The following is a 125,764-nucleotide window of genomic DNA, read 5'->3' as shown; positions in this document are numbered from 1 at the left end:
CAAAAACACCACAAGAAATATCCCACATCCTCTTGTTCCGCTGATTTTATTTCAAGAGGCTGGAAAAGAAATGTTCATTCTCTTTTCATCTCAGTCTTACAGCTAAGCCCTTTGTCCAATATTGCAGCCTTACAGCACCAGAATCCTATTTTCTTTTGCCTCTGGAATCTCACCTCCATTTTCTTTGAGAAGCACAAGGAATTATTTTTCCTACATAAAATCCCCGGCGTCCCATGTCTTCTGTAGGCACTTTTGAGGACGTTGTTCTTGATGTGACCCAATCCCACTATCTGAAAGCAATCCTGAAGAAGGATTTTGGAAGGCTTTGTCAGAAAACTGTGCACTTGAAGGGGATGCAATGGTTCTGAGAAATGAAGAGTGTTTCCCTGAAAACCAAAGCACTCTCAGAGTGGGCACTCCAGGGAACAGCGCTGGCGTTAATGCCAGAACATCACATCTGTTTGCTTGCATGCTAAGATCTGCACTTTTTTCCCTTATAGGCCAGAGGAGAAAATAATTCTATGAAAAGAACACTCCAAAGACAACTGAACGTCACTGAACAAATCACTGAAGAAGAAGGGAATATGAGGCTTTTGTTGCTCTGCACTTGAAGGAATGGAGAAACTTGAACTTTATACTGTTGCAATTTCAAGAGTTCTGAGTAGTGATTATGACAGTGATTTTCCCATCTTCTGAGAAAACAGTCACTTCTACTGACTTTGTTCCATGCAAAATGAAAATAATTGAAATACAACATGGTAAACAGAAAAGGATACAACAGAAACTATATGCTAAAACCTGCCACTTTTTTTCCATCGTTGCGACAATTTTAATTCATATATATATTGATTCCATCCTACTCTGCAGAACTTAGTAATACAAGACAATAGAAGAGTGAGTGGGCCAACATTCTGAGAGCTCCATCCCAGAGAAGCCATGTGAGGTGCTGAGCTTAAGGAAAAACTCCCCGCCGTCGTTATAACAAAGTCTCACCACCAGAGAGAGCCACGGGGGAGGGGAGAGCTGAGAAAAAAAGTTTTTCACGCTATTTTCAATCATCGCTCTTGTGAGACAGAAAAGTCCACCTACAATACAAACCATATCATTTACCAAAATCACAAGTGAATGCATTTCTGGTTCCTTCTGTGGCAAGTTTTAACGTCGAGTGGCATTCCCAGCATGGAGATAAATTTATTTATTCATTAATTTAATATATTCAATAAACCAACCAGCACATAGACTTATTCTTTACAGGTAATTAGAATGTATTACAAGCATACAAATGTGCCTAAGATTGAGAACTCAGGTTATAATCTAATGAAAATATTGTCGCTGAATTAATTTCCTATGTGGTGCCAGAGCTGTGGAATAAAAAGTACATTGAAAGTCTTCGGAGACCTACTGTCAACAGCGTAGCACTACCTCGACTTCAAGCTGGAGAAGATTAGATTTCAAAAGCCTGTTCTATTTCACGCCTTTTCTTAGTTGTCTTGCAGGAATCTTCCATGCTTTAAAGGTCTCTCCAAAGTTTTAGAGATTAAGAAAGTGAAGAAACAGGCAATTTCTGCTACAAGCATCACTAAAATGCATTAGTTTCACTGAAACATAGATCAAACACAGATTTACCAGGAAGTTAAGGCCATTGGTCATCTCAGCAAAGCTGCAGTCCATTGTGTTCTGCAGATTGCATCACCACAGCAATTGAAAATTATACTGTCCGGCTGCTCTTGTCTCTAGATGCAGTCTCTTTTTATCAGAACTGCAGCAACAGTGTGCCATCAGTATGTGGAAGGTCACTGCTGCTTCAGTCGTACAAGCAATCGGATTTCATACCCATCTAGCATTTTCCACACTAAGCATTTTACAAGCTAACTGATATTGTATCAAGAACAGGAATATCTTTTAAGAGTGAGATATACGATTGCAACAGTTTTTTTTTGTTTTGTTTTGTTTTGTTTTTTTTTCCCATGAACTGGAATGTGGACGAAGGCTGCATTTGATAGTATTCTCAGAAGATAACTGCAAATTAAAGGGAGAAGCAATCACGAAGTGCCCTTAGGAGATTCGTTCTTTGTCCTGCCATTGGAAGTCAGGCAGACAACCTATTAGTGGCACATTGGTTCCAGCTTTCCTTTTCAAACCACCAACATGAAGGGTCAAGGAAACTGTGCAAAAATGGCCCTCTTTGGATGCACAGATTTCAGATATGGGCCATGTCACCATATGAAGCAGTTTTTTTCTGATACATCCCTGGAGCTGCCTGTTAGTAATGTATCTTCAAAGCCACCTTTGTTTCTCTCAACATACTGTAGAGATCCCAGGGCTTCTTGCTCATTATACTAATGAAAAGAGGCAATTAGGTTATCCAGGTCTTTGTGGTTAATTCTGCTCGGTCACACGTATTTTGCCAGCTTCAGTAAGCAGCAAACAGGCAGTGCTCTGTCCTGCATGAGCACTGTTGCCCTCAAGAGTATAATTACTCAGTCCTAAAACAGAAAGTTTTTGCATAGCACTAAGGTGTAGAGAAAGATAAAAAACTGTATGGGCTTCATAGGGAGCACTTCTGTGTGGGGCTTATCAGTGGATCCTTACTGATGTTAATTTGACAGCTCAGGTGTGAGGGAACCCACAGCTGATACAGGCCATCTGATGGGCAGTAACTCACTGTGCTTCGCTGGACACCAGTTAACTTGTTACAAGTTGAACAAAGAAACAAATTAAGAAAGCATTATTAAGTAGTGTTGGTAATGAGGGAGGGATGGTGGGGAGCCTAGGAGAGAGCTGCCTGTCTTTGCTGTCTGTTGGTGTGGGTAATAACCATTACACAACACCCACAAACATGCTTCCTCCTGCAGAGAGGTCGTGGTAATTAAGGAATGAGTGTGGGGGTAAAAAAAAAAAAAAAAAAAAAAAAAGAGCATTTCTTATCCCATGTTCCTCATTTTAATAACATAGGCTTCTGTGTTGTGAAACATCCTCCTCAGAAAAGCATTAAACACGGTGGCACATGTCCTCAGCTGCAGCAGTCTGCACTGTGTGTCTGCAGGATGGTCCCCCGCCCATGAGCAGCTTAGGGAAATTCATGCCTAGAAGTGTCACATCTCTCTACAGCTTCCAAAACAACGTTTTTGAATGAAGCAGCAAAAAAGCTAGAAGTATTTTTAGAAAAAGTTGTCTCAAGGCTGCCATAGTCCTGATACTCCCAGAAGGAAGTTGACTTCTTACACAGGAAATAATATTTCAAGTAGAAAACTGTAAGAAAGACTTCAGCCCTTTTTATACTACCCCATATTAAAAAACGGGTCAACTCTACCAAAACTATGAGAATACTGAATAAGTCATTTAAGAAGTAGAATATAACAGGATACAGAACAATTTTTTTTTGAAAGAGGGAAGGACAGAAAAGCAAGAGATAATGAGGAAAATCTGTGTGTCCCTGACTGAAGACATTCAATTGAGTGCTGGAGTCAGGCCTTCTGGGCTCTGTTCACAGCTCCATCATGTCAGTCTTTGTGTTGCAATTATCTGCCAGTCATCTGAAGACTTTTTCCTTTGGACATCACTTGACTATGTCAGGGTCTGAGCAAACTCTTACTGTCTCTGCTGCAAAGAATGGACGTGGTATTCACCACCAGTGACTCAGCGACCAGCTGGCACAGCTGGTGGGCAGGCCTGCTTCTCGGTGAGCAGATCTCTCCTGAGCCCTCCACATGCTTCCTTGCAGACACACCATCCCAACAGCTTAAAAAAAAATATCATTACTCTATTTCCTTTTTGACTAACAAAGAGGGAATATGATGCCCTGCTGTTAGCTAAAGGTTAAAAGAATACTTGTGAATGAAAGTCCAGAGGGTAGAGAAGAGCAAAAGGGAAATAAATACTCTATCAAGAGCTAGTGAAAAATGCATGCTCTGGTTTATGTTGTGTTTTATGTCACTCTCCACTCAGTATTACTCTCTTTCCTTTCCAGCTTGGGTGAAGCTCTGGTCATCAATAGTAAGCAACACGTCTCACTCGTAATGTGATCTGCATAAGCCGTGATGCGGAAATGTTTGGGTGCAGCACAATGCAGTGATGTGTTGGCCGGGATGAGTCCAATCTCAGCTACCACCAGAGGTGACACCAGATCCCAGCAAGGAGACGGTTACGAAGGGTCTTTCCTGAACATAACTTCTTCTTCAGCTACAACCAAAGGCAAGCTTTTTCTTCATTCAAGAAATCCATATTTAATTCTCAAAATACAAGAAAAAAATATTTTGAGAATGCAAATGGCAGATACTGCTTTGATAAACATTACATGTCAAATTCATTAGTGGTCTTCCAAAGAGAATTGCTCTGTTTTCCTGTCATAAGCGAACAAAGATATCCCATTCTCTGTCACCTCTCTCATTTTAGAATATGCATTAAGGTTCTATGGCTAATTAGCAAGTTCCTTTGACAGAAAACAGACCCACAATATCTTAACTGCAAAATATGGTTTTCAGGAAGGAATGGTTTCTTGAGAATATGAAAATATATTTTATTCTTAACGAGTAATTGGTTCATATTTGTATACAAATAAAGGAGAAGCAAGTTTACTATGTATTTAATAGCATTTAATGCATGATCATTTCATACAGTGGGGTCATATTCACAATGTTTCTTTTATGTTATTAAAATATTGATAAAACACAAAACATTCATTAGTTACACCAATTCCAAGTGCACAGAAGGATGAACAAATGTGTTTTCATTATGAGAGGTAATAATAATTAAGAGTGACAGCACCTTATCCTCAGGATCTGCCTCCCAGCAGCAGTTTGGCTGATAAAAAAACAGAAGTTAAGATAAGGCAGCAATTATTAAGACAAATCTTTTGAAGGGCTGTTTGAACTCCTGTGTCCAGCAGATAATCTGATTTTACAAGGTGCTCCAAGGCGGGGTAGGCTGCGGGAAGCAGTACCCAGGTGCAGGCCTTCAGCCCTTTGCACCGGCATTTTTACCTCTAGCCATTTCCACGGTCTCTTCTTTTGTTTGCTACAGCTGTGGCATATAAATCAGTCTTCATTCCGTCTCACTGACACCAAAGAGAAACACAACACAAACAATGCAGAACAGCAAGTCCCAAATGTATTAATCTTTTACCCTTTTTTTCTTTTTCTTTTCTTTTCTTTTCTTTTTTTTCTTTTCTTTTCTTTTTTTTTTTTTTTTTTTTTTTGCTGATTCCTTTTACCTATATTTTTGGGGAGATTCAGAATGGCTGTCAGCAACTCAGTAATTCTTTCTTCATAAATATTACATGCATGCAGAGCATGAATATCTGAGCAGCTAACTCTGACTTAGGTGAAACCAATTGCTAATGGCAAATCATTTTTCCTTAGTGCCATTCCACCAATAACAAGCACGAGGGGGACAAGATGATGCAATTTGGAGGTGGACAGCAAAAGGGAAAGAAGGTTTAGACTGGGAACAAAGACAATTATTGATCAATCCTTTCAGTTGCGTTCTGAGGTGTGAGTTTTGGCAGAAAGATACCTGTGTTCATCAGCTATGTGGGCATTCTCAGCAATTAAATTAGCAAACACTGAAAAAAAAATTGATTACTTATGGCCAATTTTTATTATGTCACTGAGCTACTACATCTTGGTGTGCTATGCCCTGTGCAATGATGTACACTTCATGTGCAAACTGCAGTGGGAAAGACCAGGCAGCTCTCTGCCATCCTTGGGGTGCACCATATCCCCAGTGGTAAAACTGTGGCTCACTGAGGGAAAGGACAGCATGGTTTCCCTCTGCCCAGTCCTATTTCCCCAATGCATTTCTTTTCTCTCATTGGCTTTTGCAGCCACGTGTTCACAACTCAAGGTGGATTACGCCGCTGTTGCAGTGGAAACCACTTTCATTTTGGTCCTTTGTGGGATCTTTTCAACACAAATGAACTCACATTGCTGCACATGGGCTGCAGAGGATGTGCTGAAAGACTGTGCCTGGCAGTGAGGGTGGGACCAGGGCTGCCCCTTTTGGTGATTTCAGGACAAGTGTAAAAATTTGTCTGCTGACTTTTAATAATGAATAAAAGTTGTGACTTTATGCTTGAGGCATAGAAAAGAGATGTAGTGTCTCCAGACAACAGGAATAGCAACTGGCAATCAAACTTCAGCTGAATTTTACTGCTCACACTGTCCCAAAGACATCAGCATACATTGGTCTCAGATTTTCCTTTATCAGGTGAATACTTTATAATTCATTGGTAATAGTTATGTACACTTGTCTATTTTAGAATATCTCTCCTCTCACATCTGTTTTGCCTCAATAAATGATCTTGTTGGATCGCTTTGAAACCACTGCAGTGCACACACAGCATTGCCCAGGCTTCTGCCCTGCCAGCCCAATCCTGGGCACTGCTGCAGCTGCCTGGCTCAGGATCCGCTCTGAGATGGGCTGTGCTCTTCAGATGGTGCCCTCTGAGCTCTTGGGCAGGCCCAGCCATACACAGCGTGTGTGTGGCACTCATAGTCCTTGCTCAGCTAAACAAGCAGACAAACTTTCACCTTTGGTATAGGGCCAGCTTCTCATTTCAGATAAATCTGCAGTTGTTCACTCACTGAAAATACCAAGTCCCACATTAGCAGGAGACTGTGAAGCAGGTGAAGAGAGAATAGCTTCTGAGAGGTTCAAATGCAAATTGTACATCCTTGGACAGTTATGTTGGGCCTCTCCAGGGCCACTGGCTGTGCTTCTGCCATTCTTCCCAGTGGCTCTCACAGATCACACAGATCTGCTGACTGCAAAGGGCAACCTGGAGCTACCTGGGAGGCTCAGGGACCCACAGGTAGGTGGTATTGGGCAGGGCTATAATAGTGCTTTGGTCCCTGTGTGCTGCCTGCACATACCAGAGACAACTGGCAGCTGAGAGGGCTTTCTGAGTCCAAACATCAAGGATACTAACACTCTGTTTTCCAATATGAGCACTCTGTGGCAGGGACCAACAGAGCAGCACATTTCCTCTGCCAAGGAAGGACAGGAAAATGTTGTTTGAGTTGGCTTTATTTCCCCATGCTCAGCAAGCTTGAGGAGCAGAACCTGCTCAGGAGACAGTCCAAGAATACTGGGCAACAGTGAGCTGTCAGTTGGGTTTTCCTCATTCCCCTGAAGCTCTGTGCATTACTGCCTGTCCAAGTCAGCAATACTGCTTACTTTTCACTTAAGGATAAATGGCATTGCTTAAGATAGTAAAAAATAACCACATGGCCATTTCTGTGACACATAAGCAGAGCAAAAGGTTAAAAAACTTTGGCCCAGGCTCTCCAGCTGGGAGTTCTGGATCTGATTCACTTTCCATACCTGTGTTTGCTTCACTTTGCTTCATTTCAAAGAATACATCTTTCAGAAAATGTTCTTTTTTCATAGTTTCTGATGAAAATCTAGAAGGTTTGGCCATACATTTTCAACTTGAGTCGTTTTATTTTTATCTCTGGAAAACTGAGCATATTCTTTCTGTAGGTGAGAAACAGCATTTAGTTGGAAACCGTAATTCTCAGCTTAAAAATAGTTTCAACATAAATCTTTGAAGGAAGTCTATTAACAGTGTCTAAGTTGCCTTACAACACAACTAGGCAGACAAGATCGTATCACAGCTCTTTGGGTGATAATTCCATTTCTGACTGTTGTCAGCAGGGAATATGCTGTGTCAGGGCACAGGCACAGTGGGGTTCTCTGAGTAATCCTTCCCTCGATGGACCTCCAGCACCAGGAAGCAGCAGGACAGCTAGAGGCTGCACCCAGGGCACTGTTAGCAGCAGCAAATAGCTCTTACCTCCACAAGCTTATCTGAGTCCTGGACATCCACTCAAACTGCTGGTCTCCCCAGCTGGCAGCAGCAAGAACTAATGCAGTGTTTCCCTGGAGCGGTTCACGCGACATCAGAAACTGACAATCCTCTACACCTCTGCTGCTCAGTGGATCAAGCAGATGGCTCCACATCACCAAGAAAAAACCAATGCAGTGCCTGGTTGCAATGATCCCCTGGTTTTCTGGCCTGAGAGAACAGCGGTGCCATCCCCCAGTATACATAGAACACTTTCAGTCTGCAAAAGCAAAGAAAGAACTGCACTCTGAAAGAAAATCCTGTTTTGTTTACAGGTTGCTTTTATTTACAAATATACTGAGGTGTAATCTCTCTCTTTTTTTCTTTTTCTGTTTTTGCTTCAGTGTCTTTGTGTGGGTGGGTGTGTGCACATGGAGGAAGCATAATGTTTGAGAAACTCATGCATCGTGGCTGCCAGGCCATGGTGGCAGAAAATAAAATCAGCAAAATGAAATTTAAAAACACTAATAAATAATTTAACAATGACAAGTAATTAAATAATAAAGAAAACAACAATGATCTACATACATTATGGTGGTTTTTTACCGACACAGAAGGAAAGAAGGGGGAAGCTACTGCGAAAGGCAGATGGTTACGTGTGAAAGAGCATATTCATATTTTTACAAGTTAAACAAATTGTAACAGACAACTACAAAATACTACATTTTGATAACATAAATACAGAATATATAAATATACAAGTAATACAGCCATACACAGCTAAAAAATAGGGTGTTCACTTAAAAAGAGAGTTCCCAATGCAAAATATCTGGCAGTCCCTTCACAGTCACTGCTGAACAGAACAACAGTGGCAGAACCAAGAGGACGTGGGCTGTGTCCTTTAGGGAGGCAAATGACCACCACTTTACAGGGGAAGGCCTCAAGTGAGTGAGGCTGTGCCTAAGTCCCCCCAAAGGCAACACCTTCCACACCTGCCCAAAGGCAAGCACGTGCCTAAGGAGCCCCCTAGTGAGACAGATTGAAACCTGAAGCCCCGGCACACTGCAGCGGGTGCAGCTGCTGTCTGCCAGTGCCACCAGATGAGGAGAAGGGCTGGCACCTAGAGATGGACCAGCACATGCAGGAGCCCCTGCTCTCCGTGGATGTGGGAAGCGCTTTGAGCATTGGATTGTGTGCAGCGCAGCCCTGAGCACTTCATACTTGGAGTACTGTGGCTCCAGCTTCTGCAGCTTTGTTGTGCTTCAGTATACTCTCTTTCCTTTCACTTTTGCGACAAAATCTGGGACTTGTAAGAGCTCTTTCCATCTTTTTTGCTTCTGCTGTTAAATTTTAGCAATTTTTTGGGGTGGCCAGGATTACTGATTTCAAGAAGGTGCTCTCACAAACCCCAGCTTGCAGCACCCTGGGAGCATGGCGGAGAGCTGGGTTCCTGGGGTACCTTTGGATGTACCTCTGATTGCTAAGGAAGCTGGAGGGAGTCCTGAGCAGAGTGAGAAGAGGTAAGTGGGTTCACACCATCCCTGGAAGGTATGCCAGCATGAAGACCCTTCCCCATGCAATGATGGCACAGTGAAATGGCTGCCAACAGAAGAGCACTGACCTCCTTCAAGGACATGGGAGTATTCATCAGACACAGGCATGGTGGGTCTGAAGAATCCACTCAGCAGCCATCGTGAGACTGGAGCGAATCATGTGTGAGCATGGTTAGCAGTGACTGAGCCAAGTGGTCCAGGTGTTTTTAACGACAGATTTTAAAGAAGAAAATGAGATCAAAATTCTTGGGATGCTGTTTCAATCTCATTCAGTTTAACTACTGTATTTTAATTACAACTATAGTTCATGTTGTGACTGTGAAACATATCTACCACCAGCCCCTAAGCACTTAGAACACAGGCTTCATTCCATAGTACTTTGGAAAATAGTGGGCTGAGAAGAGCACTACATGGTAGGAATTGTTCCCTTGACATTCAGCCATGCAATGAAACACACTGCCACCCAGCTGAGAGCCACTTGGGTTTGGTGGCTGCACGGCTCAGAAACCATTTATGAATGTAGGAAAATCTGTGCGCTATCACTGCTTTTATGAACAGATGTGAAGACCTCTGAGGAAGATGTAATGTAGTGTATTCACTCTGATCTCACAGAGATCCTTTTTAAACATTATTGAGCAAACACCAAAACCTAATTAATCATCTTTTACTTAATTGCATCTTGTCACCACTTTACCTTAACATGTATTCCTTGCTTAGCCAAAACAACATGATTGAAGCACTGTGAAGACCTCACTTGATGCATTTATATTAGAGAAAGGTTAATTTCCTAGGGAAAATGATCACTGTAAGGTGCATGTAATAAACTGCTGTCGTGACCTCTAGCCTCCAAGCTCCCATATGTGCAATCATTGTTTGTGGTTTCTGTGGAAGTGCCAGATGCTAAGAATTTTTGGCAAGGGTTTATCAACTTGACTCAGTATAAGGTATTACTGTGATATGGCCCATTAAACATTTTACTTTTACCTGATTGGTGACATTTCCCTTGCCAATAGAAGAGTAAAAGAAAAATCAAAAAGGTCAGAGGTTGCTATATAATCTTTTACTGCAGGTCCCAGGTTAAAACCACAATGATCACGCTCCAGTAGGATAATTCATTCCACAAAAAAAAAAGTGACATTTATTTTGTTTTAATGAACTTTGGCCTTTGCCAGATATAATGGGTCTGCTGGAAACCTTCGGCTATACATTCCTTCTCTTGACCAGCAGCACACAGTGGCAAGAGAAGCATTATGTATGCCAGGCAGCTCAACTTTGTAGTGCCTGTGGCACCAGAGGTGGAGGAATATAGCTGTGACACCATCACACAACACACTTACGGAAAAGAGATGGTAGATACAGGCACACTGCAATGAAAGAGAAAGAAAGGGTGGCAAAACGCCATCTAAAGAACAACAAAGGATTATGGCTATTTTAGCTATCAAATGGGATATCTGATCCTTTTCTTGGAAATGGATTGTATTTTCAACATCAGGACAGAAGCAGAGGTAGAGTTGGGACAAAGCAGTTCTGCAGGTCACATTATAGCTCTCATACAAGTCTCTGTTTACATTAAAAATATCATTTCAATTCTGCCAATAATGAGGGACAAAGCAAGATTTGTGTCTAGTTTATAAATCCAGTATGTTTGAAATGGTCAAGATGCTTTTCTATGACTCTAAAGGAGCACAGGAGGAGGATGGGGGAAGAAAACAACATGAATCCATTGAGATTGGTGGTTGTGAATGTTTATAATGTGCCATACAAAAAGTGCTTGCCTTCTGCCCTGCAAGCAGTAAAGCTCACCTGAGTTCCTTATAAATATTTATTACCATGCAGAGAGAAAGGAAATTCTTTATTTTAATACACAAGGAAAGGGAAAGAAAGAAAATTCTTCCAATTTCAAAACATCGGGGCATTCACAGCCTTCAACTAAAAAGCCCTATCAGAAAGTGAGAGAATGGTCACCAGCAAAAGCACACGAGTGTAAAGGCCCCAACTCCTCAGAGAGACGAGATGGGCAGCTGCAGGGAGGGGAGTATCCTCCAGCACCTGCGTGGGGCCATGGGATCCTCTGGGCACCGGGAATCGTGGTATGGGTTTGGCTGCCGTGCAGCAGCAGAAGGGGTCTATCTCCAGATCTGTGCTTCACTGCTGTACTGTATGCACAAAGTCTTCACCCCCAGTGCTTGCCTCACCTCCATAGAGTGAAGCTGCATTAACTTATCTCAGAGATAAAAGTTTGCTTGCTTAATAAACCCCTAACTCACGGTCCACATTTCCATTCCAGAGAGAACCGTGAAGGTATTTGTTTCCTCAAACCTGGCCTCTGATCCTTGCCACCCACCCCTCCTGGGCACACGGAGAACTGTTCTGCACCAGGAAGAGGTGAGCGGCCGTGGCAGAGTCGCCTGGCAGGACGGTGCTGGGCGCAGTGAGCGCTCCCTGCAGGGATGCTGCCCCTCAGCCAGGACCCCAGGAGCGACCATGCTCTCGTGACCATGCTGTGACCTTTGCAGACTGCAGCTCTGCCGCACTGCCAGTCCTTGGCCCAATGTCATCCAGTACGCTGGACTTGGTTTTGTCTGTTACGGTCAATACAGTAAAGGTATTTGTTTCAGAAAGTTCTATCCTGCCAATCTTTCCCCATGAGCTCTATTTTGAACACACCCTGTAATTACTGATATTACCCTGGCAAATTTTCCCCATGAAGTTTTCTCCACTAAGAACCATGACTGTACTTGTCTGCCTCTCCACATTATAATTATCACCAGGCAATATTCATAACTATGCTATTATTATTTATGATATTTTATGCCCTACGAAAACCTATATGACATATGCTCAGACTTCAGAGTCTGAGATGATCAGACTTCAGCTGGGACATTCCCTTCAGTTCAAGCATTTCTTGCTCCTCCATTTGCACTACTACAAGGTTAGCTGGAGTATTTATTATGAATACAGGAGTCCCATCGGTGTGAAACCTGCAGGCATTTGATTTGACTCCAGTTCAATACATCCAAACCTCCCATTGTGATCTCTTTCCTACTATTTTTTCTCAGTTGGTGCACATTTCAGGACTTCTGATGGCTCAGTCTAGAATAGCATACCATGGATTCTTGCTGAGGCAAGACAATTAACTAAAGGAGTGCTTAATTATTCCAGATGGACAATGGAGTATAGCACACTTATGCCTCATGCAAAACATAAATAAACAGAACAGAATGAACAACACATCTGCCAATCGTAGTCTAGACTTAAAATTTGGCACTGAAATACTTAGAAACAAAGTAAATGTTTTATTCTCACACTTCAGAAAAATTAAATAAAACTCTGTCTTGTAAGCACCTTTAGTTTTAATTATTTAAGATCAATACTAATCTAAACGCCTCTCTCCCTAACATGCATCTCATCTCCAGGGTCATAGACCTTTTTTATTACAAAATCACTGGCTTTCTCCACAAATATTACTGTTAACCAGTTTCCTCAATATCATATGTATAAGGGCTATAAACTAATGAGCAGATCTAGGTTATGTAGAAAAAGTGTAGAAAGGAAACAAATGTTGAACGTCACATTTACATTAACTTCTCACAGTTCAAATGGCAATTTATCCACAACATAGTATGAATCATGCAGCAAGAAAAGGGAGGAACCTCCAGTTTCTTTGATTTATTTGTCATATGGTTGACTGATGTCAGTATCAGTGGCTTAAAAAAATTTAAACATCCAAAAGAAAGGAAGAGAGAAAGGAGGAAAAGGTCTAGCTTTCCGCAAAATCCATTTCCTTTACAACGAAGAGCTCAAACCAAACCAAAACAAAGGCTGCTGAAGAGCAGAGTCTTCTGTTCCTCTCATGCTTCTCTCTTGGTCTGGTGCAAGCTGAGAATCAAGGGTATGTGACTGGTAGATGTTTTTGTTTATATATGTATGTATGTAGGTAGGTAGGTACAGATATATGCACGTACATACATACATATATGCACACCAATACAGTCTTCCTAAAAATGCTCTTTGCGGTCCAGAGGCAGCAGGAGTCACTGTGAAGGAAGAGCTGGGCAACATATGGCTGTAGAGTCTGCACTGGAAAAAGTCACTGGCTAAATACACGCCGGCTGTTTGTTTTCGTTTATTTTCATGAGGCGAAATACGAGCTCTGCATAGAGTACAGCCTGTCAATGGGGTTTCCTACCCTAGCCTGCATGGAGTTAACTTCAGAAGAGGCAAGAAAACAGTCGCTCAAGCTAGTTAAAGAGGTATCACTGTCGATATCATGAAAAATGGAGTCGTTTCCTGCAAATGAAATGTATACATTAAGCTGTATTCTGTGCAGCCAGAGGACACAGTACACACGGATGCGATGCTTGTATATAGCACACTGCAGCAAAAGGGAATGCTTCTGGTCTTGTTTTTGCATGTTAATGCAATTTGGCTCTAAGGGTCTGACCTATAAAAAGAAAGGCTAGCAACCAATTTGCAGAGTTCAGCTGGCAGCAATATCATTTAGAAATGCGGAAGACTGCCAGTTTCTAATATATATGTCAGTCAGCAGCAAGCCCTGGCTGATGACGTGAGCAAACAGTCAGGGGAGAAGAGGGCTCCTGGTGCCCCACGAGCTGCCACTGAGCACATGTGGGGGCTCAGGGCAGGAACGCAGGACCACTGAGCCCACAGAGGGAAAAAGTGGCCTGAGCACCATAACCAGTAATGGCCTTGGTTTACACACGAGGCAAAACGCCGGCCGACAAAGCCGACCGGGCCCAGGAGGAGGCCCAGCTTTCCTGGCCTCAAATAAGCTATAGCTGTAAATATGCTTTCTTTTCAGAAAATTCCACTCTTTGTGGACTGGTTTGGAACACAGCGCCATTTATTTCCCTTAGCAACTATAATTTCAGCTTATTTCATATTTTAAGGTACCAGAAAGAGCTCTAGCTCAAGTAATGTGAGCTTTAGGAAAGTGTTACTCTGGTTCTTTTTCCTTACACGTTCATTTAAAATGGCTTTGTCTTAATTCCTGCATTGATTTTGGAACACAGGAGTTGCCTCCAGAGGAGTTTTGCTTAGAAGTTGCCAAGCACATTGTTAGCAACAAAATCACAAGTCATCTAATGCTCATTTGCACTTCAAATATCCTACAGTATTTACCAAATTGCCTGGCGAGCACTGTGGTCTTGCCCCAGTGGAAAAAGCAGTCATACAGACCCAAGCCAGATTTCTTGTTAGTCTGTGCAATCCATGCTCATGACAGTCACGTGCACGTTTAACTGCAAGGAAGTGCTCCCGGTCAACACAAAAGAGTCTGATGTAAACAGGTCCTCTTTGTCTACGGCAAGGCCAATAGTCACAGTCTGAGAAATCTTCTGAAATTTTATTTAAGTGCCACACTGCAATTGTTCGCAATCAATTGTTAGGCAGCTAATATGCTTGAGAAGCATTTAGTGTACCTATTCACTTGATGTTGCATGTAAGGAAATTGTAAAAGCAAACCATCATCTTGATTTTGGACAGAGAATATAATTGTGCAGGAGCAATGTCCTGTGGTGACATATCTCCCGATAGCTCAAAAACAAATCCATGCATGTGATCTGAGGGATCTTTGAGGGTTGGTTATTTATTTTTGAATAAATGGATCACTTCTCTTTATTAGACCACTTTTCAAGGCACTATCTTCCCAAAGCTTCTAGGAAAAAGGAAAAACTTGTGAGGAAGGTAAGGAAAATTTGTCACTGTTTATTTTTAGTCTTGGACAGTGATTTAAAAAAGTAAAGCTGGAGAGATAATGTTGCTTTTCTTTATCATTTATCAAAACTATACTCTGTAGTAGTGTCCAGAAGGTGGGAAGAGCCCTCTTCTACCCTTTTATGTGTACATGAAAATATACACACAAAACTGACCAGTAGAAATTCCTTTGTACAAATCCCAGAAAAAGACTATAACAGCAAGTAACTCCGTTGAACCTTTGGAGTGTGAACCAGCATACGAACCCTGCTATTTCTGATGCGGCAGAATGATGCATGCCTTACCATAAGGGTTCATGTGGTCGCCTGGCATTTGTGGAGGGGTCAGACCCTGCTGAAAAGGGTCTGTGCCATAACTGCTTTGATCCATTGCTACAATCTGCTGCTGTGGTGGTGCAAGTGGTGTGTAAGATGTCATCATCCCTTCCATTCGGTTAGACATTACTTCTGCAAAAGACACAGGAGGGCACAGTCACTGCTTAGCAACAGAAAGGCTGCAGATATCACTGCTGATGACATTCCTGAGCATAAGAGCACTGTGGATGCATGTAGGAGTCTGTGCCATTCAGAGATGCCTTCCCAATCTTGTTTGAGAGTACAACTATTAAGTGCAAAGATCTCTGGACCATATTACCCACTTGTGGGTGCTGGCTCATATCTTCCCAAAGTCTCCTTGTAACTGCTATAGCCCTTACATTCTCTAGTGCCTGTTCGTGCCAGCCTAATACTGCTAATGCAGAAACAGTACAGCAACTCTCTACGCTGGAGTGGATGTCATGTGGAGCAAACAATATATGTTTCCTTAACAGTAGCCTGCACAGTAGCCCCTCATGCAGCTCATGATCCTCAAGGTCATGACCGTTTTTCTGCTCCGCGTCAGAAGAATTTGAGGCTGCAAGGCCTTGAGATGCTGCTCTTCAGCAGCAACCCTGAAGCTGCAGGACATGTCCTGGCAACTCTGCCCCGGACCTGGGGCACAGGAGGGGCTCCCTGTAACACCGCTGAGCACGGTACCCTCTCTTCATAAGAAAATAAAGCTAACTGGAAGATCTCCATTAAGTGAGCTTCCTGGAGATTTCCTCCAATGTAAGCTCCTCTGCACTGCAGATTTCTTACAGGAAGGTACTGGCTTCTGTAAGCACCTCGTGGGTCTGAGAAGAATTTGGGATAACATACCACAGTCACTCAGACACAGCAGCTCTGTGTGCTACCACAGGTAATGGTACACTCTTGTCAATACCCTGCATGGCTGTACTGAGACAGTATGTATCCATGTGGAAATGGCACTTTGAGAAAGCTTGTAGGTTCTTTCCCCCTTGCTTTGCCTCCATCACAGATCCCCTACCTTGCCCTAGTCGCTGAGAGTTTTGTTGCTCCTGCTGCTGCTGGTGCCTTCGTGCTAGTTTTTTCATCTGAGCAAAAGAGGAAGAACAGAACAATCTCATGGGTCTGAATGGAACAATTTTTTCTTCTTCCAAAATTCTCTGTAAACGTCAAATCAATCAATATAGACCACTTATATTCATGCATATAACACTTTGGGTTCAGTTTCCAGTTCACATTTGCAAATAAAATTTACTCCTGGTGTTGTGCTTGTAGGACATGAACTTAATGTTCGTGTTCCTGCATGGATGTAGACAGCAAAGCATGCAAAATGTGCATAGTTCAGTCCCTTGGATCGTTGTGATATGTTCAACATCTCGGGGGTGGGGAGAAGGGAGTCCCTGTTGCAGAACAATTCATGTATTACTTTTGAGAACTTGAGAAACAACCTACCTTTGCTCTTTGGTTTTGAAACCAAACCTGGACAACCCGCACACTGAGTCCTGTTTCAGCTGCTAAAGTTTCTCTGACCTAGAGGAGGAAATGTTTAAAGCTGTATTTGTTTTTCCCCACATCTAGTAAGTCACATTCTGAGGAATATAATTGCATTTACAATAAGTACTGCATGCACAGAATTATTTTTTTTAATTCCTCATATTTTTGCACAGTCTGTGCAAGCTCTGCCCTTCACATCACTACTTTCATAAATAATAAACAAGTATTCTGAGCAGTGTGAAATGTTACTAAATCATTTAATGATTTTTAGCTTACTAATAAACCAGTTCTGCATGAAAAATTACAGATTTAGCTATGAATTATGTTTATGCTTTTGGCAACAGGGCACACTGCACTGTCCCAGGAGACGCATTTTGTACACCTACAGGACAGTGTCACTTTTTGCAACAAATTTTGTGATACAACTCCACTTTTTTTTTTTTTTTTTTCCTCACCAGACAAACTCAGGATTAAATAATTTTCTAGATTAGTTTTCAAAAGATTTCATTTTCATCAGCTTCATCATGCCTTTCCTTAGCTGCTACAAATGAGATAACACCATGGTTAACTTTCTTAAAAAAACAGGACTGGAAGGACAAGTGGTAGGTCCAGGGCTGTGCACCCACCTCCCCAGAAAGTGAATCCCTCTGCGGTGGGAAGGAGGGCTTGAAGTCACTTTACCCAGGTTCTGAAAGCCCATTACTTTGTTTTACAGCACACAAATATGTTGCTCTACGGGAATCAGTCACAGAGCTGCTCTACATAATGAATAACAAAAAATGACATAGACATAGAACTGGTCCCAGGACGCTTTCTGGTTTCTGCATTCACCTCCAAGCGCCTGCTGCTGGCCCAGGAAGGAGCAGGGGCCTTTGTGACCTGATGCTCTCACCCTGTGCACTGCTGGGTGTCAGAACAGAATGTAGGTCTCTATGGAAGCACCTACCTTCCTACAGGGCTTGGAAGACACTTCAAAGGATGCTTTGAATGCTCGTCTCTGCTGTGTAGTGAGTATTGTCCTCGGTCGTTTAGGTCTCCTTGGGTCCTTCCCATCATCACTTCCTTTTCCTTGTGTTACTTGTCCTTTGGTGGGCTTAACATCTCCATCTTCATCATCACTTTTAACTGGTGAAAAATCAACAAGATATAAAACTATTTGTGTTCCACCAAGACAACGGGGTATTTGAGAACTGCTCTTCAGCTACAAACTCATCAACAGGTCAGTGACTGTGTTTATCTGCAGATCTACATTTACTACAGGCAGGAGGAGGCTATCTTAAATCTGTGTGTATGGCCTAAATCAAATCCCACAAAAGGAGAAGAATATTTTTCTCTACTTAATATATAATAGAGGGCATGGGACAGATCAGGGGCTGTAAATTCATTATACAATGAGGTATCTCCATAAACTGGTACAGGGACTCTTGGTACCCTTCTACCATCATCTGATTCCCTCTTTGCTCACCTGCTGACTCTGCTGCAACCACACTGGCTAACACACACCTTTACCTTCAAAGAATAGCTTCATCTTCTCCCTCTGCACTACTTTCAGAGAGGCGCCGCTGTCCCCAAGGCTGAGGCAGCGAAACAGTCTAAGTGCAAATATTTCCAAAGTATCTTAAAGTCTGTTTACGTAAATATAGTGTAGATTCCAGAAATTGTTCTGAAAATGTTGATGCTCCGGAGATAATATTAAATAAAGTCTTTTCCCTGTCATTTCAGTATTCTTTCTGTGTTCATTACAAACTATCAATACGTGTATGCACAAATTTATTTTTCTTGGCAAAAACACAAATATGTATGTGCTTATGTAAATAGATTATTTGTATTTTCTGCTGTTAGGCTATGAATATTCTTACTGTCTAGTGATATTATGTATGCTGGTATATTGTACTATGAAATTTCATTCTCAGTGGCAAGCATTAAAGAATAAGTCTGAATTCTGATGCAAAAAACAACTTTTCAACTCAGTATATTTCATTTCAACAGACTACCAGGGTTTTTTTTCTACCAGAAGACATTAATGTACAATTCCAGGAACCTCAGCCTTAAGAAACTCACCATCATTTTGATATATTCAGAAATTACATTTGGGGAATTAACAAATTAGACTTTTATTCATTATTGGGTCTGATTATTATGCACCTAGCAATCTAATCACCTTTTACTTTAATAAGCATCTTTTGCCTAATGATTAAAGAGAAGTTCAGTCATTTTAATAACCATGACATTATTAACTTTCCAGCAAGCCATTTCTAAGGAAAGGTTAGTGAAGATTAGTACTGCTCATTGGAGAGTTACTTTTGTGTCCAGTGGATAAATATTTGATTAGAGAAGGACACACACTCAGCCAGGGGTACAGGAGATCATTTGCTCTCACTCAGGCACTTAGGAGATTTGTGTTTTCAATGCATTTGAGAACGGGAGACAAAACATCTCATTTAATTTGTCAACTTGTTTTTCAGGTTCATGTCTGGCTAACAGAGTATAATGGAAAAAAAACAAAAAGCACCTCCAGGAGTAAGAAACTATCCCTTGTGCCAGTGGAAAATGAAATTGAAAGCAAGCCTGTTTTGTACTTCTTCGGCAGCCGACTGCCCAGTTGATCACAAAGTACAAAACCCATGAAGGAACGTGCATCCATGCCAAACACGGCCCTCTGAGGCAGGCAGCTGGCAACAGCCAACTTCCAGTCCTGGCGTGGCAAGCTCACACTCGCTGGTGGAAGGAGCAGGATCACCATGCTCAGCCTGCAGGGCTGGGCACAGCTCCGCACTGTTCTTTTCAAAGGGTTTGTCTGGATACAGACTGCAGCAGGTTGCTGAAGCTGGGATGGCAGAACAACATGCTGAAGGGCAAGTAGGAAACTCAGACACCTCATGCAAATTCACAAAGAGCCCAAACCCTGTGATATTGGGATGACAGAGCAAAGCACTCATGCTCCTGCAAATACAGTAGGGCAATAAATAACAAGAAAATATCTGGTCCTGCACACCCTGCTGACACAGCAGTGACCTTTCTCTTGTTGCGTTCCCAAACAAAAATATAAATTCGAGCAATGTGATGAATATGACTCTCGGATTAGGGACAATTACAATAAGGACAATTACTGTGCCTATTTTCCCATAAACTACAGGCAAAGATCCAAGTTGTTTGTCTGCTTAATGGAATGGTGATTGTTGATTTTCTTGGACATTTTCTTGGGAAATAAATGAGCAATTGTGATGACTGGCACCATTCTGCACACACAGTCTCTAGTCTTGGACTCAACCAGGGCACACACGCAACGAGAAGTTTCCAGTCTCAGTGAGAGCACATGGCACAGATAGGAGGAATGCTGTTCCTCCTGTTTATGCTTGAGCCTGACAGGCAGCCCTCACTGTAACTGCTGCCAGATGCTCTGGGTTTTGGACTGCAGAATCTAGACCCAGTGTGTGATCTTTTTATCATGTACAATACTGTGCTCAGTCCCAGCCAGACAGCAAGCAGCTTTGCTCACTCTTTCAAAACTTTCCCTTGGAGGTGGCTGGAGGACACCCATCAGCTATCAGCTGGGAGAGCTCCAGGGCTTTCTTTAGGAGAAGCTCTGCTTGCACAGCATGGTGACCTGCCACCCATTTTTCTGGCTCATTACTGAAAGTATATGAGCAGAAGATTCCCTGATATCAGGGCAAAAATATTTTTGGAGGAAGGAATGCCTGTGGAAAAGAGTAGGCTTTGAATGAGGTCTCAGGTAACTGAAGTCAGTCTGATTCACGTGCTGCGATCTCACAGAAACGCACAGTATTGACCCCTTAAGAAACCTCAAAGTTTTTTCAACTTTACTAAGACAGCAGCAAATTAAGGAAAGGAACAAATTCAGGAAGAACAACTGGTAGCGGGGATTTTTAGCTGCGCCTGCTAGGAGTTGTAACTTGTATGGGTGACAAAAGCACGTAGAGAAAGTGGATGCGTAAACGGATATGTTTTTCTGTAAAACGCTCTGCAAGCTCTTCCAGCTTTTCCAGCTGGCACAGGAGTGGGAATGCTCACCTGAGTCGGAATCATCTGGGCTGACGGAGCTCAACAGGTCCTTTTCTTTCTCATAGTCACTTTTACAGAGCAACTGCCCTTCCTTAAGAACAAACTCATCCCCTTTTCTCAGCTGTCGCTCACAAACGCAGCAACAGAAGCAGCTTAAGTGGTAAACGCACTCCAGGGCTCTCATCACGAATTCTGTTGGGGCAATTTTTTCCATGCAGCCACTGCACTTAGCAGCAAAAAGCCTGAAAGAAAGAGAGGCAAAGAAGTCAAAGGGAACATCAGATCCACACACTGCATGAATCTAAACACATAAAGTTCTTTAATTTAGCTACAGATCAGACTGCCTCATACTTTTGTAGATGGGGGACTTGCATTCTTAGTCTTGGAAACATCACAACATATTCAAATCTCAGACACTTTGGACTGCAGATTCCCAAACTGCCTGTGCTGGATAAAAATATAAAGATTTGTTCTCATCCCACTGCTTTGTTCCTCTTTAGGATAAGAAACATTAAGGCGCTCTCAGAGTTTGGATAAGTTCCTTCAAAACCAAACTTATTTTAATTCACTTTTTAGAGGAAAGGCTGAGCCAGACTTTTCTTTATGCAGGCGTTTTGATTTCAGAATATATTTCATGACTTCACCTTTCTGGTACTGCCTGTGTCTGAGGAGGCTATAACAAATGAACACAGAAACAAGCATGGAAACGCAGTGCTGTTGCTGAGCAGATGACACACACATGCAATCACATACATGTAATTGATAAAGAGAGGAGTGAAATAATGTGGCTTTTCTTTGGACGTTGAGTTATTCCAGAATAACCTGTTTCCAAAGACAGTCCTGTGCATTTTAAATGGTGTGAAACATCCTTTGGCAGAGACAGGCAGTGATACAATCTGCTAAATTACCACTATAATCACAGGCTCTACAATATACACTATATTCCAGACTAATTCTTATTAAACCTTTATAAACCCCCTCTTTCATGCGTCATTAATTTTCTAAGATAAAGTTAGAATGATATTGATTAATTTTATTTTGCTTTTCTAATGGCAACTGGGAATCTCCTTAAGTGAGCTTTTAGGAAGGCGGCTGCTTCAAATAAAGATGAATAGCTGAGTTACGTCCCTGTACCACACAGTGGATTTGGTAATTTGAAATTCAGTGGCTTTTATGGCAATACATCAAAGCGCAAGGTGCATTAATATTTACATTTTTTCAATGAAATTAACACAACTGCAGTGATGCATTCACAAGAAAAAGGAGATTCTACATTGCATGGTGGCGTATGATGATTTTTTGTTGGTTTTTTTTTTCATCCTCAGAATTATCACCTTTTTTATTAAGGGCAAATATGATTAATTTTAGAAGGCGCGGGCTGTGGCACCTATTGAGCCTTCCAAAGCCTCCATTTTGTCTGAGCTGAGAAAATCCAGCAAAATGGCAGTCACTAGTTCTTCAGCAAAGCAATGAAGTCACAAAATAGGCACGAGGGAAAGGAAAATGTAAATACATTTGCATACTGCATCCAAAGAAAGGCAGACTGCCCAAGAACTTGTGTGGCTCTTACACCTGTATCTTTTGATCTGAAAAGAAATCTACTGTAGTAACTTTGCTGGTTTGTGCATGTCTTTGCACAACCAGAGATGCAGCACAACAGCCCTGCGTTGTACAAATCACAGAAGGAACACTGAGCAACTCCTTCTTGAGTACACAATGGAATAAATTTATTAAAGGAAAACTGAGGGTGTGCAGGACCACCAGCCGCTGCTGATGAAAGGGCCTCTTAATGTCATACTCTCTGCTGGGTCTGTTCACAACTTTTCTCTACTGTTAGAGGCAAACTTCAGCAGCAAGAGGGAAATGTGATTTTACGTTCTGGCTACTAAGCATCACAAGAATATCACAGTGCTTTCGCTAGCAACTTCCTATGCAGGAAATATTTCTATCTATGCACAATAGCATATCTGAAAGGATTAAAACACAATGGGGGAAAAAAAGAGCAAACAGATTTTAAGCACTTAAAAAAGTTGTTTCTGTTTAACTGCTTAAACCTATTTGACTCAGTTTAATTAAGCTTGTATCTTTTGTCTGAGGACTGTTGCGACGATGGAGCACACTTAAAGAATCTGAAGATTAGCAAATCTGGTGTGAAGGCATCCGGCTCCCCTGACTGCCATCAGTTCATTTATACTGGTGTGACAGTTAACCTGTGCACGCTTCAGTAAAACTCAATGGCTGGCTATCAGGAGGGATGGGACAGACCCTACATGTGGTAGCTGCTCTGCTGGGCTGCAGATGTAACAGCCTGACCAGGAAACATTGCTGCATTTCTGTTTCTACAGTCTCCAGGTTCCTGACTTCATCTGAATTTCAAATCAGTGCTACTAGCCTGAGAAATCTTAGAAAGAAACTCAGGAAAGCGACTGCGATCCTGCAGGTACAGGCACTGATCTGTCTAAAACCCCTCGCAATACTGCTGCGATGATGATAAAACCCAGCATTGCAGTCGGGCTGTTAATAAAAGTAGTGCTGAAAGATCGGTGTACTTTGGAGGCTTTCACAGAAAGAGTTAATGCAGGATGTCTGCTCCACCACCCCCCTTTGTAGGCAGACCAGGGAGGCCAGGCTCTGAGAGACACTCAAAGAATAAGGGCTTTTTCTCTTTGAAAGAAGAACCTAGCAGAGATGGCTCCAAGAGAAATGTACATTAAGTCTTCCTAGACCAAACCATTCCTACTGCAAACCCACTGGATCAGCACCAGCACTATGTGGGCAGCACTGCAGAACTGCACGCCAGGGCCAGGAGAGCCCAGGCAGAAAGGGGCAGGCAGGAACCTCCCTGCTTCCCCTCTGAGTGGAGCAGTAAGGGCAGCAGCTTCCCTCAGAGGGCTGCGGGAGGCCAGACAAGAAAGGCCAATGCAGCACTTCTGCAGAGAGCGCATCAGCAGCTTGGGGCCGCTGAAGCTGAGGCTGGACTGACACTGCAAAAAATGGTGCACGACATTAGATAAGACAGCAGCTGTCTCCAGTTTTCTCCCAAGCAAGCTGCAAAATCTGCCACCGTTCAGTGGAAGTGCAAACACAAATGTAGCATTGTTTAGAAATAATTTTAAGGAGGAAAGCATACACTCCCCCTCACATTTCCTAGCTGGAACATAATAATATTCTGTTGTCTTCTTATCCTTGTGCTACAGCGTGTATTGTTTACATGACCGGTGTTTTCTATGTCATACTGCTTTACCAAGTGGCTTTTCTTCCCCCTTGTTTGCAAAATAAAAGATATACAGAGAAATGTATTATTGTCAGTGTAGTATTAAATCATTCAAATTAATGTGCATTTGTCTGACAATACTGTGTTATTTTCATATGCTTAATTGTCCCTTGTCAATCTAACAACATCCCATAAACCTTACTTGGGTACTCTCTGCATTATAGCATGCACTCACCCATCTTACACTGAGTTGGATGTAATTCTGTGATTATAAAATTTTCATTACATTTATCATTTAAAATGTCTATGGATGTTTTTTAGCTTCCAGAAAGTAAGCCAGGGTTATGCACTTCTCTTTTTTTTTTTTTTTTTTTTTGCACAAGGCAGTCTCACAACAGGAAACTAATCTTGACAAATGACCAGACTTTGATATCTGTGACCTAAAACACTGCTCATTAGACTGTTCATTTTATAAATGAATGGTAATAAACCTGTTGAGAAGTGTAGGATAGCAAGAATACTTTACAGATCACCCATTTGTAGGTTTTAATCAAGGTAACACATTTGATGAGGAGCATGCAGGTATCTATGCAGAGACAAACACTGTCCTACTCAACTACATTTAAAGAAATATTTCTTTTGTTTTCTATACATTTTGCAAATAATTTGCATAGCTCTGACTTTTTACCCCCACGGCTGATTATCTCCAGCTCTCTTAAGTTAATGTCCAACCTCAAAATCCTTGGACTTGTTAAAGTATGCAGAGAGTGGAAATCAAATGCCTTTATTAGAAGCCCCAGGAAATCTCTGACTCCTAAGCACAACGAAAACATTCCAAAGAAAATTGTTCAAAGCAGACAAAGGAGAAAAGCAGAACAAGAAACCTTGTTTTGAATCAACGACTGCAAGAGTTTTATAAATAAATTATGTTGCATGGACTATTTTGAAAGACAACTCAATAACTTCAGAAGTTTTTAAGTGTGCTTGTCTCCATGACTGAACCACTTAGGAGATTCAGCTGAGCTCAGGTTTGGAACAATGGCCTGTTTGTCCATTCAAGTATTTGTAACAATCACCAAGAAGTAAATTTACAGTACAAGATAACAAAAAATATTCACAATTTTAAACTGGGTGAATTTACTAAAATAATTTTGCATTTATTGCAGGGCAATGAAATACTAAGACATGTGGCCCTGTCTTTAAACAGTAGAGGAAAATGTTCACCAGCGGAAGAGGCCATAAAGATTTTATTTGTTAGGATATCCCTGTGAAGTCAGGCTGAATCAGTAATCCTTAGGAACAACCACAGTTACATGATCTGTTGTGCCTTCCTGCATGGGCACAACCATCTGGTGTTTAATATGTATCACTGATTTATTATCTCTTGCACAGCTATCTTGCTGTAAGCTTGACCCTGATATGCTCCTGAGAATCACTGTTCTGCTGTTTACTCTTATAATGTCCTGACAACCCACACTTTACCTTTCTATTACTCATCCAGGTTCTTCATTTCCTCCTGTTTGTGGGCAAACATATTTTAATTGTTTTATTATAACTAATTTAATCTGTGCTGAGAGATCTCAATGTGCAGTGTGAAATTTGCTATACACATTAAGTGCGGTTCAAGAGGTTTGTTGTATAGGACTGAGGTATAAAAATAGACTCATTCAGTCAGGTTGTTTATTTACTGGACCTCTGCTGCAAAGCAGTAAATAGGGAGTTATTATCTATTATTTGATATATGCGAGAGGACAGATGTTGCTGTCTAACTGTCAGAGATGTTGAAACATTTTCCTTTCTCCGTTATTCTGACATTATGTGTTGCAGGAAACTACAGCAGATAGCTGCATTTTCTTTATTTAATAACTCTGCAAAGATGGTGGACACAAGCTTTTGTTAATAGCGTAGGTATAGTCTGAAACTCTGATACTTTTTTTTCTGATAATAGCTGGTATACGACATCCCTATTGTGCCTATATATCCAGCTGGGAGATCACTTGGCACTCAGAGAACAAAATATGTTAGAGACAAAGTAAAATACATTATGCTTTTCACACAACTGAGTTTTATTAAGGGAAGAAATTAAATTACTAACAAATAACATCTGTTACTTCTTCGTCAGGAGAAATTTTGATGCTTCCGTGATCTTTAGATGATGCAGAATGGGGAAAACACTACGCATTTTTTCAACTGTAGGACTTGAATGGTTTTGTAGCACCTTCCAGCTCATGAGTGCACATAAAAGATGAAAACTTTCTTGGTTGCACTAAATCCTGAACATTCAAAAAATCTCACGTGCACTAAAGAACTAAAGCAGAAATTTAATTTTATGATTTGGAAAAGAAGAAACTAAAAAAAAAAAAAAAAAAAAAAGAAACCAATCCATTTAAAATATTTTCCCTGCAGAAAAAGTGATTACATAGTTTATTAAAGCCAATTTCATAGATGAAACTTCAGCAAAATAAAGCTAATTCCCTTTCACTGAGCAGTAATAAAGCATGCACAAAAATTAAAAGTTTCTAGGAAAAAAAAGTAATATACATAGAGAAACTAAAACAAAAAAGCCCACCTTTCTCTAGTGGGAAGTCTGAGGAAAGCATTTATGAGCCCTCTATGTGTTAAGAATACTGACTACTAACGAACGCTGCATTTGAAGCTGTGCTGCACAGTGGGGAAGTGGATTTCTACTTTCAAATGTGGCATATCATGGCACCAAGGTTCTTCCCCATAAACACTCTACTCACGTGTCCATGAGGAGGACTGTGGAGCTACCCACTGTACCTACAGAGACAACACAGTCCCACTGTGCGCTCACACCCTGAAGCCCATGGGAGCTCGCGCTCCTGCTCCCCCAGCTCCCCTGCCTGATCCTGACAGTGAACTGTGGCATCCACACTGCTAAATTAGCACCCTTTGCTTGGGATTTCTTTCCTAGAGGAATATTACAGAATCACACAATCACAGGGGTTGGAAGGGACCTCAAGAGATCAAGTCCAAGCAGGTATCAGTACAATAGGTCACACAGGCAGGTGTCCAGATGGGTCTTGAATTTCTCCACAGAACATACATGAGGAAGGGGTCCCATCTGCCTGAATGGGAACGGGATGCCAGCCTTCACATGGCGCTGCTGGGACCCTGCGGCTCCTCCTGGGCCCCCTGCACGTGGTACCCCAGGCCCAGGCCCTGCTCCACAACAGTGCTGCACAGCCCCACCATCTTCCCACTGACTGCTCCGGGACTGAGCCCACCATTCTGAGACTAATGAAAAAGAAGCAACTGATTGTGAAGGCAAATTGTCAAAGTGGAGACAGAACGATGGGAGAAGTTACATCTTCCTTGACTATAAAGTAAAACATAAAATGTAAAGTACAGAGGAGTTTCTTCCTTCAAGTAGAATGCGACAAAATGGATTCTTCTCTTTGCTTAATTTTCACCCTTTAATTGACCATTTTGTTTGACTGCCTTCCATCACTGCCACACAGCTCTCTTTTATAGCATGTTTCCTTACAGTGCTTTGATGGAAAAATTTATGAAGAATCGAATTATTGCTGTTAGAAGGGAATTAAAACAATTTTTCATTTACAAAGTCACTGATATTGCTCTACTGTGCTCCACCTTTGGGAATCCAATTGCTCTTCCCAGCTACTCCCATTCCTCTTTATAGCATGGCAATTGCACTGTACAGATTATGGCTGCAATTTTCTCCTAATCTGTTCTGGAGAATAGAAACTGTTATAAAAGTTAAGGGCTCCAATTGAATTGATAAAGTCAGGATTGCAATTAAGAAGCCTAATGGATTAACAAAATACAACAATTTTGTTAGAATAATATTTTTAGGCAGCACAAACATTTGGGGAATAATGTGATTTTGTCCTCGAGTTTAAAAAAAAAAAGGTGAATGGGCTTCTTTTATGCTTTTTGTATAACTTTAAATTATATCAAAGTGCTATGAAAGCATAATAGGTCTGGGGAGTTTGTATTTCTGCTGGAACTCTGCTAAGCAAGTTCATTACTGGCAAACAACATTTTCCCCATTTTTCTTTATTTGGATCCATACTCAGTTATTTACACATATTACACCAAATCCATCTTTACTCACTACCTGTACAACCTCACTGATTTCCAAGCACACAAGATGGCTGATGCTGTGTACAGTGAGGGCCTTATTTTGTGAACCAGATCTGTGAGAACTGCTTTCTTCAATGTACTGAATATTCACTAGTCTGATAAGAAGTCTTATCTTTCTTGTTCTCTAAGTGGCATACTGAATTTACAGTTGCCTTTGAATTTACATTGCCAGCAACACAGTGAAATTCTTCTAATGTAATTTTTGTATGAAAATTTACCCTAAAGGCTCCATAAGCAAGGAAATTGTACTGCTGGTGATTCACTGCTTTGGCCTTCACTTTTAAAGAAAAAATAATCGTGTCAAAACAATTCAAATGTAATTTCTAAGTTATTTCTTGGCTGGCAAGAATGACTTAGGGAAAGAATTTATACAGGGCCTTTCCTCTCAACTGAGAGTATTAAGAGGAAGAAACGTTATTTGCCAGTATAAAACAAAATAACTTCCTGTGCCTGCTGCACTGATGCTGTACAAGAGCTTGTGCCCAAACCCATCAGCACAGCCAATTTAGAAACTGATTTGCAAGGGAAAGATACCTTAGTCCTGTGGTGTTAATGTCTTTACAGTGGGGGGTCTATTGCCAGCTTCTCCAAACTCATCAACACAATCTATTATTAATACCCAGAAAGGCTTTATAGTATCTTTATTGCACAAGGCAATGAAAGCTCTGTGGTGTAATCTGTTATCTATATTGCAAAAACATGTGAAATAAAACAAAACATAGACACTTCATAAACAAAATGTTTCATCTGTTACATCTCTCTGCCTCTCCTATATATAAAGCAGTAGGGTGCAGGAAAAGCGTTCAGAGAGATTTGCTGTTAGATGTGGGAATGCCTTCGTTTTAAATTTTATTTGTAATGTGACAAACTTTCATCTGAATGAAAATTTCTGCTTCTTTCACTGAGATGAAAAAGTTTAGCTCTCTGCAGAATCAGGCTGTGTTTTATTTGGAGAGCAAAGGAGTTTAGGAGCAAAATGCAGCATCTAAAAAGCTAAAGGCAAGCTCTTCGAGGTGCAGCCACAAGCTGGTAAATGCAACTTCAGCATACAACGGTGGTGAGATGAAGACAGAAGACGAGGCCCCCACAGAGGCAGGACCAGGTATTTGTGTCAGGGGCATTGCCATGGCAGGAACTGAAGAATTCGTCTCCAGTAAACAGGAGCAAAAATAAGTGCCCACAGGCATTTCCCTGGAGGCAGTTTTTCCTTTGGGAATCACTCAAGATCAGAATTTGAGTGGAGAGCTGGGTGTTTTCTTCTGCTATTGATCTAAATATCTGCATTTGATATGAAAAGAGCAGAATTGTCCTACACTTAGACTGTAGGAACAGACAGTATTAGAAATATCATTTAACAGCAAGTAAGTAAACATACAGTTGAAAATCAGAGATGATTTTAATAGATTGCAGCAAAGGTGGAAGAGGGAAGGGGAAAGAAGGGGAACAGTTTTAATATTTGATCTGTATGTGTTTGCAACACAGTAAGAATAAAAAAACCTTTAACACAAGTGCCCACGTCTTCTTTCCCAAATGTCCCTTCATTATTTGCCCGTAGAAAATAAACTGTTCTTTTGTAGTGTTTCTCTTTTCAGTCAGACTGTCAGCTATTATTTTTCTATTTCCTCTTTCTGTCACTTTGCATTATTTTTGGTGCTGTAATTCCCATTTGTTCCCACTCCTATCTTCCTGTCTCCCATTGTTCCATTTTTTAATCCTCAGTTTTACTCTTCTTCAGCTCTTTTTTGGCCCGCTCTCAGTAGGGTTTGAGAAAATACCCAGGCGTGACTCCCTGCTATAGCAACCACACCTCCCCAGGAAAGCCACAACAATCTCTTCGGGACGAGGAAAGTCTTTCACAAGCTGGCAGCAAAAGTAAATCCTTCTTCAAGGAACAAGAAGGATTAGCAGAGAGCAGTGGGCTGCAGACTTAACCCTACCCCTCATTTCTTTAGAGCACCAGTCACTCAGAACCCCACTGTGATGTACAATTAAACAGAACTAAAAAAAATCCTGAATGACACAAGAGCCGGATTGTGTAAAGGTTTAATTCCACTTTAATACCTTTCCAAGTTCAGAACTCAAAGATAGCAATTTAACCCAAGAATCCCCATCTGAGCATGAAAAGTTGCTGTTTGTCTTACAAAAGTCCCTAATTTATTCTGCTGTAAATCATGGTCTATTAGCTTGACCTTTAAGGGATGGAAACTTATTTTTCACCCAATCATCTCTACATAGTTTCTCTTTACTGCCATTCTCCAACAAAATTCACTCACTGATAAGGCAGATCAGCAAAAACATTTTCCTGGAGGCAATAATTTCTTTGATAATAATAATAATAATTAATAATAATAATAGTGGACCAATGGAAAAGGACCACTGGGAAGAAAAAAAGGGAAACTCAGACAGCTGAGGTGTGCCCAGAAATGCCCTAGAAACGATAATTTATTCTAGTGGTACGGACTCCCTCTTATTAACATCATGCCAATTACACATTATTAACATTATGATGCAAAACATGTAGCTCTTTTAATACGGGCATTTTTGAAGGCTCCGAATATCTGATTCATGCCTTTTAATGTAAATATACAGACTTGCCTGCTTATTCTAGTATAAACAATTACTATACTTGCTCTATGAGCTGAATTCTTAGATTAACAGAGAATTATGAAAATCTGCTAACTTCTGTAAGGTCAAAATATAGTCAGTTGAGTCCTAAAGAGTTGGCTATCAACATCCGCATTTCTGCCTGGGATTTGGTTACTAGGCTCTAAACACACACAGAAAGAAACAAGCGAGACCCTGTAGCATGGCCAGACTCTTCTTTTGCCTGGAACATTAGCACAAGTTTTAAGTTATTCCAGCACTGACATATATCATGCAGGACACTAGCACATGTGTGAAAATGAAATCCCATTAGATACCAACAACATTATTAGGCAAGCAAAGAGGATTATTTCCTTAAGCTCATAGGACTGAAAGGCTCGTCTAAACATTTTATTAACTTTTTCAGATTTTTTTTAATTAAATGAAAACTTTTAAGTACATTAAGGCTGGACAATATTGCTTAACTTTTGGTTATGTATACGAATGTGTATTACACACACACATTCATCCAGAGTGGAAAAAATTGACATGCCTTTTTTGAGAGAAATAGTCCAAAATCACCACCACCTTGTGCAGCAATACAGCGTTCCTTCCTTTGGTAAGAAAAGTTGAACTGCTTAGCATTTCTCTATAAAAAACACTGAAATATCTCATGATATTCCTGAGTGTTGCATAAATGTTCTCCAGAATTAGGTGCTTTGTTCAATATCTGACTGAGAAAATCCAGATCCGGTTGTACTGAACTTTTATCTAAAGTTATGAAGCACTTTTAAACAGAATATTTGCTGAACTAGAATGAAGTTTGCCCACCAGTGGTTCTCAGGTTCTTAAGATCATCTGCAAAAGACAAATACATAAGGGCTGCTCCAAAAGTAACGCCTCCTGTTTTATTATGTCGGCCCATGACATCAGAGGTGGATGTCGGTGGGCTGGCAGTAGGGGCTGAACCATCCAGCCAAACAATCCAGTTAAAATTAGTTGTTGTGTGACATTTGGCAGCAGAGGAGCAGTCTGATAGAATGGAGTCTGAAATGGAAGTGTGGATGGAGCAAAGGTGTGTCACTGAATTCCTCCATGTGGAAAAAATTGCACCTATTGACATCCATTGGTGCTTGCTGAACATTTATAGAGACCAAACAGTGGATGTGAGCACAGTGAGAGGTGGGTGGTGGTATCAGCAGCAGTGCCAGCAACGGTGGATCACCTCTGATGGTGCAGATTGTTAAGAATGTGGCATGCAAGCTCTTGTTCATTGCTGGAGAAAATACTCAGCTGGTGATTATGACTGCTGAAAAAGAATGTAGATGAGAATTTGCTTTATCAAACAGGGCTATTGTACTCTTTGTATCCCTTGTAATTTCCACTGAAATAAAGGGGAGGCATTACTTTCAGAGTAATCTACACACAATGAGAAGCTGTGTATCAGTTTTTGCTTCAAGCAGCGAAATGAAGAATTTCTTTGATACCAACAGGAATAGGACTGGGACTTCATTCACAGATAAGAAGGCTTGAAAGATGTCTAGCTCCATCAAGGGGTCTATCCTAAATCTATTTTCTACTGCTTCCTCAAAGAATCAACATTAAAAGTGTTTTCAGCCATTTGTCAGCAGTTTGTTGTTGGAAGGAAAATGTTTAATTTTTTGGATCTCATATCAACACATCACAAGTCACAAAAGAGCTTGCACTGGAAATTTTGCAAATTCTATAGATAGCACTCCAGCTCATGGCTTACATATGTTACCTGCTAATCGTTGCGGGCAAGTCAGATAGACACATGGAAGGGGCATGACTGACTTACACATTTCTTTTGTTCTCATTTACTGACAATAGCTATTAAAATATTTAAGATTGCTTCTTGCACTGCACCAACTAGTCAGGAAACCTAGGAGCCTGGGTGTACAAGTTAATGAAATATGGTTGGGTGAACATAAGCTCTTCATTTAGACAGTAACTGCTACTGCTGCAATTTCTTTATGAAAGTCATAAACTCTCCAAAGAAAAGCAGGAGCTACTTTACCCTGATGGTCTTTGACTCTCTCTCACTACCTGCTGGCACAGTTAGAAAGTATGAACTGCCTTTGAACAGATTAGGACCAAGTTAAAGTGTGACAACATCTTAAGCTTTCTCCACATGTTGCCAATGATTTCCAGCTAAAGATGTTACCCTCATCACTTCTGCCACAATGATAAGAATCTATAGCTCACTCACTTGAGAAGATAAAAGAGATTTAGCTGGAAGTATAAAGTACTCTGACCTGCTAAGCTGTGTGGCTAGCTGTCCCAACCCAGCTGATTTTTTCGTCTACAAAGCACAAAATCCTTATCATTAGGGACTTAAGCTGCTTTTTATTTTGAGACAAAAAGAATACTGTTTATTGGCATCCAACTCAAACCAGCTGTAAACAGTTGCTTTGATGAAGCGGCAGCTACAACTTCAATATGCCCGAAGGCACATACCCACTGAGTGTCAATCATTAAAGGAAGAATGTAAGGTGTATACAGGGTCAAAAGAAGGCCAAGGGACATTTAAGACCTGGGGGATCCTAGATAGCTGGTTCGTTGTTTAGAACCTAAAGAAATTTTTGAAGTATTCTGCCATAGGACCTTTATCTCAAGAGGAAATTCTGTGGCTAGGCCCAGCTACAAGCTGACCCACAGAAACAACAGACTTGCAGACTTGGAGCGTTAGGCTTTTCACCCTAATATGACTGTGGAAGCAAAAGGAGGATTTGACAGAGGCTAAATGGTGAGAGAATGTTATACCCACTACATACTAGGATTCTACAGTCTACACAGAAGCCTTTGACAGCAGAAGTCCTGCTGGTTTCTATAAGTAACTGAGCCACAGACATGCAGGGCACTTTAAATAATTTTAACTTTTATGTTAACTCTTCCTGTAACTTTGTCTTTCCTGAAGAATAATTTTAATGACTAATAACTATTTAAGTCAGAGATGCCCAATTAACAATTTTGCTGTGAGAAGCATAAGGCTGTTAATTAAAAAAAAAAAAAGTAAAAATAACTTTTAGAACCAACAGCAATAGCTCTGTCATACACATCTGTACAATTGGTACGTGCCAGGAAAAAGCCCGGACCTGAGGACAAGAGTCTTAGAGTCCCTACACAGTTCACAAATTCCATTTGGAAAACAGGAGGTCCTACATGTACTTTGAAGAGTTTGTCAGTAGAAAGGAAATCGTCCCATTTTTGTCATGGAGCTCACAGTGACAGTTCTTTTGGGTTTCCTCCAGAGGGCTAGTCTAGTTACTACTTTAATCAGACTTGGATAAGGTCTCATGCAAATAAATGTACAAATGGTTTCTTTAATATACCTGCTTGTTTACATTACATTTTAAGGTCTTTATTTGTACAACAGTATCTATCAAACACTTTCAAAACACAGGCAATATACAAATCCTGGCTCCAGAAACATAAACTGAAGGAAGTGGTTAGTGGATGACAGGTGAAGCGGCTCAGCTGTTGAAAAAAGGCCACTTCTGACAGATTCCCCATAGTGAAGTTCACACCAAATCCTAATGCAGATTGCAACATTTACTCCTGCCAACATAAAATTCTCAGTGTCCCTTGCAGTCAGGGAAGAGATTTGCCTGAGAACGGGTTAATGGAAGAGGGCACGCTCCATTAGAGGGTTCCCTGGTGGTGTCCTTCTTGAAGAACCTTCACAATAGCACCAGCTGAGAGGTTGCTTCCTATTTTTAACCAACAGCCTGAAAGAAGATGAAGCTGACTATAGAAAAGTTATGTGCTGTTGGGGCTACAATCACTGATGAAACATAAAGGACATGCTACGAACCAGGACATGCCAGTTCAGCAGGACACAGAGCAGGTACTAACTTGTAAGCTCTCTGCCACGATCCAACGCAGCTATGATTCTTACTGGAAAGAAAAAAATTGCCTGTAACTGGAAAGCCAAGCCATTGGTGACAACAGCAGCACCTGCAGCACCCAGTAGCAGCTATTCAAGAAAAGCTAATGACCCCTTTGTTTACTGGGAAAAAAGCTTTTCAGACACAGATCAAAAGAGAGTGTACAGCTCCAAAGCTCCTCGGGTTTCCTTGAAGAATCTGAAGTTTGTGTGCTGAGGGCCAGGTGATGTGAACAGCTCCAGGGCTGTTTAGTTGTCAAGTGCTCGTTCTCTGCGCAGACGGGAGATTTCCAGTGCATTCCTAATTCTAATCGGTTGTAGTGTTTTCGAGCCATCTGAATAACTTCCACCCAAGAAGAGCAATAGAGAAGATTGAGCATCCACTCTTTTATGCCAGAATACAGCAAAATATATTTCTGTGCCAAATGCCCATGTTCATAACAAGGATGAAATAATCCCATCTCCTTTAACAGCCGATTTTTGAAACACAGAATACAAACTTGATACAAGTTCTTAAAATCAGATAAAGAACTAACATTTATCTCAGTAGTTTATATTAGCTTCTAATGCCTGGAAGTCTGAAATGGTTTAGCATCACTGAGTGATGCTGAGGCTGTGCTCTGTCACCCTGTGACACAGAAAAGCTGTGCAGAAGGGACTCCTGATGGATATAGATCTTAGCAGTGGCGTTCCTGTCTTTGGAGCCATCCCACCTTCAACTTCCCACAGGCTGCTATCACCATGAAGGAACACCAATGCACAAACTCCACTTCCTGGCTCCTGTGTTAATTATAAAAATGAGCAGCATTACAGTTGCTGTTCTGAAACACTCAGCAGCACAGGGAAGGAAATGCACCGACTGCTCTGGGGGTGGCAGGGCCAGCGCAGCAGACACCTGCCATGGAGATCCTGTGGGTACCAGGGAAGATCCCCAGACCTTCACCGCTGCCAGGGCAGACCTCCCTAAAGTAAGCTGGAAAATCCCCTCCTGCATTCCCAAAGGATCTCTTCATAACATTAAAGTAAAAAGAGGCAGTTCTCTGTCATGCCATGCAAAGCCCAGTGCAGAAGCCCTCCATCACCCAGCGTGATGTTTCAGGTTCAACCTCCTCAGCAAGGCAATGTGCACAGAAGGAATACATCCCAGTGCAGCAGGCAATGATGGTCTACATCTGAGCAAGGCTGAGGAAGGGACTAAGATGGCATCCCCAGCAGTGGTGACACCCTGGGAGGGATCTGCAAAGGAACAGAGCCCCGGGCTCTCCCACAGGACTCTGCCTGGCTGCACTCAGGACAAATCCAGCCCAGGCAGCACTGGGCCTCTGCTCTGCACTGTGCTCTGGCGCCGCAGCAGCAAACCGCTGGCATGGGCGGTTGGTGCCCCAGTGCTTTGCTCCTGCAACATTGCCCGGGTCCCCTGATGTGGCTCCATTTGTAACCCTGTTTGTCGTGTGTGGCTGCCTGCAGCCTCCTGCTGGTGGTGTAGCTCTCCCTTCTGGAACTGCATGACATTTCCGGCCAGCATAGCCGCAAATGATCCTGCCCATGGCCCACACCACTAACAGCCAAGGTTCAGCTCCCACAGCTGAGAAAGAGGCCCCAGGCGAGCCCAAGGCTCAGCTGCCAGCCCAGAGGCTCTCCTCTGCTGTTCCTCACCCTTCAGTCCTCATCCGCAGAAACTTTTTGTATTTACTGTGCTGGTGCTCACCCGGCTCTCAGCTTTTGAACGTTCCTTCAACACATCCGCTCCTCCTGGGTACGCTTTGTACCACAGTAATTGCGTATAATATTTTGGGTTTGCATGACAGCAAAAGACGGTAGAAAGTTTGCGGCGCTGCTAGATTATACAGTGAAAAACACTTAAGTACATAGCATAAAAAATACATCTTTGCAATTTATTGTTAAGAAATTTTCATGCATAAAGCCTCAACATTTTTTCCTTTTTAAAGAGACAGTACTTCATCGTTATTGTCACGTCGATATTTTTATAAACCTACTCCAGTGATCTATAGGAAAAGCAAACCAGACAGCTCTATATTTATGGGTATATTTTAAAAGTCTCTTATATTTAACAACTGCATTTAGCTGTGTTAACTGCAAGTTGCAGTAATAAAGGCTCTGCACACATTGATGCTAAATTAAAAAAAGTTCTGCTGTTCAATAATACATAGATGCTGTTTTTTCATTACTATTTAATATCATTTCCATTTAGTTTATAAATAATTGTAACTAGCTAATGAAACGAAATAAAACCTGCCTGCAACCCATTCCCTAGAGCAAACTAAACTCCTCTTTTTAAAGCTTCTTAATCACCGCCCAGTTCTTACAAAATTAGCATAGTAATGGGCTTTAAATTGAGCCTCTTTGTTTTTTAATTAAGCTCCCAGCAGGTAAAAATAAAACAGATTATTGAAGAATATGCCAACACTAATAGCCTGAAACTCTTCTGACAATTAAAAAGATCCGACGTTAACCCTTTTGAGGAATTCTACATGCTAATTAGTCATTCTGAAACCCAAATCCATCAATATTCCATCTCGAAACACTGCAGAGTCGAAATGGCAGAGCTGATCTGCACCAGCATCAGCGACCATTTCCAACAGAAAAGCGAGGCGAAGCCCTTCGTGGCACCAGGGCTGCTCCATGGGACAGCAATTACGTAACCACGAGCGATCGCCTCACGGAGACTTAATACTGCGTTTTCTGCACTGGAAGCGTGTGGGGGAGCACCCACACAGCCTGAGCTGGGGAAAGCCATCGGATGATGACGCTTTGATGTCATCAGCCGAACCCCCACCGTGGGCTGGGTTTGTGCTGGCAGAAGAGCGTGGGGCAGACGGTGGCTGCAGGTGAGGAGCGCGTGGCACACAGCCTGCCGGCACTGCTCTGCCCGGCGCTGCTGGGACCCCGCGGCCCCATCCCGCACCTGCGGCGCCTGCACCTCGCGGCTCTCCTCCGCCCCTGTTCCGAGCTCCTGGCTCCGCTACAGCTCGCTCTCGCACTCAGACAAAGAGCCCCTCTCTCTTTTAACTCCAGAGCTCAGTGTTTGATAATGCCTCCTTGGAGCCTCTGCTGCATTTTGTACAACGAAATTAACTGAATGCCAGAGTTAGCAGCCCTGGTCAGCATTTCAGCCTCTGACGCTTATTTGAAGTGTCTGCCTAGCAGCCTGAATGCAGCGAGTATCCCAAACATGCCTGAAAGACTACTATTCTTTTCTGCTTAGCAACATCAAACTGCCCCAGAGGCAAAGGTAAATCTTAAGCAGAACCATGCCACGGACAGCAGCGATTCTCTGGGAAAATTTACCAGATATTGTTGGCAGCCTAGAAATGGGAATGGCGCAGTTTCATTGATTAGTTTTCTGTCAAATATTTGGAAATCACTTTCTGAGTCCCGCAGTTTATTTTCAGAGTCTGATTCAAGCACCAGAGTGTCAAGTGCTGGCTGCAATCTGCTTGCATCTAGCCAGGACTATTAATCCCTCACTTTCAGGAGCGCTGTGTCCATCCAGAAAAATGAAATCAACAACATGAAAAGACCATTCACTTCCAAGTGCGTTGATCACTCTGCGTCCTTCAGAGACTAGCAATAAATGGTACCAAACGCTCTTGTGTGCTCTGTAAAAGCCTGCCAGGTCTTAGGCAGCTGCAGTAACTACTGTCAGTTGCTGCTTTATATTTCACCCTACACTGTGAGGATCACAGTGATGGAATTAGGGGACAGCAGACAATGTGATTGGATTTAAGGGCAGACTCCAGCCATGAGTACATGCTGCCTTCTTTCGCTGAAGCGCTTAGGAGCCTGTGATATGTGTCTTAACATTTCATTTTCAAAGATAAATGACACTTAACTTATGGCAGATAATTTGGAGAAAGAAGGACATGGTTTGCTTATAATGGAATATAAATTCATTAGGCGAACACCATCGTTTGTCCTCTGTGCAGGGAAAAGTATTACAAACTTCACTGGGAGTCTCTGGACTGTGCCCTGACACAGATAAATATCACCAGCAGAATCACTCAGAACAACGTAAATCCATCACAACCGAATTAACTTCCCCTGCACTACCTGAGAGTAGATCACATATAATTTATATAAGAACTAGAGGGGCCGGTCTGCAAGATGGACAGGAGGACTGTTAAGATTTTCTTAGATGGGATCTTCCTTCCTACAAACTTTTCTCATCACCTCTGCTAGACCTGATGGAGACAGCATATGTGTACAGAAATGGTAATTCCTCTTGAAATTGTTTCAATTACAGGGACCTCTCTGGGAATGCATTTCTCCAAAGCATGGAGAATGCCACAATGTTGAGAATAAGCTTGTAACATTTTCAACACATCTGGCTGAGAACAGCTGGAAAGGCAGCATTCATGCAGACTTTTTTTTATCTCTGTGCTTAAGGTTCATCAGTTATTGGTGGGGCTCCAGGGAGCCTGAACTGGACTCCAGCAACTCAATGAGGCGTTCTGCAAATTGCTGTAGAACTGACTTTTGAAAATGCAGAATCCACTGCAAGCAGCTCACCTCCAACCATTTCATATTGAAAACTTCCCAGGTCACTGAGGATAATGATTCCCTTTGCCTATGAGGTTTACTGTACAGACATCAGGCTGGAAAGCATGCACAGGTACATTCTGCATCACATGTTGCTTGAAACAAGCTACTCTATGAAACTGCTACCATAACCATCTTAAAGATATGCATTCGTTCCGATGCACTGCAATGGCAGAGGAGCTCAGCACAATGGTGCATTTAAAAAGATTTCTCCCATTTTTGACATTTTTTTGCTAGGCCCAGAAACGTGCTACATGAACAGTCCCTCTCCTACCACAGAATCACGCAAAATAGAAAAAAAAATTTCCCACATCTAATCTTGATTGGTTTTCAGCTGTGCCTGCAGATGGAACTACAATGAGCCTAGCAGCTTTTGCTCTGTGTGTACAGGCTGTTATCTCCACCAGCATCTGACCTTTTCCAAATGTGATCCAAGGTGACCTTTTACTATTATTGCAGCAGTAAATGCATTTTTTTCCCAAGGTATTCTCTCTGGAGCATGTTTTACATTAGTAGTTGGTATGCATCTGAAAATCCAACTTCTCTGCTGTGTAAGATTTATTAACACAGCTATCTCTATAGAGATGTACAATTTCATATGAACCTTATATGAAACAAGCATTGCTATCAATGCACCACTATCAAGCAGCACCTTTCAATGGGCAACGCAGCTGTCCAAACAATGCCTGTTTTACCTGGGTGGCATATAAGTACTTGTTTACTCTCTTCCAGCAGAATACACAGAGGTAATTCTTCTGGATTTCATCACTGTCCCTTGTTTTATGCTTTATATTCAACCTCTCAGGAAATCAGAGAAAGGTATTATTTCCTAACAAAAATATCTGTCATCTGATCGCTGCTGGCAGCTTCTACTATTTTTTTTTCCCCTCAAGTGAGTGCTTTTGTTTAATGTCTTTTTGGTGGGAGTGTATTTTATACTGGCAAAGTGCAACATGGAAGAATATCCAACTATTACTTGTTGAAAGCTCACAACACCCTTTGTCTCACAATGAAGCTGGACTCAGTGGTTGCTCAACAGAAACACATAAAAGGCCGCAAGTGGATTTTCTGTTTGAAAAGTAGAGTCTCGACAGATGAAAATGTCAGTCCAGAATAAATGGTGCTGACCAAGGCAAGGGATTCTCCAATAACTTGAAAGCTAATTCATCAGAAGTTACCAAACCCAAATAACAACAATAACATGAAAAGAGCAATGCTTGGGTCCTAACATCTGAACTCTAAAAAGATTACTAGGAAAAGCATATCTGAAAGCAAGTAAGATCAGAAATCAGAAAGCGGTGCCACAGACTTCACTTTTTTCCACCAAATCTTCCTTCCTGAACCTATAGGTGCAGCAGTAAATAAATAAGTACAGCCCAGACCATGCTAGTCCACAAATTCAAAAATGGGCGCAGAATTAATTTCTTCTGTGCACATTTTTAATCCCGTCCAGACGCTCGCCATGAAGCCTTTGTACACAACCATCACCTCTCCCTTCACCTGGATAGCACTGGTGGGAATCCATTGCATCTCCTGTTCTGGACTGCTCCCACTCTTTGAGACACATACCTCAATGATATGATTGATAGATCAGCCAAACCACCAGTGTTGCAGTGCATTCTCATTTGGAAAACAGGCATAATATTTAATTCCAAATCCTGTCAATGCGCAACTGGGAGAAAGACTGCATGGGTTCAGTAGTTAATAGCAGAGCAGAAACGATCATTTCCCAAAGGCTCCGGAAAGATGCTGGAATTCTGACTACGCAGCAATCTCCTGTACAGAAGCTCCTGGATTGGTCAAGAAAAGTCCATATCCTTTTGTAAATAATTTCAGGGTTAATAGATTAACAGTGCACCTTTCCAAATGAGCCCTTATTGACAAACAGTACTGAATTTAAGAGAAGAGTATCATGAAACTACCAACAATCCCAACAGCAATAAAACAGAATTGTTCAGTTCTTACAGAGATGTCCTGGGCTGACAATGACAGAAAACAAAAAGAACGACATTTTAAAAGTGGAGCACCTGATCTGATATTATGAAGACGTAAATAGTTCAATGCAAGTCTGCAGATTTGCACTCTAATGCTAGCACACACCAGCTAACAACTTGCCTATCATTTGTAGGTTCATGATAAATTATGCAAAAGCTCATCAACAAAATTTTTCGTGATAAGGCTGCGCTCCTGTTTAGTTTAGTTTAGTTTAGTTTTGTTTTGTTTTGTTTTATAACATTCTATAACATCACATTGTAGACTAGGGTTATAAAGACTAGAAATGCAAAAAAGTCACAAAGTGGTTACAGTGACTTCTACAGTAGCAAAGAGATGCAGAAGTGAATCTCACGTAGCTGCTGGTATTCTCGTTCCTGGTGTTAAATGCAGCAGGAAGATGCATTTCAATGCCCAATGGCACAGCCTCCACTTGAACGCTGGAACACTTCTGCCATACTATAATTACATTGCACCAAGAAAGGTGAGATCACAAAGTAGAAGAAAAATTACTTTTTCTGCCTCTTTAGGAGACAGCAGCACTTTGCCTGCTCTGTCACTGTTCTGTTTGTGTGCGAAGGAACGATGCCCATACTGTCTGTATTCGGAGGAAAGAGAGAAGAGAAAGAAAAGTATCAGTTCTACTTTTCTGTCAGAGAACACCAAAACTAAAGCAGCATCTTTCTCCAGTTCGCTGCACACTGTGTTCCGCAGCGTCTGCGTGGTCAGGCCAGGCCAAGGATTTTTTTGTGACAGCAATTTTCTGCTGTCCTGTGTCACGCAGTGCCTTGCACAGCAAACCAGGCTCACTCTAATAAACGTGATCAACAGTACTGATTTAACCAAGCAGTAGGTATGGGAAAACAAAGGCTTAGGAAACAGAGTTGCTATACTTGCATTTTAAAGAACTTAGAGCTGTCTGATGGAATGGACCAGCAACTGTGTGAGACCCTGCTCCGTTGGTTTCCAGGAGCAGAAATGCCAGCTTCATTTCTGGTGCTCATCGGTAGCTCTGCCCCGCTGGCAGTTACACAGAGAGCAGTCCTATGGGTCCTCCTTTTTTCTCGTGTATTATATAATGCATCTTTCGTCTTCAGTTGCCAAATGACAGAAATTGTATAGGATAAGTACAGATGGAATGGAACACTCAGTTCAGAACTGTCATTTAGCCCCAGGGTTTCTTTTGCTCCCACAGACATTTCAGTATTTGACATTTCACAGAGTGTATCAGTCAAAACTATCACCTAATTGCAGTAATGATCTCTTGGTTAAGAGCAAACTCTTGGCAAAGCTTCAAGCCCTAATCATGTCAACTGACTCCAACCACAGGAAAACAAGTACCTTTAAAGCTGCCATTTCTTATAGCATGAGCATTCCTGGCACCCCATGAAGCACACATGCCACATCTCTAAGTCCATCCTCCAGCTGACCTATACCAGCTCTTGGAATTCTGGTTAAGATGACCATACTCAGGACAGTTTCAATGGCTTTCACTTGGCAGCAACTCAACACAGTTTTAAGTCTGCAAGAAGTTTTGTAAATCTGAAACGGATAAATTAGAAGTAGTAAAACACCTTCTATCTCAAGACATTTTCTTCAGTGTTTCCCTATTTTTGAAGCGGTATTTTCCAATTTGTCTGTCTTAAATTATCTGAAAGGAAAATAAGCTACGTATATTTTAATGAACTTGGCATTATGCAAATTGGAGAAGTTTGGACCGAACTATAAATTAGCTCTCAACTCCTGGAGGACTGCTCACGTGATTTCCCACCTACTAAACACTGACCTGTGGCATTCTTCTGCTCTGGAGGAGCCGAATGCAATTCTTGACTTGACCCTGTACAGACAGAGCTAGCAAGGTAGGTTAGGGCTTTAGAAGTCAGACTGGAAAGCAGACTTCCTTTGATTGTTGATGCAACTGTTATATTTCTTTTTTTAAAATCCTTCATTATAGGTGACAATGAAAAAAGGAATGAACGCTATATAATTTCCACACTCCAAAGAGTAACTCTGATTGGGCTAACTGTACTGCAGTGATTTACTTTAGCAATTCTGCCTATTCATCTCACAAAATAATAGGAAAAAATAAATGATTAAAATCATATTCAAACCCCAAACTGCAAGACTTGCCTGCTCCTGCCATGCAATTCAGGAATATGAGTTAGAGCATCCAAGTGTAAGTGCAGCCCTGCAGTAATCATCTAAACACATCTCTTGACCCAAAAGTGAAGCAAACTAAAAAAGAATTTTAAGGAACTCTTAAAAATTATTATTATTTACAGCACTTAGCTTATTTGCAACTAACAAATACTCCAGGCTGGATGAATCTCCCAGCTCTTCTTTCTGGTACCTACTAGAATTAGAAGTACGATACACTTAATTTAAACCATATTTCTTGATGCTGTAAGTGGTTTAAGAGAGCTGAAAGGCTTGTCATCTTGCAGAAAGCAATTTTATATCATTATTCTATCAAAATTCACAAGCTCTAAGAAGCAAACTGAAAAACAAATTACAAATATGTTCTTCCTAACATGTACATTCCTCCTTTAACACATGCTTTCTGGAGCCTGTGGCAGACTTTCTACACAGCATGTTACAGAACAGCAAGATGTGTTTGCTACAGGTATGTAACTTAAAACTGTTTGTAAGAAACATCCTAAACTTGTCCCTTTCGGTAAATGTGACATCTTTACAGCATATGCTTAGTAAATGAAAGCCCTGGGAAAGGGAGGAAAGTCAGGATACCTCCCATATAACTGATTGTAAATTCTTGGGCACCAGGTTTATATTCTTAATAACCTACTAGTTAGACTTAGTGTGTCTGTTCCATCTAAGTCAATTTAAATGAGGTGTACCAGATACAGTACATAAAGTGTTTCATACTTGTGGAGATATGTTTAACTATTGTTTCTTTAGGAAAAATCTAATAGCTAGCTCCGTTTAATCACTGTCAGATGTTCTACATGCTGCAAGTGGTAACTTCCTTGACACAAACTGCTTTTAATCAGGAACCCCCAACATATCTTGCATACATTTCAGACTGACTTTTGTGGCACATTAAAAAGTTTTTATAATATTTTTTGTCCCGTTACCATGGTTTACTTTTTGCATTACTGAGTACTGTAGGAAAAGCTCTGCAGCGTAACTTTTTCTTTGCAAAAGGCCATGAATTCCATGGGGTTTCACAAAAATTAAAAAACAAATGCAACCCCCACCTCCAGTAAAAGCTCTCTGCACACTTACTTGGAGTCTGGGTTAATAAAACCGATTTTGTCCAACTGGTGCAAAACCTAAGCATGAGCCCAACGGAGAGTTACCATTCTCCTTGATCTAAAAGCTTGTTTGTAAACACATCTCAGCAGAGAACACACAGATGCAGCGCTGACAATACCAGCCTTCAAACTATGTTCTTTAACTTCTCTGACTCTAAAAAGGCAATCAGAGCTACCCCCCAATGCGTGATTAAAAATACGCAGGGGATAATCTAGCCTCCGAAAAGCTGGAGAAAAGGTGGTGTCGAGTCTGGTTTGAAGTGGTCTCCTTAATAGAAAAGGACGGTCCCTTTCTGTGTACATCATGATTTGCTTTGGGATTTCTGTTGTGCCCCGTAAGCCTACAGGATATTACAGCAGCTTTTGTGTCGCTGGTGACCCAGCTGTTCATTATTGAAAAATTCCACTGCTTGATGCTGAGGGCAGGAAGGCTGACCCCTCATCTTACGGACGTTACTATCTTTCAAAAGATACAGGATTAAAGGGCTGGGCAAAATCTGGAGGAAAGCTATGTCTGGTTTTCTGTGTTTTCGTTGTCTTTCACTATATTGGCCCAGAGAGGGATGTTTGTACAGGATTTAATTAGTTGGAATCAGGCTGAGATTATTGTTGAGACTATTTACTCAGCAAATCTCCAGTCTGAGCCGGAGCTCGAAATGAGTCTGAATAAGAAAATCGAGGAGTGCTCCGTCTTCCTGCTCATATTCTGTAATGAGCAGCGAGATGGGGTGTGAAGGGTCTGATCATGTGAGACACCGAACGCCCTTCGTTCCCACTCGGATCAATACAGCATGGGGGGAACTATCATTATATCACAATTGAGCCCTAATCAGTTATAAATAGCAAGTGAGAAGATCACAAAAGCCCCTGAGGTTTAAGAACCCTCACTGTATTCTCTTGGGGAGCACGGCTGTAAAGCAAGTGCATGATACAGCACAAGAAGCAACAAAAGGCATTTCTTATCACTGCTGCAGTTGTGGGGATCCAGTGATTCTGTACAGATCAAGTCTTTATAATTAAAAAAGATTATAAGTAGATTATTTTCTTTTTACATATTTTTTTTAATAAACTAAAGCATCAGACTTCAGCTTTGTTGGAAAAAGATACATTACACCTTCTAGATATGTGTAAGGTAGCTGGAAGCAGAAGCTGGAGGTGCCATCAACATGGGAGAAAACAGGGAACACAGCTTTGTGGTAGGCCACGAGCATCTCAGAGCACACAGCACCTTTACAGCTGGGCTTTCCTTGGCTCAGGGAAGGAGGAGATGTGGGCATGACTTTCCCTGGGCCTTCATGTCCAACACTCCTCAACAAAGCATAGCACTGAGCTCTGCACTTCAAGACAAGATAGTAGCTCCTGGGAAGACCTGTGAAGGTCAATAAGCTGCTGTTCACACTTGTGCAGGGTAATACAGGTGCCTCAGTCACGATGTGCAAACACAGAGATACCAATGTATTTTCTAGGGCTCTGAAGTGGTCCCTCCATCAGCCCTTCTCACAGTGCTCCTGCAAGCATTCAGGTACAAAGCCACCTCAGTACACTCAGTTATCAGATGTACTTCCTTGTAGAAGAATCTCTACCAACATCATGACTGGCCACTTGTAAAAACAGGCAGTCATTGCTGTATTAGAGAAGGCATTGAGATCGCTAGAGAAGAGAAAACAGCACAGACCTCACCAAAGAACTACTTCTCATGTATTTATTAGGCTTGAAATCCTGATGATGACCCAGGCCCAGCTGCCAGGATCTCATAACTCAATCTGGGTTTATCTAACCCAGCAATATTACTGCAGCTGAAAGTGCACAGAAACCCAAAGATTTCTGCCATGTAGGAAAATTTTTAATGTGAAATGGCTGTTGCGTCGGTTGCACTCGGCACTATGGCATTAACCTGGTCCTGCCTGAGGGGAGAGAGGAACGTCCCAGTCCTGCAGATGTTACCAATCCTGAGGCTGCTCACTGCAGCACGGGAACAGCCCTTCCTGGAGGCACGAGGCCCCATGCTGCCTGGCTGCACTCTTCAGTCCAAATAATACTGTTTTAAAGTCACACTCACCAGACTGAAGAGTAACAGCCACAGAGCAAGCAAATATTCGAGTTCCAGCAGATCCTCCCTGGCTGGACCCAGTGACTGCCTGCTCCAGAAGACAAAAGTGCTCTGACACAAGCTCACAGTAAAATGCACGTGACATACTGAGCATCCCCTCAGCTACTGAAAAATTGAAAGCAAGAAGGGAGAGGAAAATTAAGTGCAGATCTTAAATTCTAGCTTTGATTTATCTGTTTATTTATGCCAGTTTTGAGTGAACTGGCATTGACTGAAAGACTTCTTGTCAACAAGCATGCTATCAGCATTTTTCCTTTTAGGACACACAAAAGTAAATGAATAGACAGATCAAGATTTATGTTGCTGTTTTCATTTGCATGTTTTGGGGTGGCTGGTTTGGCTTTTTTTTTTTTTTCAATTTACTGGTGATGGTGCATTAATGAGCTCTGCAAGCTGTAAGAGCACGACTCTAGGCAGATTTGCCTGAAGAGGTGGCAGAGGGACCTCTGCAGTGCCAGAGAGCAGAGGCAGAGAGTGCAGCAGAGCAAGGCAGAAAGGTCTCCTACCCATTTGGTAGCTGCTGCACAGTGCTGGGAACTTCCCCAGACCTTTGCCAACTGTTCTCAACATGTCTGGCGGCTCACACAGCCTAAGGAAATTAATGCAACGTTTATATTACATGGTTACATTATCTGCTTGATGAAACCACGGCCTCCTTGTGCACTCAGACTCTTCTTCCTAAATAACGGAAGAGAATTTGAATGGAACAGTCTGAGTAACAGTGAGATGCAGAAGACAATGAACAGAAAAACCTCTTTCAAATATTTTTATAGCGATCCTATGTGAAATGGCAAGTATGAATTCCACCTGAAATACACTGTAAGCTTTCGTAATTTTTTTTTTAAGTTAGGGAGTTTTTGTTGTTTTTTTTTTTCTTTTTTCAGAAATGCAGAATATGGAGGCAGAGCTGCAGGGCTCAGCTCACAGTCTGACCCACAGAATGCACGGCCCTTGCGAGGCCCTGCTCTGCTGCCAGCTCTGCTCTGCTGCTGGAGTCAGGCGGCATGCAGCTCCTGCAGCCAGCATTTGGGGAGAAACTGTTTCACCCAATGATTTCCTGCACTATTCAAAAAGTACAGAGCATGTAAAATGCTTTGTGTATGTGAGGAAACTTAATCTCTTCACAGAGAAAAATGGTACATATTCTCTGAAGTATAAGTTAAGAAATTAACTGTGAAGGTTTCCTTTTTTGTTCAAGTAGCAGGGAAAAAAAATGATGATTTTAAACAAGGTAAAGCTCTGTATGGAATAGCTCATTTAAAATAACCATGCCACAGAGGCTCACCTATGTCCGAGCTGCAGTGAAATTCAAACCTTTCTGTTTCAGGACTCCAAGACACAAAGGAACACAGCAGGAACAAAGCACAGATTGTGAGCCGCTGCTGGGCCACGCTCACAGGTACTGGTGGGATGCAGGACCACAGGAGAGAGTATTAAAGGCAGTTTGGGGCTGGAGTGTGTGTGGGACACGGGGTTAGCATGCTTTGGTAGACAAAGGTCGAGCACGGGCACGGCACTTCCCAAGGGAAAATAGTTTGAATCCTTTCCTCTTGATGCAAACAAGACACTACCAAGCATCCTCGCTGCACGATGGCTATGACCACTGTGATGATGGTACAGGCCAGCAGGTGAGTCCCCTGTGCTGGACCTTAGCCCTGGGAGCTGCCGACACCATGTCCCTGCCAGCACCAGACCTTGTCCGAGCGCAGGGGGCCCCGTGCCAGGAACAGGCAAAGGAAGAGCTGTGCTGGCAGAACTGGTCTCGCAGTGCGGCTCTGGGCTGAGGGGAATCTTCCCCCACACTGGCAGCTGCACCCAGCACAGTGCGCACATCCCCACGGTGCTGTGCGTGCCGTGCCCTGCGGAGGAGCGTGCAGTCCGCCCGCCCAGTGCTGGGGCTGCCTGCTTATTCATCAGGTGAGCAGAAAAGCACCGCAGCAAACACTCATTTGTTCTGCTTTGCAGCCACACTTGCTCCTTTGTCAAGGTGACATGCACAGGAACAGGGCGTAAAACGGCAGATAAAGCGCAAACCCTGCGAGTTCCGCGCTGTGCTCCGGCTGCTCGGCAGGGCTGCGCTCGGCAGCACGCAGCGCTCATGGCGGCAGGCAGCTCACGAAAGCCCTCCCTGCTCTTTTTTCCCCCCTCCTCTGCCTTCTTTCTTTTCACAAATACCAAACGGGCGGTTAAAAAGCCCTGATCTGATAGCATCGTCCAAGCTGTGTTGCACCTTGAGAAAATCAACATCCAAGCTGTTGACAGTGTGATTTCCCTATCGGCTCATCCTGCCATGGAGAGCAAGCAGGGCCAACATTTTCAGTGATTTATAAAGAAAACTGTTTTCACAGACAGAACATGAAAGACGCAAGCTCTAGATTACTACTAAGATTAGCATGCAAAAATGTATTTGAATTTCTGATCAGCAGGAGGCTTCAAAGGAACCAAGTGCAGATTAGCAGGTGTTATGTGAAAAAAGAGAGCTTTTGTGCTACAAAGTTGCACTAGCAAAACAAATATGTCTTTCACTTTGAAGAGCTGGGGAGGAATTTGTGGCCATTGCCATGGAAACTCAACAGGCCTTACTCTGCAAAGCCAGATTTTGGAGACAGAATTGCTGTTATGTCTGCATGCAGCTGAACACAACCTGTCTATACCAGAAGACTAGCGGGGAAAGTTAAGTGACAATGTGATGTGATTACAACACCTTTGTTTATTTCTGCTGAATGTCCACTCTCTGAAAAAGTGAAGAGCATAGCAGGCATTTGCCTACAATAATGGACCCCCCAAATTTACAGAAATTCAAATAATGAATTCAGTTTTAGGGAAGCAGAATTCAGTTTTAGAGGACTTTGGTTGCAACTAACGTTTAGCTAAATTTTCTAGACTAACAGCCTCAGCCCAAAATTGTGCACAAGTGATCTTCAGTTATGTATCTTTTTCTGCTTCTTTTTTCAATCACCCCATCTCTGCACCATAACTGAACGGTGCTCACACAAATCACCAGGTCCTGATAAGTTAGAAATGTTCACAATAAACTCAAGAGACTGCTCTCAAGCAATTACAAACCTACTTCCTTGCACCGTCCAAACCCAGCACTCCGCTCTGATGTTCACAGTAAACACGGGTGAATGCCAGAGCCCCTCAGGTGTTCTCTTCATCTTCAGCTACCACATGCTGCCTAAGTGTTCTCAGAGTGGACAGGAGACACAGCTTCCTTCGAGGACAAGGAGGAATGGAATGGCAGCTCAGCGGACCAACAGCAAGAGGTGGTGAGAAAGACCCCTCTTGAGGGACTACAACAATAGGATGAGAGGCTCACAGACTGCAGAGGAGCTTCTCTTGTGAAAGCCTATCTGCCTTCAGCTGCCCAGCGTACCTGGTGCAGGCTACAGATATTGTTTTATAAACAGAACATGTCCATGATAATACAGTTAGTCCACCAGCAACTCATCCCCACTGGCCCACGTAAAACACACAATTAATTAACTGATGCCAAGATATGACGCTAAAGGTCATAGTATCTCACATATTTCCTCACAAAGTTCAGCTTTTGCTTACCAAGCAGTCTGATGGAACCTATTATGACATTTATGACTGGGAGCCTGCTTGCAAACTGCTGGTGTGTGGAGCAAGACCAACTGTGAAGGCCACAGAACCCCCAGTGCTGGAGCTGTGTTGCCCCCTTTCCCAGGAGGGCACACAGCTCTGAGCCCACGCAACCACCGGGCAGCTCACTTTCTATGCTCACACCTTTCACTATGCAGGAAAGCACAGGCTGAAGCTGCTGATGTTCCTTTCCTGCTTGGGGAGAGCACAAGATACCTGACGTCTGATTATTGCCTTATACATACAGTTGGTGAGAGTAGCAAGTGCCTGGTGCTCCCACAACTGAAGTTTCGAGTGCCTCAAATGGGGCACAAAATATAAAGGAAACGAAAGTTTTCAAAGACTTGAAAAGACAGGCTTAAGAAACCCCTTCAGGGCCAAAGGGTCAGCAGGGAACCAAAACCAGCACTCCTGTCTGCTGTACTTGTGTTTCAAGAGTTAGATGAGGCTGCCTCCAGGCACTCTCTAAAGCGAAGTCAAGATTTTGTGCAATTCTCCTACAGAAGGATTTTACTTTACAGATTCCCTGAGGACTTCCTGGTTTGGGAGCTTTGGCGGTGGGGGTTTGCAAGGACATCTACTGGATTAGCTGCACTTAAAAGCGGCCTTCCTAGAAAGCCCTGGACAGAAGGGATCCTGGCATCACTTCAGACACAAGGCAGAGTTCAGAGTGCTCTCTTAAAACTGAACTGCGCTGGTTTCCTACTGTCCCAGATAAGAAGTGTCAGAAGAGACACTCCTTAGACACAGTAGTTTTTTTCTTTATTTTTTTTTTCCCATGGAAAATCTAAATTGTTTTAAAAAAAAAAACAAACCCACACCACAAAACCCACCTACTTGTGTTAGAGTGAGCAAGCCCTGTGTAACATACTAAAATGATCTACTAAATTAAATTAAGAAAATGTTCTGTAGAGAGTGGAAGCAGCAGCAGTCATCAGATACCAACTACCAGTGCACAGCAATAGCACAGCAGTCACACAGTATACTTGCTACAACACACATTCACTGCCTTAGATCTCATTTTTAACTTCCACCACTACTTGTGCAGGAATACTGACTTCCTTTCCAGCTTCACTTACCTTAGCCTACTCCATTCATATTTCAAAGTATGTATTTTGCCCCCAAGAAATCTGGCAAAGAAACGAAAGTGCTGTCCTTTTCTACTTGTTGGATACTTATGAAAAGACTAGCAATATTAGAAGCTAAGGAACTGGTTCCACAGAATTCCACTGAGATGAAGCGCAACGTTTGCTGCAGATATTGCCTGAATTTCAGTATCATTTGCATTCAGTTTAGAGGAAGCAAAAGCTTTTGTTTTAAAACGCTAACCGGTGTCATATGCTTGGATACACAAAGTAAAAGGCAAAGAGCACCTTGTAAGTTAAAACCAAAGATATGCTTTCAAACAATAATCCTTGAAGCACACTTCTTATGGGACAAGCAGTTCCAAATTAGTTAGAAGCAAGTTAGCAAGCTAATATTTTGATCTTCCTCCACATCATAGATATCTGAAGATACTCCTTTAAGTGCAAGCATGAGCCATAGAAGCACACTGCTTCCCTAAGTGAAACCAAAGTGAAATGCAGTCTCTGCATTTATAACGCACATTTCTACATTTCTAGCATAGAAATATTTAAATTCACACTTAATTCTAAGATAAATATCACATAAAAAAGATAATCAATTCAAAATCAAAGATTGTAATTTTTAAGTATGGGTTGGAAATGCCTAGTAAAATTATCCTGAACAGATGATGAAGAAAATTTTATGATACAGATCTAGGAGTTGAGGGAACAACTTCCAGTCAAATGCCAAGGGTTTACATTGTTAGTTATGTAAAACAGCAGAAGACAAGGCAGCTGAGTCTGTAATTCACAAAACCCTGACGAGTGTGGTCAACCTCCTGAAAGCTATAATTTATTATCAGAAATGTCACGCCTACACAATAGTCTTATTGTTGATTCATTAGGTAATTTCCCTTGAAGACCAGCTGTTTCTAGTGTGGTAGGATGAATAATGAGGAAGATATTCAATGTTCAGGGTACAAATGACAGACATAAGGAGGTTCTAACACCACCAGCGTCCCACTGCCTACGGCACTAGCTCTGTGCTAGAGGGTAAAGGTCCTACACCTCCCACTTGCATAGAAAACCTCCCAGGTGTCAAATTTGCTCAGAGGGCAGGTTGCTGTGCAATACCTTCAATAGAATCAGGAGACCCATGTGATGTGGCCAAGCAGGCCTTGGGCTCATTGTCACCTCCTATTTCCATTGACGTGCCCTGAGGGCAGACACTTTCTCCTCCCAGCAGACTCCATTTATTCCCAGGTGCTCTGGGGAGCATCTTGCCACCAGTGTAGCTTGCAAAAGGCAGCCCTGGTGGCTGTGCTGTAGGCAAGCTTTTATCCTGCTTTCCAGAGGTGCCTCTTTTTTAACCTTAAGCTAAATACGATCTCAGTAATAATTATTAAAGTGTAATTTACTACAGCTAGTAGTACAATCTGCTAGTTTTGTCGTTGTTTTATTTTATTTTAAACAAATACATTATTCCTCCCTCAAACGATCCCTGTGAGGACTACATCTTCATCACGTAAGTAGCACTGCAATTAAAGTGAGTTAAATTCACCAATAAGCAGACAAGCACCATGTGCTGTATGGTTGGTGTTCATTATACTCAGTACATTAATGCTACCAGTTTGTCAAGTCTTTTCATGTTACAGCCACTTAAACTGCATTAACCAGAAAAAAAAAAGAAAAACTTGTCTGAAGCCGGCGATTTGATCAGCCCTTTTAAGTGAATCCCAAATGCAAAAATCAGGTAGAACCGCTTCTTTACTTTTCAGAAAATATTTATTTGCAAACAGAAATGCACACTGTGCAGGAGCACCGACACAGCGCCCGATTACAATCACTGCTGCTTTTGTTGTTGCTGAAGGCTGCAGCAGGATGGGAGTCTGGAAGGTGACAGTCCCTCCTCTGGCAGATTCAATATAATGCTGTGCTGATACTCACGGCTGACAAAAGGCACAACACTCTCATTTGAATGTAAAAAATTTGAAAACGGTTTGCCTGGTGATGGCTTAAACTCTGAGATGGCAGAAGAATAATTCAGATTTTAATAACCCGTACTTTACAATTGTCCCTATTCCTCCTAAAAATTACTTCCCCTTGAGTTGCAATAATATTAACGCTTCTAAATAGGCTTGTCTCTTCGAAAAGCAAGAAGAAATCCAGACAGTAAGTATTCCTTAAGTATGTTTTCCTTAGTAAGGTATGCCTTCATAGCACTCTGCCAACGGTACATAAAACACATAGCTGATTTCCCAGCAAAATTCTAGTCTAAAGCAAATAATCTAGTAAATATCTGGTGATGAAATCTTCAGAGTGCTGCAGTTGAGATAAAAATCAAACTATGGCCTTTACCTACTTACAGAGAAAAAGGAGTGTGCTAACAGCCTGGAATTACAGCTGACAGATGAGCCGACTTTGTGGCATCTCAGCACTGCAGTTCAATAACTCTGCATCCTCACACCTCAGCACACACATCCTCCACCCCCACAATAACACCAGCAGTAATACTGTTGCTTTAAAACTGTACCCTTTTACGCTTCAATATAACACAAATCAGAGCATTTCTGTCATCAGAAGAAAAGGACTGTGAGGACGTTTTTTTTCCCCAGGACAAAGAGGAACAATGGCCCTTAACACAAGCTGACCCTGTGGAAGGATTGCCCACCCCTGCTTGTGATGGGGACTGTAGACCTGAGGAAACCTTCCTCCACACCTGAAGCCCCTCAATTTTAAGAATGGTTTGCAAGTATCATTAAAATATTTGCATAATTCATGGCCTAATCCTGCTTTCCACAGGAGAATTTAAAATGTGAAGCTGCTCCTTGTCTAAATGAAGGTATAGCAGGGGGACTGCTATTTTTGTTTCGGATTTATATTGCTGGAACTCCACCTGTACCTCTCCTCCAGTCGGCCTCTCTAAATGCAAATTCCAGTCCTGGTTTCCTGGAGCCACACCAGGAACACCGCAGCTCCGCCACACAGGGAAGCGCAGCCGCTGCAGTGTGGTCTGTGGACTCACATCTGCTGCCTCCCCACACCAAGGAGGACGAGGCAGGGGCCGTGGACATGGGTCACTCTCTGAAGCTGCTCTCAAACTAAAATCCTGCCGTGGCTGCAATTTAACTGTGCGCTTCATTCCGTCAATAAAGCACAGCTCGGCATCTGTGACTACGGATAATCCAGCTGTAGGCATCTGCACGCGTCAGAAGTCTCAGAGCTGCAGCACTTCTGCCGTGCTGTTGTAAGCTGCCTCGCATGAGTTACACCATTTGTTGCCACAAGATCAGTATCTCAGAAACTGATATTTTTTCCTTAGCCATTTCGCTAAGCAGTCCGTCTGCTGACTTCTGGGAGACTGCACTGTGTTTCCAGAGCAGCAAACCCCTTCTTATTTTCTGGCCCACCAGTTTTTCAGGGTCAAACGATTGGTACAATTCTTCCATAAAGAAAATTTATAAACTGTGCCCTATTACAGAAAAATCAGTCTGCAGAGGTGTTTTTTTTGCAATTAACAAAATCTTGTCCATAGCCCAGTTTTAGAATCTGATTATTGTTCTACATTTATCTTACGCAAAGTGGCTGACAAATAACTGCAAAATAATGTGATAAAAACCATTTATAATGCCAGCTTATTCCAGGTCTTTCTCCCTAACTAGTTATGACAAGGTAATAATGCTGGTTATGCATTTGTCTGACTTTAAATTGGTTACTTACAGCCATGATGGATGAGGGGAAAGATCGCCTTATTCTGAAAAGAAGCTCTTGATTTCTGATCTCATTTTTGCAGATAATGAATTATATCTAATTAGTAGGTTCCAAATCTAATCAGGAGGGTGAAACGTTGACCCAGACAAAGCAGTAGAGGGAGAGAAGGCTTCCTTCTATGGTTTGGTTTGGTTTATCTCAAACATCCCATCAATATGGTGTTGAGTAGAGGTGAGTACACTGGCTAAAGATGGAACCAACCTGAAAATTCACTGTTACAGTTAACGGTTTAATGAAATTCATCTCCACAGATGTATTTCTTCCACTGAGAACATAAACTGCTTATTCACCACTACTGTCACTCTATTTTATTTTTCTAGGAACAGGACGGGTAATTACTGTCATTAGTGTAAGCAAATGAGACCATGAGTGAGATAAATCAGCCTTGATGAAATTTTGAAACGTGGAGTTAAGAAAAATTTCCATCCAAATTTTTAATAAACAAACAATTTTTGGAAAACACCCAGGAGCAAAATTTCAAATCATATTTTACTCTTATCCATAAACGCAGTTTCCTGTAGTGGGGCCAAAAGGTTAAAGTGAACCCACAACCCTGGATGGCAGTCAGTCAGCTGGACAATGTGTGACACCAAGCCTTGGGATGCTGCAGCTACTGCCAAAATAAATTCTTTTAGAAGACAAAATCCTAACCGGATCTTAAACGTTACCAAATATTCCTAAAATTTTGAGCCATTCTACTTAACTACAATTTAAACAACCCTTAAATCTAGCAAAATAGCTTAGTCTTAAAAGGACATCACTTCCTAATCCTTATTTACGGCCTGGAGATCCGTCCCCAGCCGCAGAATGCTCGGGCTGGATGTAATTACTGAGCACCAGCTCCGCACAGCTCTCCCAGCACCTCCCACCACTGCAGCCCGGGCACAGGTGGAGCTGCAGTGGGTAACGAAGTCTGCAGCACAGCTTTTCCGAAAACGAAATGGCGTTGGGAAAACGTGAGGGAGCGCAGAGTGCAGCCCGGCGCTACAGCGACGTGGAGCGGCACCGAACGGCCCCGAACGGCCCCGCCGCTCCGCACGCTCGGGGCCGCGCTCGAAGCCGGGCAGTGGGCGGTCTGGGGCCTCACCTGGAACCTACAGCTGTGCCTCCTGGAGATGGGCTTCCCCGTTTCTCCCGGAGCCTTTTGCTGACTGTATTAAACAATCCCCGGAGGATTCCGAGCATTAACATCCGCGGTTCCCTAAGCCCGAGGAAAGGCGAGCGACAAAAGGCGAGCAAGATACAGCTCGAGCTCACAGCAGGGCTCGCGCTCTGCCTGCAGTAATGCCCCGGGGTAATAAGGCATCGGCTTTCAAAGCTTGCAGGGATCCGAGCATGTGAGAAAATAGAGCCGTGGCAATGATTTCCCATTCATTATAACCAAACTTTTCTGCTGCAAAACAGAGATGCTATCGGAGGCCCTAAAGCACAGCGGGCTGTTCAACATTCCTGCTCCTGTGTGGTGACACTGTGGATGCAGAGGAGCTCTCTGGACACAAATGCTGCGTGCAGCCTGTGAGGATGGCTGAAAGCTGCTGACCAATTTCTGCTTTCCCAGGCGTGAGCAGAATTTTGTGTGGTCTATAAGAAGTTAAATAATCAGCTGTGCTGTGCCAGTCACCGTGTGACTCTTGCTTTGATCATAATTTGAGTCTTTTCAGTGCACGGCACACTGCATTCAAATCACCATCCTTCCCAAGGAAGTTCTGTCCAGCTAGAAATCAGCTTCATGCAGTCAAACTCAACGCAATGAGACACTTAAAAACCCTAATGACTGCAGAGGGAGTGCAGGACTGAATGAACAGGAGTCTGTCCAGTGTCCTCCCTAACGTTGCTTTTAACCACCGCCTTTAATGGTGGTTGCAAAGGGCGGGACAAGTCTTTTCCAGCCCTACACAGTTTTTCCATAACCATATTCTCAGAGCTATCCAAAGCAAGTATGTTAGTACTAAAAGACTGGGTGATTTGCCTGCAAACATCCCACCCTCTGTAAGACTTCCCTATTGTTTCAATGCTAAGTCCCAGATACTCCCACCAGTGACCTGCAGGAGAAGTACAATTTGATTTGCTTCTCTTTGAATTATGATTTTTTTTTTTAGAATGTGAACATGGAGCAGAACATGAAAAAAGAACAAAGTACAGTTGTGACTAAAAGGCTACAGGGAGGAAAAAAGCCAGCATGAACTGCCTTTTATACTTTTTCATTTAATCTCCGATTTCTATGGCAAATTTCTGAGAGGTGGAAAAAGGAGAGGCTGCCTCCTGATTAGTGTGTACTGAAATGAGTACTTTATTTTTGGATTGCGGTGCACCCTGAAAGCTCCTGATACTTTGCTTAGATTTGCAAAACGTAAAAAGGGAGAGAAGAAGATACTAACTGACACTGTTAGAGTCAGACACTGGAGAGGCAGACCTTTCGGTTGGCCTTGGACAGCCATGCCCAAAGCTGCAGCTGGAGAAGAGAAACGAAGTCAGAACTTCTGCTTATGACTTTGAGCTCCAGCACCTCTCCTCATAAGTGTCTAGCACTGAACTGCACTTAATCAAAGAATCACTAAGGTTGGAAAAGACCACTAAGATCATCTAGTCCAACCATCAACCCATCACCATCACGCCACTTTGTCTTCTCCAGCTTAACACGGGTAAAGGCTTTTCTATTAGCTGTGTAGACACGCCATGGTTTGTCGAGCACTTTAAGTCCCAGCATACAGAACACAACAAAGGAACACTTACAGTTTATAAGCGCATATTCTACAGCCATAGCAGATAAGGTGTAGTTTACTGTAATATGTTAGCCAAACAAATGGCTTACAGACCATTGCAGCCTCATGGATAAAGCAACAACATCTCTCCTGTTATAAGCCTTAATTCTGTATGATTTATAAGCACGCTGCAAAAGCTACTGATGGCTTAAATCTGTCTGTACAAAGTCTCAGCATGGGTACTTTCTCAAGCATATGAGAAATACAGCAAGATAGTCATAATAAGCTTTGTTAGGTTAAAATGGATATTCTGAAAAGAAAAAAAGAAAAGCTCTGACAAAGTCTCTGGCAGATGATGATCTCTGCAGTTCCATCCTTTGCTTTCTACAGTTACTTTGATAATTGCTCGATGAAATGAATATTCCTCCAAGAAAGAGAATTCAAGCAACCTTGGTGTCAGAGCTAAATGGATATTTTCTTTCTAAAGAATAAGCTAAAAATAGGCAAGTCTGCTCCCTTCTCTTTTAATGTGTTAAATGCTACTTAATGCCTCTTTGCAAAAACAGCGGTTTTGTCTCAAAGCTTCTGCAATTTTCATTCAGTTCTCTCAGCAGCTGGCTATTCCATTGCCAGAGATGTCCTGACAGAAGTTTCCTAATGCTTAAAACCAACTCCTGGCCTAGGAGTATTTTAGCCATGAACACACAAGGGTTCCATCACCACATCCTGAAGCGCTGCTATGCCAGAAGCCATGCAGGGCTCATGCAGTTACCTCGGTATCAGCAAAGGCACCTGACCACTCTTGATCTTAAAGCAGATATTGCTGGAGCTCAGGGAGCACTGAGATACACAGGGTTTGGGGTGATGCTGTGTGGAGCCAGGAGATGAGCTTAATGATCCTCGTGGATCCCTCTGACTTGGGACATTCTATGGTCTTAATTAAACTGAAGAAATGTCAGGACAAAGGAATTCCAACTACGTTGTTAGAATGCTCAGTGTTTATTTTAACTAAAAGTATGTATGCTTTAAAAGTTTATCAAGCTTTTAATGCTTATTTTGGTAACTCTTATAAAATGTCTGGAACCCAACAACCGTGGCAAGGCTGCCCATGTGCTCCTAGGTATCAGGTTTGCATAGTCCACCCTGTTACAGAGGACCGCAAACATTTAGTGTGCAATACCAATTTAGGAAGAGTAGCATTTGCTTGCCAGGCAGACTAGTAAAATGATGGATTAATAGGACTACATCTTTCATCTAATGAGGTTAAGTGACCAGTTGCAACTATGCCTGTTTCTCAGGCAATACCAGTATTATAGAGCTCATTTTTAAAGCCAGACAACTCCGTTTCATGTATTTATCTATTTATTTATGCATTTCCAAAATCACCACAGTATTTACTCTCTGTTATTAAACTCTATGTGTCAGGCACTAATGGCCTGTAATTATCTTTGAAACTGAATTTGATGTTGTAAAGCTACATAGTGTAGACAAGCATCTTAATGATGAATGTCAGTGCCAGGCTGCTGGGAAGATTTCATCATGTGAAACACCATTCAGCCTCTGCAGTTTACTTAGAAAACACACCTGCCATGCAGAACATAGGAAAACAACAAGTGTTGCTTCAAAACTAGACCACACCAACTCCCAAACACCCCAAGCCTCTCCAGTAATCAATTTCAAACTGCCCTGATAGAATAATGTAGAAAAGAAAAATTACTGTTAACAGTGCTTATCATCGCTACTTGTACTCAGCTGCCTACCAGGACATATTACAGCATTTTCTTATTCAACAAAATAATTTACAACACAGTTCTACAAAATTAGCATAAATTCAGATGTCTGTGAGTGGTATTTCCTTTGTTCTCCTCAAGTTTGGCCAAAACAGCTTGCTCTGTGTCATTCTTTTTGTGAACAAATGGCTGAGAGCTATCGTTGCCAATTCCCCATTATTTCCCTTTGCCCTCACTCATTCTGTCTTCATAGAGAATAGAAACCCCCCTAGCAGCAGGAGTGCGCTGTCATTAATTCAGTTACCCAGGGAATTTCACACCTTTGCCAGGCCCTTTACGGTTCTCATTTCAGTGCAACCTAATCTCAAATGGATGCAGAAAACTGCGAAGAAGGGCAGCTCAAGCTGAAGGCAGCAATTAAATGATAATTAGGGCTTTACTTCATCTTGTGATTGATAGAGGCTTACTGGGCCCAAACTGCATCTTGTCATATACTAATAGGCCAGACAAGATACTCCACTCCAGTCTGAAGGATTTTGTCTTATCTCAAGAGAGATAATCTACTCAACAAGTAATCTCCTGCCTGTGGTAAAGCAATGCTGTATTTACAAGGCCAGTATTCTTTATGGTTCAGCCCTGTGACCTAGGACTTCTGCAAGGAGCAGAGGAGGCTGCGGTTTTCCTTTCGCATTTTCAGGCATTCGGGTGTCTCTCCCAGTTCAACAGCGAAACACGAATCAGCTGATGTGCCCTGCAGAGTTCCTCCAGCACAGATGAACAAAAGCCACTGCCTCGGAGTCTCAAAGGAAAAACAGATTCAACTGTTTTTAATCTTTGCTATTCCTGAGAAAAATTAACTGCATTAGAAAGATCAAATCCAGCCAAAGACACGCGGGCAGAAGCTCTGCAGCTGAGGAGAGCCGTGCACCATCCGGGACCGCACCGCATTCTGTGCCATTTCCAAGTCTGCACACTCGACTGTGTCATTTGGGCCTTTGTAGGCCCAATTACTTATTATAAACAATTCAGTTTATCTTTATCAGAATCATTATCTAAATTGGCTACATGACACATACTGTTTTCTTAACTGCACTCCTGGGAAAATCTGCTATAAAGTCTGTGATTTTGTACTTTGTAATTATCCCTATATGGGCTATAAAACATTACACTTGTGTTTAAAATAGGTATAGCTAGCATTTTCCAATGCTCATAATGGAACATTTATTCTACCTCAGAAAATAAAATACAGCAAAATATTTGGTGCAATCAACTTGAAGAGTCCTTGCAGCAGCCGTACTGCAGCTGCTGATCGGATTCCAAAAGCAGATAAGTTTCTTGTGATGCGCTTGATTTTTATTACAAAGTTTTGCTCTCTTGCTTGATATTTCTTTTTCTCTGAGTGAGGCAAAGATGACTCAAGTTAGTGTCAAGTGATACATGGCCTTAACTGGCATCGTAGTCTAGAAATGAGGTGTCAACAATAACAGCTAACAGGATCGTACTCCCAGTGTCATTAATTTTCTCTTTCCAGTATCCTCCACATTTCCTGTTGTAAAAATGCTAGCCAATTTTTCCCTGTTGCTGACTTTTGTTTTCCTTACTGTTTTGAGAAATTCCTCCTTCCTCAGAATTTCTAAAGCCATTTCACACTGTGCCAAGCCAGCAGCTCTCTCCATGATTAAAACAAAACACTTTAGTTCTAAAGAGCAAAGACCTAACCTCCCATCTTGCACAACATGAGGTGTCCCCGGCCTCCCTTTTTAGCTGATTCTGCTTGCTTGACGTACTTTCAGAAGTTCAGTAACTAGCAGCTGAGGGGTCATGTTTGCCCTCAAGTTGCTGCTTTTCATGCTTGACATGTTTTCCTACTGTCCAGTCCCTTAGCTGCAGCAGGGTCACAAGGATGGAGAAAAAGGGTGGGGGTTACAGAAAGGGTATTGTATTACACAAACCCCAAAAGGTTTTGGTTACAGAATGTATATTGTCCATGCCTATTGGGCTTGTGGAGAAGTATCAAGTTCACCACATTCTCATTTGGAGACTTTGATCCTTTTTGTTAGAAAGAAGCTGCTTAGAATTACGCTGCAGAGCAAAGAAATGAATCAGTTGTACTCACTCACCCAGCACTAAGGAATGCCAATATTTCTGTTAGCCAGCCCAATCCTAGGGAGATTTACCCAGCTGCACAGAGGCTGGAAGGAGCTTAAGTCTATCAACACTACCACAAGCTTCCCCCCCCTTTCAGAAAGGTCCCAGCACCTTTTATGTTGCCTGACTTTCAATGATGTGGAACCCCTTTACACCACTCTAGAAATGCGTGAAATGTCATGCTGCTTTCAAGAATTTTTAGGCTCCTTTCAAACCTCCAGCTATAGCTAAGGTAGCAATGGGAACCAGAAGCATGTGCCTTCGAGATCTCCTCTCTCTTGTCCACCAGCGATCACTCAGGCATTCCTGCTTGTGCAGGACATCAGATAAAAATTTATATGGAATCACCACAGCAGCTGTTTCTGCTGCTCTAACTTTTCCAACCCCCTGAGAAGGGCTGGAATTATCTCAATGAACTTTTCTTCTCCAATGAAGTACAGGAACCTTTAATTATCTTCTCCTGTAGAAGCCCTACATCTTCTGCCTGCAACGTATTTATGCATACATTGAATATACTTTTTTTTTTATTTACATATATAGTTCCTTTATTCAGTAATTGCTGTTAACCTAATTTTTATGTCCTGACGAGTTTTGTGATCTGCACACTATTACATTATTTCTCACTGCTGAATTAGGGAGTCTTTACATATGTATTTTTGTCTGTAGTTTATTAAAAAGTGGAGAGCCTCAAAGCCATTGGGTTTTTAAGGTTCTTTTTTAAGGTCTTTTTTTTCTAAGGTCTGACTTTTATTATCAGGACAGCAGTAGCCATGGTGTAGACAAGGCCCTCAGAAGATGTTATAATACAAATAATGGTAGGAATGTCAGAAACTGTTTTTTCTTTTGCTATGTAACACGTGTCATTGCTTAATTACTAAGATCCTGGCTCCCAATTAGTCTAATACTGCAGGTCAACTCCTAATTCAAAGGACAGTTTTTTGCCAATCCAATATAAAACTACATCACCTAATGTAAGATTAAGATGTATTAATGCTTTTACTGCTTTAGCTCAGGTGACTCTCTTAGGGCCAATTAAATAACCAAAGATTGCCTGCCAAGAGAAAATGCCCATGCCAACATCCATTGGCAACCCTTTTCTCAACCTGCCATGTATTCTTCCTTTGCTAGCAGCAGCCACAACAGCAGAGCAAGCTGTGGAAACGAAAGGAAAGCTGAAGACCTCTCAGTCTTTGTCCTCTGGGTTCCCCAGGCAGGACACCACCCTGAGCTTGGCTGAAGAGTTACTATCACCTGATAGGGCCTTCTGTTGAGTGACTGTAAAAGAAGCTTTTTTGCATTCTTTTCTACTGCAAAAGCACACAACACTGGGGAGGGTGCAGCCACAACAGAAATCCAAACAGCTCCTCTGTGCCGCAACTATTCTGGGGGAAGTGTTGCTCCTTGTGAATGGGGTCAAAGGGACCCAGGAAGGCAAAACAAAGTGATGGCTGATTTTTCAAGGGGCTCTGTTTCGTTGCATTAGCAATTTTCTGCAGCGTTAAGCAGTTTCGTGGTACATTGTACTGTGTTGTCTAAAATGGTGTACAGATTTTCTTCAGGCCAGATTTGTGAAAAGATGCAAGTCTTTAAATACAGTGCTAGGCAAAGAGAATAGTAAAAAAATATCAGCAACTCAATGTACATTTCCTAATGCAACAAGACAGATCCTCCTTGACAGGACTGCAGCCTCACCAGGAGCTCTGCTCCAGCCTTTCACTGAGCTGTTGTATTACAGTACCTGAGAAAGAGTCTACATCCATATTAATCTCTACCTCTGTATGCTTAACTCTCATTCTCTCCTTCCTTTTCCCTCCTTCCCTAACACCCTTCATTCCTTCTAATATTCATTCTTTCCTCTTTTCCTCCATTCCTGACCTCTTTAAACAATTTTACTTCCTTCTTATTCCTTTTCTCTGGGAAAATTTCTAGAGATAACAACAATCAGCATAGTGATCTCAGAACAGCAGAGGGTCAACAAGAGTCTCTTCACACAGTAAGCGCAGCATATCAATTTCAGTCGTTATTTTCAGTCTTATTTAGGTCTCTATTTTCCCTTCTAGTTACATAATGGAAGCAGTGTGTTTTCTGGGATGCTCACAGTGTGCGGAGCTGTAGAGCAGGTGCCACTTGCTCGCTCTCCCCAGTTGAGATGAGGAAGAGAGTTGGAAAGGTAGAGTGCACGGCACCCAAAGTTTGAGACAAAAGTCGTTTCTCAGGTAAAGCTAAAGCTGCATGGAAGCAAAGCAAGGATTTCATTCACTACTTCCAATCAGCTGCTAACAGGAAAGCAGAGCTCATGATGTGGAGTTTATTGGGAAGACAAATGACATCACTTCAAATGTCCTCCCTTCCTCCTCCTTTCCCTCAACATTTTTGGTTGAGCATGGTGCCATATGTGCAGAATATCTTTGCTCAGCTGGGGTCAGCCATCCCGGCACAGTTCCCCTCAGTCTTCTCTCTGGCAGAGTTGCGTAAGAAGCAGAAAACTCCTTGACTCTGTAGCCACTTCCTTGCAACAACCTAAAACATGTCGTCAACACCGTTTTCATAAAAATCCAAAGCACAACATCATATAGGCCTCTGCAAAGGATTTTAATCCCATCTCAGCCAAAATGCATGAAAGATACTCTCAGTCATTAAAAAAAAATACAAAACATTAAACACAGAGAAAGTGAAAACATTACAGAAGGTGATGTCTCTATCACCTGAATGCTACCAGCAGTACTCTCCACTTGTAAGAAACAGGCCGTGCAACACACTGCTAGTAAGTGAAATGGTAAATATGCACAATGCATCTGGGCTCCCCTAAATGACAGACAGCATCACCTCAGTACAGAGGAACTCTAGTGCACCTGTCCTAGCCTCTTCTAACAGGTCACGGGTGAGAATGTGGGAGCTTCTGCAGCATTAAGGGAAAAGTGAATATTGCTTGAATGTTGGGGATGTACATTCATGACATGTCTAATAGTAATAACAGTAATCATAATTTTATTGCTGTTTGAGTTCCAGCGGTTGAACCAGGTTGGAATAAAGGTCTTTGCAGAACACTTTATGGAGTTTATCCTTGCCAATCTCTCCTTTTTATTTACCAGCATAATCCTAAAATTACAGTCAGCTCATATTGGGAGAGTAGAAAAGCACAAAGCCAAAAAAAGCAGTTTAAAAAAAATCTATTTCAGAATGTCTGGTGCTGCTTAAAATTTCATGATTATTAGAAACTATAGTTGGATATTTGTCACAAAAAAATTTCTCCTTGACTATTAAACCTGACTTTACAGATCAAGCTACACGTAGTTTTTGTAGTCTTACAAGGTATAGCAGAAATGCTAAGTCATGGCCTGAAGCACTGATGGAGCACCTGGTGGGAAGGCAGGGCCAGCCCAGGGGAGCTTGGGTGCATGCAGTGCACTGAGTGACTGAACGGGTTGGAGCCAGGATCCTGAACTCAAACTGATTTCACATAAGAAGTATGACCTACCTCTTACCTGCAGATACAGCCCTTTGGACTCAGAGCAGGAAAGAGGAGCAACTCTGCTCCAGAGAACTACAGAGTAACATCAGTGCTCTGAAACACCTTGTCGCAGTGACAACGAGCTGCTGACCTGTGCAAAACATCAGGCACAGCATCCAGCACAGTACTGAGAACCTTAAAGCAGAGTGCTCCTGGAAGCTGTGCTGATGGTAAGCTCCACTATGCCTCCCACAGCTGATCCCCACAGGGTGCCCTGCCTGTGCCCCAGCTGCTTTCTGGGTAAGTCCTGGACATAAGCCATCCTCCTTTGGAAAGGAGCCCAGGCGCAAAGTGGGAGTTGGAGCCGTACAGCAAAGGTGCAGCCAGAACATGCTGCTGGACATACAGAGTGCTCATCCCAGCAGTGCCCTCAAGTTCTGCATGAGAGCAGTCAATGGTGGAAGCCAGCCTTGCATCACTGAGTGCACAGTGTGCTCAGGATTGAGCTGTATGAGCGTTTTTACTTCATTCAGTATTTTCTGCTGAAATGTTCAATCAGTCCTCTGGGTGCACTTTCTCAGGCCTCAGCATCCATCCTACAAACCTCTGCTATAACGCTGAGGAAGCAAATGTGCTTATACAGCTGACTGTCTTCTCACAGAAAACTGCTGTGCATTCAATTACATCAGCTAATATCCTCTGTAATCCAAACTATGTGGGTGAAAGCAATCAGAAAGGCTCAGATTAAACAGTAACAAAGCTTGATGTTGTCGCTGGGCTGTCATGTCCTAGATACTGAAAACTGAACGTTACTTAACGTTCACATTGTTGCTGCTTCTCTCATACTCTCCATAAGAGGTGCGATTTTTCTGCACCTAAAGGTAATATCTCCATTTCCTATCATCTTACAGATAACTTAAGCTTGACTATAAATTGAAAATAACATACATTGAATTAACCAAAACCAAACTTCTGTTGAAGAGAACCAGAAGACTGTCCTTATTGCTAATCTACATATATCCTTACTGAAGGGACAATTTTAATAGGCAGCCTACCCTTCCCAGCAAGATAAAATTTGAATAAAAACACATTAAAAGAAATGTAAAAGCACAACATGAATAAAGAGCTGTTTGCTGGAAACAGCCACAGATAAAAATCCCTGGAAATGTCATCATGCACTGTTTGTAGATACAGCTGTACCCGTATCTCTAAATTACAAATGATAATGAGGTGTAAAGATTTTATCAGATACCTAGCCTCCTTGAAAGGCCTTTGTGTGTTGACTGGTGTAGTCTCATATTAGGTGGTAGGAATTTTGTTTTCTTTTCTAAGTGGAACATCAGATTACACAGGTCTTATTTCACTGTTGATTGCAGTCGTCCACTTAACATCTTGACAGATATTCAAGAATGGAGCAAGGCTGGTGGCGCTGCCGAGTGAGGCGTGCATTCATCTATCATCTGCTAACAGAGCACTTGGAGGGCCAGCCCTGATGTCATTAGCCTGCCTCTCCCCAGAACTTGGTGGCAGTTTTTAATTCCTGCTAACTAGGTTTGTCAACCATTTGGTGACAGAATGTGAGCTTTAGATCCCGCAAACAAAAACATCAAAAACCTTCCGCCTGACTTTTTTACAGGCCAGAGCTGGAATAATACAGTAGGTTTATTTCTTTTAATATATACTTGTTGGAGAAACAGCTGTGTGATGCTTCGTCCTGCTTCCAGCAACTGCTGCTCCTGTACATGCTACACTGCAGGGTTATTTTCACCACAGGATGCCAGGTGCCCTCCATGCAGCCTCTGATCACCCAAACTCACAGTGATCCAACAGCACTGCCTATCGCTATGGCACAAAATGAGTGCCCTGAGAGATACATGGACCCGAAAGAAGATACTGTGGTAGTTGAGTCTCTCCTCCATGTGACCACTACTGCTTTTACCATTTAACACGTTCAGAGAAAATATATTTTAGGGAACACTGCCTTTGCAAAAATCTGTTAATAATAGAAAGAACCGTGAGATGAATTGCAAATACAATCAGCGCTTGTTGCTGTCACCAAATACAGTGCAAGCAGCAGCATCAATGCAGCCACGTTACAGAGAGGCACTGAGAACCTATGGATGGCAATGAATCACATCCAAAAAGCAGAACAGTCCATCGATCAGTGCAACCACTGAAGGGCTTTGTCAGTCACGGGGCTGGTTACTCTGTACCCATTCATTAGTGCTTTTGGCACCTCGTTTCAGTCTCATTTATGACTTCTTATTTTTGTCGGATTTTCTACTTGATTACATTAGAAGAGGAACTCTCTTGAACCTCTTTAATGTTCTGAAACTCACAAACCACAAAGCATGCTCTATTTCTGGCAGCCGGTAAGATTTATTACACTGACTGGCCTTGTGTTCACACCTCTGCTGAAAGACAGAAACAAACTCTTCAGCATTCAAGATACAGAATCATTGCTTGTCAGCGTGTTTGACTTTTACTGGACACAGTAGAAGAGTAAGGTTTCTCAAACACTGTTGTCTGTAAAACAGACCTTAACAAGAAGCAGAAAGACTTGAAGCTATCTGTGTAAGTGAAATGGCCATCGTCCTGCCTGTGTGTTTTCATGCGCTGCTCAGTGGAAAAACACATTTGCTTCTATTTGAGGAACTCTCAGTAAAAATCATTAAAAGCCATGGATGAAACCATATAAACCAGATTTGTTTCCTTGTCCCACTATGCCTGACATAACAAAGGGCATATTCTTAATGTAAATAGATCACACTTGCGCAACACTATTCTAAATAAATCTGGGGCTAATGTAGTTTATGAGATACACTGAGGAGGTTAAATTGTTTCTGACTAGGTGGTTAATTAAAGGATTTATTTTGCAATTGCAGAGGACCCATAACTCATGAGTTACTGCACAATAAAAGTGTTGTAGATGTGTAAAATAACACCGTGATTAACTCCCCCAAGCCACCTCGGCCCACACGGTTCTGCGCACCCCTTCTTATCGCCGACAGCCCAAATCCAACAGTCAGGAACTCCCATGAAACTGTGGCTTGGGTGTCTTTATTTTTATTTTTTATTTATGTGATTTCCTGCAGGGATGGTGTGGTGTTCAGATGTACACATCTGAGTAAGTAGTTGGCTCAGGGCTTCCCCCACCTAAAGAAAAAAAAAACGTGTGGAGGATTAATTATGAAGTGAAAGCGATCTGGAGTAGAAAAGAGGAACAGTCCAATCAGAGATGGTTCTCATTCTGTTCCTCTGTCAAAGGACTCCTGAGGATCTCTGAGCTCTGCAGCAAAGCCTCCATAAGAAGACATCGCATTTGTATTTTGTTTGCCAAGGTCCAGCGTTCGTTTCATCATTTCTTCAAAGCCATCTCAGTGTTTAACAGAAAGTGACAAAGAGGAAGTGTTGGAAAAATAGGACACAGACTTCCTTTTAGTTAAAACTGATTGTTTTGGTCCATATTAAAAAAATAATTTTCCTATATATTTAGTCCTCTAAAATCTATGCCATCCAGCTACCAGCATTAATGATGTTAGGGTGAATTATAAAGAGAAATCAAATTTTCCATAGCATTCGAACGCCATTAAAATGCCAAACAATAAACTACCAGACTGCAAATTAGATCAGTGGAAATATCAAACACATTGCGGTATAAAATCCATAATTGCATTTAGCGCTTTAGCTCCCAGGGGACAGGCTGCTAAAGATCATCACCGTGCCACATATGAGAAGCTATTGACAGAACGATAAAAATCGACAGGCTAACCAAATAAACACTGCAGGCTTCATTAAATATTCAGCAAGTGAAATTTGACTATCATGCGCCTTTTTTCCCCGCTAGACGCGTCCTGCTTCAGAGCTCAGAGTTCTTTCTGTGACAGCAATATGCGGCGCCATGCCCTGCAGGCCTGAGCAGCGCAGCGCAGGGCGAGGGGACGCGGTCAGCGCCGTCAGGTACGCGCCATCAATAAGCGCTGCGGCTCAGACAGGGTTATTATTCTTCGGAATACGTTATTAGCCTTGGCCCCGGGAATATCTGGCTCCAAAGACTTTAATTAGAGAAAGTGTAACATCCACCAAAGTTAAACACTTCCTGCAACAGGGACATCTCGTCCCTCATGAAACACTCCTTTAAGAAGCTCAGCACCACATCTCCTCTTTTCCTCCTCTACAGTGACCTGTGGTCCAGCACAGCCTGAGAAGGACGGGGCCAAGCTGTGTAAGGCTCGGCAGTGCTCAAAGAAGCACACTTATTTACAGAGCTGCAGAGCGTGCTGATCGAGGCAGCCGCTCCAAAGCACAGCCCACCAGGACCACAAAGCGCTGCTGGGCCCAGCACTGCGGTGCTCTACTCTGACCTGGGAGAAATGCGGTTTGCTTTATACAGCTCTAGCTTTTACACTGCATAAAGAGATGGAAAGCAAAGGAGCATCCCTGACAGAAGACAGGATGGTGTTAATACTGTATTAACCAATTATTTGTTGTTACTCTCTTGGATTACCTGCTGTCAGCTGACAGCAATTGTGGGTAATGCAGCCATTCTCTCTGGGAGTGGTGGGAAAAGGGAAGCTGTAGGAGTCTGGCACAGGTGGAGGGCACAGAACAATGCAGTGTGCTTTGGAAGAAAAAAAAGCTGAGAAAGCTTAAATCCTGAGGAGTTCTGGCTCTTGCAAGAGGACAATACTTAGTAGACCTGACCTGAAAAAATGAGCAACAGAGACTTGGGACAGAGCACGAGTAGCTGAATCTTTCTATTTAAAATATTTGGGGGTTGTGTTTGTTTATTTCTAATTATAAAAAACATTTCGAATTCTGGAAATTGTTCCTGATATCCTCTCAAGATCCATTTTAGTCTGTTTGCATGATGATGTTTGCGGAGTGGCATGGATACTGCTACAACAGGAAAAAACAACAGAAAGAAGGCATGTTTTCTCTCTCTGTTCCTACAGGCCTTGAGACTGAAATTAGAGCAAATAAAATGTATAATGCATGCTCTGGAAGCACCCAATAGGGTTATAAGCAGCCATTCCCTCTTCATGGAGAAAAAGTTTATGTAAATGACTGATGACAGTGTTATTGTGTGAGGAATATCAATGGAGTAATTACAGTTACATAGCTTGCTGCTGCACTGCTGCTCTAAGCCTGTGTTAATTTTTCACACCACTCCCTTGGGAAAGATCTCAGTGTGCTCCTAAGAGCAGAGCTAATAATCGGAGCTCTGAGCCACTGCCGCTGAAAGTAGCCCCAAGGTCTTTCTGAGCAGACTGCTAAACACTGACTGTCTCCCCAGAGAGAAGAGAACAGAGATAAAATGATTAAAAACTGCCAAATTGGACTGGCAATCACTTGGCTATACTGTCAGCCCAAGACAAGACAAATCTCAGTTATTTTTTCTTTTGTGAGCTGGAAAACTAGGATAGCACAAAGCAACATGGCTGCAAACAGAGCAGCAGCCTACCCACATTCTGGGTCCTTGCAAGTATTGTGTCAACATCTGCAGACACAAATGATGCATCAGTGATTGTGTTTAACACCAACACAAATCAAGAATCTGAGAAAACCAATTTCTATCTAGGCCTACTGGGACCTCTATTATTATGAGTCAATTCCACTTGTTTGATCCCAGGAATAATTTTAGGACCGAGCAGATCACAGGCTCAGTAACTGCATCTCTCTGCATAGGAGCAGTTCCCCAAGGTTAGATGCTGCTGGTACTGTTTGGCCCAAAATTTTAGACAACTTACATGCTCTGGTCAGTTCTGTAGAGTGAAAGGCAGTGCAAGGATTAAGGGACGGGATACATCCTGAACCTCATCCAATCTGAAGCACTGAAAATATGCTTCTAAAAAGTCAGCAGAGGTATCTGCAACCTCAGCTGTGTGAGCAGCTTGAAAGTATCCTAAAGCTACATCTGATGAGCAGTGAAACAAGGAACCACTTCCTACTGGGCTGGAAGAAATACACCAAATCAAAATAGAAAAGCATGCCACGATCAGCCTACCAGATAGCAGATGACAACCACGGCAAAGCAGGTGTGCAGCACTGCATTAAACCACTTCAGAAAGGAGCATCAACACTTCCTGATGCTGGGACATAGAAATACAACAGCCCAAAATGACCGTGGACAGTCTCACCGACCTGATGCACAGCTTCGGTGCACAGCCCCTGTACTAGCTGCAACTCCTGTGCACACATTGCCAAAATCAGTGTTGACAGATCTCCATGGAGGTAAATGGGCAGAAAGACAGCAGCCACAGATCCCTTCTACCTTCTAATGGCAGCTTTTTTTAGCTTGAATAAATTACATTAAGTCATAGGTGTGGGAATCAGCATTCATGTGACCACCTAACTGAGCCCTGGACTGAACTCTGATTGTAAAGTGGTAAAGTAAAACATTCTCAGTCTGAAGCAGGGACTCTCTGATTCCATCCTATCCGTCCGCAGGAAGAGATGACCCAGGGGCTTCCCTTGTTCCACTGCCCTCCTCCCTAAGTTTTCCCCAATCATTTATCTTTAAGTGGAAAATACTTCCAGCCCATTACCTTCTGAAGGGAAAGAAATCTGGCAGGATTGAACACTGGCAGCCAGCTGGGACAAAGCTGGGCTGCAGGAGGCAACTTGCTCTGATAAATCCTCCAGTGTTTTCATCAATACATCCACTGCCATGTCTGCTTCCCAAGCATGTCATTCACAGGACAACTACTGGAAGCCTCCAACAGAGTTCCACGCGAAGGAAGATGATAATCTCAGCTCTGACTGCTTCTTTCTGGGACTGATATTAATCTTCCCTGCATAGGATTGCCTGGGCACTGACGCCCATCTAGGGACTGCAGCACTCACATCTTATGGAATAACAGAGCCCATCCTTTATGGGATACCCTGCCAATCTGAAAGCCCTGCCTGGGAATTGTGCACTATACCAGCTTCCTTGAGTAAGGAATGGGCAAGAGAGAACGGGTTTGGTCCTTCTGATCCTAACAGAAACAGGTTACTTTGAGAACCTACACCTGAAGAAGAGACTGACAGGCAGAGGGAAGCAAAGCAGTCACAAGACAAATTCTACTGTGTTTCCATCTCACAACTGCTTCTGTGTTAATGATTTTGCTTTCAACTCTGAATCACAAACGGAGTGGGTAGAAAGCAGATTAGCAACAAACCAAGGGTATTGCAAGGAGAAGGTCTGAGGTGAGTCCTGCCCCGCTTTGTCCAGCAAAGGGAGACAGAAAGACACCAGCAGAGCCATGCCCTGCGGGCTGCTCTGAGGTCACTCTAGAGCCTATGATGAAACACTGACACATGAATTAGCAATGTGCATTGCTAAACTCCAAGAGCAGTCTCTCCTGCGTGAAAGCTGGGGCTGGACCTCGAACTAGTGAATGAACTCCATCCATGCTTAAGGTAAGTATACTGCAATTATTTAATAAGTTTTAATGTATTTCACAGATACCTCAATTTTAGCTGACTCTTTCTAATGAATCTCAGCACCTCGACTGACGTGTCCTGCAGGTTTGCCCTAGCTCACCCAGGCTGTGCTGAAAAGCCCTGCCCACCTCTTTAAATACTATGGCTTTTGTTTTTCAACAGAGTAAGACAACCAGAATCCTTCCCCATTTCAAATCTAGTCTCATATGAAGGAACAGCAGAACCAGGCAGGACCCAGAGCTCTGCCAAGTCCCAGTCGTTACTTCTGATTATCTACCAGCTAGAACTGAAGTTTCCTGTCTGTAGGAGAAGCTGTGAAGGTGCCTGAACAAAATTCAGAAATTATGAGACTGTATTTACAACCCCTTTCCAGTCAGCTAGACACACTAATATACACATACACGAGTTACTGAGTAAAGGGCTAACATGGGCGTATGCTTGCAGGCTGAGATGAATTCCTAGAGCCCCCTCACTGTGTGTTTGTGCAGTGGGAGCTGTTACAGCAGTTACAGTGTGGGTTCAGCATAGCTGGTTTGTATGGTCTCATCACAGCTGTGCCACACAGCCCTCACCTCGTGTCTTCAGCCACACACAGAAGTCACCTTTCCAGGTGCACCTTTCTTCTGCAGTGAAAACAACGTGGGTTCTGTTCAGTGTATTTGTTTTCTCATTTCCAATCAAAAAAGAATTCCACCAGGATCTAAACAACTTGGACACAAAATACACCTTTTTCACATACTAAATACCATCTACACACGAGATGTGCACTTACTACACAGTTAAAGAATATCCTTATGAGCAAAAAGTCATATTGTAAACAGAAAAACAACTTTCTACTTCAGCTGCTATGGATCCAGATGCTTTCTCTGTTCTGCAACACTCCAGGCACATATGATTAAAAAGAACATACCAGGTACTACAACTATTAAACTGTTAGATACAATTTACAATGGCAATAATCCACTTGTCGTTGGTCTTTGCTAAAGCTAACCAGAAGTTTGTCAGATATTTAACAGCCTATGAAACAAACTGAGCTTGTGACTTCTCAGCTATTTCTTACACTCGCTTGCTTTTGTTTGCTCAAGTTCATAAAAATGTGAGGCTCGCAGGTACGGGGTGTTTTATTTACAGAACGGTTTCATTCTGCAGCAGGGTCTGCATGGCAGCCCCCCATACATCGTGCTCAGCCCCCGCATGCAGTCACCAGCCTGAACCTTCTGGGCACAGCCACCAGGACCTAGCCCCACGCAGCAGAACAGGGAGTTGTATTAACTTTGGTAGAAACACTTGAAAAAGGAAATTTGTGAGTTTGCATCCACTGATAGTAATAAGATCTGAAGGATTTTGCTCAAGGACTACATCAAGTGCAAGGCGCTGCACCTGGGTCAGGGCACTCCAGATGTGTAAGGACTGGGAGACAAGCTCATTAAGAACAGGCCTGTGGAGGAGGACTTGAGGTTCCGGTGGGTAAAAAGCTGACATGAGCCAGCAGTGTGTGTGCGCAGCCCAGAACGCCAGCAGCATCCTGCATCAGTAGCAGGGTGGCTGTTGGGTGACAAAAGGGATCATCCCCCTCTGCTCTGCCTCATCTGAAGTCCTGCATCCAGGCCTGGAACCCCCAGCACATGAAGGAGTGGGGATGCCCACAGCACCTCTTCTGCGAAGAAAGGCTGAGGGAGCCAGCTTTGTTTAGCTTGAGAAAAGAAGTCTCTGGGGAGACCTCCCTGTGGCCTTCCAGTACTTGAAAGGAGCTTATAAACATAAAGGAGTGCGACTTTTTACACGGTGTGATAATGACAGCACAAGAGGAGCAGTTTTAAAACTGTAAGAGGCAGGACTTAAGATAGATGTGGAGGAAATTCTTCACCCAAAGCTCTGAGGCCCTGGCACTGCTGCCCAGAGCTGCAGATGCCCCATCTCTGGAGGTTCTCAAGGCCATGGATGGGGACCTGGGCAGCCTGAGCTGGCAGGGGACAACTGGCCCATGACAGGGATGGGGCTTTGGTTCCCTCTAAACCCAACCATTCTGTGGTTCTGTGACATAAGCTGCTCCACCCTTCAAGAACAATACGTTATCTTGGTGGATGTCTATCTATCCCACAAAACTGGAACAGTTCATGCATATGACAGCATGTAAAATAGCCATAAAGTTACTGTTATTTGTGTCCCCAGAGGGGCAAGTACTGGAAAAAGCACACAAGTCAGCCACTCCACCTCAGAGCCCCCACAGCAAGACACAGCCTTGGACAGAATCAGCAAGGGGTGAGAACATGACAAAGCCCAGATGTTTTCTCATTGCAAGTCCCTGCACTCAGTTTGTTACCTGCCAGCTTTGGCTGCATTCACACAGAATTCAGTCCAGAACTTCCTGGCAGTTTTAGGTTAACAGAAGATCCTTGGGCTAGTAATTCTATCAGATGAGAAGACTAGTTTACAAAATGCCTCAACTTCCAGAATTTATATCTGGAAAGCTGATAATTTAGGGCCTGACAGCACGTGCAAGTCTTGCCTGAGCAGGAATCCCAGGGCGAGAGTTTGCTTGGTGTAATCATTTCCTGCTGCAAGGGCACGGTGTCTGGATCAAGGCTTGCAGCCGACACGCTTCTGCCTGACGTCAGGCTGCATCAGCTGCTTCTCCATGCCATCAGCATGATCCTTCAGCCATTCCCCATCATCCAACTTTCTCTTTCAGTGGCACAAACATCACTGTATGAGGTTCGTTTTGTTTGTTTGTTTTTTTGTTTTTTGGTTTGGTTCTCAGAGGAATAAACTGTGAGGTGCAGATTTTATTATGCTAATGAAATAAGAGCACAACAGCCCTCTGAAGCATGCAAGCCAAAGTCTGGTGGCAGTGCTAAAACTTCTCCCACAGGAAAAACAGATACAAGGCCGGCTTTGAGAGTGGGCGTCTTCTACACTAACCACTGCATTGTCAGAAAACCACAGCTGTCCACCACATGAGCAAACTCCAATGCAATTGTGCTGTACAGTGCACAGTACAGTGCCCACAATGCAGGCGTGCTCCCCTGCAACAGGGAACAGCTCCGCGCTGCTCTGTACCTACAGTCTCTCACTGTGAGCAGAGCAGCATTTCCAAGGACAAACACAGAGTACAACCTGGGCAGCTGTTCCACAGAGTGCTTTCCTGACTGCCTCCCCAGACTGATTACTGAGATGCAGAAGCACCTTTCCAGTTCACTCGTTTTTTGGGGTTTTTTAAACAGGAATTTATTTTTTTTTCCCCACCTCCTCTTTGACTCTCCTCTATGCAGCTCTCCATCTCTGCACACCTTGCAGTACACCATAAATACTTCCTTGCAGTCTAAAACTCCAGCCATGCAGTTCCCTGGGGGATGCGCTGTCCCCAGGGGTGCTTGCCAAGCCTCTCTCTCTGGATCAGCTGTTTGCCCTGTCATACTCTTACTGTATAAAGAAAACAGCTTCAGTTTTCCAAGGGGAAAAAAAAAATGTAGAAGGGGAGTTGGGAGTCCACAGACCATTATTGAAATTAGTTTAGTAAACAATAATCATAGGAATAGTTAATAAGCACAGCTTTTATGGGTTAAGTAGGAAATTAGATCCACTGCTCCATTACTATTTTGAGTGAGAAAGCAATGATGCCTTTAATTATGCATAGTCTGCTTTATTTGAACTGTGTTGGCTGTTGTGAGGGAAATAATCAATGTAAACGCCTCCTGAGGTCGCTCCTGAGGCAGACGTGAAATGAACTAAGTGAGCAGAGCAGTGTGTATAATCATATCAAGCAAATCCCCAGGTACCAGCTCTAGAATCACACATACATATGATTTATACACTCTAAACAACTCAACACTGACACCCCGAGCCATTCTAACACCAGAGCTTGCATATTGCTTTGAATTTTATCTGCACATGACAAGTCAAATTTTTTGAAGTGGGAATGAATTCTGCACATTTTAAAATGAAGAAAGCCTGCATGGAATTTAGCAGAAATCCCGATTTGCTACAGATCACGACAGAATGTTTGTAAAACAGCTCCTGTTCGGGACTTTGAAGCAAAACTCCCGCAGTTGATTTTTCAGACTGAAGATAATCTTCAGTAGAACTTCAGTGTGAGGAGAAGTGTAGACCCAAACCATTCCCTGGTGAGAGACAAAAGCTAAATGGCAGACTGATTCTTACGTCTATATTGCTATACTATTTGTCCAACAAGCAAGTTTCAAATTGTTGAACAATGTTGAAATTGTTTACACAGCTATCCAACTTTAAATAAAAATTTTTGAGAGTTGAAGTGAATATTTTAAGTATGAATCTCTCTTTTTAGGGGGAACTGGCGCTCGCATATCAGAACCAGGAAGGAGGTACCACCCAAACCAGGACCCTCTGACGTTATTTAACCCGATCACCCTTCAGTAACGTGAGTGCTGTGGCAGAGCTGCAGCCCACCTTTGTCTCTGCATTTTACGGCTATGGGAAGACTTCACTGCAAAGCTCCCTTACTATTTAAAAAAAAAATTACAATTCAGAGAATCTCCAAGAAATTGCAATGCACAAAATTCAGTCCTGGATTCACTTCACTGGAGTTTCTTCCAGTTCTATTGGGAAGGAATTTGCTCCAGAATTTCTCAAAAACGGACAAATCCTTTCCACGCTCTCTGTGCTCGAGCACGAGGGGCTGCTCATCGCACCGGACGGCCCATCCAACAGCCGACCTTCCCGCGCAGCCGCGGGGACGGCATCAGCGCCGCGCCCTGCAGAGCCCGGAGCCGCTCCGCCACCCCGCGGCGGGCATCGCTGCCGGGGCTGCTGCCCACACCGCCGCGAGCCCGAACCGGCGTCGCTGCCGCGGGAAGGCCAGATCCGGGCTGATTTACATCCCCGGGAACCTCATCGCTTCGGTTTGCGCCCTGTAAATCATACCTGCCCGGGAAACAATCCTGCCACTCCCTTGCACACAGCCCAAGCCCTTGGCAGATTTGGCCACCAGACCCAGGTATCCCAGCTCAGCACATCCATCACATATTGGAGATGGCACTCAAGTCCTCCACAAAACCTTTTTTTTTTTTAATGGCCACTTGCTGCTAGAACTCTTTTCATTAACCCTGTCAAGCTTGTTTTCTTCCAGCACATCTGCTGCAAGCATGACAAGGTGAAATCACACCTGTAACATCATCTGCATCACCACAGAGACAGAATATCTTCAGGCCTTCCTGAAATTCTGTGTTTCTGTAGAGCTGGAAGCATAAAGAAATGCTGCTCTGAACACAGAGGTTGAACACACATGAGAGGAAACACAGCAGGGTCTACAGCTGTGTTTAAGTTCTCCTTCTGAACAGCAAATGGCCATTTTGGAGACGGTCAGGCCAGGCCAACCTGCCACGGGATGCCGGATGAAGGCACATAGGAGGGTCTGTCCTGTACCACCTGAGACTGGCACCAGGTGCTTACTGCTCACAGGAGGTTATGTGCTGCCTGACGACCAGTAGCTGCACAAACAGTTTTCTGCCCTGTTAAATATTTTTCTGTGATAACTGCACCCCACAGAGTTCAGAAACTCTACTGAACTACAACATTTAAGTTTTGGTTGTTTTTTTTTTTTTGTTTTTTGTTTTTTGTTTTTTTTTTTTCCAGAATAAAATTCCTGGGCTATCCCTACAAGGCCTTCTGTTCTGAAGCAGAGAGTGGAAAGGATATCTGCTCACAGCCAAACCAACATTGTTTGCTGAGCAGTTTTCTGACATTTCATCACTGCTAGTGGAGATGCCACACCATAGTTACAAACTTTTTCAGTACACACTTGGATGTTTGTGCATGGACATCTGTTCCCCACTCCAAATGTAAGATCTCTGCAGGTCCCACATCCATGTGTTAAAGGGAGTTTGATCTTTCACAGAGACATGCACCAGCGTGAACTTTACCCTAAGGAGTTAAATCAGCTTTTGCTATGGAAACTCACATGATAAAAATAGATCCTCCTGCTCCAAAGGATTTGTACTGTGCATGATTTAAGGGGGCTTATTGAGCTATTCCGTGCAGTTTGTTTTGTTGCACAGAAAACATTTATCAAAAATTTCTTTCTTTCACCAAGATTTGCTTGAATAGGTTCTGCTGTACCGGGCATGTTAAGGGAAAACATTACCATCCCTTTCAAATGAAAACAGCGAGCTTGCGCTTCTCAGCATTTTGGCTAAAAATAAAAGTTCTATTTAGTAATAGCGTATGGTGGTCTATAATTATTATACATAATCCTCCAACTTGTCCCTAGGCATTAGTTACCATAAATCTCTAACAGTAAGTCCTGAATCCAGGATGATGATGAGATATTTCAGGTGACTTCAGACTTTAATTCTGCAAGCAGAACAGAGAGAAGCAAAATACAATAAGAAACCCTACCAAAGAAGGTGGGCTATTACTTTTTTCCTCCCTGCATTTGACTATTCAATGTTCTTCAAACTGAAATGATTTACTGTTAATTCTAGAATACATATATATATTCGGCGCCACAATTCCTGAGAGGTGAGCAGACACAGAATACAGTATCTTAAAAACAAAACAAAAATGTTTCAGGCGTGTGAAAGTAAATCGCAAGTACAAAGGCACATCCAGTCAGCACAGGCTTGGAAGGCCTGGAAGAAAGTGACCAGCACTGGTCCTGAGTGGGGCTCAAGATAGTGACACAGAAGCTACACCTTACTAGCTGCCTATGCAGCTCTGAGCACTGATCGTACAATCTTTCTGAGTAAGAATTATAATACTCCCAATCCTAATTTCTCACTTTACCCCTTTATAAAGTGTACAATACATAAAAAAATACATGAAGCGTGAGCACCAGTGAAAACGATGCATCTCCTTGCTGCAATGCTCCAGCATGCCTGCCCAAAGTGCTGTAACAATGGGCTTTGTCAGCGTGAGCAACCACAGAATGTTGAGATGCTCCAGGAGCTTTGAATAGGTTCCTATGCCACACACACGGCTGGAAGGACCTGAAATTCCTGCCCCTTTCTTGAAATAATGCAGGCAGAGGAGAACAAGGTTTCCAGCCCCAGGTACTCTCTGAAGCCTGCCTGTCTACACGATGGTGTGTCACAGGCAGTGGCGGCCCTCCACCTGTTTTTCCACACTACCCAATTGCAAAGCAGGCATTCCCACAAATTTATCTGTAGGCAGAACTTGGGGGATCATTCAGCCATACACACAAACATCTGCACACACTCACATTTTCCAGCCCCTTAAAGAAAATAAATTGCATGAACGTCATGCATATTTTAAGCTGAAACCCTGGGGGATTTTCAGACCAAAATGCCTTAACCCAAAAACTTTGTGTTTTCCTTGCTCTCAGAAACTCAGAAGAATTCATATACAAACGATGACAAATACTTCATTCAAAGAGACAGTTACTCCCCAAGCAGAGGGAATAGGGCCAGCTCAAGTAGTTAGAAGGGCTGCATGCAGCTAGCCCCTTTGCTTCAAGACCACAGGAATTGTTTATCACTGAGACTCTCCCAGGCTAATTGAAACCAGCCTTGACTTTTGAACCTGCCAGCACTAAAGAAATTTTAAGTGTTTTCTCCTACTGAGATTTAGCCTATGGGACTGCTCATTGCTCACCCCACAGTCATTTTCAGTTCATTTTATTTCTACCTTGAATTAATCCTTAGTCTAAAAGATGCTTTAAGCAGTTCTCCAGTAAAACACTCCATTTATAGGACAAAAAATGTTGAGACTATGTTGCATGCTTCTAAGGAAACTGATGCTAGATAGATTTATAATGAAAGTCCTTACTGTAGGTGTTCCAGACATTTTCAACAGTATCATTGTGGTCTACATTCAGTAAGTGTAACTTAGTGACATTTGTAACATACAGTGCTCTCACTCAGGATCTTCACAAGCCCTTGGAAGCAGAAATTTGTGCAGGGAATTGGAAAGAGAGGCCAGCTCAATATCGAGCTCTTTTAACATTTGCAGAAACCAGCCTGAGAAAACATTCGTGTCTACAGGCCGATTTCCCTTCACATCAATGTGGAATGATTTTTCCCCCTCTAATGTATGTCTTTATTTGGGTGCTGCAGTAACAGAACATAAATGCATGACATCTGCCTACAACAAAGCATGTTGAAAAACATCGCAACCATGACAGACTGCTGCTAACAAGCAATGCACAGCTTTATCTCTGATGAAGATACTGATACAGGTCACACCACCAGGTCCTGGCAGGCTGACATCCCAAGCTCTCTTCTAGGTCTCCTAATCCCCCCAGGACACTGCTCAGTGCATCACAGATTAAGTCAGGACAAGCAGACAGGCAGCAGCACATTTATCTTCTCTGCAAATATCAGCTCCAAAAGAGATTCCACAGATAAGACAAGTTCATTCAAATTCATTCATCTGAGAATAGAAACCCGAGCCAAAACTAACACGCATTTTATGCTTATTTACAGACCACCAGAGACTAAAGGACTCACCAAGAAGTTCACAGGTATCTTCTCTGCAACAGGAGGGAGATGTCACAGATTCATTCTCCAGGGTGGTTTTATTGCACACCAGCCTCAAAGTTAGGCTCCTTCCCAGCAATCATGCTCTTCTCCAGTTCTGCCCACATCCTTAGTCACACTCTGGAACTGATCTTCAGCCATGGAGCAGTGAGGAGGACGCTCTCTGCCTGTTGCTGTTAGGACAGACAATCTGCCCTGTTACAGTAGTAACCAAACTACTACTAGCCTCCAAGAAACGCTTGCCCAATCACAAAAAAGGAAAAAAGAATGAATTTTGAGTTCACTACAAAAGAAAGGACTGACCCAACCCTCTCCTTTCTGCCATCCACCTTTCTTCAACCTTGCTTCTTCCAAGTACGGAAACAGTTGTCCAAGAGCCTCATGGAAAAAAGGACAGAGAACTGCCATGCCTCTCCTTGTGAGAAGGACACGGTAGAACGGAATGTGACAGATATCAATTGTACTGCTCACACATAACTAGATGAAGTTTGACCCTAAATGTTGAGATGTAACCATGAACATGAGGAGGTTGAAAGGACTGTGTGCGTTAAAGCCCTATATTCCCTGAGACCCAGCAGTGAACACTGGAGCAGGAGCTGTATGGGACAGAACACTGCCCAAGGATGCAGCTGAGGCACCCAAGATTGACCACATAGGCACATGGCTATGGGTGTGCAAAGGTAAGTGCTGGTGGCACACTGGGCCCTGCTCACTGCCCTCACACACATTAGCACATATGTTCCAATGTGCTGACGGCTGCTCCCTGGCCAGAGACCCCTCCCAGCAGGCTGCTGGCTCTGCTGCCCCTTATCAGCAGGAGTACCAACTTCCAAGAGCTCTGCAGGCCACAGTACCAGTATTCTCTACACATGCCAATACTTTCAAACCACGGGCACACCCTCTTGACAGGATGCAGGAATGCTTGGGGGCTTTGGATAAGCTCCTGGAGCTGGAACAGCCATGTCAGCACGGCACTGTGCCCAGGCTGAGAAACATGGGGGTGTAGGAGTCAGGTTCACCTGGAAGTGGGACAGGGGGTGAAACAGCTTGGGAAATGCTGACAGAGGCTAGCTGACACTCAGCCTATCCTGAGGAGGCCTCAGGAATGCCTTCACGCTCAGTATCATGCAGGATCAGCCCAGCAGGCTCACACGTGCGCACTCATTCTTCCCCTGGGACTAGAACACCCATCACCCCATGTGTGGCAGCTGTCCCGGTGCCAGCAGTGATGCACCTAGAGCTTGCATGAGGCCAACCTGCCCAACCACCTTCTCACAGCCTCATGTCTTCAGCCCTTATGAAGGGCAGAGCTTCACACCTTCGGCCATGCTGCAAAATTCCCTCACCGGCAGCCATAAGGTGGCTGCAGGCAGTCCCACCTCGACACTCATGCAGACCCACTCCACCAGGTGCAGAAGTCACCAGCAAAGAGCCTGAGCACAGCCAGTGCCACCTGCAGGGACGGCACACCCAAGGCATGGGGCTCATGGTGAGCGGGGGGTGTGGAGCTCAGCCAGGCACCCGGCGTGCCAGGCTGCCGCAGGAGGGGAGAAGCACAACCAACTCCTTCTCTGGCAGTGCTTTAAGAGAAAGTTTTGGCTGCCTCTGCATTCTGTGAGAAACCCGATCTCGTCAGCGTGCTAGGCGTGCTCAGCAGCCTACCACATCGACCCCGCAGGGGCAGGGGTGGAGGAGAACCCCCCCTTCCAGGACCCCATTGTGGATGGAAGCAGAGCTCTGGGCAGGACAGGCACCTTAAGTCCCCCCGGGTGGGCCAGGAGAACACGCTGCCCTGTGGCTGCTTCGCTCCTCAGGGTCAGCCTAGGCTCTGGCCCACACTACTGCCTCCCTTCGGACCCAGTGTGAGGTTTGATCCTGCACACACAGCAGGCTGACAAGCCCCATTATTCTCTGCCACTTCCTCCAGAACACACTGTCTTCTTGGTGTGCGCAGAAGGCCCTGGGCCTGCCCAGCACAACGCCCCTGCCCGCGTGGATCCACTGCCACCACACCGGCCATCCTCTACCAGATCAGGGCACTGCTCTGAGCCCATTTCTGATGCTTCTGAAGCAGCTCAATGACTCAAATAAATCCCTGCTACAAAATGAGAGACAAAACCAGTTCCTACTCATTTGAAACAACCGCATGCGTCAATTATAGTTATTAAAAAAAACCCAACAACTCCGTATTTATACTTAATAGCAGCATCTTTATTGGGGGCCTGAGAGTTCATGCTCATCTGATGGCCTTTTCTGGAAGGGCTGTGCTAGATAAAGTCACACAAACTTTATGCAGTCTTTGCTTTGCTTCAGTGAAACTACTGCAGATGTACATTGCCATGAGAAAAAAAAAAAAAAAAAAAAAAAAAAAAAATCGGCTGCAAAAATGTGAAGTTCTGAATCTAGCTCTACAAAATTCAGTTTGTGTTATGCTGGAATTCAAGGATCAGGCAAGAAAATATTTTCTTTTAAAGATTCTTGACTTTTTTAACACCTTTCCTTCCAGTCTGCGTGCCTCCAGTTGGCAGCCTGCTTTGAAATGCTCCTTACAGTCAGTGCTACAACAAACAGGAATTTGCAGCCTTCCCTCCATTCAAAATCATCACAGAGCAAATTACTAAGACGTAATAACCTATCTTTCGAATTGCATCCCTTCTACCAGTCAGAGGGTCCTGCATTCACCGTAGGCAATCATAGCCTGCATACATCTTTTTCACTCCTCTTCCTCATCAGATTTTTTTTATTTTTTATTTTTTTTAAATGCCCGCTCTCTGTATTCTAACCCCAACAGTTGCTCTTTTATCTGCCCTCAGCCACAGGAGGCTGCTTCCACATACTGCCTCACTTACCAAATGCACATCATGAAATTCACTTCAGGGCAGTTGAGCAGCGACCCAACCCTCCTTGTCGGCCCTGGCAGGAGCACTGCCATGCCTGGCACCGGGTGGCATGAACCTGGGCAGTGAGCGGTGCCTCTGTGCCAGCCCTGGTCTTTTAACAGCACATCCGTTCACATGTGATTCCACAGATCCACCTAAAGCTCTTTCCTCTCCACAGTTCCCCATGATGCAATCCATTGAAGTTTTGGGACAGTTTTTATTACAGCATGTGCTAAGGCCTCAAACATAAAGCAACATTTTGAAAAGGCAGCATCTGTCTCTGCAGGCAGGAAAACCCTTCTGTTACCACACTGAACTGTTACACATAGCAAGAGATTCAGCTCAAGCTGTAAACTCTTGATCTTCCCTCTAAGGTCTCTACTTTCACTTATCAGCCTGACATCTCACAGTGGGGCCACCTGAGCAGACCGCAGGGCTGGCTCCAGGGCCTGCAGGCTGCAAGCAGAGCTCAGAGGGAACACAGGCGAACGGAGGTGGCCGGCTCCCTGGGACCCTCCAGCACAGTTCAAAGTGACACGTTTCAAACAGTCCTTTCCTCCGTACCCCATTGCCTTCAAAGCACAAACAGCTTTATAGCCTGGAGAATGTGAAGCATTCATTCAAGGATGCACTGCAGTTGCTTTTAGCCGAGCACAGCTCTGCAGAGCCACTGCTACCCGCACGTTTCCAGGATTTTTTCTGAAGGAGTTTAAAGCTGACGCCCTCACTCTCACCATACTTTGATTTTTGCCATCCCACTACTGTCAGATCCTTGCAGTTCTGTCTCTTTTTAAGCAAAAAATGCAGTAATCCAAGAATTAAAAAATAAAATAAAAGCTCCCCAGCAATTGGATTCTGAAGACAAAACTTCTCTGAAGTAGAAAATGAGTTAACACATAATTAGGGGTTTTCCCAAAGAGACTGAATAATTTATGGAAAGTTACTGACATGTTTCTGACATGTTTAGTCCAGTTATGCTTTTGTACAATATTAGACTGTGACATCACAGCATTGAAAGACAATGTTTTCAAAAGAGAAATCAGTTATTGTGAAGCCAACAACATAGAAGCTCCAAAAAGTGCTAAACTTAGAGCGTTTTCCCAAATCATTATTTTATAAAAGGAAAAGGAAAACATTCCTGGCTGCGTGCAATGTGTGCTGAAGTTACAGGATCCCACTTGTAACAACTTTCCTTCCCCCTGTCACAGCTGAAATTAACTGCGCTCTCAAGGAGGCAAATGAACAGAACCAGAGCACTCTGCCTCCGTCATTTAGCAATTTGTTACCAAAATTATTCACTGAGCAAAGACCTGCCTCGCCAATGGTGAAAAAGAGCAACTCCAGCTCAGAATGAGCAAGCTTTCTGTATTGGTAAACGGATTAATGGAGCTCATACTTTGCAGAAAGCTGTAAAAAAAAAAAAAAAAAAAAAAAAAAAAAAAAACCAACAAAAAACCCAACACAACTGTACTTACAGAGGGTGCTTCTTTCTATGTGAAGATACAGACACTGTTTATCTAATGGTTGGAAAGCCTACAAGAAAACAGCAAACTTCGTGCTGTGGTTGTTGAACTGAAGCAGTACTTTACTAGAACCAGGTTTTTTCGGTAATTCTGCGGTTGTAACAACTATTTTCTTTACATACTGCTATAGAAAAGGGACTCTTTTCAACTTAATTGAAGACACTATCAAGAGTAAATATACTGGGGCTTTTAATAAAAACAGTATGAGGAGAACATTCAAAGCTAAATAATCAGAAGCAATTTGTGTTCATGAGCAGAATGATGTGTCATTTTTTTCCCTTGCAACGCTCTGTACTGGATCAGTTTTGAGACTGTGGCAAACTTTAAACCTATCTTAAAATAATGAACAGCAGTGAGGGTTGAAGATAGTTTGAAAAATACTCTGGAAAGAGAAAACATATGCCACAGAGTGTGGTGCAAAAGTCATATTTCATGCATGACTTTAGAGAATGTTAATAAGGATTAGAACCATACTTCAGCAGAACAACAATCAGTCAAAGAAGTGTAATTAATTTTTCTTTAGATCTCTACTAGACAAAAAATACAGGAGAGATAGCATTGTTGCCTATGGATTTCACTACGGCTAAGAAATATAGCCTTTAAATACACGCCGCAATGGTACACCATAACTGGAGTGTAGTACATGACTCATTTGCTTTATAGTTGTTGGTTTTATAATATGATGAATCCAAAAATATTTTAAACTTCAATTTTTTCCTTTGGCCAATAAATATGATTAAGATAATACATTCAAAAACATATGTAAGCTGTGTATGCAGGACATATGGAAAGCAGATGTGTTCTTAATTTACATATGACCTAAAAAAAAAAAAAAAATCAGCTGATTACCAGAGATAGTACTTATTGAAGCTGTTTTGGCCTCAGAAGCACTGTTGCTAGCTCAGTACCATACTGAAGTAGATATTTTGCTTCTCTCCCATCTGAAACCCTGATTTCAGTGCTGCAGATACTGTATCCCTGGAACAGCAACCATTTGGCTTCTCACAGAGCAGTCCAGAAATGGAAAACCAAGATCTTCTGTTTCTAAATAAAAATGTTATTGAAAACTTTAATATTTTAAGCGTATATTCCAGCATATGTTTACAAAACTTGAGGCGTGCCCTTGCTTATGCTCTTTCAACCATAATGACAATAAAGGCCATGCTTCATTATAAGCCCAACAGTGAATGCCAAAATCAAATGGTAAAGCTGTACCAGTCTCACTGGTGCAAAATCATGCTGGAGCAATGATCCCTTTTTTCCAAAAATCAGAAACGAGCAGGGAAGGATTTTCGTAATTACACCTCTTTGCAATAGAGGATCTCTAGGCACCACAGCTTTATTTTTATTCTTTTGGCTATACCTGATAAGAAAATGGTAACGTATATAAGCAGTGATGAACAGCTTAGCTGAAGAGACTTCTGTGTTACATCATAAAACCAGGAAGGTATGTTACCATGCTGGCCAGTGGCACCACAAGAAGTCAAAGCTGGCTGCAAAAAAATACAGGATTCCTAAGCATTTGTAAAGCAAAAAGCATTTCTAGTCTTTTCTTAAGAGGTTGTTCAAACTGCAGGGGACACTGCCAGAGGGACAAGACAGCTTTCCCAAGACATAGGGGTAACTGAACACAACACTTGTAAATGAAGACACGTCTCGGCAGGCACTTGTCACTGTCAGGGGCTCTGATTTCTGCCAGGTTCCAGAGTGACAGCACCGCAGGTAGCACAGCAGCTGAGCCCTGAGGTGGCCCTGTGCTGCTGCAGCCCCAAAGCTAGGCTCTGTGTTGGGCAGGAAGCAGCTCCAGCCCCTCCTCACCTCCTTCCCCAGTGCGCAGCAGATGTGAAGATCCTTCCTCTTCCCAGTGAGATGCAGGGAGGACCTTGTACAGCCTCTGCATCCCCACAAGCCAGACTGCTTTTTCAGTCAACAATACTTGAAAATCTTCCTCCTCCATCCTCTCTGCCAACATGTAACCCAGGATTTAGTTGTGCAGCAGTGGCTCCATGGCCCTCCAAAGTGAGCCCACCCACAGTCCACTTCTCAGCCTGTGCTGTCCCTCCAGCCCTGGGGATCCCACAGCCTCAGCATGCAGCCAAGCAGCAAGGCTGCTCCTGCTGCCAGCCAGGCATTAAGCCTTCAGCCCTGCACTCTCAGGGGCTGTTTCCCCAACTTGGGCTCCACAACACACATCACTCTCCTGTTACTCATATATATATATATATATATATATATATACACATACACACACTCATATGAGTATATATGTATATATGTTATCTATATAATGATGATACACTGTTTTCACAGCACAGTTGAGGTGTAAAATCCCAAGTAATCTCCAGCACTGAGATCTCATGAGATGCTCTGCCAGGTCCCAGCCACATGCTGGGGCTGGAGCCCAGCATTTGGTGTTGCCTGTGGTTTCCCCCCCACTTCTTCTGCATGCAGAGCCTGCAAAGCAGCAGCACACGGGCAGAGGGGGCCCTACTGCTGAGTTGGGATCCTGAACAATTCCTCCTCCACCATCCCTCTGCCAATATTTTTCTTTCCTTGTCCCAGAATCTGTCCTTCCAGGAAATCTGTTTATATCACACAAGGCAATGGGACACGCAGTAATTGTTGAACTCTTGTCCAAGAACTGTTCCTCTGCCAGCTCTCCTCATTCTGCAGCTCTCCCGCCGCCACAGCCAGGGAGCACAGCACGCACAGCCCAGCTCTGCTGGGGGCACTGGGACACTATGGCACAGTCCTTAAGTGACTCCCGAGAGAGGAACTACAAACCCACCTCGCTTCTCAGAGATATCCAATACAGTAAATAGACGGATTCTTTTATAACAAATCCCAAAAACACAACCCTGTGGGGCGAGACACCACAGAAAAGGTAAAAGAACTGCAGAAAAGAACCAGCCTGTAGGCTGTTGGGGGCCTTTCCTTGTCATCATCAGCAACCTCCTGATCTGAAACATCTGCATTGTCTTACGGCGGTCATCAAGACCCACTGTCCCTCTGAACTCCAAATGTTTCCCTTCTCTGCTGTTCATTGCCTCCCTGGGTCACAGGCCCTCGCACACAAATCATTTCAGCCTTTAGAGGAGGCTGAGAGAAAGGCTGGGAGGCTCTGAAATTCAATCCCAGAAAGGTTTTTTTTTGTCCAAAAGTTATTTTTGTTTCGATGAGAATGCTTTAGCATTGAGTGCTTCTAATGCAGCACCACCTTCTCAACCTCCTGCGGGTGGATTGCCATCCCCACTGCCTGACCCACTGGCTCAGGGACTAGAGGACACAGAGTGGGTCTGGGGGGTGTTGTGCAGGGCCTGCTGCATCTCTGGTGGGTGCAGAAACATTGCACTGTTTGTTTTCTTATGGAGTAGAAACGTTAGTTCTTAGTATACAACATCCAAACTGGAACCTTTGCTGGCTGAGCTACTAGCTTATATGCACAGATTGGAGCAGCAGAGGCACAATATTTCACATTAAATCCATGATATAAATGGGATCTCAGATGGTTTTCTGAAGTCATTGTTTCTGAAATATTCACATCTTACTAATGCATTGTTTTGTTTGCATTTAGCATTTCTGTTAAAATAGTCCTGATTCCTTGAAAAAGTTAATTTTCAGAGCAATAATCTGTTTTACTAAGCCTTGTCACTAGGCATGCTCTGATATCACAGAGCAGCTGGCTGCTGCAATTCAGCTGTTAGCTAACTGGCCTTAAAAGTCTGCAGATATTTTATAGGCACTCCTTCTCACAGATCACCTAGATATTTAAAGTGGTTTTCAGCTCACTGCATCCAGTCCTCTCCTTACTATAGAGACTGCCACAAAACTGACATGGATTTTGAGATTTGAGGGGAGCTCTGTTTAAAGAAAACATTTTGCTGAAGGGAAGCATTGTTACTTTCCAGATTCCTTCACTCGCTGCTCTTTTTTTAAAAAAAACAATGCAGTGTGCATTTTCACTTGCTTCCATGTGGAACAAACAAATCTGGAGGAAGCAGCAGTGCACTCTTCCATGCACATCAGACGTGGGAATTTTCCCATCCTGATGCCTGGTGCTGCCCAGGTCCTCAGAAGACATGGGAAATGGTGTGCCTCAGTGACGAGAGCACCCTGGACAGGCCCCAGCCTGCAGGAACCCTGGGCAGGTCGCTTTGGAAAGGACTTTGATATCTGCTGAAGCAAAGTGCCATGGGAGGTGCAGACATTTCCCATGCATCAGATGTGTGCTCAGGCTGGGGAGCATGAGGTCGCCAGGAGACTGGCTGGGGGGAAGGGGAATTCCTGAAAGAAAATTTCTTAAAAGCTTAATTAGCACTGACTTCTAACATCTAAACTTATTAAAAAAAGTGCATAAAGATGAAGAGTACAGAGGAGCTGGACGCACCTTCTAAAACTAGGAGTGGTGGGTAGTGCTGAGTAAACTACCTGGTAGCAAACCAGCTGGAGTATCTCTACCAGCAGTTCTAGGCTAGATGAAAATAAAGAAAATCATAAAAATTTATTGTTCCCTTGGTTTTGATTACAGCTTAAAAAGATAAGAAAAAAATAATTAGTCTATACCTCAGAATACAGCATTCTTTTAAAGTTTCCCTGAGTTCTGTTTCAAAAATTGCAGCAACCAGTATAAACTTCACAAATCCACTGAGGAGGCAACTCTTCAAATACCTGTGGTTTCCCACATTTTCCAAGAAAAACAGAAAGATTTATAGTTTCTCATGTTAAATCTGAGAGGCTAAACTTTGAGAGACATACTTGCCCACCTGCTGCATGTGTATTAGTTCTAGCTGAAGAGAAGTCAATAAAAATGGAGAAAGAAGAATTTGCAGAGCTGGTTGAAGTAATAAGATTTGTTTCAGAGCATCTGATCTTTAGACTAACAGACTTCCAAACAGTTGGACAAGTAAATAAAGCACCACAGGGAACCACTAGTTGAAATAGGTTACTGCAGAGATACGCACAAAGGAATTCCTACAAGTAAGAAAGGGCTGGAGCTATGAAACTTATAACACCAGCTACTGGGATGCATTGTTGACTTCTACAACACTTAGGAGTGAATTCTATAGGTATCCACGCCCAGAGGACTACACAGAATTCTGTTCTCAGCTTTGGACAAATATTAAACCCCTTCACAATTACCACTGAACAACACTATTTTGCACTTCGATGTTTGATTTTAGCTTCATTTTCTCCTTTCTCTGAACGGAAATGTAAAGAAGCGTGATAGATGTCTCCACATAGTCTTACATATACAAAGAGAAAGGAAATGTCTTGAGAGGTTTTTTCTTTCTTTAGAGAAATAAAAAGAAAATTTAAACACGAAACATTCCCCTACGAATCCTCCTACTGTCCCCTCCTGGGACTTTTCTGCACCATATATCCATCTCCTGGAATTAGGAAGGATGGAAGTATAACAGCAAGCGAAAGTCATTCACAGCAGCGCGTAACACCATACATCAAACCCACGTAATCACAACAGCTTAGAGCAAGCAGGGTAGGATGCGTAGTACAGTAGGCAGGAGTTTTGTGCTCTGACTGAACAAAGCACAGGCAGAGAACAAAGCCAGAGATGTCCCCTGTTCATCTAGCTACGAGGGGGTGGAGGTGACACTGTTGTAAGGTGCCATCTGATCAGGACTTCTTTTCTGTGCTTGACATGAATAAGGGGATTAGGATGGCAAGTTTCCGTGAGCTCACTCTATCGGACAAAAGGCCCAGAGGTTTAGTGTCACGCTGCCTGACAAAAGTACAGGAGGCTGTCAATCAAAGGCTGCTAGGTACTTGTGTTGGTGACATAATCTTATTAGAAGATAAACCAGTGAAATCCTTTTTCATGATGAAAAGTTACATTTAATTGCTCCTCTCCTTTTCTTCTCTTGCTCTTGTTCATTTGTCCATTTAACTTTGTTAATGTTAGCTATTACAAGAATATAATGGGACAAAGATGCAAGTCATCTACACTACAGCTATACTCACAATAAACGAGCAACTGAGGATCCAAAAGGATGGTAGCATCCGCAGAAACAGCATCGGTTGTGATCTCTTAAACAGAAGGTTATAAGTTACTGAAGTAATTAGCAAGTGTACTCATGCACAAGGATAAAGTTAAACGTTATGTCAGTTGCTTTAATACAAAAGTAAGCTGGCAAAAAGACCAAAAGACTGCAAAGCTTGGACTCCGCGCAACAAAGGGGAACTTTCACTATTCTTCTAAAGGAGCAAAGCCATATTAGCCTTAGACATACATCTGTTTCTCTCAGCCAATTACAGGTTTGTTTCTTTTTGGTATTTGAAAGACATCTGGTGCTGACAGAGTGAATCACCTTGCACTGCCCTGCAGTGACCATGGAGAAATACAGCAGTGCCTGGAGGAGAGGGCCAGGAGCACAGCTCGATGCCAGGACTAGCAATGGGAGAGGAACGGGCCTGGCCCACACACAGGCTGCATGGAAGCTCTCTCAAAACTGAGAAGAAGCATGTGAAGTTTGCACAGTGCTGCCTTGAGGCAGAGGAGAGAGACAGGTTGTTCAGCATCCAGCCCTGGTGCTGAGGATGTAGCAGTGCTGTCCCTGGGCACCGTGCAGCTGGAACCTATGCAGCCAGCAGCTACTGTGTGAGCAGCCCACATCTATCTCAGCCACATGAAGCACAGCCCCCAGTCACCATAGGACTAATGTCCTCACCTGTGGCCCCTTAAACATCCCAGCACAGCCTAGACATCACTCTGTGCCCTTGGGGCCACTGCACACAACGCAGGTAGTATGGCTGGCAGGGCACTGTGCTGCACGCCCTTCTCTCCCATCATAGGCTCTGCCCACAGGCTGTTTGCCCTGGCTGCAGCTCCCCAGCAGCATCAGAAACAGCAGAATGGCAGGAAGCTGTGAAAAGTTATAAAGATATTCTCCGAAAATTTTGAAATTGGGAAAGAAAGTTCGGACTTGATCATGTTTTAACAGGAGAGATCCAACAGATTTAGGGTCAAGAAGTCTGTCCCACAGAAATCAAGCTGGACACAAAGCTCAGCCAAGCTTTTGTCTGCAGCAGAGGAGAAGAGTTGTTCAGGATACAGCGGCTTAGACAGAAAATACCTCTGGGAAGTAAATCAGCAATTGCCATGCAGTTTAGTTACCCCAAGTCCCCCAGTTCTTCAGCTGGCTGGGTGTGTAAATAGCTGGCTGACAAAACTGGGTAAAAGGATCCAGTTATTAATGCAAGATTGCAGCCTAAGCTAGTAGCTATGCTTCTCAAAACAATTTTTTAAATCGCCAGTATTTCCACAATTAATGCACTACAAACACATTCTCCAAAAACTGCTGGTAGCATTTTAGTGAGACTCTGTGCCACTGAAATAAGTTTCACACAAGGCACCTGAGTGTGCATATTAGCCAAATAAGTTAGCACTGCAAACATGAACTGGGCAAAAAATAAATGAATTCCATTCATTTTACACATCCTGTTCCTTATTTCATCCAAGTGCCTGTCCAGTCAAGAACAAACTAGCATTTTAAGCTGAAATGCTTTGAGAAATTAAATGTGTAATTCTCTTCCATAACTCAGATCATCTTAAAGAAAAGGAAGTCTTTCTAGATGTTTAAGGAAACCACATTTGTATTTAAGGACTAGCAAAAAATCTTGACAAGTGTCCTAATTCCTCACATTTTTAGTGAAAATTTGCATGAAAATCTGAAGGGAGAAAGATAGAATGAAAAAAGTGACTTAACATTGTTTAAATAGTGGTAGATGGCCACTTACTGAAGAGACAACTGTTAGATTCTGGGCTGCCAAAATACGCCCCTGACATTTCACACTTTGCCAGTGTAAAACCTCAGCTTATGGGAAGACAATTTCAAAGCACTGCAAGATATTACAAATCAACTACCTGACTTTATTTTTTCCTCTTAAAGTATGTTTCTATATTAAGCACATTTACAAAATCCTTTTAAATGCTTGAAAACATCATAAGACATATCACATATTAAATATCTGCTAGCTCAATGTTAAACACTAAAATCCCCATTAACTAAGTTCTTGCCTGAAAATATTTTCTGTAAGTTATTTGCTACACACTCAAATTTCTATTACATTTTCTTCTGAAATCAACAGAAGATGTGGGACCAGATTAGGCTCAAGCTCAGCTCTACCACAAAGTGGTATTGGTCATCTTTGCGTTAAACACCGCACTGTGGAGGCTCATCAGTGGAACATTTAAACACAAAGGAACATTTAAAAGATTTCAAGTCAGCCACCAGAATAGGGACAATGGTGACCTAAACACAGAAATTTATTTTCACTGATCAAACTCAAGCAGATCCATGAAAGCATTAGGAAGTGCTGTCAACTATAGCTTGAAACCTAAGAAAGTAGCCATTCAAAGCACAGTAGGCCCTTATAAACAGTTAATCCACGCAGCTGCAGTAGTTAAAGCAAACACACTACCCTTCACTGCACCATCAATTACACCTTCCAAGAAAAAAATTACACAAACTTTGTAGGATTTTTCAGAGAGAAGATGGATTCTTTTGGAGACTTGAGGTCACGACTGGGCTGTTTAAAGTATATTATTAACAAATAAACATTTATTGCAAAAAAACCCTATAGGCCTTTGGGGAGGAAAATTGTGTTATTTTTGGCATCAAATGACACAAGCCATTTATGACATGAATGGCTATCACCAACAGACTGATGAAATGGCAAATGTCTCCCACTTAACTTCCCCTGGCTTCCTGAATAAACTTTTTCAAACACTTTTTTTCTTCTGAAATGGCAATAAACTCCGTGTAATTTTGGTTTTCTCTCTGTTCTAGTTATTTCAAGATCCGTAGCTGGAAAGGGTTGAAGGTACTTCCAGATGGAAGCTGAAGACTCCCCAAAGACTGGTAAGGCGATGAAAATCACATTGTTGGGGTTTGGGGCTATGCTCTGCCCTTGTTTGTATGTACTCCTGCCTGAGTGACAACTTGCAACTGGCTTTCAAATGGCTGGGTGAAAAAGCTGAGGTTTAATTGTGGCGTCCAACAAACTGAATGGATGTTATAGCTCTTGTCATTGAATGTATCCGCTATGCACCCAGACAACCCCTGCCAAAATACGAATTTATTTTGAAGTTAAAAAAGCCACAACTGGAACAGGCTTCAATTATGCTAGACAACCAATATTCATAGGACGTGCATGAAACAAAGACAGCCCACATGCCTTGGGCTTGTTTTACATCCCTTCTGTAACACCATCACCAGCTTGGTGAGCTCAGCACCACGCAGCCCCCGCTGCCCACAGCCTGGGATCAGGCACTGCCGTGGCCACCCGCCTCAAGCAGGAGTGGCGGTGGATGGGAGGAAGCTGCTCTGAGCAAAGTTGCTCTCTGTAATTGCCCTAGAATCACTGGGGATTCTCCCACATAAAATTAATGCAGGCGCCATCAAGGCTAATTTACTCCACGCCCACAATGCCATGCTGGGGAACTGGCCCAGGCAGGGAGGCCAAGGACAGAGCTGGCAAAAGCTGCCTGCCACACCAGCACCACCTGCTCTGCTCATCAGGATAGGCTAGGTCCTTAGCAGCAGGCAGAGCCCTTGCCAGTGGCCAGTGTGTGGCCAGAGCTGGGCAGGCAGGAAACCCACGGCCATGAGACACCCTGCATGCACCCCACACACATTCTGCATGCATTCTTCTGGGCTGTGGCAGCTGGCAATGTGCTCAGCATCATCCTAGTGACCCCGTTAAGGGCATAGCTGCTCACTGCAGCCTTCTGTTCCCATGGGCTGACTGACAGTGTGCTGCAGATCCAACCACAAAGCCTAGCAGATTCAAACCGACGATACCAAGTAGTGATAACATCGCTGCAGCATTTCACATTCCACTTATTCCCTCAAACATTTCTACTGTTTGTAATTTTGCAACATTTTATATACAGCTCTTAATAATTACCCATCCTTTGTACTACACATACTCCTATCCTTACTCCCCACCTGTACAAAACCAGAGCGTTGCTTGTCTTTTCACAAACTCATATGCACAAAACAAAGCGCACATGCAGGGCACGGTCCTATCTGGTACAAGTGTGAGTACTCACGCAAATGCCAACACAAGTGTAAGTAGCACACGGATACAACACTGCTATGTCACTCCTTTGTGACTTTTTAAGGAGAGATATGCAGACAGCTTCCATGCAGCCCAGGAACATCTTGTGAAATGAAGTACTGATGTAAATAATTCCACTCATATGTGCATAAATACAAGAGGGAAAGCAGCCTTGCAAGGCTTCTGCACACTTGCTCACAGGAAAGTGACTCCTCAGCACAGCAGCATCACTGCCAGCGCAGTCACATGGAGCAGGGACTGCAGCTACCCAGAGCCATACCCCAAGGTGACACCCTTCCCTCCCCCTCCACACCTCCCCCCTCCCTCCAGCCTGACTCAGGGCAACCTCACCTGGCAAGGAGGGCAGAGGCAATGGGCCTGAGCCCAGGGAGAGCTCTGCACCCCCACAGGGCCCTCAGAAAGATGGCGTGGCAGGGCATGCTGCTCCTGGACCTGCACCAGAGATGGCTCACAACTCAGGCCCTGCACTCCCCACAGCCAGTCTGTGCCCCCTCAGGCTAGCAGCTGCAGCAAAGCCCTGGTACTGGGCATGGGGTCTCACACCTCTCCCTCCCCAGGCGCAAGCACACATTCTACAGAAGTCTTTTGGGGACATTCCTCCATATGGCTTTGGTCCACCGGGTCTTCCTTAATCACCTCTAGCTATAAAGCACAGAGTTTAAGCATCACAACATGAAAGTTAGATAAGACTATCTGAGAACATGGAGAGGCACGTACATTCTTCTGATGTTGAGTCTGTGTAATTGCTCCCAGGTATCAAAAAAAGACCAACATGTAATCCAGCTACTATCACTAGTAGACTAGTAGAATCACTCCAGAACTTTTTTGCTGTTTCTTCTTGCTTTTCTTCTCTCTTCCTTCTTTCTCTATAACTCTGGATTCTAATCATTAACAATTAGAGACTGAGTGAAGCACTAGAAATACGCTACTTGCATTGTTCCAGTCAGTTGTCCTAATGCCATAATACACAACAGAAAGTACAGCAACAACAGCACAGTAGCAAAGTCATAAGTTGCAGCAAGTAAGGATATGCTCAAATACAACAACAACAGGAAAAAAAAAAAAGTGCAAGCTACTTACCCTTAGAAGACCTCATGTATACAAGGCTCTCCAGCAAGATACCCTTTGTCTCCACTGCTAACCCTCAAATGAGGTCTGTGCAGGGCTGGATCCTGGCTCCATCCCTTCCGATCACTCAGGTACACTGCATGCACCTGAGCTCCCCTGGGTCCTGCCTTCCCACCAGGTGCTCAATCACTGCTTCAAATCGTGACTTAGCATTTCTGCTACAGCTGTAACACAGAGAGGACTACCAGCATACAGAGGAACACGAGGTAAAGAACAGGAGCTGATTTTTGTCAAGATGTTTGGTGAAGGCAGAGATGGGTCCCTAATGCCCTTGCTGCCAGCACTATTACCTACCTCAGGGCTCACCACTGCCCTCTCTGGCTACAGCAGGAGCTGAGCTGTGGGGTCACTCCACATGCCACCTTCCACTGTCCATGAGGTCAACACCAGAACCCTGCTGAGAGCCAACTAACAATGTTATGTGACATGCTTAGGGCTGTGTGGACCTAAAGGAAGCCTGTCCCTAAAGCCTGAGCAATACTGAGTGAGCAGCTATACCGAGTTCTCTCCGGACATTTGCTGTCAGGAAACCTGACCCTGCACAACCCTGCAAGCTACTGCAGGCAGGGCCATTGGCTCCCATGATTCTGCTCACTGAGCCCTGACTGAGGATTTGCCAGCCCGGGCCCTTGCTGGAGCTGAGGGATGGGCAGCAGCCATGGCCCAGCACAGGAACGGCTCCAGGAGCATCTGCTGGCTTCAGCCTGAGCTGCAGCCCACCACCCTGAGGCACCACGGCTTCTTCAAGGGCCACAGAAAGGTACTGACTCGAGCCCGTGTGTCCAAGCCTTCATGGAGAGGAAATTCAGCCTGCAAGCTAGGACAATTAATACAATTAATACCCACGTAGGGTAGGAGGGAGGATTTCACACAATGTCAGGTGCACAAAACGTCCCAACGGCCGCACAGACACTGAGGGTCACTGACCCACATTCAGCAGGAGGACAGACCAGGCAACACAGACCCCAACTGCTGGAAGCACACGAGGTGAGGACCAGGCTGCACTGTGTGCTTGCCCAGTTGCACCCAATTCTGAGTGGGACCCCAGGCAGGAGGGGCACCCTTTGCTCCACCAGCTTTTGGCTCTCTGGCAGTCACTGCTATCAGACCTCCTGCAGCTTCTGACCACGTGGAATGCTCCTGCAAGGCTTGTGGGGCTGGGAGGTGGGCCTGTTCTTGGCCAAGATCAGCCACAGCACTGAGGGCACAACACCACTAAGATAAATAAATGGAGAGCTGCAGGAGAGGTTGCTTAAAGCTGAATATTAAATACAAATAAATGTCTGCTGAACATCCTGAAGATTTATGGATGGTGCTGGGGCTACCAAGCTGCCACATACAGCTGTACCCTCCTGCACCAAAGGTTTCCAGAGGCTGCTTGCAGTCATTTCAGCGTTTCGTTTTGTGGGGGTTTTTTTTGTTTGTTTGTTTGGTGTTGGGTTTTTTTTTCCATTTTGCGACTCGCTCCAATTCCTGGTTTTCTACAGTGCTTTCTTATAGGATTTTCTAATAAATCTATTCTGTACAATACAGAACTAAATGGTCATCTCATCTCACATGCATTACCAAAAGAAACCTCAGCAAACAGACAACCCTCCATTAAACTGCACTGAAGTTAAGAGAAAATTAGAAATCAGAGATTTCTAATGGGAAGTTGCAAGAATAGGTTCTATCAGGTGATAGAAAAATAGCAGCTGTAAGCGAACTGATCATGTCAAAGGATAGGATCCCACAGCCGTTCTGTGGAGTGGCTGTCAATGACGCTGCAGCCTTTCTCACTCCTGGGTTCTGGTGGGTACCACGCTGCAGCCAAAGCCCCACAAAGCTCCCAGTGACCCTGGCTCCGCTGGAGCAGCAAACACACTGCCGGCCACACCTCTCACATCCTCCTCCTGTAGGAAATGTGCTTTCTCACCAATATACAAGGAATGCACTAGTGCTAAATTTGTAAGGACAAACTACTGTGAGCAGCAGTGATGCCTGTCAGTCTGATAGAACAGTGTGAGTAATCACTAGCTGTAATAAATGCTTTAAAACACTATTAGTCATTTCTTCTGCAAATCTGCTTACTTCCTATCATAATAACAAACTACAGTAAAAGAAACAAGTGTGGAAAAGAGTATGGGTATAGACTGTCATGTAAAGACCTTTATGTTTTGTTTTTTCACTCAGTGAATGCTGATTCAGGTTACACTAAGAAGCAAACACATGAGAGCAAACTTCCTAACAGCTACCAGGAGGATTTGGTCCTCAGCATGTGCACATAAATTCTATTAGCTCTTACTGGGAAAGTGCATGTGCACGCTTGTACATTATAAATAATACACTGATTGCAGTAAAATCAAGAGCCAAACTCTATCCTTTGATGAGAGAGGACAGCTCTCACTGAAGTCAATAGGAACTGCATGTTCACAAGTTCATGTCAACATTTGCAAAGGAAATTTTTTTGCATATTAAAAATAATATGTCGTATGTTTTGGAAGCAAAGCAATGACCTCTCTTACAAGTGAGGTAAGGTTCTCTCCGTAAACACGTTGGCTTGTTACAGAAGCACCAGAGCATAAATCCTAACAAAGTTCCTAAGAAATATGCTACTCCTCCTTTGCGGTGATATTAAGTGGCTTTTAATCAATCTGCGCTGCAGCAGTTCTGCTGGATGTATAATGAAGATCACTGTAAAATTTCGAAACCAACAAATTAACACACTGGAATTAACCATTTTAACAATTCCTTCACTTTAACACAACCTTGCAAATGTCTGCTTGCTCACCAGCCCACAGCAAACAGTTTTTGAAGAGTAAAATTCCCTCTATTCAGCCTGAGCATCACAGTAAGAAGCATGCAGGCAGGTTTGAGGTGGGCTGGTAGATTTCCACCTCAGTCCTGAAAAGTTGTAACAGATTTTGGATTCCTCTAGTAACAACTGTATCTTCTATAGGCAGGGTATACTTAATGTTGCATACAAGATGCTTCATTTTCAGGGCTTTCCTTCTACATAAACTCTATTAAAATTGCATAATTTGCAGCACATGGTGTTTCTCACTAATAAGGTACATTCAGTATCCAGTAAAGGGCAGTGGCAATACATATATACTGGGTATGTGTTGGCTGTACAAAAGGAGAATATACTTATTGGCAATTTGTTTGGTAACAACTAGAGCCTATTTGCTGAGAATTGCCCATTCACTTCCAGGATTCTGTTCCTGTCTCCTCCTCACACCACTGTAGCAATGACGACCTGCCCGGATGTTCAGAATATCACTGATGCCATGACTGGCTCTGATCTCGGGGACTGCGTCAGCCAGAGCGACTGCTGAGGTTGCTGAGATACATTCAGAGCAATTGCAGGCACACCGAAGGGTAAAACAAAAGCAAGACAATATTTCATTTGGGGAATATCAATCTAGTCAAAGCAAGTTCAAGAACTTAAAGTAAATGTAAGAGCTGTGATATATATATCTATGTATACATACATACATATGTAAAACAACTATTGAAGATCTGCCTCAGTTTTATCTTGAATTTAACAGAGTATCCAGAAACAGTGAATAATTTGCCTGAGCAAAGGAAGCAAGATTCAGACCTGTATCAGCATGTGTGTTATAAACAGCAAAGAAAACCATATTTAAAACCGAAAGTTATCTTATTCTACCTTAAAGCTTTTGTTCTCTTGTGCTCTGTATTCTTGAACTCAGAAGTCTAGCCCGATTTTTTTATTTTCTTTTACACTAGATATTAATTTATTCATATGCCTTCATGCAGAAAACATTTCTACTTTCTAAAAAAAAAAAAAAAAAAAAACCCACAAAAAACAACAAATCAAATATTTTCTATCAAGATAAAATCATTCCTCAGTGACACACGTGTATATTCGACAATCACTCCTGGCTCACTTGATATGTTCATTCCAACCCAGCTAAAGAAAGGACAATTCTGTTCTTCATAGCACCCATCTAACTGCACCGTAACTCCTCTCGTTTCAGAACCTGGCTGCTCAGCTGGCAGGGTTCACACCACAGTGCTCTGTACACCCAACCAAACTCTTTGTTTCAGAACAAATGTGGGGGTTGGATATTTTTTAATGAACAAGACACTGTCGTTTCACTGAGTCAGTCTTTGCCTTCTGAGTAATGCAGCCATCCCCACATCATGCCAAAACACCTTTCTGCCACACAAACCATCCAAGAGCAACACATGGTTTGTTTACCTTTACTGGAGATTGCTGCACCACTCGCTCCACAGCTTTATTTATTTACTTGCTTGCTTTCTTTCACTGAAGCAGTAATAAGACTTATCGTATAAGCAAAAGAAATGCAGGCAAAAAGAAGCATTTATCCCTGTTCTTTTGTTTGTTTGCTTGTTTTCTGCAAGTTTGTCTTCAGACCTGAAATGTCCTTCTTAAAGGGTACCATCATGTTCTTTTTCCATTTCACCAGTGTTTAACAGCCGTTGTGAACCTGCGCTCTGTGCAACTCATCAAAAGCACACAGTCCATTCAAGCAGCAGAAAACTGCTCTCCAGCATTATCACGAAATATTACCATTATGCTCTTCCAGAACTGCCAATAGCACGACACAGCACGAGAAGCATTGTGCAAAGCAGACACAGCGTGGGCTTGCCTGCTCTTCAGCCTAGCAATGATAAGCAAAAAAAGTATTTCAGCAGTCCTCCCTTCCCCGCACTGAGCTGCCGGCAGCAGTCTGTGTGCTCCTTACGGCGGGGCGCTGGGCTGTGCAGGCTCTGTGCGTGTGTCTGTGTGCACAACTGCACAGCAAGGACAGCTTGCGTGGCTTTATGGATCTCCTTACACTGAAGGCCCTGTCCTCTTTCGGGTGCGCTCCGACCTCCTGCTGACTTGCACTGCGAGCATGTGGGGAGCTTGAGCTCACATCCAATGATTACTTTATCTGCTGCATTCTTCATGCCAGCGGAAGGAGGTACTAACAAAACGAAATCAATTCTTGTTACAACAAGAACAGCGGTGAAGAAAAGTAGGGTGAGTATAAATCTCACCTTTGTGAATTTTGTCTGGAATGAAAAAAAAGAATTACAGTTGCATTATGAAAAAGCACTCCTTTTTCTTCTGAAAATTTGTTTCCATCTATGTGACTAAGGTAGGCAGCCTTTGCCACCACCTCTCAAGCTCACGAGAGCAGTAAGCATTTCAAGGCATTTCTGCTTTGTGGCCTGCTCCACAACAGAGGAAAAGGCGTACACACTTACAATTAAAATACATTAATAAAATAATTAGTCCAAAAAGTTATATTATAATCAAGCTATTTTATCACAATATATTATCGATAACTGAAAAGGTGTAACGTGTCTGTGAATTAGCTCAGTAGTTTAGGCCAAAAGATAATGGATGCAATTTCTCAAGGGGATAAAGAGCACTCCTGTTCATTTTACACCAGCGAAGACATTTCAGTACTATGTATCATACGTATTGGCTATTTTTTCTAAGCTTGAAAGATAAGTATTATAAATTATCCTCTTATTAATATAATTGCATATTGCCTATGTTGTAAAATGATCCTCCCTATCATTTTCTACCGTGGATAAAACTATACATTACCACTGCAATTACTTTGTCTAGTGAGGTTACCACGCTTATCGAAGGAAACAACATGTCTCCCCAGACTCTTAAGATGTGTTCCACTCCAGATCTCTGTGACACCGCTTCACCTTAACTCCCAACCCAGCCCTGCTCTCTGCCGGCTCTGTCGGTCTGGGGCCAAACCTGCATGGTTATCTTCTCTGCAGGCCCTGTCCATGTCTGCAAAGAGACGGATTCCTGCTGACACCATGGGGACCCCAGGGGGCTCTGCCTGAACTCCTGCAATTCTGCTTACGTCATCTGCACAAACAACAGTTACATTTCCTCAGCACTCCTGATTTCGGAATTGTTTTGAGGTGCTACTAAAGCCCATTCTTACAGACAACACTAAACCTGGCCCACACGTCCGACAGTGCGGGACTGTTTGCATTTCCAGCAAAAAAACCCAGAGTATTTCAGACACTTTTAAAAGCATTTTTAGTGGATGACATAACTTTAATCATTACTGTACGTCCTGAGCATGTGCCTGCGTTATTCCTCGTTTGTAAGCTGCAGTTCGTCCTCACGCTGTCGCACAACGGCACAAACAGGGAGCGCTGCTGGCCCAGCGCAGGAGCTGAGCGGGACAGCACTGACCAACAGTGAGCCTGCTTGAAAGAAAACGGCCGAGGAAAACTGAAAGCAAATAAAATCTCCCCGTTAGCAGACAGAATTGCCCATTCTGCACGCAGCAGAACTTGAGAGCTCGAGTCACTTCGTGCGCCTTGAATTCTGCCTACATTCCACAGCCCGCTCTCATGGCAGAAATGCTTTCCCTCTCTCTCCCTCCCTTCTCTGTCTCTCTCTCTCTCTGGAAGAAAAATAACCTCCATGAAAATTAGACACATTTATTAATAGGAAGCCTTTGTATTATTTTGAATATAAAACACAGCTGAATCAGGAAGCATCACTCTCAGTATTAAGCTCGTGTGAAAGAATTTACAAAATCTGGGGGAGTTAACATTTACACAGCAACAAGGTTTCCCAGCACTTTGTTTCCTTCCTGCTAGGTACACGCTGCTCCACGTTGCTCTGACACAGAAAGTACAGACATAGGCAAGGAAGGACTCAAAGATGAAGAATGGTACAAATAAGCACCAGAAATATATCGCAAGTACTTCTTTGATAGCATCCAATAATGATGCTAAAACAATGCCTGACGTGCCTTTAAGAATCTAACAAAAATCTACATACTCCTCTTTCCCACTCTAAGCAAAACTGAAAATGCATTAATGAAAAATTATGAAAAACGAACTGTGAGGCTCGTTATGCTGTTCCCTGAATAAATGACCGCCTTTACAGCCTTTATTTTCAAAACTAGAATAAGAACATGGGTCTTTCTAGAAATTATATTTATTTTGAGTAGATATAAAAATGTAACCTGAGATGCTTTTTGTTCGTGGCATAGACACATTTAAATATCAGCAGTAACTGGGGCAAATCATTACGTAACAACGAGTAGTGAGGAGAAAACAAAGCAGAAGAAAAGCAGGATCAGAAAAAAAACAGAGAAAAAAGGAACATACAAATGGAAAAGAAATGTAATATTAATATTAACGTTTTACAGCAGGAAGCATTGTTACGAGTGACACAACAAATAAATTCATTTAAGCAAATAACCTGAGTATAACTACGTAAAACAGCTATTTTTGAGAAGCGTTCATTCTAAAGGTTTCAATTTATCAGGGAAAAAAAAAACTTCTGTAGAAAAAGTTGTGAATGTAAGGTTCCAAATGAGTATCGATCCTGCAGTCTGGCAAAGGTCTCATTAAATTCAAAGCGATTTTGTTTGACTCAGGTTTGCAAGAGTCCGCCCTCCCGGTGCCATTGTTCTGCTCCGTATTTTTCCCTAAAAGCCCCACAAGCAAAGGTATTGTGTCCCTCAAAACAGCACATCTTAGAAAGTAAATACTTCACATGAAATCAACAGACCAGTATGTGCTTTTCAAGAAAAAAAGTTGAATTGCCCCGTTATAAAAACAGCACAGAACACATGCACAGCAAAACGCAGGTTCTACTGATAGACCGGCGGTGCTTTTGTGATCAATTAGATTTATCAGGCACCTCTGACTGCTTCAAACTGTGCTTGGGCCACTAAGCCGTCTCCCCCAGGATTTACTCTAACATTCCAAGCACAGGGGTAGCACCAGACAGACAACAGCCAACATTTTTATTAAAAAAAAAAAAAAAAAAAGACAAATATTTGCAGCCTCCCCCCCTAATGCCAAATGCCCTCATCCCAGGATGGGCAGGAATCGTTGCTGACCCAGTGAAAGGTTTAAGGTCTGATATCTGACCCATCAGAAGCTTGCTTTCATTAGAAAGACGAGACAGCAGCTCTCCAAAGATACACACAGAGCACTTGATTATAGTCCTGGGAGTTCTGGAGAAATCTGACCTTTAAATTACATTACTACATACAGAAAATCTATTTAAAGTACATTTCAGCAACTAAGATATTTCAGTAATCTTCATTCTCCCTCTTCTATTTTTTTCCAGAGATCTCTAAGCAGGACTCCAGTAACAGAAAGCACCTGATGTTACTGATAGTGCCCTTCTGCACCGACGCCGTCCCAGCTCTGCACCCCGGCACGCCGCTCAGCACCGGGCAGCTCTGGGCCGGCTGTGAGCAGGAGATGGCTGAGCAGCCGCCGCTGCTGCACTGCTCCTCCGCACTGACAAAACCCATCGCCTGCATCGTGCCGCCGCGGAAGCAGCCCGCGTGCCTTTATGGCTCTTTTGTACTTCAGCTATCGCAAAAGACGGTTTCTCCATGCTAAAACACTGCGGAGAGGAAAAGCACGCAAGCGATGTCAACGTTTGCTCTTTTGGGCTAATAAAATTTCAGAGAAAACAAATTTGGATGTACCGTGCCTCCCCTCCCCTTTCCGTGAGCTCCTTCTGCTGTCAGTCCTTGGGGGCACACACAGCAGGCCACCATGTAATGTCACACTAGGTGCTGGGATGCAACAAAGGCCAACATGTTGATATCTTTTTATTGCTCGTCAGCCTGCTTACCCCGCTCCCCCTGAACAATCGGACCCCTTTGATAACACAGAAATTTCTGAAGAAGTTACATTTCTATTTGCAGTCAAAGAAGTTTCTCTCCCCCCGAAGCAATACTCCTATCACCTTGGTTTCCGACTTACAAACTGTTATCCTTATTTTTATAGAAACTAAAAGATAGGGCTGAAGTGATACATTCGTTTATAAGCATAAATATTTATATTGCCAAATAATGCCCTTTGTTTGTTTGTATGTTTTTCAGGTAGACTAACAGCCACTTTAAATTCATTCTCCATTAAGAAAAGTTCCTAAGGTAATATTGCCTACACGGGCAGAAGTTTCACTGACCTCCCAGTAGAGCCACTACGGTGTGTTTTATTTTGTGTAGAAGTCAAATGCAAAGGATGTGGAGGTGCTTCCCTAATAGCAGCCCGAGAAAACACAAATATTGCTAAAGCTTCAGCCCCACAATGGCAGGACTGCGGCAGAGCAGAGGAGAACTCTGGTTTACTTTCATGTGAAGTACCCAGGCCCGTGGAAGATTCTTTAATAGCTTGCTGGTAAGGGCTGCAGTATGAAATAACACGTTTTGTTGTAATTCCTAAACAGGGGGACATTTATCTGGGCCATTTATACAAGAGTTATAACCCTAACAATATTTATACTCAGCATGTCATGTTAGCATTTACTACCAGTTTCCATGGAGATGGATTTTCATGCTGTAGCTATGAAATGCACATTGTTGCCACTAAGCCACTTCAGGCCTTTCTGGAAGCCTGCTGAATGCCTGACAAAAGTTGATGCAAACCAATAGTTGTTGTTCTTTGTTTGTTGCCAGACTTCTAGCAGAGCCATATTATGTCCTAGTGATTGAAGTGCCCATGTTCGCCCCCCTCCCGGCACAAAAAGGATCCTCAATTTCGGTGACAAGCATGAAGTGGGCTTCTGCAGGGGAGGACAAACACCACGCAGGGCCGGAGCTCTGTCTCCGCACAAGGACACGGCGCGGCGGGGGGCCTCTTTCCCGACAAAGCCTGACATTTTGGGGACAAAGTGTAAATAAAATAAAGCGCGGGGAGCGCCCGGGCCCGCGAGGAAGGAGGCAGCGCCGGGCTCCTCCTGCTCCGCCCGGCCGTGGTGCCACGGTCGGCGCCAGCCCCTGCGGGCACGGCCACTCTCACCCCCGCACAACCCGCACGGCCCCGCGCCCGCTCCCCGTCCGCCGGGCAGATGCGCCCCGACGGCCCCGCAAGGTCACCTCGGAGCTCGCCGCCCGCACGCGGCTCTCCGGGCTCCTCCCGGCCGGGTCGGCGCCCGGGCGCGGCGGGAGGGACGCGGCTCCCAGGGCCATCCTAAGCAGCGCCGGCGCCGCGGGCGGTTACGGGACGGGTCTCGGCCTCGGACGGACGGAGCCCACCGGCCCGGCTCCCCGCGACGGTGCCCCCGAAAGCCGCGTGGGACAGCCGAGCGGGCCGCAACGAGCTGCCCCCTCCGACGGCATCGCGGAGCGCAGCGGGTCCAAACGCGAGGACGTTTGGACTCCGCGTTATTTCAGCGCAACGCTCATTTCCAGGCGGCCGCTCCGCCCCGGCGCTGGGGTCCCCGCCGCTCTCGGCAGCCCCGGGCGCTGCCCCGTTTCAGCGGCGCTTTGGGCGTCCGCTCGGAGCCTCGCGGCGCTTCTCCGGGCCGGGCCGAGCCGCGCCGCCGAGCCGCGCCGCGCCGAGCCGAGCCGGTCCGGGCCGCGTCGGGCGCACGGTGCTCTTACTGTTGGTAGTCCTGTTTGCAGTAGAGCTTTCGGTCCCGGAAGTAGCAGCTGGTGGTGAGGGCTTGCTGACACACCGCGCACTGCAAACACTCCTCGTGCCAGGAGGACTCGTTCACCCTCATCAGAAAGCGATCCGAGATGGGCCTCTGGCAGCCTTCGCACACGGCCTGGTGCGGGCACTCCGACCCTGCGAACGGCAAAGCGCGGCGTGAGGCGGCGGGACGGCCCCGGCCCCGAGCTCGGCAGCACCGCGCGGAGCGGCCGCTCCCGGCGCGCGCCCCGAAGTGTCACTCAGTCCCGCGCCTGCAACCCGCGGTCAGCCCCGCACGGCGTAGCCCGGGACGGCGCGGAGCCGCGGAGCGTCTCCTCTGGGGCACGGCCGAGGAGCGAGCGGGACTCACCCAGTAACACTCCGAGCGTGGCCGGACCCGAGCGCAGCGGGTGATCTTCCATCTTGATGCCGTCCAGCATCTTGGCGCAGTCGTTCGGGCCGCGCGGGAAGCACCTCTCCAAGGACTCGGGGCCCGAGGCGATGTCCATATGGGGCGGCGGCGCGGGGGAGCCGGGGACTGCGGGGCCGCGCACCCCGCGTCGGGCCGAGCGCGGGGCGCTGCGTTGCCAGGAGGAGGGAGCGCTTTTACTTTTATCTGGGAGACATGAGGCGCGCTTCCTGCCGGCGCTTCCAGAGACGGGGGGCAGAGGAGCGAGCCGGCGCCGTGCCCATGGGGCGGCCGCGCTACACGGGCGCGCACATTGCCGCGCACACGGCGCGGGACGGCCGCGGTGTCACCTGCTCCCGGCAGCGCCGAGCCCCACGCCCGCAGGAGGGCCCTCCCGGGGCCGGGCCGGGCGGAGCGGTGGGGCCGGGCGGCGGCGGGGCTTCCCGGCGCTCCGCAGCCCCTGTGCCATGCGGCGTCCCGAGGAGCCGCGCCGTTTAGAGCAGGGGCCGCGGCGGAGGAACACACCCCCCGGCGCCTCACCCCTCCTCAAACTTGCTGACATTTGAACTCCATTGGTGCGCGCAGTATCGCTGCGCAGCGGTGATCCGTCTCCTCGACGTCAAATAGTGCCCTGGCCCCGGCGGGCCCCCGCAGCCCCCGAAGCGCGGCGGCGCCTGGGGCGCGGGGCGGGAGGGCTTCGCGCACCCCGGGGCGGACCGGTCTGGCTCGCCTCTGCTCGGCTGAGGGGCGCAGACCGGGTGCGGAGCCGGAACGCGCCCCGGGCTGGGGACCGGGGACCGGGGACCGGGAGGAGAGAGCGCGGCCGCCGAGGAGCGCGGCGGAGCGGCGCCCGCAGCCCCGAGCCTCAGCTCCGCCGTGCCGCGACCGGCCGGGCGGCAGCCGAGAGCCGGCGGCGCGGCCCGACGGCGGCTCCTGGCTCCTGCCCAGCGGTACGTAGCTGCGCCGCTTCCCCCGCTTCTGGCGTCCCCCGGCCGGGCGCGGGCAGGTGGCGGCGGGGCCCGACCACGACGGGCAGCCCTCGAGCGGGAGCCTCCGGGGCCGCGCCCGATTCCCGCGCTGGCACCTGAAGGGGCCGGAGTCGCCTCGCCGCTGCCGCCCGGGCCCGCGCCGGTCCGGAGCTGAGAGCCGCTCCTGGCTCGGAGCTCCGCGCTGCCCGAGGGAGCGCCCGGCGGCCCCGCGTGTCCCCCGCGGCACCGCCCGGGGCTGAGGGTGGCGGAGCGCCCCGCGCTGTGCCCCGGAGGGCTCCTTGCGCCCTTCGTACATAATGCTTCGTGCCGAAGGCTTCGGATGTGCTGTGCTTTTTCGTACTCTTAAATGCAAAAGTACTGAAACGCGTAGATGCTCCGTGTTTATACACACAATGCGTATATTTGCACACAATATGCATGTGAAAAAACAAAAACAAAAACAAAAACAACATATTTTAATATAATGCGCTCTTCTGTTTTCTTGTTCGGAACCGATCCACGAATAGCGAGACGCACCGATCTCCGCACGCGGGACAAAGATCTCCCGAGCTCCCGGGCTCGCGCTTTCCTTTCGTTTTTGTTTCTCTGCTGATACTGTTAAAATTTAAATCTGAGGAAATAAAAATCTGGAAAGGATTCTGCGCGGGATTCTTAATGTGACCCGTGCTATGCTGTGACCCCGCTGAAGGAAGAGAGTTTATTTTGTAATGCTCCTCAAATGTTGATATTTAATAAGCAGGACAAGTGTTAACCTGAATTACTTAATGCGTCTTTTTCTGGGTCTTAAGATAAAGCCTTTTCCTGCTCATGCAGAAACAGCTCTGAGTGAAATTCGTGATTTAGTCAAATATTTTGGAAAGGATTTTAAGTGATAGAGACTATTTTATTTTTATTCGGGACATTATAAATCTGAAAACCTTTGTAGCTAATGCTGAAAAAATAATATACGATTATTCAATTCTGAGATCAAGATAAAAAGCTGCTTAAATTTCAGACTTCAATCGGAGGACAGAAAAGCATCTCATGTACACTAATTTTCTTTGTTACCTCCTTATTTTCGTGTAAAGATTCGGTTTCTCCACCACATTGGGCTTTCCCCACTCTTACGACTACGAGGACAATCAGAGCCCTACTTTTCTCTCCGCAATAGTTTTCGTAAATTCTCATTAAAAAAAAAAAAATCAAAATCAAAATCAAAAGGGACCAACCAACCAAAAAAGAAAAGATAAGTAAAGAAACAAACAACAAACAAACAAACAAAAAAAACAAAAAAAAAAAAACCAAACGAAAATAGCGAAGCGATCGTGCGGTGGGGCCGTGAGGAGCGGAGCGGGAATTCAACATCCTTGCACCCCCGGGATCCATTCCATCTTTGTTCTTCGGCTTTCACTCACAAATATCGCCCTAAAGATGGGTTCCCTCGCGCCGGCTGCTCCCATCCCTGCCCGCTGCCCCGAGAGCCATTCGATGAGGTGTTACCTTCGGTTTCCAAAGTGCTTTTAACGAAAAAACAAAATACAATTAAAACACCCACGCGCAAAACCATCACAGAAATAAAACCAAGCCGAGCCCCGCAGCCCCACCTTCCGCGGCTTGCTTCTAATTCGGCATTTATTTGCAAGACAAATCTTTTTGTTTTGAGGTGTTTTGTTTTAATTTGGAGAGCACAGCGGCCAAACACCGCTCCGTGTTTCCCGAACGAGGCGGCGGAGCGGAGAGAAGCGGCGCGGAGCTGCGGCCACCACGAGAGCTCCGCGGCCGCATCAGCCCCGCTCGAAGCGCCGCTCCGGGCCGCGGTCGGACCCCGTGCGGGACCACGAGAGCTCCGCTCGGCGCTGTGCGCGCGTTCGGGACATCGTGAGGCCCCGCGTTACTCGAAGGGACGGAGACAGAGGAGCTCCGCGATTTTTCTGCCTTAAGAGCGCGGTCCCCGGGCGGTTGCGAGGATGTCCGCGCGTTGTGGAGTGTGCGGCCCGTCCGCGTTCGCGTGTTCTGCTGAGTTCCCGGCTGGGGGCGGGCAGGCGGGCGGCCCCGAGGGCTCGAGGAGATCCCCGCGGGACGGGAATTGGCTGCGCCGGCAGTGCGGGCGGCCTCGCGAGCGGCGATCGTGGGCCCCGGCTGCGGGTGAACTTCCCGTGGCCGCTGGAGGCGACGATCGCTCCGCGGCCCGGCCCGGCCCGGCCCGACCCGGCCCGGCCCGGCCCCGAGCGCAGCCTGCCCCCTGCCGGCGCGCAGAGGCACGACCCGGAGCGCCGCGGGAGCTGCGGGGCCGGGAACGGACCGGGGTCAGCCGGGGCGAGGCGAGCTCGGGACTCTCGTGGTCGGCGGACGCGATCCCGGGGCTGCCCCGCGCGGAGCTGCCCGCTCCGCTCGTTCCCGTTGCCACTGCCGTGCGACAAGCGGAAAGTGATGGGGCTGCGGGGTTCGGCTGCTTTCTTTGTTTTTTTTCTCCCCTCGCAGCGGCGCTGCGCGCCCCGCACGGCCTCGGCATCGACCATCGCTGCGAGGGGAGCAGCCCGCTGCGGGGCGGTCCCGACGGGGGCAGCTGCGGCCCGGGCACCGGCAGGGGGGAGCCGGCGGAGGCCCCGAGCCGCCCCGTCGGGCCCTGTGGCTCTGAGCCGCTCTGCCGTCCGCCCTCTTTTTCGCAGCGCACTGCGGGGCCACTCGGAGCGGCTGGCGGGTGCGCCCGGCGCTGACGGATGTAGCCCGCGCTGCCTCCCTCGGAAGGATAAATGTAAGCGAGCCGCGAAGTGTAGTTACCGCTAACAATAACAATAAATTACCGGGCTGCCTCTCGGTGGCACAAACAAATGATTTCTGCGCAGAATGCGGTGCCTCCCCGAGCCTCGAAGCCACCCCTCCCCGGGGCTCGGGCCGCAGCCCCTGCAGCAGGTGGGGGACGACGGGGGGGACGCCCGTTGCCCGTAGGGGGCCCGGGACCGGCGCCCCGCGGGATGTCAGAGGGCCCCACCCGGGGGCTGCGAGAACCGTCGGCAGAGAGCGGTCCGGGCCGCGCCGTGGGGAAGACGGAGAGCACCGCGCCGCCGCTTTAATTAAGCAGGATCTCTTTGATATAGGCAGCCCGATGCTATCTCTGTTGTTCCCTTCTCGGCAGCTTTTGGGTAGGAAAATTGCTGAGGAAGCGGCATCGCACGGGGCCGTGCAGCGCCAGATCGCCCCGGGCAGGTCCCGGTGCGTGCGAGTGCGCGGCGCGCTGGGAGTTCCAACCCCGCCGAGGTGCGGTGCGCGTTGTGTGTATTTTCGGGGGGCCTGGAGGAACGAGAGTCAATTTACCATGATTAAAGGCACAAGCAAGAAGGCGCCACGCATTTGCATGTGCCTTCATCTTTTTTAAGTGGATTTTTGAGGGCAGCGTGGCAGACGAAGCCGGGCCCATCGTCCTCTCCCCGCCAGCGGAGCGCCTCCCGCATTGCTGAGCGCCGCAGGCCTCGGACCCTCCGCCCGCCCGAAGGAGCGGCGGCCTCGGGGCCCGTCGGGGCGGTCCCGGCTCGGCGCGCAGCTGCTCCGCCGCCCTCTCTCCCCGCCGGCGCGGGCACGGGTCCGCGGGAGGCGCCAAGTCAGCCCCACGCAATCGGCCCCGTCCGGCGACAGGCGCGGCCCCGCGTTGCTTTCCCCGCGCCGCAGGCAGAAGGCTCGCCCGGCGCTGGAACCGCCGGGACGGGGTTTACCCTCTTACTGGGCCGCGTGTGGGGCACCTTGGCCTCTTCCGACCCGGCCTCGAAGTTCCCCAGGCATTCCCGGCGCATGAGGGTCCGCATCCCGCGCCCCTCTGCCCCGGGAGCTGCCCCGCCCGCCAGCGGCCGCGCTGAGAAGAGGCTGTCGTGTCTGGCCCGGCTCCGGACAGAGGCTGAGCTCGGAGCCCAGAAGCGGCAGCAGCGGAAAACGTGCCCGCGTCCCAACGCATTCTCCCGGCTCCGGTCCCCGCTCACATCACACCGAGCCGGACCCCGACCTCGTCCTGGCCGATCCTCGCCCCCACCATCAATCCGCACTCGCCCTCCCGGGCACCCCGTGTTCGCGAGCGGGGACAGAGTGGGAGGGACGGGGCCCGACGGGACGGGCTGGGCCCGGCTGGCAGCGGCGTGGCGTGCACATGTGGTCCGGCGGCGGCCGGTGCCAGGTGCAGGGCTGGGGGCAGAGTTTACCGCCGAGTTCTGATGGCTCCGCGCGTTTCCCAGCCCGGGGGAGGGCGGGGGTCCTTTTCCCAGTTCAGGGCAAATACCTTCATTTCACTGGGAAATTTAACCTCTCCTTGGAGTTGGATCCATTATACGGGTTTAATATCCGCTCTTTTACAGCTCAGCGTTGTAAAGGCAGCAGCCAGGTCTGTGAACTCTGACATGTGCACCCGGGGGGCTAGGGGGGGACCTGTGGCGCGGGGCGCTCCTGGAGCGCAGCCTTTCATCTGCTGGGCCGCCGACCGGCGGGGGAGGGGGGGACGGGGGCGGGAGACCGCTGCCCCGGGGTTGCGGGACGGGTCCGAAGTGCCCTCGCTCCCCCTCGGGCCCTCGGCGCGGCCCCAGGAATTCCGAAGCCCAACGGGCTGGTGGTGAGGTGGTGAGGGGGCCGTGCCGAGGCCGGTGGGCTCCTGCTGGCGGGGCTCGGCAGGTGCCCGTATCGCCGTGTGTGCATCGAGCCCAGCGCTGGGCGTTCTGCCGAAGCCGTCGGTCTCGCATGCTCCGCAGCCGTCGGTCACCGACGAGGCAGCGCCCGCACGGTTACCAGCCGTGACACGCTCCGCAGAGCCGCACCTTCCGCACCGGCGGGAACCGCACCAAAAGCCCGGCTGGACGCGCCGTGCCGCGCAAGAAGGCCGAGATGCCCAGCAGCCGCAAGGAGGAATGAGTGCACCCGAATCTTCCGCTTTTTTTTTCCCCGCAGATCGGCAGGTGCGTGGGGCTGCCCGGGAGGGGGCGCGGGACCAGCGCTGCTCGTGGAACCGGGCCGAGCCGAGCCGTCGGGGACTCGGGGGCAGTGCCGGGAACAGCTGAGCAGGGGCAGCCCCTGCGGGCAGCCCGCAGCTCGGTACGCGCGGTGCGCTCAATCCGCACAGCGCTCCCCGCTCCGGCCCGGGCTGCAGGCAACGCCGGGGACTCCGACGGCTCGGCTCAGTCGGGACGGGAGGGCAGGCGGCTCACCTGGAAAGGACAGAGCTGCTCGCTCCTCGTCTTTGCGGACGCACTGCAGGGTCACATCTATACCTTTAATCGACAAATCTAATAAAAGCACGTTTTCAGGAGCGAACGAAATCCAACAACGAGAAATCGTTTTCTGGGCAGGCTGGGCAGCCGCTCGCTTACGACCAACGTCTCCTGCCGCCTAGCCGAAGGGAGCGCGGATCCCGACTGCCGCCGACCACTCTCTTCCCTGCACGACGGCGCCGTCACGGCACCGCTGCCGTCCCGGGACTTCCTAAGATCCGCGCACCTTCCGTGGGAAACCGAGAGCGGAGCCGCGGCCGGTGCGTGGCCGAAGCCCTCCGGGGGTTCCCGGCTCCGCGCCCGCGGTTCACTGTGGGAGTTCGGGGCTCCCGCTTTACACGGCTGCAGCCGGCGATCTCGCGGTGCTCTTGCTCTGCCTGTTGCTTCCCAAAGGGAGAAATATGAAATAAAGACCGAGAGCAGACAGAAAAAGGAGAGGGATTTGCATGCGAGATAGTTTATCTTTTCACGTAAGATATTAATGGTTACCAGCAAATACAATCAGTAGGTGGTTTTGTTACGTTACATAGTCAGGGTCTTTTTGCTTTGGGTCTCCCGCACCTCTGTAAATAGAAAACGATCACATTAAATGGGGAGATATCAGAAACCGTGCGAATAAGTAACGCTGTTAACATCACCAGCCTGAGAATCCCCTGGAATAGCAGAGCTGAGAGTTCCTTTCTGGTTTATATTAGTGATTACTGCACTGTCATTAAAGAATGCAGTGGTGGAAATATTTGCTTTGGGACTCCAAGCACACGCAGTACGACAAGAGGGAAGGAAATCACTGGAGTGTGTGTGTGCCACACAGAACGCAGAGTAACGCTAAAGCAAATCTCCCAACCCGGGAGAAGTGCTCCGGGAGCGCTGCTCGCTCCGCGCCCCGCTCTGCAGCGCTGAGCTCCGCGGAGCCGCTCCCGTCGCTCTCATCTCAGATGCGGTTCACTTACAGGCTCCCGTTCCCAAGATCCGCACCACACAGCGCCGGCAGTTTGTCATGAAGAGCAGTTGCGTGATGTAATTCCACAACATGACATGTTCTCACCTGATGCCAACAGATCACTCTAAAGATGCACACGAAGCTGCAGGCTCTTCTGGCAGCATTTTCTTGTCCTGTCTCTTTCCCTTGCATGTCTGCGTTTATCTGACGCGCTGCATACTGGCAAGACGAGACTCGGAGCGGCCCTCGGAGGTCTTTATTAGAAGCCAGGGCTTCGATCGCCCCGCACCGGCTCGGTAGTTTTTGAAAGAGAGCCGCCTGTGCCGAACTGCGGTCCGTCCTCATTCCGTTCCGAGTTGGGAGAACGCAGTGATTTTCAATCCGTTGTCAGTGAGCGCAGCACTTACATTCCCAGATAAAGAGAAATAGTAAGTGTGCGTAAAGCCGACTGTGGCAGCTGATTGAAGAGTGATCTCTTTGAAAGGTGTTTTCCTAAAAGAAATCCTCTGATCCCAGGGCTCAAAGGTTATCGTGAACAATAAACACTTTCACCGTTAGCCTCACTGAGGCAATTGCAGATGAACCACTTTGACAAGTCCCGCACTACAGATTTGCTCCCCTCGTTATTTTAGCATTCTTATTTTTGGTAAGAATGGAGGAGTGCTTTGGATCTGCCTGCCCTTTTTCTTCCTTTTTTTCCTCTTTTTTTTTTTTTTTTCCCCTTTCTCTTTCTCTCTCTCTCTCTCTTTTTTTTTTTTTTTTTTCTTTTGCTGTAGATGTGGTTTTTTCGTACACTTCAGTGCAGCTCTGCGTGCAGAAAACCGAGAACGAGCAGAGGTCGATGGAAAGGGCGGCTCAGAGCCCGACTTTGTCTTTTGTTTTCCCCGGAGATTTCCCAGAACCCCAAATATTGTGGAGTTCAATATTTGTGTAATAGCTGGGGTGTGTCCGAGGGGGGGATCCCGTTGTATGATAACTGTGTAGTAGAACACTCACATTCACCACATATTTAGAGCACTCTTTTAACCTGCGTTAAAAAGCGGTGAACTGAAACAGGGAACGGAGAACTTCAAGGCGACTTTTCCCTGCGATCCCCGCAGACGTGAACGCGTCGGGTCGCGGTTCTCTTCACCTGCGGGCGCGGGCGCAGTGAGCCGTCCTTGCAGCGCCCATCCCGCGCTCCTGAAGCAGTGACTCCGTAGGATGAGTTCTGATTTGCTCAGGCGTTCGCCCACACGGAGGCAAACACCTTGTCAACCGTCGGCGTTGTTTTAGGAAAGCTCGAATTAGGAGAGAAAAGTCAAAATTAAAAGCTCGGGCTCAAGAAGCCTGTCACGTAAGCCAGTAGATAAAGGCGTTTACACTTTTAATTTTGAATGCCACGTTGTGCCTAAATGAACGGCATTATTGCCTTCACGTGAAAAAAAAAAACGTCTCCGAACTCTCCGCCCGGCCCGGCAGCCACCGCAGCGGCGTTTCAACGGCCCCGAGCGCGGAGCGCGGAGCCCTCAGAGCGCCGCAGGGCTGCGGGAATGTGGGGGACGAGAGCCCCGCGCTGCCCCAGCGCTGCCCGCCCCGTTCCCGTTCCCCTTCCCGGCACACCGAGCAGCAGCCGCGCCGTGCCGCGGGGCTCCGACAGCGGAGCGGGGCTGCGGCTCCCAAACCGCAGCTCACGTGAGCGCTTCTTTACCGGTGTCAGGGAATGAAGCCATCGCTTCTAAAAAAATGGGATAAGACTGAGAATATCGCCGTGTTGTTACTATTTATTTATTTATTTTATACGACAGTTATAAGATTACTCAGGAGGCCGATTGAGTGCATTTAAGGCACTCCCATGTCCTGTTTTCCTCAGCTGTGAGGCTGGGGAAGTGGCAGGATCAGGGCTCGTACTACTGTATCACTTGGAGTAATTTCACTGCAGAGCACGAGGAAAGCATCAGACCTCAATTAGTAGATTGCAAGCTGGTCACACACTGAGGAGCATGCAACATTTGTATTCAGGAGGTTTTTGTCCCGGTGCTTTCTGTGTTTGAAATTCCTCTCTTTGGCTTTGTGTGGAAAGGAGTCGCAACCAAAGATACTAAGAAAAAGTGTGGTTCATTGGTAAATCTGATAGTAGGAAGCACTGGAACCGACTGTCCAGGGAGGTGGTGAAGTCACTGCCTGTGGAAGTGTTCAAGAAGAGGCGGTGCTGTGGGCATGGTTGAGTACGGCTGGGAGGTGGGCAGCCGATCTTAGGGGTCTTTTCCAACTCTAATGATTTTGTGATTCTATAATATATTAATGTTGCTGTTTAAATAAGAAATTGTAAAGCCTGTCTGAGTTTGAACTTTCAATCTTCTTTTGCCAGACAAAATGGATAAAAGTTGCATGACATCAACATCTTGTTGGGAAACCTTTTGTTGCCAAAGCAGTCACTGCTCTCTGAAGCAATCTCTGTCATTCTAAACTGTCCCCGGATTCATCACCTGAGGGCGGCTGTGAGGACACCAGGACTCTTCTGGAGGGGACGGTTTTATTATTTGCCACACGCACAGCCCGGCTCCAGCCTCAGAACCCAGCAAAGAGATGGAGAGGGTGTGATGGAGATGGGCTGAAGTTGCCTGTGTTTGAATACTGGGGAAGAGCTGGGAAGAGGCAGGAGACAGGAGGTCCAAACATGGTAAAGATGGAGAGGAATTTTCAGGGAAACATTTTGTTTCCTTTTATCGGGTGAAAGACAAACCAAGCAGTTGCTATTGATCAGATAGAGCTTTCAGTGCTCTGAGATATAAAGCTGAAGACATCATGCACCCACCAGCAAGAATGTACACTCCTAAAATAGAATTACCTTAGAAAAACTAAAATTTTAATTTCAATTACAATTGTTCTATGAAAGACAGATGTGAGCTGTTACAGTGTTTAGAACGTGATTTAACAGAGAAAAAACAAATATTAATGAAATGTGTTTCACTGATGGGATTTGATTGGCATGCTGTATTAATTACAGGCCTTTCACCTCTGAAACTGCTGTTCTAATCCTGTTGGTGCTCAGGGAAAACAATTTAAGAGTTGTTTATATATTCTAAAATGATACAGGCATCTTTAAGAAAGAAGAGGACTGCATTACAGCACTGGTTTCACTATAGTGAAATACTCACGAAGGAGCTTCTGCCAACATATACATTCCAGGCACATTCTACAATCCCAGTATACCTTGAATATCTACAGAGTTTGCTGTGTGCAAATAACATCAGTCAGACCTTTAACGCGGAGTGAAAGCCGGCATGGTAACCCAGCGCCTGCAGCACAGCGCGGCCGAGGGCTGCAGATGGGCTTCTTTTTACCAGCAGGTGGAGACAAGAATGCTGACTGGAGCGTTTAAAATCAGTGAAAGGAAATCCATTTTCCCACCGCTAAAGCAACTTGTTAAAAATCCTCCGTGTATCTTTAACGTTATCACAAGAGCAGTTTAGAGATCTTAAACCGCTCTCTGTTTTTATTCCTAGCTGCTAAAGCAGAGGGTACCATCTGCTGCCGTTTGTTTGCTTTCCTTTGCTGCCAGAAGTACCTTCTGAACCTCTGGAATAAAGCATTGCTTCAGGGTGTGCACAGAGCCAGAAAAAAGCCCAATTTCTCCGCTGAACATCCCATATGGAATTAGTGCAACCCAAAAGAGAAGGAAAGGGCACCCCCAGCCGCAGAGCCAGCACAAACATTGGCACTTGCACTCATGGTTGGCCTGGTGCCCAAGCCAGATCCCTCCATGCTGCACAGGAATGCTCTGCCTCCTCCCAGCCTGGGACGCCCCGTGTCTGTGTGTAGCCACAAGCACAGGCAGAGCAGGTCTCTCCTATCCGCACCTTGAAGAGCGCACGGCATCTGCATCTGCATCTCGAGAGGCACCTTGGGTGCACCAAAGTCCTTTATCCCTTAAGCTTTCACCAAGCCAACAGACTGCACTACCGCCCAGCAAGGATAACGGGCAGAAGCAGCCCAAACCCTGCAGTGACCGCCTTCCCCTCCTCCAAACTTCAGCCCTCTCCCTGCTGCTGCTGGGGATCACCTCTTGTGTCAGGGAGAGCTGCTGAGAAAGCCCTGGTACACGGCTCCACCAGCACCACCACGGCCCCACTTAGCTGAACAAACAACATTTGTTTGCAGATGACAAGGATGTGTTTGCCCCTGTAGTAGAAACACTCGTTTAGAACACTATAATGTAATATGTTACTTAGCTCCTGTGTCAAAATAGAAGTGTGATGAGCAAAACCACAGTAGGGTAATATTTTGAACCATAAAACCAATTTTAGTCTCTTCTGCACGTCCAATGACAGGGCATTTTATGGGATTTGGATGCAACTCCTCTAGCCCATTAAAGTTTATTGTCCTTGAAAAAAATGGATGCGTTGCTGATGATAGAGCCTTGGCGTTATACCATCAACACACATTTTATTTGATCGGTCTTAAATACAGTTCAGACCTTTAGACTCCACGCAGAGCTGGACTTCAGCCTTTTCCTGTAATTATTTGATATCTCATTAACTTTTTATGAGTATGTCTGTTTAAGTAAGCTCATTTGATGTGCTTTTATTTTGGCTGTTGCCTGCTGTACAGGAGGGATGTACTTTTCTCTTTGTCATTAAAAGATAGAAATAAAAATAGAAGAAAAGCTAAACAACGGAACTGCAAGGGAAATCAATTTAAATATAGTGCTTGTTTTGTTTAACAACAAAACAATTAAAATCAAATAGACATGACAGCACTATTTACGAGGATTTAATACTTACACGTTAAGTGTAGAACATTTGGATAATTACAACTGTAAAGCACCACTTGCATTTGAGCACTACGGACACAGATTGTTTGCAGTAAAGGAAACAGGCTGAAATTTTAGAGGGCTTTTAAAAAACACCCTTCTACTCTACTTTTGTTTGCTGCCTAAAGTTTTCAGAGAAATAGAGCGTTTGCATTGCACCGTATTTGCATCAGTAGGTTAGGATTGTTTCAGTCATCCCAGCACAGAGACGAGAACCTGATAAGAGTGGGGCACTCAGCTCAGCAGAAGGCATTGGGGAACAACAAAAGGGAAGGACGAGTTCCTTCCTCCCTGGGTGTTACTCTTCCACCACCAGAACACACACAGCGTCCAATGCATCTGTCCCAGTAGATTCAATAGGAACTTATTCATTTAATCCCATAGATCGAATATTCTCCAAAACCTCCATAAAACATCTGTTTGTACCAGAAATCAAATAGTAACAGTGTAAAAACTGTCACGTGCCCTGTGACAACAAGGATGTGCTCACCAGCCTGTGCCTCAAGTTTCCAAGACACTGAGTGATGCTGCCCTTATCACCCGTGATAGGGCCTCAGAAAGGGAGAAAAGTAACAGCAGAGAAAGCTTAGAATAACAGGAGGTTGTAGCCTTTCTGCATTTTTAAATCCAGAATGTTCCTGGTAAGATTTCAAGTTTCAGATGATGAAAAGAAAACAAGTACAGAAAGAATAAGGACCACACCAAGCTACACCTTGCTTTGCTTTGTCACCATTCACCACACGGCGTGCAGAACGGCTCGGGGACGAGCAGGGAGGAGATTCCTTGCTGCCCACGGGAAAGCAGCACCGTGCGAAGAGAACTGCACTTCTAAGAATACTTTCAGCAAGAGCTAAAAATAGCTGGAGACATCAAACAAAGAGAGATGCTCAGCTTCCTTGAACCACAGGCAGGATTCAACACTGTCTCTTTTGTCCTTTACCATTTCAGCACCAATAAAGGCACCTTTAACAAAGTGCAGTCAGATTCCCAGTGCCCTGCAGCTTCCAAGCTGCAGATTGATGCATCCCAAGAGTAAGAAATCAGGGAAAGCAGGCAGAAGATCTGCATGGGTGAGGAAGGAGCTCATGGATAAACTCAAAGGGAAGAAGAAGGTCCAATGTGAAAAAGGGCCTGTTCACTTGGGAAAAACGTAGGAATGTTGCCAGGGCCTTTGGGATGCAGTGAGAAAGGCTAAAGTCCACCTGGAATTTAATCTGGCAAGGGAGGTAAAAGGTAACAAGAAAAGCTTTTTTTTACATATGTCAACAGTAAAAAGAAAACTATGGAAAATGCGGGTTTGCTATTAAGTGAGGTGGGTGCCGTGGTAACAGGATGCTGAGGAGGCAGAGATACAGAATGCCTTCTTTGCTTCGTCATTACTACAAAGACTGCCTCTTGGGAATCCCAGGGCCTGGAGGTAAGAGGCGGAGACCGGGAAATGGAAAAGAAGAGGCATATGAGCAATTGGGCATCACAGCTGTACTTCTCCTGCTTTTAATCCCTGTACTCTCCATATTGAATGCTGGTACCGTCTGCTCTCTCTGGGTTCTTGTCTGATGTTTTTGTATGGTTAATATATTAAAAGAATAACACTGTTTTAAAGGCACAGTCAAATTAAACCACAGCCCTAATGTTAGAAAAGGTTATCAGACATCAGAAAAATTGACAGAGATGATGGATGACTTTGGAGTATAAATTTGCATGTGAGCCTCTTCACCAATGCGAGCAGAATTATGAATTTTCAGCTTCATATTCTTATACTCCAAGCCTTTTGAAACAAGAACTTGCTGAGGACACTTCCTGCACAGCACAGCCTGTTAAATTCTGCAGCCCAGGATTAGTTAATTTCGAGTTACCGTTCATCAACCTCAGATGGTTCAGTTTGTTCAAACCGAACGTCTCCATTGCAAATATGTGCATTCTAAGAGGACAATCCTCAGCTCCACTGAACCTGCTGCTATTGCTCTCAAGAAGTTACCTTCTCCATGGAGGCACTGTGACTGTCAATGATGGCAGTGATTTTGGACCTGCTGTCCGCATCCTGAGTTGGTCACAGCAAGCTCAAGGGTCACAAAAGCCCATCTGAATAACCTTGTGGGGTCCACTGATGGGGAACAGCTACTTCAGTGCTCAGAACACTACTGCTGCCCTCCAAGATTGCTCTCCCCATCTTTCATTTCCCAGAAAAGCAACACCACTGTCCTATTGCCGTGCTCTGCGTTCCTCACCCTGCAGGCTGGGCTGCCTACCAGTCTTTCCTGTTCCAGAAGTCACTGTTTGCCATCGGTCATCCAGCCAGCAGAGCTGCACAGAACTGTTTCCTGTACTGCATTCAAAGCTTAAAAAACGAAATGAGGAATTCTTTTTCCCAGTCAGGTCAGAGCAAGAGCTGAACCTCACCGCGGGAGGAGCGCGCACTGCTCATTCTTTTCTCCCTCAGCTCCATCTACTGTTCTTACAGCAGACTGCACGTAGCTGCCGCGCTGCGCGAACCTGCTCTGCCTTACACCGATAATAGTTCCAATGGTATTTCTTCAAGAGATTAGAAAAAGGTTCTATCGAGGGAAAGACAAGTGCTTGTGTGTGTTTACCCTGCGGGGTTTTACATCAAGTGAAACAAGTGTGAGGTGAGACTGATAACCCAGAGGAAAGTTAGCTTCATACTGCTGAAAAGCATTTTGGAGCCAGTTCAATAATCCACCGTGAGACCACACATTGGAATTGTATTTATTTATAAAGCCAATTGAAATGGAGCCTGTAAGGAGGAGCCTGAGATCAGAGGCAAGATGCAGTTAAGATCTGAGGAAAGGCAGTTTTGTGGGCAAAAACAGCAAGGAGTGCACACAAGGCCAGCGCCGGCACCGAGCCCTCGGCAGGCCAGAATCCCCACTGAACTGAGCCCCACTGGTGATTTGCCAGAGGAAGGCTTGTGAGGCTTGTTGGCTTCAGCTCTGCGTGATTCTCCCACGATGCACATACAGGTCTGCTGTCATACATTCTGGCACTGCCTTCCCCTTGACTCCTCTGAGTTAATTCTCCTTTCTGCTAAGAACCTAAGCATGGATCCAAGGTGTGCCCCTCCCGTGTGAACCAATCAAACAGGTGATAGAATTTTACATTTTATTCATTATTATTAAATTATTGTTTAGTTGATCTGTGCCGCAGAATATTCTAACTTTATTTTTGCTATGGGAAAAAGGGAATGTCAGATTGGAAAAGCTGTCCTCATTTAAACCTGAGCAAGATTTTGGGAAAAAAATGATGAAGCTCTTGTTCGGGAAAAAAAAAAAAAAAGAAAAAAAAGGTTCAAGGTCAGGCTTCTAAAATCCATTCAGCTGGCTTAAAACGAGTGAGATCAGCATAAACGCTGAAGTTTGCCTCCTGCCCTCGCAGTACCAGCAGTACTAGCTGTAAGCATGGGGACCTGAGTCACACACAGTTGTTCTCAGGGCACAGAACTCTGAACAGAAGCAGCCACTGGCAGCCAGCTCCTCCGCCGCCGTCCCCTTCTCCAAGCACTGGGCACGTGCTCCAAGGTGAAACTTGCTCTACTTATGTTAAACTGATAGCATGAATAGCAAAGTCTTTTCCCTTTTGGTTTAAATGAATCCTTGCCACTTAAGTTCATGTTTATTTTTATAGTATGGTCTCTATGTCGTTTATTGCTCCCGAAGGGACTCCAAATACCATGATGGTTATGAGTGAACCTGGGAATATACTTCTGAATTACTTGTGATTTATCCTGCTTCTCATGCACATAATAATGCAGCTCTTCCAAAGCCTGTTCAAGGCTTTTAATTATTAATTCCTGTACTTTGTGTGGCACCATGTGACAGTTATTGCTACTATGGGTGGGAATTACTGTGCCTGTGCTTGCTGGTAACAGCACCATCGTTGGGAATTTTACATTTCGGGCTAAATACTGAATAGCTTCGGGATGGCTTGAACTTGTCTTCATTGATGACATAAGTGTCATTTAAATGCAGGACCTCTGCAGCACCAATGCACCAAAGAGAGCAGGGCTGAATGGGAGGGATGAGGCCAAAAGGAGAGGTGAAGACCTGCAGTGGGAAGTAGGGCTGTGCCCATGCTGCTGGGCAAACCAACCTGCAGCTCAGGGAGCCAATGCCTCTATTACTGGCACAGTTACTCCTATCCAGAGACACCTGTTTAATAACTACAGGCTATAGCTCAGACCTGGCAATGGAAGATGTCAATCCTTGATTCCATAGACCTGAAGTTTTACATGCTAGCAGAAACACCAAAGGATACCCCCAGTTCCAAGCTGCTTCCTGCCTGTGCACACTCAGCATCACAAGGGGGTGCTCCCCTGTGTGTACCTCGATCCTGCCGTGCTCTCATTTTACCTCAGCCTTCTCCATGAGGCCAATCCCTGCTCTCACAGCCAACAACTTTGTCTCTGCAGCAGGCTCAGGCAGTGCGGGTGTGGATGTGACTGTCCCCCCATCACTGTGCACAGGGCCCATTGCTCTGCACCCTTCCAGCTGCACCTGTCTGCAGGATGGAGACACCTCCAGCTGCAGGGCCGCTCTGTTCTGCTGCAGGTCCTGGTGAACAGGTCCAGATCCTCCTTGCTTGCAGCACACCTTCCTGATTGACTGCAATGCTACCTCTTATTAAAGATAATATAAGAAAAAAAGGATTCTACATAGAATCACACATTCAGTTTCTGGTGCTAGCAGACAACCAAATCTAATCCTATGTAACTCTCTGAAAAAGTCAACAGATGCAAATTGGTGAGAGCTTGTTGATTTCGGCATGCCCACTGCTCTGGTGGGGGAAGACTCCAGAACATCTGAGGATGTTTTACATCGGCACCCCAGAAAACACCTGTGCTGCTGAGCAGCAAAGGGCACTCGTGCTCCTGCTGCAGTCTACGCTGCACACTGAGGTGAGGTGGGGCCAGGGCTCTGCCCTGTGCACGGTGCAGTTCGGGGTCCTTGGTGTGGGGGGCTCTGTGCCCAGCACTGTGTGCCTGGGGGGCAGCAGGGCCGGTCCGTGCATGGGACCCTCAGCCCCCACTGCTGCCTGCGCTCCCCTCCTCCTCTGTTACTGAATCTGTTTAAACTAGGGGAGAGGGGTGAGGAAGTGAGACCTTTTGGAGAAGCCACATAGATGTTTGTTTTCCTTGGGGGTTTATATCAACATTGGTCTTGACATTTTGCCTCTTATTATGTGTGGCTCTTTAAAGGGTGAAATAATATTTTCTTTTGCTTGAGAAAAGGACAAAGTTCAGACAAAGCGCTCAACCCGAAATCATTTTCTTCTTTCCCTACAGTTTACACATTGTCTACACTGTGACTCAGTGCAGAGCCCCACTGCAAACAGAGGACCCACGTGGCTGCTCACTGCAGGGCTTCGTGCCCTCCTCCGCCATGGGCAGCCTGGGCTGCTCCCAGCATGGAGCTCTGATACTTCTCATCGTTAGCAAAATACTCAAGTTTGCAAATACAGTTTTTTCTCCGCCAACTTCATCTCCATCACCTGGCTAAAGTCCATTTGCAGCACAGGCTGCTCAGCACCAAAGCATTTGGCAGCATGTGGGTAGGGGGCATCTCGTGTGCACACTGTCCAGGAAGAGTTTTCACTCTGTCTTTGAGCTGTTACCATAAGGGCTGGGGGGGATGGCAGGAGTTCGTGCTCAGGAGGCAGCAGGGCTTATGCTGCAGTGATGGTACGTCAGGGCCAATCTAACCTGTGGGACTCCTCGCCTGCATCCCAAAGCAAGGGAATGCAAAGCTCAGCTGAAATGCCTCTTGGAAAGCAAGGAGCACCATTTGAGCAGGAAACACCAGCTAAAAACTGCTCAGGGCTCAGACATGACTGAGAATGAAACTGAGTGAATGGGAAACGTACATCCAGGAGACAAAGACAGGGGAATACCTTTGGTTTCAGAAAGCCAGTCTTCTTTGGGTGCTGCTTCCTGTGGTTTGGAGCTGAGCAGGGGCAGCCACATGTGTAGGAGTGGGGCTACAGCCAGTGTGCTGGGCCATTTCAGGGCGAAGACAAAAGGGCCAAAACCTGAGGCAACCAAGCTGCTGTGCTGAATGCTGCTGTGCTGAATGCTGCTGGTGAAATGCTCAGTTGTGGTATGAGCAAAAAGATCAGTTTCCTTTGCTAACCTATAAACATTAATGTCAGAGCTGTGGGCTGATGGGCTGGCTCTTCTCTGCTCCTCTAAATGTTCTATCACAAAGCCAAGAGCTCTTGGCACTGTCGGCAATGAGGCAAAGCATTTTCCTAGCTGGAACTGAGAAGCACAGATGCAGTGAGGGCTGAGCCTGAGAAGATCTTCTGCCCCTCCTGTGGCACT

General features: G+C 44.9%; 1 protein-coding gene across 2 annotated transcripts; it reads right to left on the bottom strand.

Moving 5' to 3' along the window:
* Positions 1–13,471: 13,471 nt before the first annotated feature.
* On the bottom strand, positions 13,472–107,584 carry LMX1B (LIM homeobox transcription factor 1 beta). 2 transcript variants are annotated; one of them, XM_042830901.1, is made up of 8 exons: positions 107,446–107,584; positions 107,045–107,231; positions 20,925–21,157; positions 17,839–18,017; positions 16,851–16,928; positions 16,420–16,486; positions 15,360–15,521; positions 13,472–13,629 (listed from the first exon to the last, which is right to left on the bottom strand). In XM_042830901.1, the coding sequence occupies exons 1-8, from the start codon at positions 107,582–107,584 to the stop codon at positions 13,472–13,474; spliced, it is 1,203 nt and encodes a 400-aa protein (XP_042686835.1). The 2 variants fall into 2 exon arrangements, with proteins under 2 accessions (XP_042686835.1, XP_042686836.1); XM_042830902.1 differs by having other exon boundaries at positions 15,381–15,521.
* Positions 107,585–125,764: the final 18,180 nt, after the last annotated feature.

Source organism: Centrocercus urophasianus, unplaced genomic scaffold (genome assembly GCF_019232065.1).
Source record: "Centrocercus urophasianus isolate 14NV4802_14NV808 unplaced genomic scaffold, USGS_Curo_1.0 seq_34, whole genome shotgun sequence".
Taxonomy (NCBI): Eukaryota; Metazoa; Chordata; class Aves; order Galliformes; family Phasianidae; genus Centrocercus; species Centrocercus urophasianus.
Note: the sequence above shows the minus strand (reverse complement) of the source record. Positions and strands in the feature narration are given on the sequence as shown.

Coding starts and splice junctions, on each gene's coding strand:
- LMX1B (XM_042830901.1), bottom strand. CDS start 107,584: ATGGACATCGCCTCGGGCCCCGAGTCCTTGGAGAGGTGCTTCCCGCGC. Junction 21,158..107,044: donor TGCAAACAGGACTACCAACA/GTAAGAGCACCG, acceptor TCTTTCTTTCAG/GCTTTTTGCTGCTAAGTGCA. Junction 16,487..16,850: donor TTCAAAACCAAAGAGCAAAG/GTAGGTTGTTTC, acceptor TCTTTTGCTCAG/ATGAAAAAACTAGCACGAAG.